The sequence below is a fragment of the Syzygium oleosum genome, unplaced genomic scaffold, assembly GCF_021117445.2.
Source record: "Syzygium oleosum isolate NSW1041296 unplaced genomic scaffold, Sole_v2.1 Sole_v2.22, whole genome shotgun sequence".
Lineage (NCBI taxonomy): Eukaryota > Viridiplantae > Streptophyta > Magnoliopsida > Myrtales > Myrtaceae > Syzygium > Syzygium oleosum.
In genome coordinates this window covers 2,466,778-2,606,171 of record NW_026607506.1, presented here as the reverse complement: position 1 = coordinate 2,606,171, position 139,394 = coordinate 2,466,778, and the positions used below count along the sequence as shown (strand labels likewise).

General features: G+C 43.0%; 16 protein-coding genes and 1 non-coding gene across 20 annotated transcripts in view; 8 read left to right on the top strand and 9 right to left on the bottom strand.

The window, feature by feature from the left end:
* LOC115669782 (filament-like plant protein 4) overlaps nt 1–6,940 on the bottom strand; it is a 7,181-nt gene extending 241 nt beyond the window's left edge. Inside the window, exons 1-7 of one of the 2 annotated variants that reach the window (XM_056321183.1) lie at nt 6,669–6,940; nt 4,729–4,778; nt 4,502–4,643; nt 3,635–3,854; nt 1,131–3,543; nt 739–784; nt 1–453 (exon numbers count right to left, since the gene is read on the bottom strand). The exon at nt 1–453 is cut by the window's left edge and continues 241 nt beyond it. In XM_056321183.1, coding sequence (XP_056177158.1) covers nt 19–453; nt 739–784; nt 1,131–3,543; nt 3,635–3,854; nt 4,502–4,624 — 3,237 coding nt within the window. In that variant the 5' untranslated portion in view covers nt 4,625–4,643; nt 4,729–4,778; nt 6,669–6,940 and the 3' untranslated portion in view covers nt 1–18. Of the gene's footprint in view, nt 454–738; nt 785–1,130; nt 3,544–3,634; nt 3,855–4,501; nt 4,644–4,728; nt 4,779–5,969; nt 6,048–6,668 lie in introns of those variants that run through there. The other variant, XM_056321184.1, reaches the window with a different exon arrangement.
* A 28,944-nt stretch (nt 6,941–35,884) lies between these two features.
* On the bottom strand, nt 35,885–38,686 carry LOC115669001 (probable methyltransferase At1g29790). 2 transcript variants are annotated; one of them, XM_030590336.2, is made up of 2 exons: nt 37,234–38,686; nt 35,885–36,335 (listed from the first exon to the last, which is right to left on the bottom strand). In XM_030590336.2, exon 1 carries the CDS (start codon nt 38,515–38,517, stop codon nt 37,267–37,269), a length of 1,251 nt encoding a protein of 416 aa, XP_030446196.1. In that variant the 5' UTR covers nt 38,518–38,686; the 3' UTR covers nt 35,885–36,335; nt 37,234–37,266. The 2 variants fall into 2 exon arrangements, with proteins under 2 accessions (XP_030446196.1, XP_030446215.1); XM_030590355.2 differs by lacking the exon at nt 35,885–36,335 and adding an exon at nt 36,544–36,935.
* A 945-nt stretch (nt 38,687–39,631) lies between these two features.
* On the top strand, nt 39,632–43,872 carry LOC115668977 (uncharacterized). Of its 2 annotated transcripts, none has more exons than XM_030590314.2 (7): nt 39,632–39,913; nt 40,024–40,638; nt 41,745–41,935; nt 42,334–42,572; nt 42,668–42,867; nt 43,207–43,332; nt 43,439–43,872. In XM_030590314.2, the coding sequence occupies exons 1-7, from the start codon at nt 39,758–39,760 to the stop codon at nt 43,535–43,537; spliced, it is 1,626 nt and encodes a 541-aa protein (XP_030446174.2). In that variant the 5' UTR covers nt 39,632–39,757; the 3' UTR covers nt 43,538–43,872. The 2 variants fall into 2 exon arrangements, with proteins under 2 accessions (XP_030446174.2, XP_030446180.2); XM_030590320.2 differs by having other exon boundaries at nt 39,633–39,913; nt 41,748–41,935.
* A 526-nt stretch (nt 43,873–44,398) lies between these two features.
* Nucleotides 44,399–46,471, bottom strand: LOC115669058 (uncharacterized). Its single transcript, XM_030590386.2, has 2 exons — nt 45,984–46,471; nt 44,399–44,712 (listed from the first exon to the last, which is right to left on the bottom strand). The coding sequence occupies exons 1-2, from the start codon at nt 46,338–46,340 to the stop codon at nt 44,695–44,697; spliced, it is 375 nt and encodes a 124-aa protein (XP_030446246.1). The 5' UTR covers nt 46,341–46,471; the 3' UTR covers nt 44,399–44,694.
* A 1,001-nt stretch (nt 46,472–47,472) lies between these two features.
* Nucleotides 47,473–53,919, bottom strand: LOC115668993 (zinc finger CCCH domain-containing protein 6). The gene is made up of 4 exons (XM_030590327.2): nt 53,458–53,919; nt 48,967–49,176; nt 48,749–48,873; nt 47,473–48,651 (listed from the first exon to the last, which is right to left on the bottom strand). The coding sequence occupies exons 1-4, from the start codon at nt 53,515–53,517 to the stop codon at nt 47,670–47,672; spliced, it is 1,377 nt and encodes a 458-aa protein (XP_030446187.1). The 5' UTR covers nt 53,518–53,919; the 3' UTR covers nt 47,473–47,669.
* Nucleotides 53,920–57,046: 3,127 nt separating this feature from the next.
* On the bottom strand, nt 57,047–62,996 carry LOC115668954 (protein IQ-DOMAIN 32). Its single transcript, XM_056321199.1, has 6 exons — nt 62,772–62,996; nt 61,506–61,832; nt 61,186–61,413; nt 60,036–60,113; nt 58,124–59,927; nt 57,047–57,362 (listed from the first exon to the last, which is right to left on the bottom strand). The coding sequence occupies exons 1-6, from the start codon at nt 62,850–62,852 to the stop codon at nt 57,343–57,345; spliced, it is 2,538 nt and encodes an 845-aa protein (XP_056177174.1). The 5' UTR covers nt 62,853–62,996; the 3' UTR covers nt 57,047–57,342.
* An 8,214-nt stretch (nt 62,997–71,210) lies between these two features.
* LOC115669035 (F-box protein At4g00893-like) lies at nt 71,211–72,350 on the bottom strand. The gene has a single exon (XM_030590364.2). It carries the CDS (start codon nt 72,348–72,350, stop codon nt 71,211–71,213), a length of 1,140 nt encoding a protein of 379 aa, XP_030446224.2.
* A 1,177-nt stretch (nt 72,351–73,527) lies between these two features.
* LOC115669045 (histone H3.3) lies at nt 73,528–74,722 on the top strand. The gene is made up of 4 exons (XM_030590373.2): nt 73,528–73,660; nt 73,795–73,903; nt 74,073–74,240; nt 74,341–74,722. The coding sequence occupies exons 2-4, from the start codon at nt 73,832–73,834 to the stop codon at nt 74,509–74,511; spliced, it is 411 nt and encodes a 136-aa protein (XP_030446233.1). The 5' UTR covers nt 73,528–73,660; nt 73,795–73,831; the 3' UTR covers nt 74,512–74,722.
* An 11,609-nt stretch (nt 74,723–86,331) lies between these two features.
* On the bottom strand, nt 86,332–88,496 carry LOC115669252 (aldehyde oxidase GLOX-like). Its single transcript, XM_030590512.2, has one exon. The coding sequence runs from the start codon at nt 88,324–88,326 to the stop codon at nt 86,641–86,643; it is 1,686 nt and encodes a 561-aa protein (XP_030446372.2). The 5' UTR covers nt 88,327–88,496; the 3' UTR covers nt 86,332–86,640.
* On the top strand, nt 86,749–138,608 carry LOC115669845 (uncharacterized TPR repeat-containing protein At1g05150-like). The gene is made up of 2 exons (XM_030590988.2): nt 86,749–86,752; nt 135,994–138,608. Exon 2 carries the CDS (start codon nt 136,008–136,010, stop codon nt 138,417–138,419), a length of 2,412 nt encoding a protein of 803 aa, XP_030446848.1. The 5' UTR covers nt 86,749–86,752; nt 135,994–136,007; the 3' UTR covers nt 138,420–138,608.
* LOC115670031 (lysine-specific histone demethylase 1 homolog 3) lies at nt 97,746–106,820 on the top strand. The gene is made up of 8 exons (XM_030591221.2): nt 97,746–99,851; nt 100,155–100,296; nt 100,755–103,142; nt 103,233–103,326; nt 104,058–104,473; nt 105,105–105,818; nt 105,913–105,987; nt 106,244–106,820. Exons 1-8 carry the CDS (start codon nt 97,900–97,902, stop codon nt 106,307–106,309), a joined length of 5,847 nt encoding a protein of 1,948 aa, XP_030447081.2. The 5' UTR covers nt 97,746–97,899; the 3' UTR covers nt 106,310–106,820.
* Nucleotides 106,960–108,460, top strand: LOC115670033 (uncharacterized). Its single transcript, XM_030591224.2, has 3 exons — nt 106,960–107,168; nt 107,392–107,430; nt 107,653–108,460. Exons 1-3 carry the CDS (start codon nt 106,973–106,975, stop codon nt 107,835–107,837), a joined length of 420 nt encoding a protein of 139 aa, XP_030447084.2. The 5' UTR covers nt 106,960–106,972; the 3' UTR covers nt 107,838–108,460.
* Nucleotides 109,390–111,708, top strand: LOC115670032 (V-type proton ATPase 16 kDa proteolipid subunit). The gene is made up of 3 exons (XM_030591222.2): nt 109,390–109,548; nt 109,656–109,941; nt 111,298–111,708. The coding sequence occupies exons 1-3, from the start codon at nt 109,470–109,472 to the stop codon at nt 111,428–111,430; spliced, it is 498 nt and encodes a 165-aa protein (XP_030447082.1). The 5' UTR covers nt 109,390–109,469; the 3' UTR covers nt 111,431–111,708.
* On the top strand, nt 116,034–119,818 carry LOC115669835 (probable 1-acylglycerol-3-phosphate O-acyltransferase). The gene is made up of 9 exons (XM_030590981.2): nt 116,034–116,315; nt 116,504–116,740; nt 117,602–117,648; nt 117,983–118,101; nt 118,197–118,357; nt 118,614–118,723; nt 118,801–118,900; nt 119,250–119,373; nt 119,455–119,818. The coding sequence occupies exons 1-9, from the start codon at nt 116,116–116,118 to the stop codon at nt 119,578–119,580; spliced, it is 1,224 nt and encodes a 407-aa protein (XP_030446841.2). The 5' UTR covers nt 116,034–116,115; the 3' UTR covers nt 119,581–119,818.
* On the bottom strand, nt 121,167–121,239 carry TRNAE-CUC (transfer RNA glutamic acid (anticodon CUC)). Its single transcript has one exon. It is a non-coding gene; the product is annotated as a tRNA-Glu (tRNA).
* Nucleotides 121,324–125,760, top strand: LOC115669833 (protein ACCUMULATION AND REPLICATION OF CHLOROPLASTS 6, chloroplastic). The gene is made up of 6 exons (XM_030590979.2): nt 121,324–121,899; nt 122,013–122,237; nt 122,359–122,619; nt 122,723–123,683; nt 124,197–124,330; nt 125,371–125,760. The coding sequence occupies exons 1-6, from the start codon at nt 121,366–121,368 to the stop codon at nt 125,659–125,661; spliced, it is 2,406 nt and encodes an 801-aa protein (XP_030446839.2). The 5' UTR covers nt 121,324–121,365; the 3' UTR covers nt 125,662–125,760.
* On the bottom strand, nt 126,069–128,647 carry LOC115669834 (pentatricopeptide repeat-containing protein At1g25360). The gene has a single exon (XM_030590980.2). It carries the CDS (start codon nt 128,473–128,475, stop codon nt 126,073–126,075), a length of 2,403 nt encoding a protein of 800 aa, XP_030446840.2. The 5' UTR covers nt 128,476–128,647; the 3' UTR covers nt 126,069–126,072.
* Nucleotides 138,609–139,394: the final 786 nt, after the last annotated feature.

Sequence of the window (139,394 nt, the reverse complement as noted above, 5' to 3'; positions counted from 1 at the left end):
TTGTCCCCGTCGCGAGCCCTATTGGCTGTTCTTGCCTTTCGAGGAGAAGAATCTGCTGAATCCTCTCTGTTGCTTCTCGGGAGTAGGGCCTGACGAGGAAGACGAAGAGGTCGACAAGGTGGGTCTGTGCTTTGGACGTTTGGAATTGACAGGAGATCTCAGAAAGCTTGCTTCACTTTCTGAGGGGCTGCACGGGAAGTTATGAGAATGCAGCGGCGATTCATCGCCCGTTCGTTGCAAACTGGTTATTGAGACATCATCCATCTCAGCCTGATCCATGTCTTGCAAGTTCATGCCCCCAACCCTAGTTTCGTCCTCCTTTTGAGTTCTCTCGTTTTCCTGGGAACTTGTGAGCTCCGAATTTGGATGTAATGCTTTTAATTGTTTGCCCAGTAGGAAAATTGTTTCTTGACACTCTGCTAGCTTCTCTGCTGCAGCTGCAAGCTCCTTCTCCTGCAACCAAAAACAAACTGCTTGTCATGGAATAAAGAAGAAACATAATGGTGGAATTTCAGCTCTAATCAATTGCTTGTGGCACTGCTTTAAAGCTACAAAACCCACACATGCACCCACCTAGAAACGAAATGAGCAAAGCAATGAGTGATAAATCAAATTCAGCAATGGACAAACACAGAAGCCATCACAAGCAGAATAAATTAAGGTGAAGGTGAAAATTTGGTTTTTGTAGAAAATGCTCAATCCATCTATGGACCACCAACATTAAGGATAAGGACCAACCTGTTTGCTTTGGTCAGCATCACCCTGTGATGAGCAGCTCTCATTCCTACACATAAATGGATAATCCAGGAATCAGAAAATAGAGTCAACTTACATGAAAGCAAGGATGTCAAGAGAAATTGCTAAGATTGAATGAATGGACCAGTTGCAAGCAGCGTTCACATGCGTCAAGCTACGGACAGAGAAAAGTAAACTTTGTTTGGGGGAGGGGGGATGTGAAGGAAAAGAGAAAGCGAGCATGAAAATAAGCAAGCGGTAAAACATGGGGGAAAAGAATTTTACTCCAAGCCACCTTTTGCTTGACCAGTCACAGCTATTAGCAATATCATGCAGATTATGCCAGGAAAGTATAACGAAAATGTTATGAAAAAAGTGTGATGCAAAGTGAAAACCTCAGCAAACGTTCTTCAAGATCCTTGCATCTGGCCAAAGCATCTTGATGACCTCTCTTTTCCTCCTGAAATTCATTATCCTGGCTCTCTATTTTTGCCTGCAGAATTTTTATTTCAGCTTCTAATTCATGTGCACGCGCTTCCAGAGATCTGTATGACTCTGCCATACATTTCAGCTGAGTCTCTGCCAAGCTGTAAGAATTTTGAGAAGCGGCCAGCTGTGTCTTCACTTCTCCTAGCAGCTGCTCCAATTCTTGTAACTGGGTCTTCGTTATCTCTAAGTTCTCAGTTGAGTTGGCCAAGTCCATGGCCATTTTGTCTTTCTCAGATCTTAATTTTTCATAATCCTCCAAAGAGATTTTCAGCGAAGTACTTATTTCATAGTCTGACCCTCCATTATCATCAGAAACATCAGGATTCGGAGTGAGACCCTTGCTGTTTCTGCAGCCATTTTCATAACTCTCTCTTGAAGCATCCCGTTGAATAACCTTATTCTCAGGCAGTGCAACCTTGTCGATGCAATCAGGACTGCTAACTTCTGATTCAACACCCTTGTATCCAAGGATATTAAACTTAAGCGCTCTAGCCTTATCTAAAACAAGAGAAAGGTCAAGAACAAAATTAAACAAATTTGCGTCGTTATTTAGCACTTTATGGAAGGTAACAGAAAACTCCTCGATTTTCCTGTCTAATCCATCACCATCAACAGATATTTCATGGACCGCCATTGCCTCTTTGCCTAGAAGCAGTACAAATTCATGAATCTGGATAATAGAAGCTGCCATTTCTTTACTTAATGTCTGATCAGCTCCATTAGCTGGCTTGGCATCTCCCATCCAATCGAGATCTTTTCCACCGGGGGCGGAAGCATCTTCAGCACAAGTTTTCCTGTTGGATAACACATCAGAACACTGCTTCTCATCCGAAGTGCAAGACATGGGGTGTAGATGAAGTGTATCATGTGCATCCTGCAAAACTTGTTTGATATCCTTCCAAATTTTGTCCACGGCATCCCCATTTGATCTAGTGTCAAAAATTGAAGAGATTCGCGATTGCAGCTTCATCAATGTCATCTTCGTGGCAGATTCATGACTTGCTGATAATGCTTCAACATCAGAACATGGCCCAGTGGGAGATGAATCCGAATCTTTGCCCCTAGTAGTTTCTCCTGGGGCACTGTTGCAAGGAGTGTCAGGTCCCTTGATAACTGAACCATCCGAAACAGAAATGGATCGGTTTGAATTATTTGCCAACTTCTCCATTTCAAGGAAGTCATCCATAAGCTCCAAGTCACTCGCATTGTCAGCTTTAACTGGTTTCTCAATGTTCTCTCCCTTCTTAAAATGAGAGAGCTCAGAGATTAGTGCTGTTGCCCAGGACTCGGCGCAACTTCTTTCATCTTCGTTTCCATCTTCAGACATTGAGGTCAAGCTAGGGGGGTTGCTGGCATTATGACTGAAAGAAGCATCAGCTGGAATTTGAACGATCGGTTTCAGTGAGCTTCTGTCTTGATTGCTGATCTGCAATTGCGCTTCTAGAATTTGAAGTTTGCTAGCAGTCTTGGCACACATGTTCCTTGACACCTGCAATTCACTATTGCGTTTTGCTAAAGCTTCTTTCAGCATCTTTGTCTCTTCTTCCGTTGCCAACAAACGTTCTGTAAGGAACTCATTTTCCTTGTGGAATTTCTGCACATTCTCAAGAGAAAATTCTGGCATAGGAGAAAGGTAAGGACTAGGAGGCCTGACCGGAGACCTCCTCAGGCGAGAATCTCCATAATCTCGACCTAAACTCTCGACCTCCATCTTCATTTGGGCGAGTGCTGCAGGACCAGGCAATTTCTTTCGAACTAAACCACGTAGTCTTTGGCATTCTGCCTCTAGCTTGGCTATTTTCTTGACACCCTCCATATGCTGTTTGTTGGCTGCTTCTGCAGACCTCACACTCATGTTCTTCTCTTCATTGCGTATTTCAAGTTCTTTAGAAGCAACATGAAGTTCATATTTAAGGGAATTAATCTCCTTTTCACATGATTCAATATCGCTCTTTAACAGCTCGATGTCTGCCTCAGCCTTTGATTTTTCTTCACTGATCTTAATTAGCATGTTAGAACGCTCTTGAAGTGACCTCGAAAGTGCAGCATTGTCAGCCGCAGAACGAAGCAGTTCTTGGTCCAGACTGATGATCTTGGCTTCAAATTCATGCTTGATTTTTTCCCACTGCTTGGTTTTGGAAAGAACAACTTCTTGTAAATTCTTTTCATGATCTTCCTTCAGATTCCGTATCTGCCTCATGCACTCCTTAAGAGCACCATCCAGATGGGATGCACGATCTTCAGCAGTAAGCTTCTCGAGAGTTACCGACTCTAGATGACCTTTCAATGCCAAAGCTTCTGCCTCAGCCTTTTCCCAACCTGTCAAATGATTCAGCTAGAAAGGTCAATAAAACAAGTGCTTCTGCTCTGCCAGTATTTCTCATGTGACTTGAATAGCTTGGCAGTATACCTGAGACAGCTTCTTCAGCAACTTTCGTGTGCTGTTTCACCAGGTTCTCCTTTGTTGTTATCTCTGAATTGGCGGCAGATAGTTTTTCATTTAATTCATTAATCTGTTCCTCAAGTGTTTGAACTTGCTCCTCGTATATCTTTACTTGATCCTCTAAACTGGTGAGATGTGAATAGGACTCCACAGAAATTTGAACATAATTCGGTTTCTTGTAGTTATCCTGTGAACAGCAAAGGGAGAACATCGTGTAAGGACATAAACAAAAAAACACAAACTTGCATAGAAAAAAAAAAAAAACACCAAAACTCACCTAAGTTTAGCCTAAGGGGTTACTGAAGAAACGAAAAACTATACATGAGGGAATAAATTCAAATGGGACCTTTTAAATAGGAGAACAATTGATATAAGGGAAATAATAGTGAATGTGATATTTTGCTGCACCTAGAAAGATAGCACTGCTGATTTTGATGAGCAAATTACACGGAAAAAAAGGAACCTTGAAGAAGAATTAACTTAGATCAGTGTATGTACAGGAGTCAATCTACTAAGGAGGGTAAGGGAGAAGGTAAAATTGCATCTGGGGCATCTGCAAATGTTCACATGTATATGGCATATTGGTGGTTTCGGCAAACCATCTAAACCAACAATTAAGAGGACTTCACCACACAGAACAAGAACAAAGTAGAAGCAGGAAGTTCACCCAGAAATTGGGTCAAGAATGTATCAGGAGTACACATTCTGATAGACATTCAACACATGCAACCAGTTTGGCAGACTTCGAGGACGGATTGAAAAAGGAAATTCCAGGTACTCAGAAGAAAAAGGCACGACCCAATGCTGAGTTACTATATCTATCAGCAAACGAACCTGATCAACCTGGGTCTTTGCCTGTGTAACGGCAGCACTGGCAGAGTCCAATATAGCTGCTGCTTTCTCAGCAGAAGACTTGTCCGACGATTTTCTCTTCCATGGCCAACTTCGACGCTCCATATCCGTCAATTACTTAGCCCTATAGTGAAGTGAAATGTAACACATTAGCGAACAGGTGGCTGTACACACTTCCCAGTATTAATCCAACAACAATAGAGCAATACCTGTGTGATAATATCTTCCAAGCCTGGTGATATCCTTCGGGTGCAGATCCCTGTACAACATTTGATTGATCAGAGAGCGCCAGGGAAGGAGAGACATTTGAGTGGGACTGATTGCATATTAACACATACGATAGGTAGTGAAAAACAGGTAACATCACCCACTAAAGATTTGGCAATTCAAGCAACAATTGGATCCAATAGGTATTCCAAGTCTTCAGATTCTTTTGAAACCAAACTTCTATACGATAGCTTCATGAGTAATAGCCAAATACAGCTGTGTCGTTTATAACTCTGCAATCCCCTTCATATATGAGTTAAATTTCGTCCCTGATGGAAAAAGCTTCTTAATGTAATTCAAGCTAAAATCATGTTGAAATCTGAAACAACATAATCCAAACCGGAGTGATTCTTATCCGTTTGAGTAGAGCACTGTAATCTGGTTGGTATTCTCTTTTTAAGACAATATTCTAGTTGGTATTCGAGGGAATATAAAAAAATATAAACCAGGTTCTTCAATTAAACTCGTACATCACTCATATCTTTTTGAGTGTACAGCAATATCAGAGCAGAACATTCCAATTGGACCGAAAATCTAAAGGACGAGGAATTGCTCTAACAAAGAACCAAAACTGAACTCAAAGTAAGGGAACGAAAAGAAGTGTTGTTGTCAGCAGGCATATTGTCGTAATCGATCCCACGGACCAAAAGAAGTTTCTCATAATGAGCAAAGGATGAGAAATCAAAACTTGGATGAAATAAATTCCAAGGGCATGAGAAACAATAGGCTGCCAATTGAACTATCTGATGAAGGAGACTTCAACCCGTTACAAGTGCGACTCCTACTTAATCTTTTAACATCGAGCTGGACAAAGATCAGAAGAACTTCAATTTCGCAGTCTTCTGTTCGACGTTCCAGCCCGACCGAAATGCAAATAAAGGTCAGATCAGACAACGAGACACATTATCACTCTGTTCGAGTGACGCAGTCGATGACTAGTGATGCTAAAATCTCCATTGCTTGTTCCCCAGCTATGAAGGGAAGAGAAGACCCGCAAGTTTCTCTACAGATCATGCCTGCTCTCACTTGCATTTCCCCGAATTGAGGACGACAGGATGTCGATTTCGCAGTCCGCATACACAAATGAGTAAACACCACATGCATCGTCGAGGGACGAAGACGGACACCGTAAATTCGCAATGCAGCTACTGAGACAAAAACACATCCAGAACATCGTCACGACCTTGTTCACGCAAAATTCAACTTGGAAGAACAAGCACGCTGAGACGATTGATGTGAGCAAAGACAAACTGCTCCCCCCACAACAAAAAAAAAGTGATCGGAAAACTTTAAACGGTAACGATCTCACACTTACTAAAAAAGGGAAACTGGAAACGGGAGCAGGAAATGAGAACGCGATTTCAGATGATAGCGAAAGACGATGAACTCGAAAAACGAAAGGAAAAAAAGAAAAGAAAGACGGCTCAATTTTCCGCGGCGAAAACTGAGAGACGGATCAAACACATGCACAAATCGCAGCAGAACACTAGCGAACGAGCACCGAAGCTCCCAAGAGCTCGTGATCGGGAACCGGAACCCGACGGCGACGTATGGGGCATTTACGGCCAAAATCCGGCCAACGCCGGGGACCATTCGCACGATTACAGAAGCGGACCTGGAAACGGAAAGAATCCAGCGCAGGACGCCCGTCGCCGACAGCGACGGAAAGAGCAAACGCGAGCACGCCAAAGCAAAAAACCGAAGGAGCTTCCTCGCTTAGGATGATCGGCGACGTCATAATCGAGGAGCGCGGAATCATCATCGGAAAGCTTCCCGTTCTGTTTCCGCCGGCGAGTCCTATACTAGACAGCGCGCAGACGAACGCAGAGAGAACCAATGTAAGAGCGGAAACCGCCGGATTCGCAATAGGAATCGAACTCACCGGAGTGAATGCAGCTCCAGAGGAGAGCGCGCGCTCGAGCTCGAGCTCGAACGCAGCGAGTTCGCGGAAGCCAAACTGGAGAGATCTCCCAGCTCAGGGCGTCGTCCGCCGGTTCAGCATTCACCGTCCAGCTCTCCTCGAGCCTAGACGGAGAGAGAGAGAGAAGGACGCGGCGGCGGAGGCGGAGGTGGACTGACGCCGGCGGCGGCGGTTCCGGCGGCGGCGGTTCCGGCGGTGGTGGGGGGTGGAATGCGATGAGAGAGAGGTTCGGAGTTCGGACTCGAAGTGTCACTTAAAAGGCAAGACGTTGGAAAAGCTCCAAAAAACATCATTAAAGCAAAAGAAATAAATAAATAAATAAAATAGTAGAAGAAGAATTACAAGAAATAAATAAATAAATAAATGCTTTTGTTTTATTATCTCTAAACCTTGATTAATTAATGTCGTGATTAAGTGTGGCTTTTAATCTAATCCAGAAGCAGAATCCCGGAGGTGGAGCATGTAATCCGCGGGGGGCGGAATGACGTATTTGCCCCTCGCGGGTGGAGCACGGCAGCAAGGCTGAGCTGGATCCGATTTCGAGGGCGCGACCTTGGACCACCTCCGTCGCTATCTCTTTGCCCACCACCACCACCAGCTCATTAACCCGGTAATCATTTCGGAATTTTTCTATCCAGTCGAATCTCGCACGAAAGTAAAAATTAATAATCCCCGAGCCAACACCGATAAAAAAAAGTGAATTTGATGCGACGCGCAAAATTTACCAGTGCACCGCACGAGAGGTTTTACGGCTCGATTATATTGCTTTTCTATTCAATCCAATTTGTACCGGAGCAATTCCACGCGAGTTCTCTAATCCCGCATTCAATAATTTATATGATATGATGTGATCGGAGAAGTGAAACCCATGTGGTTCATGAGAATGATATGTAGTTACCTCTGATATTTTTAGGAATTTTTCCTTTTTTTTCTAGGTCAAAGGCATCGCGAGCTAATTTGTTTCTTTTTATGGTGCTTTCCTTCGGTTATAGAGTTATGATTTGGTTTTGATTAAGGGGATTTGGGTGGATTAGAGAGTAAAAAGGAGGGGGGGGGGGGGGAGATTTCGCAGGTTTAATTAAGGGCTAAATGAGCTGTGCCTTCTTGGTGGCGATTTGCGTCGTCTTGGTATCCGCTTTCGCCAAAGAGAAAAAAAAAAAACAGAGAGAGAAAAAAAAAACAAAAAGAAGAAGAGGAGATTGTCGCGGTGGGGCCCACCGGAGAAGATCTCCGTTGGAGATGAACGGTGATCCGCGAAGCCATGCACGGTGCTGCCTGATTTTGGGGACAGCATAGTAGACCCCGAGGTCAAAAAAGACCTGCCTGATTTTTTTTTCACTCGTTCCAAGTCAAAACAGTCAAAAATTAATTGCCTAGCGGGTGGTAAATTTTCTTCTTCTGTTTTTTGCTTGGGCATTCAGTAGATTTTGTTGTCGGTGTTGATGTAAGAAAGTATTTACCATGCTTACCTTTGGAAATATGGGCACGGCACGTGGCTGCAAAACTGACTCCCATACATTCCAGCCGTTCGCGGACGGCAATTGTACAGACTTTTCATCACGGTGTGATGCGGACGTGCGACACGATACTTCCCTGGTAATGCAGAAACCTCTACTGAGCGTGGTGTGATCATGCCGCCGGAGCATTCGCCTTCTTTCATGTCGTCGTCGTCGTTCGATGGTTTCGACAAATGGAGGAGGGATTTTTCGATGCCGTTGCCCCGGACCCGAACGACGACCGTGCAGTACGATTGCCGTAACTTATTCGAGACAAGAAAGTCGCATCGAGTTAAAAGACTTCCGATCTTCGAAGCGATCCACCGAAAGCCACACCGCAGGTCAGAGGCGAGCCAAAATTCATGCTGGTTTCTCCGGCTCTCAAACACGGAACCGTTCGCCCCTAACAGTGCAGAAAATCGAACCCGTATCGCACGCTCGGTCCACGACGGCGTAGGGAATCGGACCTTTCCGTGCTCGGTTTCCGACTCCACAATCCGATTAAACCCGCGTCAAATCATACCGTTCGATAAAGAAAGCCTGCTTAAAACAACACAATAAATGCTCGTACATCCCCCCCCCCCACACCCCCAACGCTGCTCGAATCAATGGAGAATGTTTCGTCACATTTCAAACGATGTTCGCATGGGATGCCTGCCTGACGAATCTACCACGAATCTCCCTTGCCAGCGCAAACGGGCATTTACTCAGCTGGTTGGACGTTTCTTGCTGGCTCCGAAACTCCAAAACGCTGCATGCATGAGACCCTGCCACAGCAGAGACCGCAGCAGGACCAGACACGACACTGCTTTGACGAGAATGACACGTATAAACGAATATATATTACACATATATTATATTATTTTTATTTTTATATAAATATTAAAGTTGTAATAAGCTACGTAGTCACAGTACAGCTCCTAAGATTCTTTCTTCGACTGAACTGAAAAGGGCGGAGGAAAAAGAAAGTCAAAATCCTGCCCGTGTGTGGGCTCGATCATCGAAGTTCTCACCTCTGTACGTTTCACCGATTTCCGGTCAGTTTTCTTGACTTCGACGTGCTCGTCTCTTCTTTTTTCTTTTTATTGACATCGGACGGCCGAGATTTGGTTCGGGGGCAATCGGTGGCTGGCCGTGGGAGCGAATGTTATGACGTGGTCGCGTGGGATTGTTCTCTTCCTTTCGTGTGTCGGAGAAGCCCCTGTCGGAGTTAGCTGTACGGGCCATGCAAAAGCAGATCTCGACAGCCTCGAATAAGACTCTCCTTTGAAGAAAAAATTATTTATTTGTGCGTATTTTTTTATTATGTATATATATATTTGAAATCTCTTGGTGGATCGTTGTATTGAATTTAATGTTCTTAATTTTCCCCTGACAAAATATTAATGACCGGGTCAAAATAATTTAAGTGGCAAAAATTAGTTCGTAGGATAGCGCTTTCTAAACTTAACGACGACCGAACTACGGCTTGCCAAAAAAAAAAACAAATGAAAACGAAGAGTCACTGTCCATTGAAGTCCCATTGATCCTTCCCTTCTCGCTTTAGAAATTCCGGATCGAGGCCGCCGGTTCTCTCCAGCAACGACGGGGAGTGGGACCATCGGCGCTTCCGGTCGGGCCCGAATGATCGTACCGGAATGAGATGGTGCCGGCTATTATCGAATGTTATGGTCTATCATGTGATGTACCGAGTCGCGTACGAACATATCCGTAGTTGCTTGTCATCACGTGCTTTTGGTGTCTGATTAATGGAGAAGCCGATCGATTCCCACGAAACCCTTTGATCGTCGCGTCGAAAAGGGCACGTTACGATCGCCGGAATCAGACGGTAACGTATTTATGAGAGCTGCCTAAGTTCGAGCTAACCACGACAATTATGATCAGCTCAACCAACTCCCATCATTTAAACCATCTATTCCCCATGGAAGCCACCTTTCACCTGACACCGTGGTGGGTCAAAATATAAAAATGCCGTCCGAAGAAGAAGGCTTGTATATAATATGGTACATTCCATGCTAAATACGGAAGTTTCCCTAATTTATGACATGGCGGTACTTCGCCGGTCTTATAGTATTGTTACAATGTATTGTGGCGATTATTCATTCAATGAAATTGACATCCCATCTAGCCTTCTCTTTCAGGGAGAGAGTGGTATCACATCGGGGTAGGCTTTAAGAGAGAAGGTCGTGATCATGATCACGATCGCGATCATGACGCGCATTAGTTCTCGATTGATTAGAAAAAAATTGGAGATTCGGTTCAATCCGGTCCGGTACGTTTTGGTAATCTATGAGCTTGATGGGGATAATCTAAGTGCAAGTTCAAAGTTAAATGATGATATGCACCACCGACAGAGACTATTTTTTTTTTTTTCATAATTCAGAAAAAAAAATTGAAGAAGAAATTATTGGAAAAGGGTTTCGTTTTGTGGGGTTGCGAATGGGGGATGAATTAATGTCATGTCTGATTTTCCGTAAATAGGTCCAAACATCGAATCGGGGGAGAAAATGCTGTTTTTTTTTTTTGTGAATTTATTGAGAGTACTGTCGATGGTGAACAATCTCATGCACGTCGCGACATGGAAGTGCAATTCATACGGACGTCGTGCTGCGATGTGTACGAGATTGGTGGTGATCAAGGCGTATCATGATCGATCGATCTATAATCATCGTGATTGTTCTTCCGCTTAAGGAAGCAAAGTCTACATAGTGTTCGCATTTTAAGATGGATCGTTGTACTGTAAATATCATGTATCTTGATTCTTAGGAATCATGTATCCTCGATCAAAACGAGATAGTAATTAGTGTAAGATTTGGTGGGACCACTGTCAACTATTCTAAAAGCTTAAGCTGTTAGATGAATTAATTATTCTACCACTCCGTCTCATTTTTAGTCCCCCTTTTTTTTTTGCCTAGTACTAAGCATGGGCACATTTAATTGGGGATTCAAACAGGGCCTGAAAATATTTAAACTTAGGACCTCCAGCTTTGATAACATGTGAGATTTGATAACTGTTCTAAAAGCTTAAACTTTTAGATGAAGGTGCGGTTCAATATTAAATTATTCTAACAATTAGGATGTTTCTCAGCAAAGAGTCAGATATAATATTTAAATATGAAATCATGTTTTCATCTAACAACTTAAACTTTTGGAAAAATTATCGGCGATCCCATAAAATCTCACACAGTATCAGAGTGGGAGGTCTTGAGTTCAAATCTTTTTAGGACCCATTTGCCTCTCCTATTAAATATGTCTACGCTTAGTACTAAGCAAAAATACCATACTAAGCATGGGGAGGACTAATAAAATATTTAAATATTAAATCACGAATCTATCGTAATTCGAGATATTCATAATGATTTCAATTTATTTATAAGTCGGATTAACGAACGTTTTGTGATGTAAGGAAATTAGGTAATAGATGTTTGCTACGATCATTATCCTTTTAAGTTATTTTCTTAGAAAAAGAAGTTATCGTCCGTCCTCGAACTAGGGAAGTGGACCCGAACTCATTGGGGTAACATAACTAATTAATCACATAGTTGTATTCATATCCATTTTAATCACCAATGCGCTCGAAACTCCGCCACTTTATCAATTTAATTTGCTTCTCCAGCTGTTGCTGTCGTGTGGTGAGTTGAGAAATTAAAAAGATATGTGTAAAACAACAATTTTGTATATTTCCATATATCATGATGAGATTACATTAGTCTATTTATAATTTTTATAAAATAGCTAAATAAGATAACATATCAATCAAGATACGTACTATCAAAGAGAGAAATTTGCACAACCTCGAGAGATACAGAAAACAATCAGAATTATTCTAAATGTCTCTAACATGGCGTGACCTAATTCATACAAGTTACTTTCTCTCTCTAGAGGGGGGCCGTCCACGAGGGAAAGGGGCGGATTACGACGGTGAAGCGGAATGCGGAGGATTGCGCGTGATCGGAGGAAGGTTTCATCGCCGCCCGAATCCGTTTACAAATGTCGGAATGAAATTATGCGTGTAAACGTGTTTTAAGTGCGACCCTTTTCATCTATTTATGTCGTCGGGCGTGTCCGGCGCCGGCCGACAACCGACGACCAATCGCCGGTCGAACACGGCGATGCTCGCAAGGTGAAATCCCGATAAATTACCGGATCACGCAGGTCCCGTTTCGCCCCCGGGCTCTTGGCGTCGGGCGAGGGACAAAACGGGAAACTCGTCGGTCCCCCACCCACTGCACGCACCCAGAATTCGATGCTGGCTAAGTAAATGGGCCAGGCTTTCATGGAGTGCGCGGGGACCGGGACCGCGCCACCGACACGTGTCGGTGGAACAGGGCCCCCGCGTCGCTCGCGTGGGTCCCACCGGGCCCGCGGGACGCAGGCGAGCGTCGGCAGGGGAGGAGGGGAGGGGGGGGGGGGGGGGGGGAACGCTGTCGTTTCGATCCCCCCCGCCACCCCCACACGCCACCCTCGAAAGGGAGGAGTGGGGGGAGGACCAGACAAGACAACATTAATCTCGGGGCGACACGATTACATCAATTGATACATCATTGACTTCTCGAAACACAACGCCGCTAGGCTCCCAGGAAAACACCGCAGCGCGGTACGAAACGCGTGTCGTAGAGCCCCGTTTCGCGTTCTACTGTTTTTTTTTTATTCCTTCCTTTCGATTTCGTCTTCTTTGAAAGGCCAAATTGGGACTCTGTGCACAGTTCCGGAGGCGCCTCCCGAGTCGTCCTCCTCGTTTTTCAACTCGTCTCTTCTCGCTAAGCGACGGGCCCCGTTTTGATTGCTCTGCGGGCACGAGTCCTCGCTCACGTGCACTTGATCTCCCGGGGTGGGGTTAGCAATCTTTAATTTGAGAAATTGTTGCGCGAATCTAAAGGCCTAGTACCCTAAGAAAAAAACCTCTGACCCCTAGATTTCAGGCCTAACAAATTAGGCCTTCCTTTTGTAAGAGCGTACCTGCGAATTGCGGCTCGCGCTTTTCGTTTCCACCGCATCAACTCCTTATGCAGAGATTGGTCCGATCGTCTTGCGATTTATGATATGATCGGGCTTGCCGCTAGGGTGGCAAAATACAAATACGTTCGCAATTCTTCTTTTCATAGAGCAAAGTCATATCACTCGATGTGATTATAAATGGACTTGGCCAATCTCTGGTGCACTTCGATCAAAAAAGAAAAAAATCTCTCATGCACGGGAGGAAAATTAGAAGCCTCACACCGTTGTACCCTACACCTTATTTTTTTTAACGACATTTTCTACAGCCAATTATTACGATGACACGTCGTAAATTCGTAGGACCATTTAAGGCATGTCGCATTGTTTTAGCTGATCAACCATGCCCGCGTTGATCAAAAGAAGGCCAATTTGGTTGTCCTTATATCTCATTTGGCGCCAATCTATCGGGTCTTATCGTAACTAAAGCACGATCTTTGACAAATCTAATCTCACCACATATGCGTTCTCCGTCGACTCATGGAAAGTGTCGCGAGTCGCCCTCGATCGATAAAAGGTCACGCGAGAGACAAGACATTCGACGCGGATTTACCATAGAAACAATAAAAAAAAAAAAAAAAAAAAAAAAAAAAAAAAAAATTTAAAATTTATTTTTTTTGTTTTGTTTTTTTTTTTTTTTTTTTTTTTTTTTTTTTTTTTTTAAATTTTTTTTTTTTTTTTTTTTTTTTTTTTTTATAAAAATATATTTTCACGGATGGAACCTCGATGCTAATGGGAGACCTCGAAGATGGATCCAACCCAAATCGAACGGCTCCGTCAGGAAAAAAAAAAATGACAGGCCGGTACGATCGGGGCTTTCAGAGCTCGGCGACGCGACACCTCCACTGAATAGGGAAAGTACAACTAACCTGAAAAGAAGATAGAATAAACAAGTGACAGAGAAACTAATGAAAACGATGATGAGCGTGTAAATCAACTTTATATTTTTGACCCACCAAATTTTTTTTTTTTTAACTTTATACATGTCATGTCATTGGACTTTATAATAAATTTGAAATTGAAGAAATGGGAATATCCCAAAACTCTTTTTTCCCAAACATCGAGACATAAATCGGTCACCTCGTGTACCCCAGTGCCAAAGGGGACCTAGATTTGGCAGGGGGTCGTTTTCTCGTGACAGTGCACCATTTGAAGTATTTCCTCTAATTAATAATTAAAATAGTAATAATGAATTATTAACTACTATTCTAAATAGTTTAATTCTGTTTAGTCTTAAAATGCCCTTTTTTTTAAAAAAAGTTTTCTAAAGACGGAATCATGTCCCTTGACCAAGGGCACCAACAATTATATATGTAACGTTCCCGAATCGGTTACTTGGCAGCATTAAGTTATGCTCTTTACTATAGTTCGATAAAATTTTTATAATTCAGTCATTGTATGGATTGCACTTCGTAGGCATGGTTTTATAATTTGTCACACGCTTTTCCCATTTTGGATTGGATGCAAGACATGAAACAGAACCTTATCGGAACGCTTAGTTTCCAATGATCGTGTGATTTTTTAGTTAAAAACCCAGCAATCGGCAACATTGTTACTAATTATTTGAAGATAGATTCTTACTTTTAGCGGTCCATAGAACCTTGCCCGCCAGGGCACTTCATGAAGATAATGTTCCTGATTAAGGAATACTAAGAGAAATTTGTCGGTATCAAAGCTAGAACACAACCACATACATGTCACAAGACTAATATAAAGTAGCAAAAAATTGTGATAATATCTTATCTTAGCCAACTAATAGGATAATATAAGTAGGTAGATGAAGAATATTCAATCAATCAAATTGTCCATAGCATTAAAAAAAAGAACAGAACCCGCATATCGATTTGGTAAAGACTATGCTCCGTGGATTGAGCAATTGACTGCCACATTTTTTTGTTAAAATTTTATTTGATTATTTTACGAGGAGCAAGGTTTGCTGTCGTTCCACTGCTTATCTTAATCTAAATCTTTTATCGTAAAGCCTTAAAGAGAAAATTAATAAAATAATAAACAATAATAAAATGGATAAATAAATAAAGGGGAAAATGCAGGAGGGTAACGAATGAGAAGCAACATGCGTAAAGCCAAAAACTTTATGTCGATGGCCAGCTAAGAGATGATGCCCACTTTTTAGCGACCACGACTTGGTGCAATTGGGGAGGTGGTCGATTCGTGACAATTTTATTAATTCAAATTAATCTTATGTAGGTTTGATATGATAATAATTTGCTAGTGCATGCATGTTTGGCCAAAGAGAGAGAGAGAGAGAGAATGCAATTATAAATTGATTAATACTTGTCCCTCCTAAACTTCGTCATCAATAACAACTGGGGTTTGCATCAGTGACCGCCCTTCCTACTTGAGAAGGGAGAGGTGGGGGAGTTCGATTTCCCACCTTCTCTGGAGGGCTATAGGTAGGGACATTTAGTTTCATTTGTTGATTTTAACTCCCACGCTCTGCAAAGAGGTTTCGTCATTTACGCATTCTTTTTACCGTCGTTAAAGCTCCATAGTGGTGAGATTTCTCTACCATATAGTAATCTCGTTATGTTTAGCGTATATCCTATAGTCAAAGTGAAAAATAGAATCCCTGTGAAGAACAAAACCCTATATCATGTTCAGCATATGTCCCTATGGCAAATTTTGGCCAGAAATCGCTGACGTGGACTCCAGCCAATTTACATGGAATGATTGGCAAATTTTAAATATTTTTTTCTTTTTATTTTTTTATTTCATTGTGGTTGGCGAGGGCCGCGTTCCTCACTCAGACCATCGCTGATCGCGGCCCTTGCCCGTGGCCAACAAGGCTTGTAGGCGTTGCTGACCATAATGAAATAAAGAAAAAGAAAGAAAAAATAATAAATAATTCAAAAAAACATTGAAAAATTGTAAAATTTGTCCACATCAGCATCGGTTATGTTGGCTATTTCTGATCAAAATTGGACGGATAGACTCAATTGGCACAAATGCAAAAGGTTTAGGACTGAATTGGTTCAATTGTGAAGTTTAAGTCTAAATTTAGGGCTTTTTTGGTATTTCCCCACCCATTGACTGAGCTACATTGGTCAAACAAAAAAAAAAGGGGGTGCATCATTACGTGCTTATTATTGACAACGACTTTTTCAAGTGATTTAGGTGGAGAGTCCTGTGCACTCGAATAGATTATCTAAGCTCGTTCGGTGCTTAGGCACGCGATTACGTATCCGGAGCCGACCCTCCACGACAAGTATCGATAAGTTTCTTTTAATTAGAGGGTGTCCCTCGAACACGCAGCAATGCTTCCCATGCGATCAGCGGACAAGGATCAAGGGACTTGTTTAGACGAACTAACGTCCCCTGTTTGCATGTCTTGGTCCCCCATACGGACAGCTTGCATGTCACTTCGGAACTGGAAAATACACCAATGAATGACGACGTACGATGTTGATCGGCCAGGCCCGCGACTAGACCGGACCATCCATGCGGGTTAGCAGCGTGATTAGGCGAATTAATGACGCGGGACCGGTGTTTCGTCTTCGCTAATTGGCCAGTTTTCGTCGTTTAGAATAGATAATGAGAGTTTAATGAGATGATGACCATGATGGTGGGATGAACGAGCTTTACGGATTAGATCTGCCGTACCATCGTGTCTATGGTATATAGCCAACCAGAGTTAGATTTGATTGAACATGAAATCGATCGTTCAAATGTGGACAAATAGGGTTGTAACCTCCAAGAACAACTTCCTTCTGTCTATACATGAAATTGTAAGGTCCTGAGTGTTATGGTCAATGCTGGAATCTGCATAATTTGTCAAATCTGGATGATCTAGAAGTATGCACGGTTCGTATTATTTGACTAAAGTTGGCAAATTGGACGAGCAATCATTAAATTTTAGTGAGTTTTCAATCACGTCCATCACGCTAGATCTGGCTAGAAAATTCAACGAAATCCAATCAAAGCGTACCGATTGCAAGGAAACGAAGCGAGTCTGATCGGCGATTGAAATCTAAGTTCAGACTATCGTGTCGCCAGAGTCAAATGATGAACGGGAAAATTTACCAGCTTAAGTTTAGCATAGAGGGCTCCATGGCTTTTCAAGCTAATAATACCATGTACGCGCTAGTGTTGAACAAAGTGAAAGCATGTGAAGGGAATAACGGAATTTCTCTTCTTCTTTTCCAGGTCAAGGCCTTCAAGCATAGTGGGTATCGTTCTTTTGGATGATTTTATCAACAAACTGAATAAAGAAAGAAGAACAAAGTGAAAAAAAAAAGTAGAAAAAATAAAAAGAAAAAAAGAAAAAATTAATTAAAAAAAGTCGATAAAAATATAAAAAAATTTCCACGTCAGCGTCATCAGGTCAAAATTGACCGGATAGGCTGAATTGGCACAATCACAAAAGGTTTATGACTAAATTTGCAAAAAAAAAAAGGTTTATGACTGAACTAGCCAAAAAGAGAGTTATGACTGAATTGATACAATTACAATAACTTTAGAATTTTTTTGGTAATTTTCTCGGCCCGCGACCAGACCATCCATCCACGCGGGTTAATTAGGTGGTTAGGCGAACTAATGACACGTGCTTGGTGTTTCGTCCGTCAATAACATATAGCCAACCGGGGTTAGATTGAATGAACATGAAATTGTTCAAATGCCGACAAAAAGGTTTGTAACCTCCAAGAACAGCTTCCTTCTGTTAATACATGGAATAATGAGTTTCCCAAGTGCTAAGCTCCTCTTCCTTGGTAAGATTTATGGTCAATGCCGGAATCTGCATAATTTGTCAAAAGTGCTAAGCTCCTCTTCCTTCGTATTATTTGACTAAAGTTGGCAAATTGGACAAGCAATCGTTTAGTTTTAGCTACTTTCTAATCACGTCCATCACGCCAGATCTGACTAGAAAATTCAACGAAATCCTGTCAGATTGTACCGATTGCAAAGAAAGCGAAGCAAGTATGATTAGCGATTGAAGTTTAAGTTCATATTGTCGTGTCGCCAAGGTCAGATGACGCGCGAGAAAATTTACCGGTTTAAGTTTAGTATGGAGCCATGGCTTTTTGAGCTGTAATAGCATGTACACGATGGTGTTGAACAAAGTGAAAGCATGTGAAGGGAATAAGGGAATTTCTCCTCTCTCTTTTCTTTTTCCAGGTCAAGGCCTTCGAGTTCACGGATTGATAATGTGCTCTTTTTGGGAGGGCATCGTTCCTTTTGGATGATTTTCATCAACAAACTGAATAAAGAAAGACGGACCAAAGTGAAAGCTGCAAACAGCCACCACCAAAGCCATGATGCTGCTGCACTTTCGTGCAAACGCTTGCTTGCTTTTACAGCGTATGGGAGGAATGGTAGAGCTGTCGGATTCATCTCGCATCATTGTATTTCGTGTCGATGATTGGCGTCTTCTCATTTATGTCTCGGCGACAGATTACTCCTTCTAAATTGAGCAGACCATGTGAGATACGACTTGATTATGTCAAGTTCGGATATAGCTCGTCACGAGAAAACCGTCGCCTTCCTTTTTATCTTTCCGATAATTTTGAGGCACGGGCATGGGGAGGAGCCGAGCCGGCTATGTGGGAACTCATGGAACAAACCCTACAAGCAACATGGACCGATCAAGTAGGGGTTACATGTCGAATACATGCATCTGGGTCCGACCCAAGTCACTCGATTATTATGCATAGATAAAATAAAAATTGCGTTTGTATATTTTCTAATTTGTTCATCTCGTGGGAAAAGGGTATTTAATATATTTTTTTCCATCAAATACCCGATTGGATGCAGTGATCGGGTCGAGCCTCCAAAATGATTGCACGAGCATGGAGCATGTTGATGCCGAGGAGAGGAATTTTTCAACCTTTGCTTTGTTGGTACGAAAGGATTTAATTGCTGGTCCCCACTCCTCCCCAAAAAAAAAAAAAAAAAAAAAAGAGAAGAGGGAAAATTTTTCCTTGGATTCTATTTTTTTTTATTGCCAATTTTCATTTATTTATTTATTTTTCTAGGATCTGTCCAACTGTCTTTTGCTGCTTTCCATTGTGATTATGGTCATAATTCTGGTCGATCTTCTTTTTGGTTTTTGTTTTTTTTTTTTTTTGGTTTTTTTTTTTGTTTTGGCTTTATCTTGGTCTCTCTCTTTGATACGGATTCAATCATGATATTTTCCACATTTTCCAAAAATGCTTAGCGAGCTAATCGAGCAATTAATCAAGATAATGATGCGGTTCACCACGTCCTTTTCGATCAACCCCATAAGTCATGTCGGCAATCGAATGAGCATGTCGGTACGAGGCTTGAAAATAGAGAAAAAAATATATAGTTTATGCACAAATTGAAAAATTACATCATCCTACACGGTCGATATTTACGTGGATTAAAAACATCTTAGATATTTCAGTGTGAACCAAAATATGAAATCGCGAGAGCCCCGATATTAACAGGAAAAAAGAAGGGTTAAAAGTTGAAATTTACTCCAAACAAATTGAGAAAAATCACGTGCACGAACAATTAGGCGGAGAAAAGCCCTACATTCTTTACCGATGGAAATAATCGAACACGAAAAAAGAGAAACAGCTCATGCCGAATCAATGGGGTCTATTTTGGTTCAAATGGGTCTCTTTTTTTTTTTTCAATTATTGTCATTAAATTCGAACAATTCACATTCCGATAAGCTGTAAGAGAGATCGATGTGCGAAATGGAAAAAGGGAAAAATCAAAACAAACAAAATATAAAAAGAAAAGATTAAAATCGCCGTAGGGGGGGTACACATGCATAAAGTGAAGAATGCCAGATCAAAGATCTGACTTTTGAAAACGAAGGTATTAATTAAAAACACAAAAAAAATCAAGTAATGTCCGCTTTCAACGCCCAAAAAAAAAAACAAAAAGAAGAATAACGAAAAGGTTGATATGGAATGGAGGTGAGCTAGCCTATAATAACTGTATAAGCCATTAAAGGAAGTATTCCTTCGTTTCATTCTTCATCACGATGTGACCCAAACCGGACTCTATGCAACATGGGGCCCTGTTCAGCTTCAGGCCCGTCCTTTTATGACGTCATATTTCCTTCCCTTCTTTTTTGCATTCTTTCCTCATTTTCTTTTTCCTCGGTACGGGACGGTAGGGAATTCTCCCGGTCTTATAGGATGCGTTAGTTTCACGAAAAATTGAATGATTTAAGCTAATGTTGTGTTCTTGAGCCGTCTTGCTGAATCTTTTTGTTTTGCTTTGTTTTTTCTTCCAATTTTCCGTATTTGGTTACTAAGTCCTTTCTCATATCTTCTTCGGTAATAGAAAGGAGAAAGAGGCGGAGCAAAATTTGGTTGAGAAATAACGCCGGTCTAAAAGAGGGCGAGTTACATATTGCCCCCAGATTTTTGGGGTTGTTGCAAATTGCCTCCTTGCGTTTCATTTTCGGGAACCGGTTATAATGTGTTCTCGACGCTGACTCTAAACAAATTTTGCTTGGAGCTCCAACCACGTGACAGCACATACAAAAAATAAGTAGAAGAGCAATTTTGAAATATATATTGCATTTGAGAGTATATGACCTAAGTTCTGACGAGAATTTGAACAGAGTCGTATGTCAAATACACATTAGCATGTAGCTCTGAAGCATATTTTTTTAGCAATCCCTATATTTTCCCCTCACATATATAGATGACACTAGACAAGTTTGTCTTCCATAGCTAGTAACGTGGTTGTGTGAAAAATTCGGCTGGGAGTCAATGCTAGAGGTCCCATCGCCATAAATTTCAGATACCGAGATATCGGGAAATGTCTTGTCACTATCTCGAAATCTCGAGCGGGTGCAAAATGGAATTCTCCCGTAAAAAAAAAGATGGCTCTTGGGTAAAAGAAAGATGCACTCATGTGCATATGCTGGGGTTGCTTTGGTTGGAAGGAACCCCAAAGATGAAGCTATCATATTATTGGAGTCCCTTTATCTTTGGCTAGAAAAATCCAACACCTACACCCTATATTTTTCCAAGTGGTTTGTGCCAATTAGGGTATTTTTTACCCCGAAAATTATACTTTAAAATACCGCATATCCCTTTTGGTAGTCAATACACATCGAGCGGGATGGCATGGTGCCATCAACACTACAATCATCGCTTGAAAAATCTCACCATGAGTTACTCCAAAACTGGACTTCATCGTTGTCACGGGTCGATTGCTCTTTGCGTCGGGCAACGATTGTCATTGCTCGATCTCGTTCATGATGGGTTAAGACATCATTACTCACAGCTAAGTCGTTGCTTTCTTTCTTTCTTTCTTTTGCTTTCAATGATCTCGATTCTCTCTTTCGTTTGACAATTTCCAAAGCTTTCTTCGGGAGAATGGTAAGAGGCCATGAGAAACGACAAACCGGAAAGGGGAAAAGGGCAAATCCAATGATGCGTCATGTAGTGATAAAACACGAACGATCATTAATTGCGCATCGACTTTGCGTTTCGTTGGAGCTTTCGTTTTGGTGAATCATCGTGAAAGTTTAAGGGGGGAAGAAGTTTTACTTTTTCTTTCTTTTGGAGGGTAAGAACAGGGGAAAGCCAGCTGATGTTTTAGTTTTACTAATTCAAATGCGTGCTAATCTAAAACCTAACCTCGTTTGACTCCCACCGAACCCCTAGAATTTACGTTATATTAATGAGCCCTACGTCGTAGCTGCGTTGGCATATCCAGCTCCGGGTCAACCACTATTGTTCACCACCGTCGAAGGACACACGTGCCGCGAGCAGACGGACTTTGATAGAGAAAAATTGTCCAAAAAATTCTTAATCTATTGCACTTTTACTAGTTCGGTTTAAAATAATTGTACCAATTGAGTTTAAAAAATTCACATTTTGCTAATTGTTTATCATATCGCCAATTTTGGTGAAAACACTTGAGGTTGAAATTTATTCATGACATTAACGTAGACAATTTTTAATAATATCTTAATATTATTTTATTTTATTTTTACAACTTCGGCTGTCGAGGTCGTTGGCCATAGGCGAGAGCCAGCAACCCTCGTGGGCCACAGGCAAGGGCGTCGGCCAAAATTGCCGGATAAACTCAGTTGACAAATCATGAAAATGTTTAGGACTTAACCAACACCATTAAAAGGTTTAGTACTTAGCGGAAGTGCAATCGCTTTAGGATTTTTTTTGGACGATTTTCCCACTTTGATCCTTTGTCGGTCCCGACGAGGCGTGAGGTAGGATTTGTTTGGAGCATCCGAGGCATGACTGTAGAGACGATTGCGGGCCCAGCCCGGTCTGGCCCGACCCGTCCGGAAAGCGCTCCATGCAGGAGCTTTTGCTTCTTGCAAGGTCCACGTCTTGAAGGAACTTCGTTGTTTAGGTAATCGGTTACATCCACACACGGGGAAGACAGAGAAGGGTACCTCGAAACCCTAACGCGCATCGCTGCATGCATGCAGACAAACGAGGAAGAGTGAGTGGTGGTCCAACCACGCTGCGCAGACCCATTGTCTTCGGTCTTTTGCTTTCTTTGCTGGATTCTTGTCTTTCACCATCTCGAACACAACAGCGAACCGAAGCTTGTCCTGTTCGCGGGACACGCGAGCTGAAATGCTTCCAGTCCCATTGATTGTGTTAGCACTATCTATCTGTGCATGTGTTAGTGTTTTGTCCACGTCCTCGGGATAAATCGATGGAGATGGCAACTCACTGTCTTTTTTGGCTTGAAAGAGAGGAGCATCGAGGCTCGAATAGCAGCCCCGTTTCGCATCGGACAACATGCCCTTTTGGGGTTTCCATGCATTTCCTTGCTCCCTTTTCCATTGGCATGTCCGACTTTGTTTGAACATCCGATTAATTCACATGATTTCCACGATATCTTTCCTATCAACAAGAGCCGTCCCGGTTTCTTATTGTGCATTTGCATGTGGAAGAATCGAAAATTCAAAGGAACGGATCGATTTGACTTTTTGAAAAGTGTTCTCTAATCCTAATAAAGTCACTCATATTTTATTTGAACTATTGATGGACTATCCATATGCATATAATAATCTCGTTACCAGTTCTCTTTTTAAAAAGCTCAAAGAAATTTCCTTCCCAACATCCTCCCTTTAGTCCGGTCCTCTTGGAAAGCTCAAAGAAGCCATTTTGGAAGCTCAAAAATGTCTCTTGGAAAGCTTAGAGAGATTTCCTCCTTAACATTCTCGCTTTAATCCAGTTCTCTTGAAAAGCTCAAATGTATTTCCTCCCCAACATCCTCCCTATAATCCAGTCTTCTTGGAAAGCTCTGAGAAATTTCCTCTCAACGCCCCCCCTCTAATCCAGTCCTCTTGGAAAACTCAAAGAAATTGGATGCAGTTGCTCCTCGATCTCTACATTTTGGTAGTGTTGCGCATTTCTTCAAACTTTAATTGATAAAAATTTAAAATAACCCCATAGAATATTTTGTAAAAGTTTGTTGTCCGTTTGGAAACAGTTTAAAGCCCTTCATAGTTTTAGATGTAATGAAAAGCAACTTTGAGTGTCTCTTGTACATTTTCTTTTATTCCTCTCCTGGTATTTGCCAAACCGCGTTCAAATTGGCAATGGTCCCCAAAAGTCATGGAGCCCATATGTCAACTCGATATTGAGAATGCTTTCTTGTAGAGGAAATTTATATGCCTCAACCTCCTGATTTCTCTCAACTTGAGTTTCCAAATCACGTGTGTTGTCTCGAGAAATCTATTTGTGGTTTAAAACAATTTTCACGTGTACAGTTTCATCGTTTTGACAGCTTATTTACTATCTTTAGATTTCGTGGCGAGTAAGACCAGTCCTTCGTTATTTGTCTATGTTTCTTCTTGGGCCGTCTATATCTTCTGTTGTGTGTAAATAATATTCTTGTCAATGGTGATACTCCTCATTTATTATGGTCTTTGATTACTCAACTCTCACAATAATTTGTCATGAAAGATCTTGGACCACTTCACTATTTCCTTTGCATTGAGGCTCATAACTGCTCTAGCAGTACGCTTTTATCTCAAGCCAAGTATATCGAGGATCTTTTGCACAAGTTTGACTTCGTTAAGGTAAAGCCCATGTCTACTCCTGGCTTCGAAGACTCTGTTATCTGCTAATAATGGTGAGTTTCTCGCTTCTCCAATGTTGTATGTGTGAGACTAAAACTGAAGGATTCTAATCATGCATAGAAGAACAAAATTCAAGCACAATTAGAATCAAATGCGGAAAACAGGATCGAAGATAAACTGACCTCCGGCCATTGTTCAACTTTACGTTCGTCGAATTCCACGGTAGTTGATGTTAATTTGAGAGCGATTACGGCGCACTCTACTAACCCAATCCCTCGCGTCGATGGTGTATTACCGAATGAGAGGGTTTGCGTTAGATCTTGTGTCTGCCCTTATGGAATGAACGTTCATCTTTATAAACCGCTTCCCATCAAGGCGGTTCTTGAAGAGAGGCGGTTGTCAGCGAAGTGGTACGAAGCGTGGAAAAACCGTACGTGGATAACCGTCACTTAAAAGAAAAACGCGGTCAAACCCAATGGATAAGTTTTATTTCAAAACTATATCCCTAAATGTGGGATCACATTATAAATATAACATTCTCCATCTTGATCCCAACATTTTCATCATCTGATTACCCAACCAAATCCACGAAAACCATATGCTTAAGAAAAGAAACAAGACACATGAATCATGGCGACACGTCCTCTAAGAGCGAGTAATATCTTCCATGTATCACAATGCATCTTATTCTTTTAATGTTAACCCATACGTGACAACACATCTTAATGAATAAACCCTATGTTTATTCCAAAACCAAGGATAATTGTTATTCTCATAAACAACTGAATGTGTAAACCAGAAATTGAGAATAACATTACAATTGAATAAGAGTTTCAAACAACAAAAGTCGTCCGTACGACGATAAATCACATGATGGGAACTATTCCCATACGGCCACATGATCCTTATACTTCATTGGTGGCATGCCTTTAGTTAAAGGATCAGCTATCATCAATTCGGTGCGAACGTGTTCAATGACCACTTTATTCTCCTTAACACGTTCCTTTATGGCTAAATACTTAATGTCGATGTGCTTACTTCGATTGCCACTATAGCATTTTTAGTGTAAATACGCAGGTGAATTGTCACAATATATTCTTAATGGCCTAGAAATAGAATCAACAATTCTAAGCCACGAAATGAAACTCTTCAACCATACACCATGCGAGGTAGCCTCAAAACAAGAAACGAACTCGGCCTCCATAGCGGAAGTAGCGGTCAAAGTGCCCGCACTCCTCCATGACACGGCTCCGCCGCCTAACATAAAAATGTATCCCGATGTTGATTTTAGAGAATCAACGCAACCAGGTAATCCGCATCCGAATAACCAACTACTTCCAAGTTGTCGGTCCGTCTATACATAAGCATGTAGCCTTTAGTACCTTGAAGGTATCTCATCACTTTCTTTGCGCTTTCCGGTGGTCTATCCCTGGATTACTCGATATCTTCCCAACATTCCCATAGCAAAGCGATGTCGGGTCGAATGCAAACCTGAGCATACATCAAGCTCCGGCATGAGAAGCATATGGGATGTTCTTCATTTGTTCCCTTTCTAGATCGTTCTTCGGGCACTGGTTCAAATTGAACCTATCACCCTTCACAATGGGTGCTACACTTGGTGAACAATCTTTCATCCGAAATCTCTCCAAGACCTTATTGATATAGGTTTCTTGAGATAGTCCTAAAACTCCTCGAGTTCTATCTCTATGGATCTTAATGCCAATGACATAAGATGCCTCACCAATATCCTTCATGTCAAAACTCTTAGAGAGGAATTGTTTCACCTCATGCAACAACCCCTTATCATTGGTTGCAAGTAGAATATCATCCACATATAGCACAAGAAAACAAATTTTGCTCCCACTGACTTTCTGGTATATGCATTGATCCATGATATTCTCTACAAAGCCGAATGAAGAGATGACATCATGGAATCTTAAGTACCATTGGCGGGATGCTTGTTTCAAGCCATATATAGATTTCTTAAGCTTGCACACCAAATGCTCACCTTTACTAGAGGAGAATCCTTAGGTTGTTTCATGTAAACCTCTTCCTCTAGTTCCCCATTGAGAACGCCGTTTTCACATCCATTTGATGTAATTCCATATCAAAATGGGCAACCAAAGCGAACAATACGAAGAGAATCTTTCTTAGATACAGGAGAAAATGTCTCTGTAATCGATTCCTTCCTTTTGAGTGAATCCTTTGGCAACAAGTCTAGCTTTATATCTCTCAATGTTGCCCAACGAGTCCTTCTTAGTTTTGAAGACCCATTTACAACCAATGGCTTTTGCACCATTAGGCAACTCAACTAAATCCCATACTTCGTTTGATGCCATAGAACTCATCTCATCCTTCATGGCATTGTACCACAAATTGGATTCATCACTACTCATGGCTTGTGAAAACGTTTCAGGATCATTCTCGGCTCCAATATTATAGTCGACTCTTGTAAATACACAATATAATCACTAGGAATTGCTTGATTTCCTCATTCTAGTAGATCTTTTAATGTCGTATCAACATTCTCTGGAGGAGCGTGTTGTTCAACCAGGTTGTTCAACGGCTTGGTAATTGTTGAACAACTGGATCTACCGGATCATTATCGACAAGTTGCGGAACTTCAATAGTTGGTTGTTCAATAGCCAGAATTTGAGGCCGAAGGGGCGTTATGAACAACAACCAACCTAATACTTGAAGTGGAAGGTTGAGTATCGAATGATCTTTCTCGGGAACAATGTCCTTCAATCGATCACTCCCACTAATCAAGTCACTTTCAAGAAACTTAGCATTTCTTGATTCCACAATCCTAGTAGTGTGAGATGGACAATAAAACACTGTATCCCTTGGACTTTTCAAATATCCAATAAAATATCCACTTACAGTCCTTGGGTCCAACTTCCTTTCCGTGGATTATAGACTCTTACTTGACGGGCATCCCCAAACGCGTACATGTCGCAAACTTGGCTTCCAACCTTTGAATAACTCAAAAGGTGTCTTGGGACACTGACCTTGGTTGGAACTCGATTTAATATGTACACTGCCGTCTTAAGAGCTTCAATCCACAAGGACTTAGGAAGTTTGGAGCTACTAAGCATACTCCGCACCATGTCCAATAAAGTTCGGTTTCTTCTTTCGCTACGCCATTTTGGTCAGGAGAACTGGCATAGTGTATTGGGCAACTATGCCATTCTCTTGAAGAAACTTTGCAAACGGACCGTGCTTGTCCATCTTCGATGTATCTACCATAAAATTCTCCACCTCTATCCGATCTCACGATCTTAATTTGCTTGCCGCATTGTTTCTCTACTTCCGCCTTAAAAACCTTAAAGGCATCCAACGCTTCATGTTTATTATGAAGCAAGTAGAGATACATGTAACGTGAGTAATCATCAATGAAGGAGATGAAGTATTTCTGACCATACGAGTCTATATCAAGACTACAAATGTCCGTATGTATGATTTCTAATATGTCTGTACTCCTCTTGGCACCTTTCTTTGTCTTGTTGGTCTGCTTTCCCTTTATCCCACGCAAATATTATAATCAGTAAAATCCAAAGTACCGAGTACTCCATCATTTACTAATCGCCTAATTCTATCTATGGAGATATGTCCTAATCTCCGGTGCCACAACATAGAGGAATCTTCATTCACAACACATCGTTTCATACCAGCATTATCATGAACATGCATCGCATTATAATAGGCATTGTCTTGTAAATTAATTCGAAAAGACCATCGGACAAAATACCACTCCCAACAATTTCAGATTTAAACAATAAACTGAAGTTTGAATCGAAAAGTTAAAAGAGTAACCCAAAGGTACAAGTCTTGAAACTAAAATTAAGTTTCTAGAGAAACTTGGAACATAAAAGGTCCTTTCTAAATCCAAAACAAAGCCACTATTGAGAACTAATCTACATGTCCCAATAGCTTCTACATGCGAACGCATCTTGTTTCCAGAATAGATGCTTTGATCACTTCCCACTGGCTTCCTGTGGTTTTGAAAACCCCAAGGAATTCGAAATATGGATTGTAGAACCAGAATCAATCCACCAAGTGTTGTGACTCACATCAGCCATATTAGATTCATAACAAACATAAGAGGTTGGATTACCTTTCTTCTCGAGCCAGGCCTTAAATCGACGCAATCCTTCTTCATATGCCCCTTCTTTCTCTGAAGAAACATTTGGATTCCTTCTTAATGTCGGCTTGGGGAGGTATTTTACATTTCCCCTTCGCTTGCCGTGACCTTATTCCTTTCTTGTGTTGCCAAATGAGCACTTTCTCCCAATTCCATAATCAGCCTCTCTTCCTCTTGAACACACATGGTCATAAGTTCATTAATTGACCATTTATTCTTATGTGTGTTATAGGAGATCTTGAAAGGTGCATCTTGTTGTGGGAGAGTGTTCGAATGTAGTACACAAGAAATGATTCAGATATCTCAACCTTAAGGTTTTTCAATTTGCGCAATGTCCTCATCTTCATGATGTGCTCATGCACACCTCTAACACTTGTAAGCTTTAAAGATGAAAACTTCATTATCGGGGTCATGGCATGTGCCTTTTACGAAGTCTCAAATTGCGCATCAATGGCCTCCAATAAAGCCTTAGCATTGCTTATCTTGAGCGGCGAACCACGGATACTAGGAGATACTTTAGTCCTTATGAACATCACACTTAGGCGGTTGGACCGCTCCCACATTCATAAAGGGCTATCTCATGCAGATGCTCGTGTCGGTAGGAGCGGGTGGTTCGTCTTTCCTTATAGCATAGTCAATGTCCATGCACCCCAATTGAAGAAGAATTGACTCCTTCCAAACTTTATAGTTTTCACCATTCGGTATGGGAACATCACTCTTAAATTCGAGAGAAATTCACGAGGTTGCAAAGCGCATATCAAATAATCATGCTTATGTCACAAAATTTGAGGCAAAATCAACATATATCATGTTCTACCAATGTAAAACATGTCACAAAATATGAATCACATAACATAAAAACTGCCTGTGGGCTAAGTTTTTTAATTTAAATAGATTCATAAATTCTTCATGAAGAAACTATCATATTATATTCCTTTCCTTAATCCACAATGGGTAAATTAAGAAAAATAATATGATATTTCAACCTAATTAATCAAATTAATATAATGAAAATTCCCGTGGGATTAAATTCATCATATTAATAAGATTAATTACAATCAATGTCCATTTCAAATGTGATCCGAATGCTCTTAATATATAATTTAATTAATTAAAGATGTTGTGGCTACTCCTGAATTAATTAAAATATATGGATCACTTGGACATTTAATTTCATGCGTAAAAATATTCATAAAATGCATGAAGGATAAAACAATAAACTTAATTCGGCAAGGGCGAATGGTAATAATGGGTAAAAGCGGGCGAGAAGCGTAAAAATCGAAGGGGGCGCGATTCCCGGGCGCGTGCGCGCAGCGGCACGCGCCTGCCTATGCGTGGCGCGTGCGCGCACGCGCCTTCTTTACAGCAGCGGCGCCATGCGGCGCACGTGCTGCAATCGCTGCGCGAGTGGGCCGCACGCGCCTGCAGTTGCGCGCGCGTGGCGACCACATGCCGTGATTCTGGCGCGCGTGGGGCCACGCGCCTTCTTCCTCCGCGCGAACGAAGCCATTTTCCGACGTTCTTCGCCGTTCCGCGCACCTTCGACCGAATGGGTCTCCTCCGTAGCCCATATCGCACCAAAATAATTTATGGGTTTCGGAGACCACGTCGGCGCGACTACATGGACCCAAATTTCGGCGAAAACAACCAAGAAAATGGCTCGAATCAAGCAAAATTCCGTCAAAACGGACAAACCCTAACCCGCAACTTCCGCCACTCAAACAGCCTCCGGCGATTATCGATATGCGGATTAACTTAGGGCTATTCTTCTCCAGGCGGTGCGACCGTGCCGGTCCGAAGTCGAGCGGTGGGTCGCCGAATTTGGCCGGAATCGCCGATTTCCCTCTTAGCCCCAAAAAGCCCGAATTACGGTCATCTCAAAAGCCCCGAAAATACACCAAAAATTCAACAAGAACAAGGCAGAGGCACTAATCACGCTCTGATACCAAATGTGAGACTAAAACTGAAGGATTCTAATCATGCATAGAAGAACAAAATTCAAGCACAATTAGAATCAAATCCGGAAAACAGGATCGAAGATAAACTGACCTCCGGCCATTGTTCAACTTTACGTTCGTCGGAATTCCACGGTAGTTGATGTTAATTTGAGAGCGATTACGGGCGCACTCTATTAACCCAATCCTCGCGTCCGATGGTGTATTGCCGAATGAGAGGGTTTGCGTTAGACCTTGTGTACGCCCTTATGGAATGAACGTTCATCTTTATAAACCGCTTCCCATCAAGGCGGTTCGAAGAGGGCGGTTGTCCTTGAAGTGGTACGAGCGTGGAAAAACCGTACGTGGATAACATCACTTAAAAGAAAACGTGGGTCAAACCCAATGGATAAGTTTTTATTTCAAAAACTATATCCCTAAATGTGGGATCACATTATAAATATAACAGTATGCACTACAGTATGTGTCAATGACTAGACCTGATATTAGTTTTGCTGTGAATTAGTCAATTAATGCATCAATCCATATTTCCTCATCTCCACTCAGTTAAACATATCTACCGGTATTTAGCTAGCACATTCACCCATAGATTGCTCATTGAGCGGTGTTCTCCCACTTCATTGCTCCTTAACCAACTTTTTCAATATCGTGCTGCGATTGACTATGTTGCTGGAGGCTTTTTTGATTTGTCATATACTTCGTGTTGCTTCTAGCAATCACGTGTTCGCTATGTGTCTACAACAGATCTGTCGGCAAACATCTTTACTAAGGGACTATCTAATTAAATACAATTTATCGGTTGTTACACCTACTTCAGATTGAGAGGGGTATTAACACTTAATTTATATGTATTATTGAACCTTAACGTAATTATGTTCAGTTCATTCTCTGATTGTAATTAATCGCTCTTATAAATACATATCCTGCAACCCTAATTGTAGTCGAGTCACCATAAATACTTTATCGTTATTTTCTCTAACTCCAAATGTCAACACAATTGACGCGTATTATTCCATGTTTTAACATAATCCAATAACACATCGAGGGCAACGAATTTGTGTTTGAATAAATTATGCTAGCTAGAAATCGTCTTCTTACTTCTTGCAATCCACTTGTAGAAGCACCTAGGGACTACAGCCTCGACGGTTTCTGCAAAACCGCAGACAAGTATGATTCCGATTTGCCCGACCCGGATGCATCCGGCTTCTGTCCCACGGCCCATTTTCGCTTCTTGTACCTGAACCCCTCGATTAATCAGGTTAGAGCCTTCTTCTTCTCCTCGCTGGCGTAATAGAAATTGTGCAGCCACAGCAATCCTCCAGCTCTCAAGATCCGGTCTACATCTAACATCAAGAACTCCAACTTCTCCGGCTTCGCCCCCAACATCCAATCCACTCGATGCCCGAATTATGTTGAATACATCATCGTCATAGAACGGGAACCCGGGATCCAAGCATTGCCACATGAAGTCGTCGCATGAAATACTTTCTCCTAGAGATCAACAACGAATTGAGTTAATGCAACAATGACTGCAAAGAGAATGGAAATGATGATGGCAGGTGATGGAGTTCGAAGGAAGCAGAGCCTGAATAGGAGTTTGAGTGTCCAAGTCATGATTTGGTGGGCAACAGTTCAATACAGTTCTATTTAGAGATTATTGTGGGCCTAGCCCCGCCAGGCCCTACCCGTCCGGAGAGTTACACCATCTAGAGATTACTTTTGGAAGGTCCACATCTTCGAACTTCATTTTACGCCTCGCACCAAACCCTAAAGATGGTTTAAGGTAATTGGTTACTTCAGAAATGTGGAAGACAAAAATGGTACCTTAAAATCCGGGATAAAGACAGCTCAATTGACATAACTTTCATACGGTACTTTTTTTCCGTACAGTACTCGAGAGTGCCATAATTTTTTTGCACTGCTGTTGGCACCAAAAAATGCCCAAGTCTTCGACTGTCGACTTGGGCTAAGAAAGACCAAGCAAAATACGGTCGTGTTAGAATTTGCGAAGTGGCAAAGGTTCTTAGTCGGTAAGTATATGTAGTTGATCCAACAAAGTTTTATATATATACTGTGGGGAGAAACAAAGTGGACGGTTCTAGCTGACGAAGAATATAACATGGAAAGACTAAGTCCCAAATCACGAGCATCGGTGAGTAAAGCCTGACTTAGTCGACAAACGGCCACATCTAACGTGACTCAGGATGAGCTGGATGCAAAGTAGCTATCCCAGTGATGGGGCCGATAATCTCAAACACAATTCGCTTGGGTACATTGACATAGCTATGGAAAAGTGAAACTAACATTATCATCAAGTAGTGGATGTCATGGATCTCGGAAGCCACTATTGATAGAGACCAAGAAATATGGGTGATTGCAACTGATAAAGTTTTGGAGGAAATGCAAAGTGTCCGGTGATGTTGAATGTGAAGAGTGGAAGAGCAACCATCGGGTAGCAGAGTTGTGTCTAGGAGTTGATTAACCGTTTGCAAATCCAAGTTACCGAATTCCGAGTTGCGTAAAAATGTATTTCATTTCTTCACAATCGTTGTTGGTAATGGCAACAAATACTAGGAGTGTAATTTGTGCAAATGACCACAAATCAATCAATGAATATTAGTTATTCAATTTTACTTCCAGTATATCTTTATATTTCAATACCCTTTTATATGGCTGGACACGATTGTTTCTAGTCTTTGTACTTTTAATTTTCTCACCAATTACATTTCATGTCCAAGAATCTTCAATGGACCCTTCATATCCTTTATCGATTTTTCACATCGATCCATATTTCGAAAGGTTTTCCGTCGACACTTTTCGACCACCCATTCACTCTTTTGCTTTTCTGGATTCTTTCACCATCTTGGACACACGAGTGACCAAAGCCTGTCCTACTCGAACTGCCCCTTTCATCGTCTCTCTGCAAGCATTTCGCTTTGACATGCGACTCCCAGTACTTCTTTTTGTTCTTGCTTTTCTTTTGGGGTTCACAAGATTCGCAAACTGAAATGCTTCCATTGGTTTTTCCCCTTATACCATCACCCGGTGCACTGACCTTGGTCCCAGCAATATCTATGTGTGCATACGTTAGGGTTGTCCATGTCACAGTGATCAATCGATGACGATGGAAACTCACTGGCTCTTCAGCTTGAAGAGAGAAGCAGAGCATCGAGGCAAGAATATCAGCCCTGTTTCCAGTCAACGAAATGCCCTTTTGGGGTTTCCATGCATCTCCGAAGTTGCTCGAGTATCCCGATTAATTCCCATAACTTTCACGATCTCTTTCCTCTCAACAAGAGTCGCCCCACTTCCTTCCGATAGATTTGCGCGTGGGAGAACAGGAAATTCGAAGGAACGGACCAATTTGGACTTTTTGGAAAAGCATTTTCTAAACCTTATAAAAGTCACTCCGATTTTATCATGAACCATCCATATGTATATAACGGTCTCATTTCTAACGCTCTTGAAAAGCTCAAAGAAATTTCCTTCCTAACATCCTCCCTTTAATCCGGTTCTCTTGAATAACTCAAAGAAACCGGGATATAGCTACTCCCCGATCTCGACGAGCGCGGGACTCAAAGCACGGGTCCGTACTCTTTGGATCAACCCAAAAGAAAACTACACCACAACGATTCGAACCTAAATCCGCTCGCTGCGTTGATGGTGCATCAAAAGAAAAGAAAAAGAAGAGAGTCCCACATATTCAATTCCATGGCAAAGGGCTGGGGAAGACAATATGCATACTAGGCCCACTAATACATGGGCTTTGAAGCCCATATATGGGATGGGATTTGGACTTCTGCAAGACGCTCACGTAAGGTACCAGGAAAATCGGGAAGAAACACAACTTCGGATCATGACAGCAACAGTCCTAAAATCCATCCCTAAAGTGCAAGTTGACTCTTGGAGCAATTAAGTCCTATGACGTTCAGTCAATATTTATTCAAGTTCCTTGGGTAAAATTTTCGACGTATCTCGACATTTGGCGGTATCGCACGTTTCTTCATATTTAATTGCTGAAATTAAAAGGACCCGATCGAATATTTGGTAAAAGTTTTGCGTCTGTTTGGAAACGCTTTAAGACCTTTCGTAATTTCAGATGTCACCAAAAGCAACATTGAGTGTCCTTTGCAGATCATCTTTTATTCCTCTCCAAGTATTTCCCAGGCGGCGTTCTAATTGGCGAGGGTCCCGACTGGTCATGGAGCCCTCCATGTGTTCAAAAGTCCTTCTTTTTGTTGAAGATCCTATCCTTTGATAGCATTAGGGGTGATCGGTTTCGAGGTAGGTCGGTTCCAGACCTGAAATCTGAAATCGATCATGTTATAACCGGTTCCTAGTTTTTGGAACCTGAAACCTATCCTATTTGCCCTGGACCCTGTTTTGGAACTTACCCTATTTTTTCGGTCCGGTTACAGGGTCTACTCGAGAACCCCTTTTTTTTTTTCCTTTTTTTGGTTTCATTTTTTTAGGGTAGCAAATAGGAAAACTTATAACTCAAATCAAAGGTTATAAATTTGACTATGCAAACAATCTTAAGTATTCATACAAAAGCATATTATCTTAGTCCCAATAATTTAATGGACGTGATAAAATAGCATAAGTTCCAATTGAATATGTAGTTTCTTCGTTACAGAACAAAAATTTTAAGAAAAAGGAAATTGCTCCCTATAATACTCACAAGCCCTTAAGTTAAACTATTCGCAAATAATGATCACCTCCCTCATCCTTTATGATAGAATGCTTTGAATTCTGGCCATATAAAATTGCAAGTAGACCTCCATATAAAATCGGTTCTAAAACTGGTCCGGTTGGGTTTTCACTTGGAACCTGAAACAGGACCGGTTCTAACCGGTTCTCAAAAAATAGAACTAGTTCCCGGACCGGTTCAAACGGGAACCGGTTTCCAAACCTGTTCTTCGGATGGGCTGATCTAGTTTCTGGGTAAACCCGGTCCGGTTGCACACCCCTAGATAGCATAGGTTTTTAACCTTGACGAGTAATCGTGATTAACTTCGATGATCAGAAGACCGCACACCATCGTACCCTTCCTTTCTCGAGCAAACAAGCCCAATTTGTGAAGTTCGTAGACTTGTCAGCCCGCCCCAACACACATTTTCGTGTAGGGATTAAGCACAACTCGCTTTGAACGCATGTGCACATGTTCAAGAGATGATCTGTGTTGTGCCGTCCCTCATTCGATGTTGAGAAGGTGTACCATTATCGGGACGTTCCTCGACCAATAGGTATCGAACCGCTTCTTCTTTGCCAGGGCTCCAGGTTTTCCGAGTACCCTACTCCCTTACAGCTACTGGATTGCAACTCGATATCTCTTATTATGATGTCACGGAGAATTAATGGGGTCGCTGCCAATTATGCTACATGTTATGCAGAAAATGGAATAATCCGCCTGTTTAGTGAATGGCATGGCTAGAGAATGTTCCCGAAGCACTAGTTTAGTATACTTTATTTGGAATAACTCAATTTTCCAAGACAATAATTGTACATTACACAAGCACAATCAGTGCATTGAAAACTGTAAAGTTTCTTTAATTAGTTGCGTCGCAAATGCCTTTAATACCCTTTCCAAAGTGCCAGCCAGAACAGTATAGTTTCATGTTTTCCAGTGAAAACTCAATCAAATATTCAAACTAAAGACAAACAATTTCAGGGCACTCAATCACAGAGTCAGATTCTTCAATCCTTTCAAGTAGAGGGGTCTACTTGTATTCTTGTACAGGAGTTGAGCGCCCTGTGCAATCGCCGTCTCTTTTTCTACCCTCGTCTTCCCCTACCAAAAGGAGTCGCGGGTACTTAGATACCTGCTTACAATGTAAAGTGCTTGCTTTGCCAATTTTCCGTAGGACACTCATACTCCTAGTTGTTTACATAATCAACTAATCACCGATCCTCGGAATGAACATGCGAAGAGAGCTAGCAAGAAAATCGATTTCTCTGACTCTTGTAGTGAGTGCGAAAGAAAGTTCCGAGGGAGCAGGAGAAACACTCACCCAACCATTGTCCCTGCAAAGGAAAGACACCGATTATCTTGCTGATTCTGCAGAAGCCCCTAAATGAACAGCTCTGACCACATTGTGCATGCTTGCCCTGATTCTACTTTCCCTATCCGCACGTTGATCGTGCAAATCATAGACTTGAAATTGCGCGTCGTTACCATAATTTAGTCACAGAAGCAAGGACATCTCATCCCAAAAGGGCAAAAAGAAAACCATAGAGCATTCTGAGGAGAAATATGAATCACAGCATGAAGACAAATTTAACAGCAATAGTATGTCAACTGGAGTTGGTAAAGTATCTGGATTGGTCAGAAAGAAACCGGCATTATAAAGGATGTGCACTGTAAGTTTTTAATGTCGGCTCAAAGCAAAGTTTTATCTAACCCAAGCTCTATGCTACATGAATTTCATAGGGAGATACATTGCTTATGATATTTCCAGGAAATATATGTACAGATGGTCACAAACAGTGCGATACATCTTGCCTGAAGCTGATAGCAATCTGTGTTTCAAGTAATCCATTGTTGGCAAGTCCACACAGCAGGTACCAACAAAGGGAGTCAAGTAAATATGCTCATAAGCAATGGCAGGCTACAGCGAGAGAAATCTAATTTCCATGCCAAAACAAAGTCAAAAAATTACAATCGCCTGCTTGCAGCATTAAGAAGGCACTAATGTTTGTCATCTAGTAGCTCACCGAGTCTAATGCTTCTCAGGAAATACAGAATCAAATACAGCAACACATATGTTCTAGAACCGATTTATAACTGTCCACTACTGATTTGCAGTGGTACACTGGTACAATCGACAGGTATTATTCCATGTTTTAACAGATTCCAATAGCGCATCAAGGGCAACGAATTCATCTATGAATAAATTGAGCTAGCTAGCAGTTGTCTTCTTACCTCTTGCAATACACTTATAAAAGCACCTAGGGGCTATACCCTCAACGGTTTTTGCAAAACCGCAGACAAGTATACCTCCGGTTTGCCCGACCCATATGCATCCGGCTTCTCTCCCGCGACCCATTTTAGCTTCTTGTACCCGAACCGCTCGATCAATCGGGTCAGAGTCTTCTTCTTCTCCTCAGTGGCACAATAGAAATTGTCCACCCACAGCAATCCTCCAGCTCTCAAGATCCGGTCTACATCAAACATCAAGAACTCCAACTTCTCCGGCTTCCCCACGACATCCAATCCACTCGATGCCCGAATTATGTCGAACACATTGTCATAGAAGGGGAACCTGTGATCCAAGCTCAAGAACAAAGGGAATAGACCCCTTGCCGCAATGAACTCATTAAACGGGGCATCGATGTTTAATGTGCTGGTGATCACAGTCACATTCTTCTCGGCCATCCTCGCAGCAAACGTACCCGACCCACCTCCAATGTCGAATCCGATCCTAATACCCCCACCACCCAAGGCCAACACGTCATCGAGGACAAAATCATTCTTGCCTTTAGCCTTCACAAACTTCTGATTCTCATTCCCACTAGCCAAATCAAGACAACCAGCACACTCCCTAGTGGACTTCTTAGTATTCACACACTCAAAGCTCTTGCAACCAAGGCCGCTCCAACTCACGACCTTGTCACTAATCGGCTTCCAGAGAGAGACAGGGAAAGGGTAAAGACCCACCTTGGGGATAGACTTGGCGAAGCACCTCCTCCGAGGCAGAGGCTCGCACCCACGCAGAATCAGCTTCTGGGCAAGGCTCCAATCGTCGGGACAGGGCCCCGACACCTTGTAGCTCATGTACTGGGTCAACAAGTCGACGGATTTCTCGCAAGAATGCCCGACGGAGGCCACCATTTCGGTGATCCCGGTCCTCGAATCTTTGCCCAGGGGGAGGGAGTGCGGCTGGAGGAACATCTTGAGCTCGCTGGCGATGTTGGGTCGGGAGAGATCGATGCTCTCGTAGCCCAGGAGCTCCTTCTCCATCTTGGCGAGCTTCTTCTGGGAGGAGGCGATCTCGCGGAGGATGAGGGTGACTTGCTCGGAGATGAGGGAGATGTTCTTGTGGTGGTGGGACTGGTTAGCGGCGCTGGGGTTGGTGAAGGCGTAGAGGGCGAAGATGTTGGTGGCGACGACGGAGAGGAGCATGAGGAGGTTGACGGCGGAGGAGCAGATCGTGGCCCGCCTGAACCTGGCGGTGCCGTCGCCTATCTTCAGGGACACCGACCCCATCGCAGCTCTCGCCGGCGGCGAATGCGGGCTGCCGGTGGAGTGCGGAGCGAGTGAGATTTGAGGTGGGGGAGTGGGGGGAGTGGGGGAAAGGGCGAAGGAGCAAAGCAAGTGGAGATGTGCAGATTCCGGGAGAGTGAATATGAAATTCAGGACACGGCGACTTCTGTGAAGAAACAGAGTTTGTCTTGTCTGTCGGTGCCCGGTTTGGACAGTGGGTTGGTTGGATTTGGGGTCAGATTTCACGGGCATTTTACTGTGCTCAACAAGATCGACCCGGCCGATGTACATTTATTGCTGGGACAATGACACAAATAATTTATGAACTTTGGCTTAATGTAAAATGCGGTCCATAAATTTTTAATTTGTTCGGCATGATTTCTGAACTATAACTCGATATGTAATGTGATCCGTGAATTTTCAATTTGTTCAACGTGGCCCATAAACTTTTGGTACAAGTTTAGTTTAGTCCCTAAACTATATGAAAATGTTCAATGTTGTCCGTGAACTTGAATTAATGAAAGGACAATATTAAACATTTTCATCTAGTTCGGGAGGCTAAGTTGAATATCCACCAAAAGTTTAGGGATCACATTGAACAATTTAAAAGTTCGGAAGCCGGAGAATAGATTTGATTTCACGGCATGCAAGATAGGTTTCAAGTTCTAAAAAATTGAAAAATCGATTCTGACGGGTAAGTTACTGATTTCAAATGGAACTCGGAACAAATCTTTGTGTTTTTCTTATTTCGTATTTTCGCGCAATCCCGTGATATTTCATAGAGCCTGATAATGAATGTATAATCTGAAATCACTAATCTAATCTTTTATTTCCGGCTATATCCATAATCAAGACTTTTTATTTTGTTAATGTTTCATATTTTCATATGTTTAAATATGAGTCAATGGTTAGTGGATTAAGACTTGATTTTCGTACGCCCTTAGTTGTCACTCGTCGGAGAACGGCGAGCCTTCACAAATATCCACGTCATCGTCGTTTTTATTCTTTTCTTTTTTTCCCTCTTCACCGCTCCCGCGAAAATCGGAACGAAACGGCACTGTCTCGTTCCGCCCATCTACGTCGGTTCGGCTCGATTGATCACCGACGGCGAAGGCAGCGGCGAAGGCGGCGGCGGCGGCGGCGGCGTCTGCGACCTCCATTGTTCTACGCATCTTCGACGAGAAGCAAGCTTTCCCTTCGAAGCCCTCTCTCTTCGCTCTCTCTCTGTAAGAAAGAGCGGATAATGGGAGCGTCGTCTTCGTCGGATCGGAAGGTCTCGTCGGAGCAGCGGGAGATCGAGTCCCTCGCCGCCGCCGCCGGCGCTCTCCCGATGCTCCGCAAGGCTTTCGCCGACCTCGCCGATCCCCAGACGAGCGCGGTTCCCGTCGCCTCTCTTCAGGTACTCCGATCTGTCCCCGAGCATGCTTTCGTTTCATTTTCGGCGCGCTCGCAGTTGATTCAGGTTGCTAATTTGGTCGCGAAACGTACGTGTGTGCTCAATTGGCTCAGCGCTGCTTGAGCTTGTGCTTTGACGAGCCGATTCGCTCGGCGCCTAGAGCGCCGGAATCGTTTTCCGGGTTGCTGGAAAACTTGGGGGCTTCTATAGTTGACGTGTTCTTCGTGGCTGACAAGGGTGGATTGAGTTGGGTGGAGTTTGTGAGAGGCTATGTTAAGTGCTGCGGGAGGATGGCCGCATCGATGGTGCTCGCTAATCTGCTGAGAGTTTTCGCGCTGGCGGCGAATAAGGCGGGGCATCAGGTGGATTTGCAGTTTGAGTCTGATGAAGCTGATCATTGTAAAGTAGGGGGACATCTTACGCCTGCGGACGTGCTGATGCTTCTCTGGATGTGCTGGACTATGTTGTGGAGTAGTAAGGTTCGTGAGTTGCCTAAAGGGAAGGCGGCCTTGTTTCTGCCGGATATTGGTTGTCTGGTTTCGTCGGCGGTGGTGTCATGTGTTGAGAATGGCAGTAGTTTGGATTTGTGGAATTTCGACTTTTTGGGCTCGGAAGTTCAGCTTCCCGCCAGGAAGTTTGTTGCTTGGGCTTTGGCGACGGTGCCGACTCTCCCAGATTGCTTTTCACAGTTTGTTCATGAACGTCTTGGAAACTCTACCATTTCACAGGTACTTGGTTTATCTTTTGGTGGTTTCGTTGTTCCCAAAATTTTTTAGGAGGAAGGTGTTTCCTTTGATATGTGGCACTTAGATTTCATTTACATAATTTCTGTTGGGCACTGTGAATTACAGGATATTGCATAATTTCTTTTCATCTGCTACCTGTGAATCTGTCCATTACATTTAACTGTCAACGATTACCATCAGGCGTTTTGGTTCATATAATTTATTTAATTTAATAAGGGGCTGTATCAGTTCTAAGGTTCATTAGTTGCAAGGGAACCTGCATATGACTGGACCGAGAATGACAGATTGATTGCTTATAAAAGGCTTAATTTGTTCTCGTAGAATTTGTCCACATAAAGGAGTAGAATTATTATTTGAGTGATACAGGCTAATTTTGGATGTTGGTGGACGTTAATATAAAGTGTCTTTTCTTTTTCACTTATTCTTGTTCATTTACTCGATCTCTGCTTCCTATCTCTCTTGCTTGTTGTTGGGGAGATGCTAATATCTCGCTTGGAAATTGAAGTGCATCATATCTTCTGGTTTTTGGCCTTTATTTGTGCGATATGTTAGATCCACTTTACATCCTTACCTCATAAGGTCACATTTTAACCTCATGTCCAGACATTCTCAGATGCTAAGGGATGTCAGCTGTACTATGCGACAAATAATCCTTTTTGATGTTTCTTTAAACTTCTGAAGGGCGATGTGAAATGCCATCTGATTATCTGGTCTATAAATCTGCAACACGTTTTCCCGCCAGTGATGTCACTTTCCATGACTTCAGTAGATGTTCTTATTGGTTCAAGTGTCTGTATTATATGATTCCTGCTTTGTGTGAATTAGTAGAGTTTAAAAAGTGGAGCCATTGTCAATTAGGGACCAAGCAATGTGGCATGATAATTCAAGTTCATTGATAAAGCATTAACTCTTCCATGGTTTTCTCTCAAATCTCATTTACTCTTGGTATCGTTTTCCATGTCACGAAGCATTCTTGATGATTTGTAGTTCATCAAAGTGGTTAGAACTGAACTTTAACGCAATCGCCATCTATATACATTATATGCTTGCCGGAGGGATGGGTAGTTTACTCTCGTTTTAAAAAATAGCAGGATGAACTGGAGCCTTCAAATTCATCATCAGGGGACATCACTTCAGTAGAGGCATGTGGTGCGCATCTACTTACCCCGGGAAGGGCGTGGGCTATTTCGCTCACAGTCAGAAATGCATTGAGGGAAGAGATATTAACACATTGCTTTTGCAGCAATCGTGACAAGATAGAAGAAAGCCTTCTATATAGGTTGGCCATTTCTCCTTTTGATCTTATTTTACCATCCACAAAGACTTAGTGGAAAATGTTGCTGTTAAAGGCTTCAAATATTGTCATCTTGCGGCATCAGAAAAACCAGCAAGCTTTTAGTGCACAATTTCCGGGACATAATTTTGTGAGTCTACTGTCTGGGAGGGCAGACGGAAATTTTGCATCTATTGTATTTAACCAGTGATGCTCAAATCTTCATTACCTTCATATATATATATATATATATATACCTGGCTGAAACTTCATCTGTTAAGTAATGTTGCTTCTATGAAGTTTGTGGCTTTAGTATCTCTGCACTTCTCACGATCCAAACTGCCGAACTCTTTATCCCCCTTGATGGTTGCTGTATCATAACATCTTTTATTGACTCTTTGCAGGTCATCTCTCCATGGGAAAGGCTTGAACAGATTCTGGTCGAATACTGAAGGTTATCTTGGTCCCCTGCTTTTGTTGGTTTCTGGTTATTCTGGAGATTCTCACGAGACTAATACTAGAGACAAGAAATGGGTCATTGGTGTACTGATACAGCAGGGCTTTGAAAGTAGGGATCATTTCTATGGAAGCCCTGGAAATCTCTATGCTATCGATCCGCTTTTCAGTGCATATTTACCCTCTGGTATAGGAGCTAGAAGGACTGACAATTGATAACATTTTTTCTTAAATTTTTACTGGTGATGGAATTAATATTAATTGCCCAGATATCATGATCAGGTAAGGAGAAGAATTTCGTATATTCCCACTTGCATCCCTCTGCAAGAGTATATGAGCCACATCCAAAGCCTGTGGGACTTGGGTTTGGAGGAACCATAGGCAATGAGAGAATAATTATTGACGAAGATTTTGCTAGAATTACTCTTCGCCATCATGCTGTGGACAAAACTTATCAATCGGGTCCCCTCTTCCCAAATCAGGTAGGTACTTATTTTCACAAGCTATAATTCTAAATATGGTTTGAGAAGACTCGTATGCATATCGAGGTGACTTCTCCATTGAAGTCGTTTTGCACGAGTTTAGGATCATCATACTCTGTTGATTCCTTTTCTTAGCGTGATTCTCTTCACCTAGATAAGAGGTACATATGCATGTTGAACGTTTTTATTTTTTTTTGGTTTCCCCTTTTCAACAATGTATTGTTTTCTCTCTCGACTTGTTCAGAACAATTGCTGAGTGACAGTGAGAGGCTCTTTTAACTATGACATAATGAAATTGAAGAAATTTTATCCCTCATAAGTGGATCTGTGACGTTGTAGGGATATCTTCCTGTTGATGCTTTTATATCAGAAGTTGAAGTTTGGGGATTAGGGGGTACAAAAGCCAAGGAGGTGCAAGTTTTATTTAAGAATAGGGAACAACTTTTTACTGAGCAGAGGCGCAAGGTAAGGCTACAATAACCTTATCTAAAGTCACAAGAGTTTTGCATGCCAGAGTTGCACATACTAGGTGACAGACTGACAATTCAACACTATAATACATCCTGCGCAGGTCGACTTAAAGACATTTGCCAGCTGGGAAGATTCACCTGAGAAGATGATGATGGACATGATGAACGATCCGAACAGAGTTCAGCGGGAAGACCGGTAACACGAATCTCAGAGGTGAAGTTCATCCAGTTGACTTTTGTTGCTTGCCGTTGGTTTAGAGGTTGAAGGTCGGTCGGGACTATGCCAATCCTTCGACGTGGCTAAACTTCGAAGCAGAATCAGTTAGGCCTTCAACGACAGTGCTGACAGCTGAGGCACATGTACATACCGGATACTTGTGCACACATCCTTGCCTACTTAGCCAGTTGCATGTGTATGACCGCCCAGTTGTGTTTGTTTTCCCATTTGTATGATTCTGCATGTTTGATGACCGTAAGTGACTACGAAACTTCCTCTAGCATCTCTGCTTGTCGGAACTATGCCGACTCGAGTGACAAGAGGGCACTTTCTGCGCAGGTCCAGGTTTTTAAGGCTTCTCCATTGGTTCTTTTGCTTCTGGATTAGCAACGGCACTCGTAGGAGCTGTCTTATAAATGTAGTCTTTTGGAGTTAAAATGCCCAGTTTTACAGACTCTTTCCAGGTGTTATTCGAATCAACTATAGAAAAACAAAAGGCTTTGGCTATAATTTGTCGACAATTAGCTCGGTCATGGTGGATTGGACAAATGATGGATCCGCCAGCTAGTGGTCCTGATCGCTGATCTGATTCAGGCTCTTACATAACAGTGCGTCTAATTCTCAATTTATACATTCTGAGGGGCAACAAAAGTTAATGCGCACGACACATTTTCCAAACAATCACTCCAACTTCATCCCCTCGACGAAGGATGAACTAGAGTCGAAAGACATCAAACATGTCCTGCGATGCTCATTCAGACAGACAACACCAGCATCAAATTCTTTTAACTTTGAGGGCGAAAATTGCTATCACAAAAAAAAAAAAAAAGCACTCACTTCTAAACATGGCCACCAACCTCGACAAGTTTTTCATCACCATGAAAAAATAGAAGCAAAACAAGCAGATGGAAATTTTTTGTTCTTTATTGGCATCTCGGACGAGTACTCAAATTTCTGAAACCTTATGAAGCAAGATTGCCGAAAGAGCAGGAACGACACAAGCTAGCATAGGAAACAATCTTTGACGTAATGTTCTACATAGTCATCCCCATCTTGGCAGCACACCAGGTCCAGTCACATCGTTTCAGCTGATGGCTCTCGCTGTTCATCCACGTTCACAGTCCGCTGTATCTGCTGCTGCTACTCTGCCTTCCTTGGCTGTAGAACAAGACATAAGAATGCATGAGCTCGACGCAGCTTACGTGTATTAAGATAAGACAGTCAATATGGTTCCATGGCAGGTAATGCTCCACTGCATAGAGATTGGAAGGAAAAAGCGATGGCAAAACCACTTTGCTTGGCTGACACTCACACTGAGAGTCTAAAGCTATGAAAATGGTTGAAGAAACTTATAGACACATGCACGGATAAGTTCAACATAGAATATGCTACGAGGTGCTATGGTATCTATGTTAAACTTACTACAACTTCCTTCTTTTTTCATTTTAAGGCAGGGGGTATCAACTAAGGCCTGAAGACAAGAATCGCACACAAGAACATGCTTAACAAAAATTTACAGTAACTGTGCCTTTTTTACAATTATGAGATGCGACCCTGCTCTCATTGGACAATGCTGAAAAGGTTCGATTGAAACACATCTCTGCCACCTGCATATTCTTCCCAGATCCTCAAAATATTCGAATGCCAATGACTAGACCAAACCAATGGACAGCGCTAGACATGATGCTCACAACAAATCAAAGGTGCTCCCACAAAAGATGTTAGGCCAGTAAAAACGTCCGACATGCCAAAACTCAATGAATAAGTAATCACCCAACTTCGGCATTATCTATGAACTGGCTGACAATCTACATTGTTAACAATAATGTCCTCAAGATAACCTATTTTCCATTTGACTTCCTGAAATTACCAACTAGTTTTCTCCCCTGCTCTTTTCCACATTCCACTTGCTGCAGAATTAATTGGAATGCAATTTCTGGCAACATAGACTGTTCACTATTATGTTCCCTCTCAAGTTTTCGGCCCTCCGTTTCGTGGAGCCCCAAAAGGAAATAGGCACTACCTAACACGTCCAAGAATCAGATAGGAAGATCAAAGAGCATGGATGCGGTATGTCCATACGATTAGAGATGTGAAAACTATCAACCAAAGTACGTTCTCGTTCTAAACCGGAGATGAGCTAACGAATTCACGAAATCAGCCATCATTTCCAAAGACACGGGCCACAATATGGCGAATGCAATCATTTTTCCCCTCATAACTCCTACACAGAGACTCATGAAAGTTCTCGCCTTTGACAAAAACAGACGCCATTCGAACTATTGGGATACCGCCAAGTCATCCGCAATCAAGGACATCAGAAATCAAAAATCAACTGAGCACAGATCCCCCGCACACCAAATGTTCGACGCAATGCAACAGCGAGAGAACACCCATAAACCAAAGCAGAGACGAGATTCCTCACTGACCTTAGTGCCAGGCGCGTGCTGGCGCAGCTCCTCTTCGGGGATAACGACGGGCCAAGCCTCGCCGGCCTCGCGGAACATCTGCTCCGTCTCCAGCACCTGACCCTTCTCGAGGATCATGCTCCTTATGCTCTGGGCGGTGGTGGTGGTGCCGTCGAACACCTCCTCGACGCCGTTGACGAAGGTGACGGCGATCTGAGGTGGGTGGTCGTCGGTGCGCCGCTTGACCAGCACCTGGCACGCCGGGTTCGACTCCTTGGCCTTGCGGGCGTTGCACTGCGCCAAGAACTCCATGCACGAGGCTATGCGCGGGTCCAGCGCATTGAACTCGATCCTCACCTTCGACAGAAACTTCAGCATCTTCCGTCAGGCGCGACCCGGGACCGCACTGAGGAAGCGCTCTTCTGCACGCAGAGAGAGAGAGAGAGAGGAGGGGCTTCCTTTCGGATCGATGATGCTCCGGCGACTGAAGTAAAAATGGGAGAAGTTGGACCTCGAATGTTGTCGTAGCCCGTCCCAAAGACTGTTGCTTTTCTGGGCCCAACCCGGTGACATTTTTCAGACAAAAACCAGAACAGTAACGAAAAGGGCGGTTGTAGACTGCAAGAATCTCTTGAAAACGTATGTGAAACAAATTAGTTCATATTGAGAAGAGCTAGAAACAACATCGTCCGGCTGTTGCTGACGTATCCACGGCATCTTTTGGCTCAAGCCGACATGTGTTTTGTTGTCATACGTGTCGGTTCTATTTGTCACGTCATCTGTCACATGAGTTTTTGTTCCTGAGATAAAAATTCGTTGATCTAATGATTTGAAAAGTCGAGTATTTGTATCACGGGTGTAAGTCAATGATTTTTTGGGGAGGGGGGGAATTTGGTTGTGCATTGTTCCGACATTGCACTTTGGTGGTTTGATGAAAAATGCTTATGTAGTTTTATGATTCCATTGAGATCCCCCCTCAACTAATTGGTATAGTTTCTTATGTTTTTACGAAAAATATTATTTGATAAGTGTAATAGGGACTAAAATTTCGCTCCTTAATAATCATATTGTCGTAACTATACATTGAATTCTCCGATTTTGGGTTTAAAAAGAAGAAGTTGCAAAATAATAACTTCCCCAAGTACATCTTTTCAAGAAATTTTTGCTGGCATAATGGAGTATAAACTTAGTAAACAAGACCTATTTCAATTGACCACATGGTTGGAGCACAAAGCATTGAGCTAACCTCGGTCACGGATGTAAGAAGGGAGAGGAGGAATGACAAGGTGCTGGGTGTGGTAAAAATTAAGATGTCAATCCAATCCTTAGGACTATAATAAGTTCTTGTGCATTAAAAATTACAAGTGTGCGATATACAATTGACTTGAAATTTCTTTCCACTGAATTAATTTATAAATATCCAAATACTAGTCGGTCAATTCCACCAAAAGGTTGTAAAAGCAAGAAAATTTCTTAAGAAGAAGAAGAAGAGGAGAGGAATAAAAAGCAAAAACAACAAAGAGAATTTTCTTTCCACACAAGCTTTTCGAAGCTGAATCCGATTGTATTGAAAAATATCAAAAATTGCTGGAGACAGTATTTTGCCTTGTAAGGCAAGCAACATAAGCAGAAAATGGGGCCGCAATTGGCCCTGCCATCAGGAAAAATGTACATGCAGGAACGTTTCTGCACAAGCATGTTCTCCTCTTAGGTACCTGTGATCTCCCTGTCAAGTTTCATTCTTTTCCCATTTTGCGCCTCCGCCATGCCACTGCTGCGTGGCTGGAGCGGTATATCATGCTGATACGCACAATTGGCCCCATTTCTACACCCCCTTGAACTATTGAAATATATACAAGGCTTCATTATTTTACCCTTTGATTCTCTTAATTTAGGATTACTGGCGGGTTCCTGAATTGTCAACGGTTGGTGGCCGTAAGGGCCACCATACTGTTGGGGAGTCTCTCGTCTTTCTCCTCCATGTTGCTGAATCAAGCTCTTGAAATAATTGACATCTTTTGCTGGTGTGGCTGGCCTGATGGTGGAGGAAGTAGCAGCTTGCATGACCGTTTGGGGAGGAAGCGGTGCAGTCGGCGGCGGTCCCATTCTGACACCAGTAGGATGAGAGTACAACGACGGCCCACTTGTGTGAGAGTATGAGAGCCCGCTTGAAGAAGTAGCTACCGAAGGCATTCCAGTTTCTACACTACTGACAAAGCTAGGAGGATTTGAGAGACCTACTGCTGATCCTCCCCACGTGTTTGTTGGGATCTGTGCTTCGGTGATGGTCCCGTAATCTTTGACCAACTTTTCGATCATTTTGGGGTCACTCAGTATCTGAATCAGTAACTCCTGGTCAATCATGTTCCCGTGCTCGTTGCTCTTCATTAGTGCAGTGAAGGCAGCTGATGCAGCTGCCGCCACATCAGGTTCTACACCATGCAATGTACTAGCGGTAAGGTTCTGATTGGTGGCAGTGTTTGCAACAACAGGCCCTGTGGTCTGAAGTGGATGACTAACTCCAGAAACCAGTAATGATGGATGTGATGTGACGGGAACACCAAGTTGGGGAACAACGTCGGATGATGCATCTCCCGGTATCTCTTCATCTTCAATGGGAGTAATTGGCACTAACGGAATTTTTGAACCATTCTGATCAAAATCATGCAAGTCTGATGAAGCCACAGGACTGCACTTGCAAGGGGTAAAAAGTAAGTTTGTGGAAGAGCAACATTACAGGTAAATATAGCCAACAAAATAAAAAAATAAAAAGATAGGTTTCCAACTTTTGAGGAATGGCAGATGGACGAGGATAAACTGCTTCTAGCACTCTCATCTCCCTCTGATTTTGAACATCAACCTCTTTGCTTTCCTCCCCAGCAACTACTTGCCATTCGGCAGTAAGCAAGAACTGCATCAATCAAAAAGAGCAAATAAAGGTTCAGACATTAAATAAAAAAGGATGGAACAACAAGGTTTACAAGATAACCCCGGGGCAACTTACTCGTGGAGGACACTTCCATTTGCTTAGAGGGATTTCAGACACCTTAATCTGTAGCTTATTGGAAGGATGGGCTGCTTCAAAACCAGGAGGTAGAGCATCATCAGAGCCGACTCCAGTTGAATGCAAAAGCCACGAGGTCTTGGCCTGAAGGTGGTCTTGAGCACTAACCCCAACTTGGACAGGAGCTTCATCTGAAAGGAACAGCTTCACCTGTTTCGGTAGATCATGTAAGCAAGTAGAACTTAAGTTGACCAATCAAGTACAGGGTACCAGTATCATCCCCCAATGCAAACAAAACAGCCCCAGAGCATGAAGATCATTGAGGTAACCAAGAAAAGGTTAAGCAAGTACAGTTTTAAATCTACTTTTGGACTCCTTTGAACAAGCAGTCAGAAGTGAAGCACAATTACTTTACTTATCACACACAGAGTTTGGGAGCAAATTTCACCCTGGCAAGCTGCACAAAGGAATCTCACCAAGCAATTTCTAATCAGCATAAGTGGGATATTTTTTCATAGTAAATACACCCAGACTTGACACGGTTAATGAAAAGTTTTCATACTCAATAACGCATGTTCTAGTAAATACAAGAATGTTTCTAGAAATTTTTACAACTCGGATGCATACAGGGTCAATGGATATTTTGCTAGGAGATGCCTGTCAAAATTGAACATAAAACTTCGACCAAAAAAAAATTGAACATAAGACAGACAACAACTAATCTAGAAAGGACATAGGATTGAAGAATAGCACGATAGTACAGATTGCAGTTATGAAGGATGTGCCACATACAGGAGGAAAATTGTCTGAGGCCACTGGCAGAAATTCAACTTGAGAATTGGTTTGGCATTTAATTTTTGGCTTTTGGTTTAGATATATAACATCAACATGCAACTTTTTCTCACACTTAACAGCCCACGTCAGTAGAAACATGAGCATAATAGCATTTTAAATCACTCAAAAGTGTTGCACTCGGTCAATTCAACTATTTTATTTTTTTACGGGAAATTCATCCATGGCTCATTGCATATAGCTCTAAAAGCCCATCAAATGCTGTAGTTTTTACTGACCATAACTGTCTAAGAAAATTTACAGCAATGAGTAAATAGACCGCTCACTCTACAAGAGGAGAAAAAACTTAAAAGGTGTCTAATTTCCTTTCTGCAAGAGTTCTGCCAGTGCCATCAACAATCTTACAGATTCCCAAAACCAGTGACTAAGCTTTAACATAGAGAAACGGAGCTTTAAGTAAACTTAAAATCCTCTTAGCCACGAAAAAGGACAAATGAAATAAACCATCTAGTCCAATCATTTTGTCCTTGCAATGAGGGCGAGTCACAAACGGAAACAACAGATACAGAGCCATAATAATCTGCACAGCAGTGGAAAGATGTATCCTAGAATCACTAGAGTTTGAAGCTTTTCTACCAATAAAAAGGACTTTCAAGCTTTTCTGCACCAATATTGTCATTAATAAACAAGGTAATGGAACAATCACATAATAAATGATGAAGCTGCCTGCCAAGCCAGCTAATCTAACTTTCCTCAATCAACTCGCAATGGCCTGTGGAAAGCTTTTATCCAATCAAGCAGAAGGTACATGATGCTGGCAACTGGGCTCATCAAGCAGAGTAAATGTAGCAGCAATTGTCAACAATATGACAAATAAGCAAGACTAGAAAGCATAAAAGGAACAATTACAGGATAGTAACCATAGTTAGACAACCTATCAACATTATATTACACCCAGGTTAGACATACTTGAACCCTACAACAAGGACCACTACTTTTGAAAAAGACCGTGCATAAAATACTGACAATGGTTTGCTCATCTTTAGAATCAGTAATTAATAATGGTTTTTCTCTTAAAACATGAGGGGGAATAGAACTCAGTAACCACTAATATATAATGGGGGATAAAACTCAGAAACCACTATGATAACTATCTCACGTAACCATCTCAAGAATTGCTGTGCATGCTTGAGAGATACTTGCTCTCCGGTTTGTACAGAACCATCATGTCGAGGATTTCGTTCACATGTGCCCCACAGGCACTCATTAGGATGTAATACACTATAGCTTTTGAAATGAAAAGAAAAAAAGTCACGTGAGAAATTCAGTAATCTATCACTAGTGACACTGGAGTACCCCTTCATAGAAGCACAGAGAGAGAGAGAGAGAGAGAGAGAGAGAGAGAGAGAGAGAGAGAGAGATCTTCCGGTGGTAGAGACAAAAGTAATTTCATCAGAAATGACTCATATTCAGCACCTAGCATGAATTTTACAGTCATATTCAAGAAAGCACAGTAGCATGAAAAAAACACAAACCACTTGATAATACTCCATTGTAAAGCACCTTAAAAATCAGTAAAGCCAAAACTTCTAAATATAATTGAATTGATCCTGACAAATCAATAAAGAAAAATATAATGTTACAAGTGCAAGACCTAAAGCCTACAGATCCATTGTAATCAAGCAGACATTCTGTAAAAATTCAAAAACAAGGTTATAGAGATTATTGGGGTAAAAACAGCCATAAACTTGTTATTAATTGTTGATGCAGTTGGAAGGCAAATGCTAAATCACCACAACAGGAATGGAGTGCCTGGCAATCAATCAAGGAATCGAAAACAAAGAACTGAAAGACAGCTATCCATTCAATTGATCTCAAGAAACTAAAACTTTAGTATGGTTTAAGAAACTTGCGTATAACCAGTTATGAATATTAGATAAGAAAAAATCACCTACTAAGCAGTCAATACAATTTTGAGTTTTTATACAAATTGAAACTGTATATTAAGAGCTAAATACGCACCATGGAAAGTGGGCCTGGATTGAAAAGAAGCTTTGCATAAACAGGGATGATATGAACAATCATCAGAGCATTTCTACGTGCCATTTACGAGTGAAATAAAAGTTGAATTTAAAAGAAAAAGGCAAGCAATTTTTGCACAAAAACTTAGTAGCAACTAAAAATGTGAGTAAATATACTCCAAAACATCTATTTCTCATGAGTCACAACACTTGCCTATTCACAGAATGCAGTAGAGACAAACCATCTCTTGTATGATGTAATTGGCATTTGCATTTCAAACAGTTTCCCGAGTTAAAACTTCTCACGTAGGTACACATTGTCCAATCAATGATTGTTCCATGTACAACAACCTCATTGCTCAGAAACAGTTTGTGGCATTGAAGGATTTTGGTGCCATGTCAAACAGTGGGAAGCCACTTAAAATCTCAGCGAGCACAGAAGTTTGCTTGACTCTTGTAGGAAGCAATTTTAATGCGAATAAACTGCATTGTAGAGCATATTTACAGACCACCCAAAACATGTCATCTTGATCCATAATGGTATTTAGTTGCCTTTAACCAGCATTCTTCACCAGCATTTTGAAATCTTCCACTTGAATTATATATCAACATTCCTTGTGCCGGAAGCAACAACGTTTGGATAGAGTTATTCAAAGTCCGCAATTTACAGTTAAAGGTCCCTTGCTCTGCTGTTGTGCAGTTCTCAGATTCCAATGAAAAAGTCAGTGTGTTTCTTTAGCTGAATGTCCACATTTCAGCTTCAAGTAATGGTTGGGAGGAACAATGTGACAATTGAGACTTGAATGCTTAAGCATTGTTAATAAATTTCCATTCAGTTTCAGCGGGAACTATTTTGATATACTATCATTTACTCCCTCGAGAGCTTGCAATAGGAAATGTCAATGATTTAAGATAAATCTTCTCCGATGGTCTGATTGCCAGCACTAGAGCCTCATTACAATAAAAAAAGATGTTCAAATTCACATCACCTATTGTCAGCTATTTGTAAATAGATTTTAGGAGCTACTGAAGCAATTTCTTCCACAAAAGGAATTACCCATCCCTGTTACTGGGGAAACCACTCTTTGTCATTCTACTTGTTCTTATTCTAGTCAAAATTACAGCTTTGCATAAGGAAGAATTCAGTCAACCTCAGTTCATTAATTACCAGTAAGTTTCTCATTATCTTAACTGAGTGAACAAGTTGTACCAACGCATAGATGCTAGAGAGCACCGAACTAACTAAAGTTTCCTAACACGAATGCTCAACCCAATATATGCTTCCACTTGAAACAAGCCTTATCTTTCCAAATACATCGCCGCGACTTCAATTATGTGCTCTTAAAAGTGTTCTCCTCTCCAACACTTCCAGGAGAGAATGCAAGCATCAAAACCCATCTAAATGCTTCCGCCTCAACACCCAAAGGAAAAACCTTTGCTATCAGAACTGAAACTGGTCACTCACAGACAAAACTCAAGAACAAACACTTCGGACACCACACAGCCCCTAAAAAGACATGCGCAATGTAACCATAAAAGCATCACACAACAATGCATAAGTTCCAAAACTCGACTCAGATTGCCTCAAATCCCATGAAGTCCTTAGTCTTACATCTAAGTTTTCGCCGGCACACAATCCCATAAAGAACCTTTCACCAACAACAACTCGCATTATTACCTGACAAAGATTAACGTCCGAAGCCCAAGAAACCCTTTTCCATTTGAGCGATCCCCGCATGTTACCGAGTCTCTCTTTAAAAAAAGACAACTCCTTTTTCCCCTGCTCCGATTCTCGGCGCGAGCACGCGATCGAAGCGAAGCAATCGCGACGTGATTATCTATCGATCGATCGATTTAGGGTTTTTCCTTCTCCGATCTCAATCGGAGACGATTCCGGAATTCGGGCTCGTCCTTCCTCCCTCCGAGATCGAAGCCCTAAGGGACGACACCATCGGCGCAATCGGCGAAGCGGGAAGCTGATCGTGATCGATGATTGATCGACGTCCGGGTGACATGCCAGAGGGATCCCGGGGGAAACCCTAGATCCTCTGGTTCTTTCTCTTCTGCTTCGCCGCTCCTACGCAAGTGATATTTCTGCAGCCGACTCTGTTTTTCATTTTGTAATGCTTCTGAATCTCAATGTTGTCATTGTAATATATACCATGGCAAGGCGCAGCCCGGGGCGAAATGACCAAAAAAGCCTTAAATCTATCGCGCTTGCGCCGATTCAATTCTACCCGTATCGCCGTGACTTGATTTCGATTTCTCTATTTGTTTTAATAATATCGATTTTCTTGCCCGTATTGAATAGAGCGTGCTGAGCAAGATCTTCTTCATGTAAAGCTGCTTGATTTAGATCGGGAAAATCGTACGATTTCATGAAACCGTGTGCTGTAGCTCGAATCCACATTCAATCCTATTTCCGATGGGACCGGTTGAAAATGGAATCCAGCTTTTTCCATTATTTATGTATCTGTAATAGTGTGAAAAGAAGGCTCGACTCCAAGTTGTTTAAAAATTGTGGAATAGTAGCATAGTGGCATTGAGTTTCTCAACCCCCTCTCTTAGGATTAGTTGGTTCTATTTCTTGATAGGAACACGAAAGGGATAAAACTTAGCCATAAAGCGTAACCTTGACGTGTTGGAAGTCATCAGTTCAAGCCTAATCATTCCTAAAATCAGTGCGAGTTTTATCTTTGGCCATTTAGTTTTAAACATTTTGACAATTTGCCAATTGAGTCATTCCAGTCAATTTTGACAGGAAATCACTGACGTGCACTCCGACTGTCTTACGTGGCACGATCGACGCTGACGTGAACAACTTTTGTAAATTTTTAAAAATTATTTTTGAATTTTTTTCTTTGCTTTTTTTTTTCTTGTGTCAGCGAGGGTCACTCATGACCATTGACCCTCACCAGTCACAGAGGCCTTGCCCAGACTGGGTGATCTTGGCAAACCACATGGCCGTCTCACGCCCCTACATCAGTTATCACTGAGCGGTCATTTGGGAGCCTTAGCTGGTGATTTGAGCCATTTCCCTCTTGACGATATAGCTTACCCCCCATCATCTCATTAGCGAACTTGACCCTATTATTTGGAGGTCATATGTAGTATTTATAGTTTGCCTTGAATTAGTATTGCTCTCTCGGCTTGCACCGAAACGATACTCTACCCCTAGATGTCTAGTCAACTGCTGCGCCTTGGCCTTTTTTGGGGAGAACCAATTAGCTTTGGATTTGAGTGGCATTTCACTTCTAACCACAACACATCCACCGATTCTTCAACATCAGTCGGTTCAGACCTCCATATGAGGTTGCCAATGGCCATGGCGACCTCGATCTTAGGCTGCAATAGGGTTGTAGATGGAATTTAAATAGAAATCTCACTAGGGGGATGAAGAGAGAAAAGAGGGGCCGCAACGGTGTGTCGGTCGGGCAATTGGACTTGGCGGAGGTGGCGGCTGACGGCGGAGGCGGCAGCTTCATTTGAACAGGGAATTTAATTTGTAATTTCGAAACACGTGTATCTTTTTTTTTTCCTTGTCGTGGATGATAGATACTAGGACATGTTTTTTGTATTTTCCCCAAAAACAAAATCTTTGTGAGAAACTATAAAAAAAAACCACCCAAAATACCCCAATCTCATTTCCTCGCGTGTGGCCCAGGCCCACCCGCCGCCCTTGCATTTCCCTTACCACGTGCTTCACGGTCGAAGAAGTGCGTACCCAGACCAGATACAGCCCCCAAGCAAGCTCACTTAGGAGTTGGTGAGAAAATTACTAAAAAAGAGTTTTGACCTCGCTATATCCGTGTCAATTCTATTCCAAAACTTTCAATTTGATCAATTTAGTTCTAAACCTTTTGGCGATTTGCCAATTGAATACTCCCGGACAATTTTGAATGAAAATCGCTGACGTAAATGTTGATGTGGATAATTTTTACAAATTTTTTTTTAAAATTTTAAATTTAAATTTTATTTTTCTTTGCTTTTTTTCATTGTTGCCCCTTCGCGGCTGGCGAGGCCCTCGCCGGCTACAATGAAAAAAAAAATGAAGAAATAAAAACTTTAAAAAAAATTATAGCACGTGTCTAACTCAAAAACACGTCGTTCCCCACTGATTAACCCAGCCACATGGATTTTAGGTATCTGGCCAGTGGCTGACCTAGAGGTCAAAAAATTTCTTATACTTTAAATTAAAAAAAAAAAATTTATGCATGGCATTTACCAAAAGAGTTTTCTCTCCCACCAAACTTCGATTTGTCGTCACGCCATTGTTCTAGCTTTCGATCACTCTCTTCTAATTCCAATCAGTGGAAATTGTCTTTCACCTCCTGCAATCAATCCTCAAACGTTCTTCCATCCATAGGGGAAGTTCATTGTGGAAAGAAAAATATCGGCCTAATTAAAAAAAAAAAAAAAGCACAAACTTTACATTGAATGATAATCATGGGCCGAACTTTTCTTTGTCTCATAAAAAATCACAAACTTTCATTTAAATCTCAAATCTGGCTTGAACAATTTGAAAATTTTATATTACGGGGGCCGGATTTGAGACTTGAGCAAAAGTTGATGCTTTTTATTGAGATAAAAAATGGTTCGGGCCAAAAATATCACTCAAGGTAAATTTTGTACTTTTTTTTTGGAATTAGCTCAAAAAATATCAGCAGGATTCAAATCAAAGTCCACTGGACTCGGGTCTAGGCATACCGGACTCAGATCTATCACCGTCACTAATTGCGAGAGCGTGACGATTATCGATGGACTCGAGTTTGGACAAGTGTTTCTTCCGTGGAGGGATTAGTTGAACCCAATTCCCATCGGGTTTTTTTTTTTTCAATATTAATTTTTAACCTTCAAGTACGGCTTTTGTTTTGCCAGACAGCATCCTCGTACGGCTTTGAGGTGCGGGACCTTTTGTCCTTTGACTGCGTCTTTTTCGGATTCACCGTGTCCTTCACAATCAAACGATTGGGTTAGTTGCCTTGCCGTACTCGGAAACGAATCTTCGTGTGTCATAATACGGTAAGAAAAAAAGATGCCATGATCCTGAGTGGTTGTCTGTCGAATCACAGTACAAATCGAAACTGCAGCAACATTTGTCTTCCGGGGCAGCACTACATCCCAACTGGCGTGACTCCTTAACTTCATCACTTTGCGCAAGTTGATGTGATCTAACTCAATCAAATTAGCAGCTTTAAAAAGTATTAGCAAAACTCTCTGCAAAATTGGTCAGCTCGACTTTGCAAACAGCGCTCGATCGGGAGATGAACATGAAACTTTTAACATCGGATTTCATATCGCACACAATTAATGTTTTTAAGATACAAGCGCACATCCCTGGTGAAGCCGTCGCAGAAAATTAACAAACATCAGCAGAAAGGTACAAAGGAAAACGAAAAAAATTCCCTCCAGTTCTATATATATTCTCTTCCAGGCAAACCTTGAAACCAAACATCGAAAGCATATGAAGCAAGCATGAAGCTACGCGATTGACAGGTGTTATTCTCCAGACGGCATCTATGACTGGTTAGCCACTGCAAGCCAATAAGCTGTGAGCTCTTCTTCACCTGAGCCATTTTCTCTCTGCAAAATATTACGAAGTAGCAAACGATCAAGGCATGTCTAATAGCCTCTGTGCTGCTAAGCAAATGCTTAAAAAGCGGAGGAAATCGGGCCAGATGTCCAGTTAATTACAGAACTAATGCAAAAGGGCAGAAAAATGTGAAGATCAAAAGCTTTATCAGGATTAGGGACGTATAAATATTGAAATATTATGGTCAGTTCACTGATGAACCAAAGGCCAAGCTGAAGCTAGACATTGGATACAGCTTGCTCTACAGTTGTGGACAGGCAACCCATTCCCATGCGATGTTTTGTCACGAGTAACCAATGATACTCAAAAGAATCAAACTTTCTTTGGGTACCAATAATGTGTCTTTACTCTTTAGAGCTTAATTTTCATAAATCCTGATAGAAATCCTTACAGATTTAGATAAGTTCTAAACGGAGTTACTACACCAAAGGTTTGTAAAGAGGGCAAATACAATACGTAAAAACTTGATAAATACTTCAATATGATATGATGCTAAAAGAAGTACTGAATGAAGCTGGAATATCTAGTGATACAATTTACCAATGAACAAGAAGCCCTCAGGTTAATCATCAGCTTATTATCAAAAGTAAATCTACTCACTTGCTTCTCTCTAATAAATGATGCCTGTTCTAGCAAAAGAAACATCTTGATGCTAGGTTAAAAAGGAAGAGTTCATGCAGAAATTTCAGTGCATAGTCTGTTACCAAAGAAGAGTCTTTCCAGGAATCTAAAAGGAGAATATAAATAGTACCTTGCGTTTGAGTCCCATTAGCTTTTGCACCCTGTTGCGCTTGAGATGTTGACCGCTGAATTCGTGGGGATCCCTGCCTGTCGTTCGAGCCCGGTAAAGAGTGCCTCTTTTTAACGTAGATCTCTCTATCATGTACATCAGGACTCGATCTCGGAGAGTTGTTTGAATTCACCTTAGCCCTAGCAGATTCTGTGGCTTGCATGAAATGAGGGATAGAGTTACTGCTGCTACTGTCTCGTGGTTCTTGCTCATTATCTGGTCTCGCTGATCCAATTGAACTGCGCCTTTTCCCATTTTTCTGATCTTTAGGCAATTGTTTTGGAGAGCCCGTACCGGAGTCCTGATACGTGTTTGATAGTGATCTCTTGCCTGCTGACAAGGATTTGCGCTTGTTTGAGGACCTGGTTTTATCTGTTCTACTCCCTTTAGTGTTCACAGAGACCTGACTAGCTGGCGTTCCTTGTGACTCAGGAATGGTTATATGGCTCCTGGGAGACGCTTCTGGTGAAGACCTGTAAGCTTTTTGAATTGTTTTGGAATCAATTTCTCCCAGCACATCCGATGTGCTTCTATCAAGATTCAGTTCATCCTGGTGGGGTTCCATGGCCACAATTGAAGTGACAGGTTCACTGATGACATCGTCACGCTTCTCTGGATGATCAGAAGCAGAATCAGACAATGTTGACAGCTGGACAGCAGTTGATTCCTTAACTTCACATAGTTCATTTTTCACATTGTCGGGACTGCAGGATCTTTCCTCAGTAACTTTGGCTTGATTCACTCTGTCTGCATTTCCATCATCGTATCTGTCTGGAGAATCGAGAGTGGAAGTAATTGAAAGCTCTGTGTCGCATTCAGAGCCACCAACCTGAACTCTAGCGTGATTTGGAGCCACATTGTCTTCTGGGCCAAATGCCTTCTCCCCAGTGGTAGTGTCTCCTGATGAAACCGGCACTCCATTTGAATCGGCTTCGACATCTTGGTTAGATGTATTTATTGATCCATTCGAGTTGACAGTTGAATTAATTTCTTCAAATTTGGACTGAGCGGCAATAAAAGATGGATTACTAGCCTTTCTGGATCCAAATGCCGGTTTCTTCCCCAAAGTCTCCAGCTGATCTGGGGCAAACCTCTTCCCCGAATGTTTTGGCTGTTCGATTTCCACTTCAATCTCATTGGAAAGAGAGTCGGGCTCCGTTTTAGAGCTATCACATATCAGAGGCGGAGTAGATTCTCTCTCTGTTGAGCTCTCGTTTGCGTCAAATGTTTCAAATTTCTCAGGCTCAGACCGCTCCATGTGCTCCTCCGCTGCAGAAGGTATCACGTTGCATCCCTCAATTTTTGATTTGGCTTCGTCAGGGAGGACCAGATTATCTTCATTTTCAGCTGGTGCTGATATGTCCTTACAGGCCGATACAGAATCTGTTGATCTACAAAGAACTTCAGATGAGCCCTCCGAATTTGCTTGTATCAGTTTCTCATTCTTCTTACTTTCCTGCTGCTCAGTCATCAACCCAATAATCGGTGATGGTTCATTCTTCTTACTTTCCTGCTGCTCAGTCATCAACCCAACAATCGGTGATGGTTCATTCTTCTTACTTTCCTGCTGCTCAGTCATCAACCCAACAATCGGTGATGGTTCATTCTTCTTACTTTCCTGCTGCTCAGTCATCAACCCAACAATCGGTGATGGTTCAGCTGATGAAGCTGACATCCACCTCTCCAGCCATTGCCATGTGGAATCAGATTTGGAAATGTCACACTTGATATTGATAGGCTTCTCCTTCGGTGTCGAGTCCAAGAGCTTCAATTTAACGTAAAACCATCAGAATCTTTGGAGTATTCATAAGAGAGATGGATAAAAAATCCTACACTAGTTTGGGAGAGAGAGAGAGAGAGAGAGAGAGAGCACCTGTCTGGCAAATTTATTGCCGAGCAGCTTCTCAATGGAAATGTAAGCTACAGTTGGTTTATTTGCATTCTCCATCTCCTGAATCAAGGAAAATGTTTAACAAAAATAAGAAGGAAATAATTCGGCGTAGCATAGACAATATCCTCAAGAGAACATCCATAAGATGAAGCACCGGAGCATCAGTTGTCTTTACAATGCATGGAAGTGATGATAAATCACATGGCCAATAGGAGTCGGCAAATTTGATGGCAAGAGAAGTTAATATTAGGATGCTATCATAAGAGTTCAACTTTTTGTGTATCCTTAATCCTCATGAATCAATAGTTGGTCCTTAACCATCAATCCAGAGATAATTAGCATTTTTATGTTTGACAACCGATTTCTCAACCTTCTTTCAATATTTTCTCCAGTCAGCATGTACAACAGGAAAAGGGTCCAGAAATGTACTACTATAGCAGGAAATTCATAATCAGAAACGAAATGGAATTATCTCTGAGTCTTTAGTGTCCTAAAACACACAGTTTTGTGTAGATGTTTCACATTCGAAGCTAGAAGATGAGTTTGATGAACTTTCAGTAGTCAGTTGACAATAATGCCTTTAGAGGATCATTGAATGCCGCAAGGAACATATAATCAGAAATAAAATCGAGTTATCTCTGAGTCCATTATATAAATCTTCTGCAATGCACTGGGCTTAACAGAATTCTTTAGTGTCCTAAAACATGCAGAGTTTGTGTAGATGATTCACATTCGAAGCACTAAGATGAGTTTGATGAACTTTCAGTAGTCAGTCCACGATTATGGCTTTAGAGGATCTTCCCCTTAAAGAACAGGAAACAAAGACTTAGCATCTACATCTTCAGTTCAATTACATGGTACTTCCAGTCTTCCAGGCTCATCTTCAACATTTATATTCCTGATCCCAAAAGGTAAAAAGAAATCCCAAAATTCACAATTACAACTGTAATATGCCAATATATTGCCATAACAATTGGAAAGCCAATACATGCTCGCGCACCAATAAACTAATCAGCAATCAAGATACAGCATGCATGTGCCTAGAAGAGGACAAATATCATAATCAAGATAACCAAAGGTGAAAATTATGTCTAGAAATATATTGATACAACCGAGTTCGTAGTAACATTACCATGGCCCTTAAATTGATGCCATCCCTCTTATGCTTCACATCTGCATTATTTTCTGCAATTGTCCCTTGTGTTAGTTGCCGTGCACGGCGAGCACGAACCAGAGCTTGCATTTTGACAATGGCCTGGACGCATCGCAGAGTTCCCACAGCATGACTCCTGACCAGGTGTCCACGCACAGCAGATTGCAACTTGATGACACTCTTCAGCTTTAAGAGTGCTTTGTGAGCCTGCCAAGCAAATTAAAATAGCAGAAGTTAGAAGAAACTTTACCTGATTTCTTTGTTATGCATAAGCGTACCATATGGAAAGAAATTGGTACCAGGAAACCCCTTATACTGGCTTGGATGAAAATAACGATAGCTTCATCCACATTGAATACGTCAACAGTTTCGGGCTTGGTTGCAACTACAGCTTCGGATACTTTTGCATCCACAGGAGCTGACAGCTGTGGCTTCTCATCAGCGCACCGAATCGCCGAGACTTTCTCGGGAACATCGGAATCAGTTGCTGTTTTGAAGTTATCATCAGCAGATTCAGGGATCTCTTTAGTTGCAGGAGCCGAAGTTTCAGATATCGCGCTATTGCTAAGCACTCTATGACGGGCAGATCTTTTCCGGAAACTCCAGCCCTTTTTGTCACCCTTTATCTGAAATGCAATTACAAAGCATCATTAACGTGAGACGAATTATTGTAAACTAGGAAATACGCCAGATATGTTTCCCTGAGAAAAAGTCACAACAGATTGGACAATGATCCTAGCATTCGACGGACCTCAACCGATTTATCTTTTAAACCTTGCATTCGTAAACTTGTCTGAATATGTATTGACTTCTAAATTCTAATCCAACTCAGATGTCGAGTGCACTACATTAATCACGGCAATCTTAAAGAGGCTCCAAGACAAGAGCCTGAAGGGCCGGCATTTTCCTACAAGAATTGACACGTTTATACACCATTGTATGGAAAACCCGTAAATGGTACAAATCAACAAGAATTTAATATCCATATCGACACGAATTAACAGGAACTTTATAGCATAATTAACAAAATATAGTGCTTTCACCAAACCCGATTACGACACGGTGGACATGAATTGCCAACACTTCAGCAACGGTCAGTGCACAAATAACCGCACATTCTACATCACTGATAACAGATTAACTAATTCCTAGAAAACAGACAAAAACCCCCAAACAAGCAAACAACTCGGACAGATCTCGCATTTCCTGTTTTATTCTCAGAACGGAAGTCCGACATAAATATCACGCGTCCGATGACATCCCCGACCACCGATCAGAAAATTTCAACTTCAAATCAGATCTCGGCGACTTGAATCAGCAAGTCCCAACATAATGCAAATCACCAACCCGGGGGCGCAAAGCACACGCAGCGATAACTCCGCTCAACTCAACAGAGCATGCAAGAGCACCTCGCGAAAACCCAAAACAACGAGAAACGATCCCATCTCAAACCCATCGAAACGCACAGACACCAGCTCCAGGAGCTGAATCCAACCCAATGCCGGAAAGTCAAAACCATAGGAAAAACGAAAGACGAGCCGAGAAGAATCGACCGAGACCGATACCTCGGAAGCTTCGAGATCGTCTTGGTCAGCCGAATCGCTCCCGCACGTAATGATTTTCAGACAGGACGCGGATCTTCCCATTATCGCTCTCGCTCCTCCCTCTTATCCGCCGCCGCCGCCGCCGCTCCGCCGCGCTCGACCTCACTCTCTCTCTCTCTCTTACTCTCTCTCCTGCGGAGGGAGACAAGACCACCAATGCAGGTGAGGGGAGGAGGAGTTTGTTGGAAATTGGAACGAGGAGAGAGAGAGAGAGAGAGAGACAGAGGGACAGGAGCGATGTTAGAAAGCGCGGACCTCAACGCGGCCTCCTTAAATCGAGCTAAGTTTTCACGTTGGAATCCGCCCCGCATCACGCACGGACAATTTTTTCTTTTTTTTCCATCTCGTGCAGTTTGCGTAAAAGCCGCGGGATTTTATTTTATACCATTTTTTTAAGTCCATGTCTTTTTCCGTTTGTGGCCCCGTATTTGGTGTATTTTACGGATCGAGGAAAGTTTAATAATATCGAAAGGGTACGAGCGCAACTGTCTTATCCACCCGTTGGTCAGAAGGCCAAAAAGAACAACACCTATTGGCCGTTCTAAATTGGTAATCGGAAACTTTTCTAGTACAAAATCGGTGAAATGACATTTGGGTACTACTCAATCCTACGTGGGGGTGATCGATTTTAAGGTGAGAATTTTCAAGTGGAACCGCGAAAACTTTCAAGTGAAATCGAAAATCACCCACTAAATGAGAACAAAAAATTACCCGTTAGTTAGTGTCCGATTCCTGAGTGGGTCCATAGAATCGATTTGCAATCGCTGCAATGCCGCACAGATCTCCTTTATGTTTGCTAAGGGATGAAAAAAACTTACTTCTACTAGTTATGTTCAAGTTAATGTTGTTAACGATTCAATTGCGAAGCCTTTATCTTCCCTTTGTGTCGAATTAATAAAATCCTTGAGAACCCAAAAAGCTCCGTAATTTAACTTTCTAACAAATTTTCTATGATCCCGTCTAATGCAAATGAGTTTTCCGATGTAGGCCAATCTAGGAAATTCTGTAAATGTAACTGATACTTGATAGCATCGAAATTCAATGAACTGCTAAATGACAAGCTTGCGTAGCAAAGTATTATCTGAACCTCAAATCTACATACACTCTACCTAAGATGGTAATGGAATGAGAAAAATTAATTACCGGTCTAGCGGGTCCACATCTAGAATCGAGAACCAAACCAGATAGGAGCCCCTAGGAGCCACCGGTTTTAGGCTAGTTCAGTCCGATTTTTAGCGGTCTGGACGGTTCTCAATTCTTTTGCACACTTTTATTGCATCACCTTTTTTTTTTTTTGATATGGCAACTCTTCGTGTTTGTTCTTTTTGTTGGTTTTGGTGGTAACTTTTTTGCAATTAAGTCTTCGTTTTTTCTTATTTTTTTCTCTTTGGGTTTTCTAACCATGATAGCATGCAAAACTAACGCACGGCTCGAATGGTGATTTAATTGTTTTTTGGTTTGAATCGTTGCACTTGCACATTTTGTTAAGACTAATCACAGGAGATTACAGCACAAAACGACCATCAAGTCGATTGCAAACTAGCCGCCGACACCCTAACAACACCAATTCCTACTATTCTTGGCCATAATGTAAGGAATGCTTTCCAATCGTGGTTGCTGAAGTGAACTTTGCAATCAGATCACCAGACTTTGATTTCAATAAATCGACGCCCTAGCTTATTTTAGTCGATGTGCTTTGGTTGGAATTCTACCAATTTTTCAACCGGGCGCTGACCTGAAGAACACATGGCCAACTTGATAAATGTCTTGTTACTGACATGTGCTGGTCACGTCAGTACTTCATCGAAAAACTGATTAGATTTCGGTCAAAATGTATCAATTACCAAATAAGATTTAGTGCGTACATGGAATGATTAAGATCAGAATACAGTAACTCGATTGTGAAATCCACTAAAACTCTGTAAAGAATTCCCTCGAAATAATTTATACCCTGGGCTTAATAGTTGTCAATATGATTCATCTAGTAAGTTGTGGGGCAATGATTGTCTTCGAAACAAAAAGGTCCGAAGGATGCTTAGCTAAGTTCCGTTGATTGTTGAGCTCGAGTTCCCTCATTTTTCTTCGCTTCGATCACAAATTCAATTGCAAATCGTAGGAATTTGTGCGCCAAATCCTTTAAAAGTCAATACGTGACGATAGTGGCAGATATGCTTACAAACATTACTTAGAATTTTGGCCCGCCTTTTAAGTGTCACGTAAAAAGGTACAGACTTTCAATTGGAGAATAACTTTGCTCCAAATTTCAAGTTTCGTATTACCGAATTTTATCCGAAAGACTATTTTAGCTTAAACATTTTTATACAACGCTTGAGGTAACAAATGGACATGACCTGACAAAACATGAGTGCCATGTCAGCAGCAGACGTGGCTTCCATAAATAATCAAAATAACATTGTCTCCCACGTTAAACGTCGTTTGGGGCTTGGGGTTCTTCATGAAATCAAAGTATATCAACCAAATTTTCCACTTTCAATCTAATTTTGTCAAGAATCGTAGCCCCGACCCTAATTCGTGCCACAATTTCTCTCTCTCACGCACGCGCAATTGAAACCGCTTCAATCGGCTCAGAAAGACGTGTTTTCGTTTATTAAGCGAAATTGACGTGGTTTCATGCGATTTAATATTATCATTAGTTCAATTGGGAAGGCTGTTGTTTTCACTGTATGTGGGAGAAAACATGTTTTGATTGTTTCTGGAAGCCACATTTGTTAACATGGCACTAAAAGTGCATACAAAACACACTATAACCACTTTTTTAAGCAATGCAGTGTTATACTTAACAAGGCATTTCATGTTATAGAAATCAAAACAAAGAGCTGCATTATTTGGAAAAGAAAAGAAAAAGCAAAAACAAAAACCATTCTAAAACCAAAAAAAAAAAACCATTCTAAACTGACTCTTAGATGTTCGGGTAATTGGATGATTTATTTTGGAAATCAATTTAATTCATGACAAAGAAGCTCGTGCTAGATAAATAATCCCTGGCAAATGAAACTCTCGAATTAACCTTACTAAATAAAATCATTTGAAATATCTAATCTAGACTAAATTTTTGGATCGAATTGGTATAATGACACAAATGGTCCATAAATTTTGGCCAAATGTGCACCATGGTCCTTGAACTTTCAATTTGTTCGATACGGTCCCTGGACTTTTGGTATATGTTCAACTCAGTCCCTTGAATTATATGAAGATGTTTAATGTTGTCCATGAACTATATGAAAACGTTCAATGTCGTTCCCGAACTTAAATTCATAAAAGAACGACACCGAACATTTTCACAATTCATGGATTAAATTGAACATGTATCAAAAGTTTAGAGACCACGTCGAACAAATTGAAAGCACAAAGATCACATTGCACATTGAGCTACAGTTTAAGAATCAAATTTAAAGTTTAGAGATCACATTGCACATCGAACCAAAGTTCGGAGATCATTTGTATCGTTTTCCCAATTCAATTCGACGATATCGCCCTCTTTTTTTTTTATTTCTTAGAATGGAAACTGGCGTAAGAAACAAATAATCAGAAGCGGAGAAGTTGATGTCACACGGGAAATATGGGATATAAATAAAGAAGGCAAAAAAAAAGGGAAAAAAACGGAGATATGCTTTGCTGCGGCATCATCCCATGTGAGGCGCACGACAGGACTTCCGGAAAACGGTGTGTCGTCTGTCGAGAATCTCTCTAACACACACGCGCGCACACCCAAACTCATTTCTTTTTTTTTTTCCTTTTTCCCTTTTTTTGTCTTTCAGGCCAAAACGAAGCATCTTGTTCCGGTGTTTGACACCTACTTTGTCGCTACCCCCGCCACGTGTCTGCTCCGCTGGGCCGACACGTAAGGGCACGTGGAGGGCCTGGCGGTTTATCTTGGCCCGGGAATATCCGTTGGGCAGACGGAATTACGCAGCTCGATTATCCCGTTTTAACCACCTCCCGAGCGTTGGAGGGTGTCTTTCGCGGAAAGAGCGCGTGATAACTATTCTAATTTTCTGTCTTTCTATTTTTCAGTTTCTAAGAACGGGTTTGGAACAATAGAAATTTTGTAGAACAGAATTGATAAATAAAAACTCTTCTCGTCTTTTGCCCTTACTATTAATTGGCCGCCCACCTACCGGCCGCTTCTCGCCACCATCGCCACCCGACGTCCTCCGCCACTTGCCGGCCGTCGTCCGTCACCATCCGCCTCCGGCCGCCGTCCTACGCCGCTCACCCGCCGTCCACCCGTTGGTCGCCTCCCGCCCCCGGCCGCCACCCACCGCCAGCCCACCATCCACCTGCCACTCGTCTCATGGGGTTGACCCTCTGAAAAGGAGAAATTTTATGTCGTTATCAAAATGAATTTCAATTTCGGAAACATAAATTTCGTGTCGTCATCAAACGCGTATTTTTGCTCAGAAACTCACCTAGGGAATAGAAACGGAACTGGCTAAAAATTGATTTCCGAAACAAGATGGTTATCATTCGCGCTCCTAGTGGCGCGGAGTTAATGTATTCTTAAAAGAGTGAATCCTTGGATTTAGCATAACCCACAAGAGATCCAAATGGCTCAAAAAGTCTTAAAGTTTTCAATTGTGCCAATTCAGTTCTAGATCTTTCGACGATCCGCTAATGTAATCCTTCCAGCCAATTTTGATGATCGCCGACCATCTTACGTGGCGTGGCCAGCGCTAATGTGGACAATCAATTTTTTAAAAAAATAAAATTTTCCTCATCCTCTTGTTTTTCTTTCCTTTTCGCCGGGCGATGGCTGGGGTCGCCCTCGCCGGCCAATTTTTTGTGAGAAGTCACTCTCCTTATCTCTCTCTCTCTCGTTTGTATCCGTAGATCCTCAATAATGATGGGTCGTGGATATGATACACTGGAGGCGTGAGCCAGCGCCATGTTCGGGGGATGCATGTGGGAGGCCACGGCCACGAGACCATCGAGCGGGTCCCAGCGAAAGGAAAAATCGATGCTTGGGCCTCCGGGGTCGGACCAAGTGGGACCCGCTCCAAGGTTCCGACCACTTCTTACTCATCGGTACAACGTCGTTTTTTAGGGGGTGCCGATGTCATTCATTATGCCATATTTTAATGTCAATCACTCCAAAAATCATTGTTGATTCCCCTAATTAGAGAGATAGAGAGAGAGAGAGAGAGAGAGAGAGAGAGAGAGAGGGAGGTCAAGGCGGTGGGTGCGTTGTGATTCGATCCCTCTGCCGCGAGTTTTCTATTGTTAGGATATATCAGTCAGTCAGTTATTAGATATGTGTATTTAACGTCTCATCGTAAATGTATTTTAAACGGAAAATATTGGATCCACCCAACTGCGATTTCGTAATTATTTTTGAACGACCGCATCTAACGAAGGGAATCCGTCCCCGAATGACCCATCAAATCGAGGAACTGGAAGACGGAAAATACTTCATAGTGCCGTCAGAGCTCAGAGACTTCTCTAGAGACGGTATTTTCTCCGACGTGTATATTTGTTTCTCGATTATATCTTTTTCACGGCGGGAACGACAAACTGAATCGAACCAAATTCGAATGATTACGGTTCGAGTTTAAAAAGAAGGAAATCCCTTTCTTCTTTCCCCGTTGTTTTTTCTCCCTCTCTAAAGCATGTTGGAAGAAAGGTGGATCTGGTTGTGCGGTCCGCTTTCGCCCCGAGGCATTCTGCATTTTACCAGAGGAAGGCACCCAATTTTGCACCTACCCAACGAAGGCAACAAAGGGTTTCCCTCTTTAATCATCTTGCGCGGATCAATTGTGGCACGAAAGCTCATGGAGAGCGTGAGGTCACGATCGAATCGGCCCCCAATTTGGTGGTGGCGACGACTCCTCTTTTTCGCCACTTCCTGCTAGCGCTGGATGGGGGGAATCATTTGGGCAATCTGGCAATTCTACTTTTAGGTACGAATGGGCATATATGTGACTCTCTAACCTTTTTGGGTCAATTGCTTTAGGGATTGGAGGGAGATTGGTGGGACCTTTCCCACATGGGAAGTCTCCCTAAATGATTAAGTAGCAGCAATGGGTCTCTCTTTTACACAGAGGGTTTCAGTGTGTAAACTAGACCTGTCAAATGGGTGGGTCGGGTCGGATTTTGGATCGGGTCATAAATGGTCCGACCCAAATTGACCCATTAACCCGTTTATGACCAATTTATGCGCAATGCAATTTTCTTGACCCATACCCGACCCGACCCGACCCATACCCAACCCATATCCGATCAAACCTATATTGCTAAAACACTTTCATATTTAATTAAATATAGGAAAATTCATACCCAAGCTGAAATGAGAGCGCGGAATGAGTGAGTACAAGATTGAGTGAGGGCGAGAGAGATGCGTTGAGTTTAAATATGTTGTAAACTCATTTACGACCCATTTAACATCAATATAAGACTTCTATCAATTTATGACCCATTTACTAAATATAACTAACTAATTTATGACCCATTTACTAATATAGGGTTAAGAAATGGGTTTATGACCCATTTTGACAAGTCTAGTGTAGACTACCCATATCGGGAGTAGTTTGCCCACCCAATCATCAAGGGCTTTAAGGTTCTTTTTTCTTTTTTGTACATCCTTATTAGTCTTATAAAGTCTTTACATGTTTATGATTTTTCAGAATTAAGTCCCTCCAGCTTCAGATCGGGTTAATTGGAGCTGATACGTCCGACGGAACCGACGTGAATTACGGTGTGGAAAAATCGATTCGCGACTTTCATACCAAGAAATCTCATTGTTTAAGGTCTGGTCTGTGGTCTCCGTCGTCGGGCGTTTCGGTCTTGTGCATTATTCAATAGTTCCCGGTAGTCAGAAAAGATTTCCCATGTTAAAACTATTGTTGGCTCCCGCCAACATGTGAACTCCGATGAGTCCGGTTTGGCAGGGTTATGAGGACTTGTTTAGAGAGATTATGCGAGTTTAAGGATTTTGATTAGACAAATTAAAAGTTTGCAGAATCTCTAATTCGGAGAAATTACGGCAAGTTTAGAGACCAAAGAAGCGGGAGTTACTATCTTTATTCTGTCATCAAGAAAAACAATAATTAAGGACCCTTTAAGCCGAGCCTATTCTAAGACTCAGACAATGATTTGGCAAACTCGGATCAGAGCTCTTTTTGCTCGAGTCTGGTCGGGTCCATTGTAAAGTGCAAAGCAACTGACATGGTTCACATGGATACTGAGATCAATGGGAAGATCTGAAGAGGAAGCGAGTGTGTAGGGTTTTGCCTTGGATTCTAGTCAAGCGTGCACTGGCCTAAGCATTAGTAGAGAGAGAGACACAGAGAGAGAGAGATGACAGTTCGTCTTTTAATTTTACTGATTTATGTCCCTTTTTTAATCCTTCATAACTTTTTTGGGCGTCTAAAATCATAAAATGAGATTGCAAAATAGAGGTCGGGCATGGACCTGCTAGGCTATTGATTCTTCATGCGATTTGACTTGATCGAAAGGGTTCAAATCTGTCCTCGACGAATTCAAATATAATGTTGGGCAACGGAAGTTTCTCTAACGCTTCGCGAACTGTTTTTCCCGACGAATTAATGGGCCACGGTAGCTTTTTTGCAGCGGACCTTCTACCTTTTTATCAATAACCCGAAAGGGTAAAGAAGGAAAGTTCAGTGGTGGTGGAGTCGTTTAACGTGATAAAGTCATTGATATTGATGCCTTGAGCTCAGCTTTTGATTCTTGACTTTAGAAGCAACAAACAATGAGTGCAACTGTGCCCTGCAAGTAATCATTCGGGTCGACCCGTCTTATGAATTCAAGTGCTGGTTGGCCATGAATCGGGTCGTCCCCTTTTTCTGTCACCTTGGGCTGTGGCCCATGGGCCTTAGCATGGAAGCCTCAATTTCGGATCATAATCATGGGTCCGGCGGCCCACGTGCCCGCTCGAGCCAAATCGGCTCGATCCAAAACTGGCCCCGTCCGAAGAATTTTGGACAAAACTTTTAGGATTGGGCGAGTTTGGGTATCGATTTAAGGTCTAGATTAAGGCTTGGCCCTAGCCCACCCTATGATCACCACCCACTTCACATGATGGAACTGATCATTAACATCGTAGCTAGTAAATCGAGTTACGAGTAATAAATCGATATCTCAAAATCATGAATCGTGAATCGAGAATCCAATAGAAATAGAAATCGAAATCGTAACACACGTTGAAATAATAAAATTTGATTTTTCTTAACATAGAACCATACAAAGCAAAGCAAGTAGAGATAAGTGCAAAGCCAACAAGTTTTGAGTAAAATTCATGAGCAAATGTCGAACACTCTGTACACCAGAAAGGATTCCCCACTCAAAAAAATCTTTTAGGCATCCTAAAACAGAAGTTGAACGCACGAATAAATTTGCCATTACTATCTTGGGATTTCTTGATCACCAAGTAAACGGTTTGATGTTTCGAGCTCCGGCCGGGACTCGAATCCAAGCGCAGCTCGGCTTCACTTCCTTGATGAGCTCGGACCGTTTCCGCGGGAAGTCGTCGAGGAAAGTGTGGAACTTGTTTGTCGCGAACGAGTAGAACATGCCGTGGCCGCCCCGCGATTTCGGAAGATAGATCTTGTTGCCGGTCCCCCTAACGCTGGCATGGACCACCAAGCACGACCCTTGGCTCACGAACATCATCTTGTTCTCCAGCTTATCCACTTTTCTCCAGGTCCTCGACCTGAGGTCGAGACCGAAAACGCTCACCCGGGTCTCGCCGTAGCCCAAGAAAACCGCCAACAGCTCGCCCTCGTCCTCCGCCAGGAAACACTGGTCGATCCGCCCGCGCCGCCACTTCCGGAGCGGTTCCGGCCGGTCCGCGTAGATGTCGTGGTAATAATAACCATCATCCCCGATGTCCTCCCACTCCGCGTAGTTGAACCCGACGGTGTTGCCCTGGCTGCGCAGGAAGTAGCACCAGTCACCGAGCATCACCGGCGTGCAGTTTGCGGCGTAGGACCCTTTGTGTTCAAACTCGCGGAATGTCCATGCCGCCTCGCCTCGCTTGAGGAAGAAGATGTCGCGCAGGGCCTGCGTTGCCAAGAGCACGGTGCAGCCCGGCGCGTCGGGCGGGCCCGAGAAGCACGCCACGTCAATGCCGATTATGTCGAGGCCGGGGAGCCGCACCATGACCCGCGCAGACACATTGAAGAAGAACACTTCCCGCTCGGCCCGGGTCAGGAGCAGCCAGTCCCCCTCGCCCGCCGCGCGTAGCCTCGACCCGGCGAGCTCGGGGATGTCGGCCCGGAGGGCCGCGTTGTGGATGGGGTCGAAGAAAGTGCAGAAGTCGTCGTGCACGGTCGCCAGGATTGGCGTGCCGCGGCGGAAGAAGTCGGCCGTGGGGGGCAGGGGCCGGAGGACGGGGTTCGTGACGGACCGCCACGAGGCGCACACCCGCCGGAAGGAGGAAAAGTCCGGGGCCGAGAGGCGCAGCGACACCAGATCGAGGAGTTCGGGAAAGAGATCACACCATGGAGGCTTTTCTTGTTCTTGTTCTTCTTCTTGCACGCTATTAGGAACGTGATCTTCCATGTTGGCGTCGGAATCAATCGCCACGCTTGTTTCTAAGGAGATATATAATACGTGACCTCAAATTTGATCGTCTCTTGATGTGCTTAGGGCTTTTTAAAGGGACACCAGAAGAGCGAAAGATCGACGATGAAATTGATGAATTCTTTATCCTAGTTAGAGTAGGAGTCCGTAGCTTCCTCGATTTGAATAGATAGAGATGATTCGACCAAACAAAAATAGATAGAGATGGAAATTTGGAATGACATAGAATTTTAATTCATAACTGTTATCTGCTTTTTTTAAAACTACAAAATTCAGATCTTAATCCTTAGGACTAAAATTTCTTGCAAGACGACGAATTGCACGGAACTATAGTGCTTCTCTGTAGGGGTGATCGATTTTCACCTTGAAATCAAGAACTCCTAATTTGTGAAATCGGGAACCGGCCCATTTGGTCCCGAAGCCGGACCGAACCGATCGGATTGGATTGACTCGATCCGGTTATTGGGTGGGTCCAGGAACCGGTAGTGATCTCTTTCCTTTTTTTGTTCCTATTCCCTGCAAAATTGCAAATATGAACTGTCGTTCTTTGGTGTTTTGAATATTTAATCAATGAAAATATCAATGGAAAGATGCCAAAAGCATAATAAAATATGATCGAGTATCATTAACTTGCTAATAAGAAAAAAGTATCGGTCTAATCCGAGTGGTTCGATTCCATAGCTGGAACCGGACCGATAATCACCGGGTCCAAATTTTAGAAACCGAGAACCTATCGGGTTCCAATGCTTAGCCCTACAGCGAGAGGCCTGGCCCGGCACGGCACGACGGGACTCGGGCCGGTCCGACCCGGCACGGCCCGACCCGCCCCCCCTGCACATGTCAACGCGTGCTCGTATCAGAACCGGCAGACATCAGATAGTCAACCGGGGGGGGGGGATGCCATGCGGTGCGATGACACGCTCCTTAGTTTTTTTAACTCGCTGCCGCCGCACGCCGCACCCGCACAGAAGTAACACAAAACCGTCCACGCTGGCGATCCTCGATCCCCGTCCCCAGCCCATCCAACGGCTCCGCAGGCCTCCCCGCGTCGTGCGCCGTTGGATTACCCGGGTGCCTTCAGGGCGGCGTTATTCTCCTCCGCGTTCCCGGATCGGCCGACCTTCTCTCTCTACATAAATACCTTCTGATTCAACCGTCTCCCTGCATTCGTTCATCCATCGTCACCATCATCGTCTCGCGGGAGGCAGATTCGAAACCCTAATTCCTGCGAGCGCCTCTACCCCTCCCTCTCCGATTCCGATCTCTCCCTCTCGTTCCGGCATCCCGAGGTATTCGATCTCCTCCTCGTTTCGCTCTCTCGATATCGAATCGATTCGTCGGATTTCTTGAGGTTCTTCTTCTTCGAATCGTTTGCCTCGGTCGTTTTTTTTTCTGGATCTGATGATGTTGGTTGGTTTGGTAGGCTCCGTCGTTTTTGCTCGACCTGATCTGAAGCAAGCATGGCCCGTACGAAGCAGACTGCTCGCAAGTCCACCGGTGGGAAAGCTCCCAGGAAGCAGCTCGCCACCAAGGTATCGTGTTCTTCCCTCTAGGGTTTTCTGCAAAGCCGTTCGATTGCTGTGGATTCCTTTGTTTCCTTTCGGTGTTATTGGATTGGAAAGTGTTTCGATTCGTGGTGAGAATATTGGGGGGTTTGGTTGTTCGCGTGGTGATTTTGGTTGCGTAATTGGGAAATCTCAGGCTGCGAGGAAATCGGCCCCGACCACAGGCGGAGTGAAGAAGCCTCACCGTTACCGCCCGGGGACGGTGGCCCTCCGTGAAATCAGGAAGTACCAGAAGAGCACCGAGCTCCTGATCCGCAAGCTACCCTTCCAGCGCCTCGTCCGTGAAATCGCGCAGGACTTCAAGGTATGTGATGATGAGGAAGATGGAAATTGAAGGTTCTGTTCGCATTCCCGTGTTCAAGTTCTGACCTTTTTTCTCCTCCGTAATTTTCATTCGTGATCAGACGGACTTGAGGTTCCAGAGCCATGCCGTCCTCGCTCTCCAGGAAGCTGCGGAGGCGTACCTGGTGGGTCTGTTCGAGGACACCAACTTGTGCGCCATCCATGCCAAGAGGGTCACCATCATGCCCAAGGATATCCAGCTCGCGAGGCGAATCCGTGGTGAACGTGCTTAGAGCCGCTCTTCGTTACAACAGTATAATGACTAGGGTCTTTTGGTGATTCGTTTTGTTTTTCTGTGCATAGATGTCGAGCATTACTGGTTTGTCTTTTCCGTAGTAGTCTTTGACAATCGTATTATAACCAGTGGACAAGCAATCGTCGCCATTTGTTGAACAACGTTATGGTTTGAGTAGTATCAAATTTCTGCAGTTGCTCTTTCTCTTATCGCGATCTTTGGTTTTTCCTGTTTGCCTGAGATTTGCGTTGATCTGAGGGATTTGTGTTATTCTGGTGACGATGGAAAAATCCCATCCGTTCTTGAACCAGTACAATCAAGAATTGACCGGATTCTTTCGACCCAGTTGCTCGAGCGCATCATCGGTGATTTTTAACTTCTGGGACGATCAATCAAGTAACGAAAGATTAGATTTTTAAGAATGATTACGATTGCGATTGCTGTAACATCCGTTATAAATCTTTCATCCTCTCTAAAGGATGTATGCTTCCGTGGGGATGAAGTTGATAGCAATTAAAATTATGCTCAATTAGGGAACGAAATCTTTGTTTCTGGGATGTCGTTCCTTTTCAGTATGGTTCGTGGAAATCTCCTCGAATTGCTCAGCCTCCATTTCGGGTAAGGTATTACACGCATGTATCGGACCAGATTCCATTGTACATGATATTCCAACGCGATGAAATGCAATTTCGAAGAATTGTAAGTGCGGCATGTCAATCCAATTTTCCTTTCCAAATAAGGTGATGCCTATCGCTATAGTGACCGTTCCTCTCCATCTGATTTTGATGGGCCTTATCCCAGCTTGCGTCATGGAATAGTTAAAGAGGATTATGAGCCTCCGCACCTGCTTACTCCTTATCTGACAGAAAAGGCAGGAAAGGAGAGGAAGGCAATTCTCAATTTGGAATGGATCTATAGAAGGCTGCTGAGCCTGACCTTTCATTTGAATAAGTAAAGATTATGGTCCGGTGCCATTTTTGAAGACTTCCGCCTTTGATTTGTCAATAGAAGAAGCAAAAAAGGGGGCTTTGGTCCGCTTTACAATATGAAGAAAGAAACGAGGTCAAAGTTCGGAACATTTGACTCAATGCTCGGCGCCCTCTGCTAATGCTCTCGGATAGTCTTTGTAGTGCCAGGTCACTGAAATATCCTTGGTTTTTATTTGACTCCAATAATGGATCGGATCGAAACGAATTTCCTGTTGTCTAGGTGCTCTGATTAGCTCAATACGATTAACGAAGTGATATATTGAACCGAAAGAGATGCTGGTATAATATTGGATCTCCCCCTGCCAAAAGTGAGTGACTTGCTTATCGGAATTATTATAGTCTGAATACTCACAAGTCCAATGCTATTGATGTCCGATAGGGCCTCGGGGGAGGCTCCTGCTTCGATGCTAGCCAACTAGGTAGCTGCTCTTTCTATGATGCTGAGAATGCGAGTGTCTTGTATTCTGTATGCACCAAAGAATTTGGGTTAGTTGTGCAAGCAAGACTAGTCATTGAACAATCGATAATTATATAGCGTGGATATTGATATCTATGAAATAGTCATCAACAGCTATGTGGAGTAGGCATTGACAAGCGGCTGAGAGGAGTTTAATGAAACTCGTCGATGGAGTAAATAATGGGGTTAGCCATCTTAAAATTTGGCGATGTGTTGGAAGCAAGAGGAGAGCACGAGAGTAAGCATATCGATCAAAGGCAAGGATCAAGTGACGGTCGAGTAGCCCAATGTCCGTGGAAGTCGTAACTATTTGTGGATGAGATTGTTGTGCAAATAGGATGCCTGAAATCTCGGGAGTATAGTTGTAATTATTGGGTTATATAAGTGGTGGGGTGTAATCATGGAAGGTCATCGCCAACACACATCTCCGACGTTAGTTTATCAAATATTATTGTTCTTTCATTTTCCTTGATCGTTTACCATTTTCAGTCTTTTATTTTTAATTAGCTATACTGTAATTCCGAGTGAGTTCCTATCCAAAATCACCGTAGAATCCCCTTCATCATATAAATCAAAGATCTAACTTTTAGTGAAAGATTTTTCACTGTTTGGGTAAAACTCATTTTCGGCGAAATAATTCCATCCACTGGGGAAATCTATGATTACACTCTGGAGAATTTGTTCAACCAAATCTCCGGGTCCAGATGTTATGCCTGTGCTACTCTTCAAGCATTATTGGAGTACAGTCGGCCCTGATGCAGTTGAAGCTATTCGGCATTTCTTCGGAACAAGTTACATGTGAAAAGACATGGACTCCACCTTCGTTGCCCTCATCATCTCTTAAGCCACCATCACCCCATTGGCCTCTGAGGTGTCATCTGTGAACTCATCTACAAGATTATTACTGACAGACACAATCTTCCTCCCTAGACTTATCTCTCCTTGGCAATTAGCTATCATCAAGGGTAGACAGATTACACATAATGTCATCTTAGGCTAAGAAATCACCTCCTACATGGCAAGTTCCAAAGGAAAAAAACCCCACTCTATGGCCATCAAACTTGAAATGGAGAAAGCTTTTGACTGAGTTGGATGGCCCTTTCTGCTCCACATCCTCTGGTGTTCAACACCAAAGTTTGCAACCTCAATCGCCAGCGCATCTCCATTGTTGCGTTCTCTTTGCTCATCAATGGCAGGCCCTCTAGTTCCTTCGCGCCTTCCTGATGCCTTAGGCAAGGTGATCTGTTGTCCCCCTTCTAATTGTCCTATGCTCGGAGGTCCTCTCTCGTTGCTTTTCCGTGAGGAATAATCAAAAAACATTCACGGCATCAATCCCGCCAGAACTTGTCCTCCTATCTCTCACCTTCTTTATGCTGACAACTTAATCAATTTTTGTAAAGCATCAAGAAGGAATGCTGAAGCTGTGATGAAATGTCTTGATATCTGCTCTTCTTGGTCTGGCGAGAAAGTCAAACTTTGAGAAATCTAGCATCTCTTAAGCGAAGGTGTACCTCCCCCATTTGCGAATCTACTTTGCAACAAGCTCATCTTCCCATCACAGCTACCTACCTTGGTAATCCACTATTCTATTATCAAAGGAAATCCAAGTACTTACTTCAGTCGCGGAAAAAATCATGAACTAGCTTGCTTCTTGGAAAGCTATCACTCTTTCTTATGCTGGATGGAAACCCACACGATATTGTCCTGTGCTCAATTCCATCGTCTTACACCATGTCTTCCACTGTCCTTCCCACGCCAGTCACTTCCAGTCTAGATTCCATTGCTCTCGGATTCTGGTGGGGTGTTACTAATTCAGGCAGCAAAGGTCTATGTTTTAAATTTTGGGTACATTGTGTACTCCTAAAAGCCTTGGAGGGCTAGGAATTCGCAGATTCCGATACTTCAATAGAGCTCTTATTGTTGAACTAGGCTGGTCTCTTCCACAAAATGAGGATAAGATTGGGATCCCAATCTTCAAATCAAAATATCCTCGGAGTCTCGACCTTCTTTCCTCCCCTTCTCTCAAGAGAGGATCCCGGGCTTGGAACGGTATTGTTGATTCTAGACATCTCCTACACAAAGGTGTCTGCTGCCAAGTCGGTGATGGCCGCAACATAAGGATCTGGCCACGACCCATGGATTCTGTTTCTACCATCCTACAAACCCATTTGTGCGTCTCCTTCGCCCGTTTCTCCCGGTGAACTCATAGTTAGTGACTTCCTTTCCGATCACTTTTAACTGCTCACACTCAGTCCCTCTTCCCTCGTGCTCCTCACCAGATTGTCTTATTTGGGTCAACTCTAGATCAGGCTCTCATTCAATCTGGATATCTGCCAGATTAGTCTCACCGTTTCCCTTCTAATTCTCCTCACATTTTGGAACTTAAGAAAATCATCTGGAAACTAAAAATCCAAGCAGGACACAAACTTCTCTTTTGGAGAAAAGCTTGGGATCAGAAAGTCTCATCCACTAGAGTTTCTGTCCTCAACCCAAATCGCCTAGTTCGTAGCAACTCTTTTGAATCACTTCATCCCATTCTCTTTGAGTGTTCCATAGCCCAAATTATGTGGAGAAACTCTAGTTGGCCTCCTCAACCTGACCCTTTTCTCCAGCTGGACATAAAATATTGGCTCATTCACATCCTTGACCCTGTCTACCCTCTTTAATGTTCCCCAGGACTCCCAAAATCTCTTCATCAAGAACTGTGCTGTTACTTGTGAAACTATCTGGATGAACAGGAACTCTATTCTCCACAACAACACCTCAGCCTCTCCGCAAGAACTTACATGCTCAATTCAGAATACTTATACTGAATATTTACATGCTTGGTCTCAAAGACCCCTCCAGGGAACATCCTGACCTATCGAATTCCGCAGTCCGTGTGGTGCCTATCCTCCTCCAAGCCCCAATACGAGTGTCGTTACTTAGCTTTTTGGATGCTGCTCTCAGGAACTCTTATGCCAAGGAAGCCGCAGCTCTTGCTCTCCAACTTGCGGTTCATCATGCCTTAAGACTCAGAAGCCACTGGTCTGATTTCAAGAGGAGACTGTCTCAATGTTGTCCCAAGATGTCAATCAGAGCCCTTCTAATCCCAATCGGTTTCTAACATCGGACTCTGATTATCCTTTTTCAACTTGCATTGTAATGTCACGACCCACAAACTTGCTAATGCGGTTGCTGCTTCTAGCCTCTCTACTTCAGTTCCCCTCAATCCTCTCCTAAACTTGACCTTTCTCTGTACTAGTTGTTGTCCTTTCCTTTGATTCCAATGAAGTAATAATTTCCATAAAACAAAGTTGCAATAAGTTTGATCCATTCTACCTTCTCTTTGTGATATTCACCTCCCAATTCTTGTACCGTACCTAACTCATTTGCTAATTAACTTTTGAACTTAACCATTGAATCTGATAGAAAGGAGAAGTGTTCAAAACAAACAGTGTGCTAGGTACAGGCAGTAGCTCGACTTGTCAGGTGCGTTAATTTCAAGTAATGACTATCAAATTTACAGTTGAGGCTCTTTTTTTTTTTTGTCAATCTCTAATCTGAGTGGCCTAAATTATCATTCTCATTCACGAATGAGCCGATCTCGAACAATCATGCAGTCGAGGCCAAGCTAACTCATGAGGAACTTTGACTCGGTTTCACGATAATGATCCTCATTTTTTTCAAAATTTAGTTTGTCAAATGAATACGTATATCCACAAAAATATAGTTAGTGACGGTGGAGGCAGGATTATCTAAGATTTGGATGGAACATTTCAATCAATCCTTTTATCTTCCCGTACAAATGAAAATGCTTTTCGCTATTGTTATTGCCCTGTTGGAGCAGTTTCTCTGCTGTAATCACCGCGGTGATAGGCCTAATGATGTGTGGTTTACTCCTCTTAAAACCATTTGCTTCTTGGCCTCAGGAATTCTTGGTTCGTCTGCAACATAGGTTTAGTCTCGGCATATCATAGGATAAGCCCGACTCTTCTCTCACTAGCGCCTTGATAGGGGAGGGTAACGAGCTCACTCAAAATGAGCAGAAGCTCTGATTTAAATCGAACATTATCTTAGGATATGGAACTCCTAAGGTAACAGGAGTCACTGACACCGATCCTGAATTCTCATCCTTTTTTAGCTCAAATAAAAAAAAAAAAGTGTCATTTCTCCTTTGTCAACATCCATAATAAGATGTTATGCGAAACTTGTTTTCCTGCCAGGCATTGGGATTTGTCCAGCGGATAATACAAATCATAAGATTGAATGTAGCACTGTCCAAACTAGAAATACTCGGCGAGTAGTTGGACTTGATTTCGGTGATTACTTGCAATCAATTTGTTTAATTTCGAGTTCGAATTCATGCTACTCGAGTATCTTATCAAGTCGAGCTCGAGATCTAGATCGATTCGCTTAATTTTTTTTCTTGAACTTGTTAAAATAGGAATCCTCAACTCGACAAACTCGCGAGCTGGTCGAGCTTCTGCTATTTTTATTTTTGCATAAATATTTAGTTATTGCATGGACAGGGCAAACGAATGTTTAAAAACTACATTCGACTTTCTATGCAAGTCGAGCTCAAGCCGGAAATTTGATACTCAATCGAGCTCAAGTCGAACACCGAGCAGGCCAGTAGAGCTCAAGTTCGACACGATATCGACCCGGCCCGGCCCGACCCGACGACGTTCCTTTTGGCATCCATACCGTACTATTGTTGTTTGTGTTGGTTCATTCACTAGCTGCTCCCTTGTCCTTTTGACCCGAAGAAGATTCAGTAGCTGATCAGGCCTCCCCAACAAGAGTCCAAACATTGATTGATCGTCTGGGTACATAAATTTTAGGGGCTAGTGGCAGTCTAGCAACGTGAACAGGCCCCCGTGCCTAGGCTCCTGCCTTCCCCATGATTCCGATCACGGGCACCAGTTACTGTTTTGGATAAAGCATCGAATCCCACCAAATATCCCCTGACCATGCCGGTCTCCACTTTCTCATTCGTTCCCTTCCCGTGGTTTGACAGTTTGGAAGTGTTAAGATTGATTATGGGGCCAGTGTCATTGATTTCTCGACCCGATCGAACCCTATAAGAGCTCGGGATTCGTGGGTTGGTGTTTGGAATTGAGGTCGGGTTCGGTACGGGCGCCGGCTTTCGATCGTGAGAACGTTTTCGAGCGTCCAATTGGGTAGGACTATCTCGGTGTCTACGTTCAAACATGGAGGCTAAGTCATTATCGGGTCGATTGGATTCGTTCCGGCAACGATTGAGATCCGCCTTCCTAACGTCCATTTCGTGGTCCATTTTTGGCAACCCGAATTTGGGTTCGGACCGCGACGATGTTAATCGGGTCTTCGTTTTCGGGGGACCGTATTTTGCTTGGCTCAAAAGACCTCTCTTGTTCACATCCCCTAAAGATCCAAACAGCCATCCAAGAGGGACCAGAATGCAAGATTGACAGAGGCAAATCGCCAACTTGAAGCCCGTGAACTCTTTTGCATAGCAACTGTGCAACACAGCATCCCGTGACCACCGCTAAACGCCATCCCCTCCGCCCACAGTATGCGCACAGATCCAAATCTCGTGTCAATTATAAGAAAATGATCGTAATTGCTCGAAATAATTAGCCAATGAAAAATGTTTTCATTAGCGACAACAATTTATATTTAATGAAAATACTTTTCGTTGAATCATCATTGTAAGCAGAGCCACTCCACGTTATCTTGCCACCAGCAGCGACGGTAATGATTCGATTCTCTTGACATTGATCGCATGTAATGCAACGAGAGAGATAGTGCACCGAGCGCCGTTAACTTTTCTTGATTGGTTGCTTAACAGTGTGCGGTCGAAATACTTTTAACAAAATTCTTGTTAATAATGGGTCTTGATGAGCATACTATACTGACAATGTTTTGATTCTCATAAAATCATTTAGATTCCGTTTGTTTGAAGGAAAAATTATTTTCGGGATATTGCTTTCTGACTTTCAAGTGAGCGGATGACTAGAAAACGTTTTCCACGAATTATAAAACACAACCTTAGATTGGGGGAAGACAACTTCCCTTTATGGCAATAACAAATGAAAACAAACTATTTTCCTTGAAACAGGTTTCTATAGAAAATATTCTTTATCACGAAGATTTGAGTTGCGTTAATTTAGCAGAAAATTAATGATTCAGAAAATACTTTCCCGAAAATGATAGCTATGGATTAACGAATAATACTTCGATCGTTCGCGAAAATAATTAGACTAAAATTGCTGTCGATAATCAAGCGTTTCGTATCGACTGATTATTTCGAGCCATACAAGTAATTATTTCTAAATTATTTTTCGCGAAATAAACGGAGCCTTGATTACTTGACGCAAGCGCTTAGCTACGCTCGTCGTGCATAATCCAATTATCATTAACAATAAGTAATTTCCGAGGATTGATAGCGCCGTTGTTTTGGTGGGACCAGGAGGGGAATGTCGTGTCGTTCACATGAAGAGCAAACACAGCAGCAGCATATGCAGACATCCCCCTACTGCTAAAGCTTTTTAACTCGTACTTTTGTTCCCGTTCTAGGCCGATTCTCCCTATCCGTGTAGTCCTTTTGGGACTCGTTTTACCTTCCCGTCTTTATAGACATGTGATGTGATCGGTCCTCGAGTTTGGAGATTGCAAAATCCTGCTCATTCATGTACGAAGAAGAAGAAAGATCCGAAAGCGTCCTGAACCCGACATTTCCCGATACAGAAAACCAAGTGATCGATCGATTATCTAACGACACATTGAAAGAGGAGATTTTGCTGATTGAGTGGCACCGACGGCGGCAGTTCCGATGTCGCACGTTACGTGATAAAACCATGCATTCCGATGGTACGTTTTTATTTAAAAGGTGATCCCAGTGAACGGTAGATGAAGAGTCGAAATGGACGGACGCAGAAGCTGGCGGTCCTCCGCTTCGTTGCTTCCGTTTCCTTCCATGACCGAATGATCGGAACGGACTGCATGGTACCCACGAGAGATTGTATCGAATTTCCGTCGATTCGAGTCATGGGAACTTGCGTATACGGGTCTGGTCATGGCTTTCGTCTCGGATTCAGGCGAGGAAAGCGAATGGTTTTTGTTTTTTTTTGGATTGAAAGAAAGTAGTATTCATTACTCAAAATGATATACGAAGAACTACATAAACTTTCGCGGCAAAAAAATCGAAACAGCAAAAAGCTTGCATCACTACAAAACAAAAGCCAAATCCCGAAAGCGAATGAATGGAAAATCAATCACGTCGATCCAATGGGAACAGCTGGCAAGAACAAAATACATTAATGTAGAGACCATACGAAATGACTAATCAATAAATAAGCGATTAATCATGTCATGATCAACCAATCGGAAGAGGGGAAAAAAAAGAGCATGGGTTTAGAAAACGAACGTGATTTTTGGACATATTAGTTGATTATGTGTGGATGTCGTGCGGACCGTGAGTCGAAAAAAGCATGCAAAAATAAATAAATGAGAAGAGGAGTTCGAAAGTTGCGTAAAGGATTCTTGATTACGACCTTTGTGTTTTTTTCAGGGTGAAGTTGGCTAGGAGAGTGACTCTTGCTCGTCTGTTTTTCGGCTTTTTTCGGACAAGAACCAAATATCGAATAGACAGCGGAAACTTCACGTCTAATCTCGATTCGAGACATTACGTACGTACACAAACACCTGTTTGGAAACGAGTCTTGCACGAGTTGTCCACGCAATGAAGTTAACGCGAAAAGACATTACAATTCTTGCTCGCTCGCTCTCTCTCTCGCTCTCTCTCGCTTCATTGATTGAGCTTCGTCGTGCGTCGTAAAACATCTATTTTCCTTCGCATATATCTCCCGTCTCCTTACCGGGTTAATACCGTTAGGATATCCAAAGTCGATATCCCATGATTATACCTGCCAAAATGAGTCAAAAATCAATTTATTAACTTATATATCAATAAATGAGTTTAATGATAATATGGGTATTAAATGGGTCGTAAATGGGTAATAAATCGGTTTGCAACTTATTTAAACTCAACTAATCTCTTTCGCCTTCACTCATTCTTGCGCTCGCTCACTCCGCACTCTCATCTTAGTTTAGGTATGGATTTTCCTAAATTGAGTTAAATGTGTAAGTATTTTAGCAATATGAATCAGTCGTGCATGGGTCATTAGATTTGCATTACATGAAAATGGATCAAAACGGGTTAAATGGGTCTATTTAGGTCGGACCATTTTCGATCCGAGCCAAACCCGATCCTACACACCCGTTTAACAGGTCTACCTATTACACATTTGCCCCAAACTAATTTCTGTCTTGCAAACAGTCCCTAAATTGATGACCCCCACGATGCATTTTACCTCAAACTAGTTTTCGTCCCGCCGAAAAATCCGAACCCGGTATCCCACGACGCGATGTCTGGGGAAATGTCTTATAGGATAGCGGTTGGGGATTTTTTGTGGGACGAAAAATTAATTTAAGGTAAATGTGTTTTGAGAGCGCAAATTCTGAATATTCAATGGTGTTAATCCTTTCATTTTTGAAAGACAGCTGGATAGCTTAATAGAGAGGGAAATGGCTGCCTCTTAACGTGAAAACGAAGTGTGTCGCCCCACTTTAGGAAGGAGTGGTAATTACACTAAAGTTACACGCAAATTTCTACTGAAAAAAGAACAAGATACGTCCATTTAGTGGCCCAACATAGTTCTCTTCGAAGGTTAGCTAAATTCTTAGGAATTGTAGAAATTACGGAAATGGAATATAGATTGCGTTTTGTTACTGCATTTTTTTTTTGGTCAAAACGTATTGTTACTATTTAATGAAGGTTTTTTTTTTTCATTTTTCCCCTGATCAAGTGATTTTTCCTGGTAAAAATGATAAAAAAATAGGTGGAGGGTGTCGGATGAAGACGATGAAGCCACTCTCATTCACACTTTATCCGAGTTATATGTTTAGTTTGAAAATTTTGGTAAATATTATCATGTCGTGGAGACGTGCTTTCCAGGTAGTAAGGTATTTTCAAATGCATATTAATTTACGATGAAATGTAAGCGAAATTCTTTTTAAAAAAAAGGCCGAATTTAAGATATCATTTTAATTTCGGAAAATTTTGAAAAAAAAAAAACATTTTTGTTGATTCAAGCAACATTAAGGGGGTGTTTGGTTCAGCTTTAGAAATGGGCTTTCGGCCTCGAAAGCCCCTTGGGAAAATGCTAAACCGTTTGGCAAGCATTCCCAATGGGCTTTCGGCTGAAAACCAACATTGGGAATGCTACCTTAACTTATTCTGGCTTATTTCGGTTTTGCCCCTCTTATTACTGTTTATCTTTTGCGCGAGGGTAGTCGACGAGGGTGATTGACACCGGATAGGGTCGGTGAGGTCGCGCGACCTCAGGCGACGGTCGTCGAGGTCGCGCGACTCCAGGCGGGTCGCCCGGCCTCGGGACTGTCACCGGTGGCAGATCTGGTTCGCCGGGGGTTGCCCGACCTCGAACGACAGCGCCAGATCTAGCTCGCCGGCTCCGGCGAAGGGTAGGGTAAGTTTTTTTTAATAAAAAAGAAAATTCCCAAAGCCTTTTGCAAAAAAAATTTGCCAAACACTACTGGGGCTAAAGTAGCTTCACAAATGATTTTTTATCAAACGCCATTTGCATTTCCTCAAGGGTTTTAACCTGAAGGTATTTGCATTCCCTAAAGTCTCATTTGCAAAGTTGAACCAAATGGGCCCCAAGTCTCACATGTGATCGGAATTTACATTCAAACCTTCCTCATCATATACCCTATTAAAATCGAATTCATTTGGTACAATAATTCGTTTATCTTACTTATTATTTTATTCTTGTTGTGTATACATTTACCATTTTCCTAAAATGCATATGTGTCTAGCAGTAGTGCCTACTCTTTTGAGCTGGTTTAATTTATTAGCAAAAAAGAAAAAACCAAGAAGATGATAGTTTTCAATCTTAAATATTTACCAAAAGTTTTATTTGTAACTATTATCGAATGAATTATGAAATTTCATTGTGTCAAAAAGAAAATTGTGAAATTTCATTACAAAAGTAAGTTAAAAGAAAATCTGAATAACGACAAGGAAATCTCTTCAAATCCCCACATATTTCGGACTTAAATTTATATCTCAACTCTTCAACAATTTAAATTTAAATTTAAATCCCCCCTCATCCTACAACAATTTAGATCGATTTTTCAAATCAAATTTCGATCTTCAAAGTTCTTTCTAACATATTTAGACATGCACGTCTTTTCCTCTCGTTTCTTTCACTAATTTCTATTTTCGACACAATTTTTTGTGTTACCAAAATGGCTAAAATGTACGAGTACAGTCAATAAAATAGCCATCAATAAGATGAGCTCATTTTTTTTAGTGGTAGATGCAATATCGAAAAGACAACACCAATGACAAGATCTTTATTAATATAATAAGGACTTTACTGTAGTATCCTTTAAATACATTAATATGATATGACCGTATGAAAAATTATATAAGTATGACCGCACGAAAAAATAAAGAGAAAAAATTGCTGAAGCAATCTGTCCATAAGCTTCCATGGGAAACCTTAGAATGCCACTCACTTTATGACGCCATCCATTTTCCTTTGGGAGAAAGAAAAAATTATATCGAAAAAAATAGAATTATTTACGCACCATGTGTTAAAATCAAGGAAAATTCAATCCCCCACACGAGTAATTACTGTATCTGGACCCAAATGCCCTCGCTCGGAACCCCCTGATGAACCACGAACAGCATGTAATAGCCCGCCGGAGCCAAATTGCGGGAACCCGGGGCCACCGCGTCCGCCGTGAAAGCCGAACTCCCGACATTGGCGACCTTACCGCCGCCGATCACCAGCAACCGCTGGTTCATCGAGAAGGAGTGCGTGGTGAACGGCGGCGCCACCATTGTCACCGACACCGCGTCCGTGGAGACGTTCCCCGCCACCGTGAACCGGACCACGAAGCTCTGTGAGTACCTGATCTTGGCTTGAGAGCTCGGAAAGATTATCTGCGGGCGCGAGCCTGAACGCTCCGGGTCCAGGTACGGCGGCCGGAAGGCCTCGAGCCGGAGCTCGGTTGGGAAGATCACTCCGGTGAAGTTGTAGTAATTGTGGGGGTTGCTCCCACCGACGAGCACCCGCCCATCGCGCAGCAGCACCGCCGTGGAGTGGTACGCCCGTGGGATCCCAGATGGGTCCTGGAGCGCGAAGCGCCCACCTGCTGGTGCGTCGGGCCGGTAGATGACCGGTTTGAGGACGGGGTTGCGGCCGTACTCCCACCCGGCAGTCCCCGCCGCCACGCCGTTGATGATCAGGACGTCACCGTTCGGCAGCATTACCATGTCGCCCATGGTCCGAGCCTGGGGCATCGTCTCCATGGCCCATTGCGGGTTCGGGTCGGTTATTCGGATCCGCCCGCAGGTGTTCAGCGCTCCCAGAAATTTCCCACCCATCGCCTGCGTGAAAGCTCCCTTCGGAGCTCCGCCACAGACCAACACTTCAGCTACGACATTTTTCGCGGACTGCGCGGTAGTCTTCAGCGGAAGCAACACAGAGGAACCCGTGCTCGGGTAACATCTCGGGTCGCCGCCGGGCATTGTCGGGTACGTCCTGACCACCTTGTTGTTCACGTAATCAAACAATATCGCGCGGTTGTTCGCGAAGATGAATAGGTTGCCGTCGACGTTGAGGTGGACGAACGGGTAGAGATTGTTCTCGATGCCCCGGTCGTTGGTCTCGACCAGAAACGGCAGGCTATAGACGTTCGGAGCTCTGCCGCTCTTCGGGTAGAACTCGTAGTTGAACTGCCGCCGGCCGCCGATGACGATCTGGCGGCCGTCGGGGAGGATCTGGTTGGTCGCGTACCAGCGGCGCGCTCCCAGACCGTTCGCGATCTCCCGCCAGTCGCAACTGCCGTCCGAGCACGGGACGAAGATCCGGACCTGCCGCTCGCCGTCGCGGTAGCCACCGGTCTGGACGAGGCTGCCGTCGACCGTGGCGGCGCCGGAGGAGCACCAGACGTCGGTCTGGACCATGAGGGGGCGGAAGGCGTTGGAGGCGACGTCGTACTCGACGGAGTGCGCGGTGCAGTCGTCGACGACGGCGGTCTCCGTGGGGTCGTGGCGGCAGTGGCCGTCGGGGAGGGAGAGGTTGGACTTGCCGAAGTCGGTGCGGTCGAAGATGACCACCCGGTCGTTGTGGAGGAGCTGCATGTGCATGGCCACGATGCCGATGTTGCTCTGCAGCAGCTGCCACCGCGCAGCGGCGGCGAAGGCCCTCGGCGGTGGCGGCTGAGCGGCCAAGAACAGGAAGAAGCAGCACAAGATCAAGCGGAGGCTCGAAGCGCGAGGGGAAGAGAGCGACGTCATCTTGGTTTGCATGGGGTGTTTTTGGTCTTGGGATTCGGGGGTCTCGTGCTGAGGAATCGTTATAAATCACTTCGAAAGATGAAACGCGTAGGAGAAAGTGATGGAGAATAAATAGACTTCGCTCACCAGAAAATTTCCTAGATCCTAACGCAATTTTATTCAACAGCTACCCTGCTTTGCGATTTTTTCGAATTTGAAATAGGAATTCTCTCAATAAATTACAACACGAAACTACTTCATCCTCATATAAATGCTCGATTTAATCCTAAGTAAAGCGACGGGGTTATCTGCTAATGTGCTCCGAAGCATCAGAGACCACACGATCGAAGGTAATTATTTATGTTGGTGGGTGATTTCGACTTTATGACGCACATGGTATGACAAGGTTGGTCGTGAGTCATGATACGAAATTTTTGGGTACCATTAACGATTAGACATAAGGGCAGTGGTTCGAGAAATTAATAACTTTGGGAGGATCCCACTTCTTCGAAATTGAATAGTCGCAACCGCCCACAGAGTTAATGCCCTCAAATTCCCTCCTGCGTCTCGAGCAATCAATCTCGAGCTGGATCTATTTGGTGCAAAACGCAATTCCTATTCCCACATTAGGACAAATTGATGTGAATGATTCATCTGGCTAATTTCGTGCTGGTTAGGTTTAATTAGAGCTCTTTAATTACTTTCAGGGCTAATTTGAATTCTCGAAAAAGGGCTCATTCGGGAAAGGATCCTTGATCACGTGCTCGACTGTCTCTGTTAATGGCTCGACAAATCTCGACTGTCCGATAGGCGAGTCATAAGTTTCGAGACTACATTCACATATACGGATAAATGATTTGGACCGGTAAGAAACCGAATGGAGACGGCCCATCAGAGCAGAAGATCTCATCCCATATAGACATTGACATCTCGCAATACCCATTGACAAATAGCACAAGGAAAGATCAGTGCCGTCACGAATTAGAACTCCGTCGATCTGATTGCTCGAAATGGAAAACTATCGCATCAGGCGACGGGGACAAGTCGGGTAGTCGAAAAGTTCCGGACGAGAACGCCATTACCGAGACGGGGAAAGAAAGAAAAGAAAGGAAGAGAGGGCGAGGAACGAATCTATTCCCACGTGTAAGATTAAAATGCGTCAAAAGCCATTTTACAAGGTGAGGGCACGAGCTCGAAAGGGGCTTTAAGCAAAGAAACAATGGCCGATCTCGAATCATATCTCCATCCATCGCCCCCTTTTCTTCCCAGGCTTTTCTTCTTCTTCTTCTTCTTCTCTTTCTTCTCTCTACTAACATCTTACTGGAACGTCGGTGAGGTAATGTTGTCCTGCGAAGACCGGTCAAGGAGTAAATGCTGTCCGTCCATCTCGTCCCGCCGGCTCTCTGCTTGTCGTGTAGTCCCCAGTGGTCCCCAGTCGGAACCAACTTTTTTTTCCCATAAAAAAATATTAACTTTATGTTGAGTGACAATTCTAGCCCTAATTTTTTTTATCTCATAAAAAATCATAAAATTTCACCATTATCCCAAATTTGACCCCCTGTTGATTTTCTATTTGAGGTCACCTTTGTTTGAGAAAAAAAGGTTATGGTCGTGAGCTTGGCGGATCTCATCCATGACGTCTGTCGATGGGCAGTAGTCTACAACTTCAAATTACGACAAAATGTCGAAGTCTGACCAGAGAAATTTAATTTGGAGATCTTTTTTACTAACCGGTGAAGTGAAGGAGATGAACAGTTTCACTGTTATTCTTCAAGCTGTGGCTCAGAGAAGAAGACAATGAAAATTGCTTTAAATCCAGTCGGCAAATCACGTGAATTTATTGCTAAGGTGGAATAATCAAGTTGGATAATCAATGGTTCTAAGTCAGGATGGGCCACGTTTAGGATTTAAGTAAAAAGTTGATAATTTTTTATAAGATAAAAAAAATTGAAGCAAGAATTATCACTCGACTTAAAGTTGACGCTTTGTGTTTTTGGAATTAAACTTCAGAATCTGTTCTTCGTAGGCTGCCGAAATAAAAAAGATGGTCTCCCTCTTTCCACCGGGGGGGGGGACATCACTTTCCTTCGGCTCTTTGGATTAAAATAATGTCGCTCTCTCTACGCTGGTTCGATGTCTGTGCCGTGTGGGAAAGCATATGTTGTCTTGCCCCCCGCTGGGCGAAGTCAATCATTTTTCTTTTGTCTCGCTTTACCCTGTTTCCGCGTCATGTGCTGCGAGAGCCCCACACGGGTTTTCCTTTTTTTTTTTCTGCTATCCAACACATCGACACCCCTTTCGCATCCGGCGTAGACATTGCGTCCGAGCGGATTGCGTCGATAGGTAAGTCTTGGGTATCCCACATTAGCTAGATTGGAAGTCGTGTCGGCGTGGATGAGTATGGTGTCGGTGGGAGGCCAAGTGGGGGGCAACCGGCGATGACATCAAAGCCTCGGTGGGATAGTTTCTGGCATCTAATATATCTCCGACCACGCATCGTCCATGTCCGGACGTTGCTCCAGTATATAAGTCTCGTATATTGTCGAATTCGCAGGGCGTACTTTAGAGCTGTGGTGCGTGTGACCTACGATTTTTTCTCGACGGTTCTGGTCATTTGTGTGAAATTTCCAGTTCGTCAAGGTGTGATGCCCGGATTAACTCACTGAGACATTGTCCGCTTTGGCCCGTCTCATATCGAGCCTCGCTGTACCGTTTTGTCCGTTTGGCCACCTTCTTAGGAGGTCACCCATCTTGAGAGTGCTCCCACATGAGCACACTAAGTATTGTGGTTACGTCAAAAGGCGCCTTAGTGATTTAATTTCAATTTTCACATATATATCTCAGAATCGTTCTCTCCCTATTTGATATATAGCTCAGTTCATTCCTGCCCTATTTGACATTTTAGAAGCTTGCTAGGAGCCGCTCCTTATTTAGGCCTTCTGGTCACGGCAACCACTTCCTTCCCTCTTCAAATTGGGTCATTACACAACGAGCGGCGTCAAGGAAAATTCGAAAGAAAGACGAGCACGCTTATCGCCGAGGCCACCGGGGAAGTAAAAGGGGTGAGATCCAGGACCTTTTAACGTGTGTCTCGGGTCACCCAGATCGGCCGGCTTTCGTTTCCTCAATTCTAATCTTGAGTTGTGGGCCGAACCCTCGTAATTCATGGAGCATCCATTCTCTAATCAAGGGGATGTAATTGGGACCAGGAAGGGGCCACCGCCAGTCCTTCACCAGGGTCAACAATGCATATCACCTACGATGTACTTTTTTCTCACATTAGACATCTACGATAGTTGTTTCGCCGGAATTTAATCAACAACGAAATATCTTTCATCAAAATTCTTTTTTGAATTTTTTTAAAGAGGAGATGGGTTTTGTAATGATTCCGGACATAAGTCGTATCAACGGCGTGCAAGGAAGAAATATATTTCAACGGAATTTAATCAATGATGAAATCTAATGACATAAAAAGCTTTAATGGAATTTAATCAACAGTAAAGTGCGATTAGGGGTGATCGATTCCCGGGCAATTTGATTCCCACCAAACAACCGAGAACCTGTGGAACCGGAAACTAGATTGGACCAGACCGGCTGGTTTGGTTCCCGAGTGGACCAATGGAACCGGTGGCCAGCAATCAAAGGTTAAAACAACATTTTAACAGTCTCAAAGGCTGAAACACCATTTTAACATTTTATCAATCTCCTTTGTGCCACCCTTGACTGAGATTAGGATTTGTGAGAGAGCGACTCCATCGAGGACAAGTACCTCTATTTTCGCCTTCATACCTCTGGTTGTGATTTTTTGTTGTGAACAATGTGAAGGGTAGGGCTCAATTTTAACAAATTTGTAAGAAATTAATATATATTGATTCAGTTTAGGTGAACGGTTCTACCCGTGGAACCAGATCGAAAATCGTTGATTCCATTTTTTGGGAATTGAGAACCGGACCGGTACGCCTGGGAACCGTCCAGAACCGACCAGTCCGATTCGGACGGTTCCTTTTGCAAACCCCTAAGTGCGATGACATGAAGATACGAACTTAATCCACGATGAAGATCCGAAAACTACAACTAAAATACACGCCAGAATTTAATCGACGATTGAATATCCGAAACTACAACCAAAAGTACGGGAATCGAAAGATAAAAGGTTTTTCGTTGATTGACCGGGAGTTTACAAAGAATACGGTGTGGCTCAACGGTTACAAATGGAGGTTACAAAATTCACATGAATAAAATAACTTCGCGGTCTCCTATTATCTAGCGACACCCACGAATTACAAGTCGATATTAGATGTCCATGACTTTTGTTGTTCGCCAAACTCTCTGCTGTTATCGACTACGCCCGTTTCTTGTCGATCATCACAAAAAGTAGTCACTCTCTTTTTCCAAAGCAGAGCTGGAAGACTTGCCCAAGAAGAAAAATGGGGGTGGGTGGGAAGTATATTCTTTAGAGCTGTGTTGAGCAAAGCAAAGGCTGGTTCCATTCAATTCTCTCCGCCTCCTTTCGGTGCCTCTCTCTCTCCTGACAAATTGTAAAGAGAGAGAGAGAGAGAGAACGCGCTCACCAGATTGGCAGATTCTGTTCATTCCTTGGCGAAAGCATCTCTCTCCCTCTCTCTCATTCTTTTCTTCTTTTGTACTCCTTTTGCGTTATCGGTTTCGATACACAAGGCATAAATGCAGACATGTATGACCCATAGAAGCGCAGGACTTACTACTATTCCTGTATTCTCCTCTGCAGAAAAATACACGGCAAACTCGGGGGTTGGGGGAATTTGGAGAGGTCGAATGTGCGCTTTTGTCTTGGCCAAAAGAGGAGGAGAACGAGATGCTCGGGTTCCCATAGCGCACGTGAACGATAAGGCATTATTCCCCTGTTCGTGCCTATTGACTGCGAGGTAGTACAACTGTCAGCAAGAACCACAGGACAAGATAGCGCTATTGGATACATTGCCGACCGTCGTCAGTCGTCATCACGTGGCTCTTTGGCCCTTTTAGCATTCTCGTACAGGGAACCAGAACGTGCGGGTAGGCCTTGGATAAAGAAGGGCTCGAGCACCCCGCGCCACGAGCTAGAAAATTCTTAGTGAGACAGCAACCTCGATTGGACATTGCGGTCGTCGTCCGACGACGATTGAGATTTGCCAGCTATATTCCTAGTAGGTGTGCGCCGGGTGCGCTTCGGTCGGGACTCGACACCTGAGGCTCTTTGGATGTCGAAATTGAAGATGAAAGAATATTATTGTATGATGAGTCATTTTATTGATTGTTTTTAAAAGGATAAATCGGTTCTATGTTGGAAAAAAGAAAAATGAGGTTGCATGGGATCTTGGGTATTGGCTAGTAACCCCCACCCCATCTTTCATAAAATGACCCATTGGAGAGTCTCAAGCGCGGTGTATGACTAACTTTGACACGGCACGTTTAACAAACATGTCGCACGGTCTCGACACGCCTATGAATGAGGTGACTTAACACAACGCGACATGATACATTAATCTATTTACAAATATACGTCAACATGTGTACAAGATAAACACGCCAAACACGTTTATACACGAAAGCCCGTGTTAACACATCTAGCACGTATCAACTGTTCTCTAAATAACATGATCGTCATTTCATATTACATCTAAATTGTATTATTGAGTAATTTCTATGTTTTATGACTTTTGAATCCCTAAAAATGTTATTGTATTACTTAACATTCTTTTTAACATGAATGTTATTTCTATTAACTTTTAAGGATAAAAAGTCTTGAGATGTAATCGTGACGCAACACGTAGATTCTTGTCTAAACAGATCAAGCGAGTCAATCAGCGTCAGGCGCGATTTTTTTTTTTTTTCACGTCATAAGCAAGTCCCGTCTATGACACGAATCCATTCACATTACACCAAATCCAAATTTGTTTAATTAGGCGATTGACATCATATCGTGTCATGTCGTGAAGCCAATCATGTCGAGAATCGCGGGCCTTACTTTTATAGTTTTACGTACTCGAGGCGCGTGGGCTTCGGTCCATAAATGAAAATGGGAAAAATTACCAATTCAGTCCTCAACCTATTGCATTTGTGCCAATTCAGTCCTAAACCTTTCAATTTGGCCAATTCAGTCCTAAACCTTTTGCAAACCAGCCAATTCAGTCCTTTTGGCCGGCCGGCGCTGACGTGGCCGCCGGCCGGTTGACGTGGCGCCGGCCGGCGTCCACGTGGCAATATTTTAATATATTTTTATTATTTTCGAATTTTTTTTATCTTTTCCTTCTCCCCCGGCTGTCCGGCCAGGGAGGCTCGCCGACAGGGCCCGGCTCCGGCGAGGCGAGCCGGGCCCTCGCCGCCGGGCGGGCGGGCGGAGCTCGCCCGGCCATGGCAAGGCGGGCGAGCGGCGAGGGCCCGGCTCGCCATGGATGGGCGAGCTCCGCCCTCGCCCGGATCGGCGAGGCGGAGCTCGCCATGGGCCGGGTGAGCTCCGCCCTTGCTCGAGCTGGGTGAGGCGGAGCTCGCCATGGCTGGGCGAGCTCCGCCTTGCCAGATCTGGGCGAGGCGGAGCTCGCCTAGCCAGGGCGAGCTCCGCCTCGCCGGAGCTGGGCGAGGCTCGCCCAGCGGCGGTGAGGGCTCAGCTCGCCTCGCCGGAGCTGGGCCCTCGCCGGCGAGCCTCCCCCCTGGCCGGACAGGCCAGGGGGGAGAAGGAAAAGAAAAAAAAAAGAAAAAAGAAAAAAATTCGAAAATAATAATAAAAATATTAAAATATTGTCACGTGGACGCCGCGCCGGCGCCACGTCAGCCAGCCGGCGGCCACGTCAGCGCTGGCCGGCCAAAAGATTGAATTGGCTGGTTTGCAAAAGATTTAGGACTGAATTGATCAAATTGAAAGGTTTAGGACTGAATTGGCACAAATGCAATAAGTTGATGACTGAATTGGTAATTTTCCCAATGAAAATGTCCCTTGCGGTTGACTAGTTGCTATAGGATCAAGCAAGAGCCACGGATGATTGGGCTAGAGACATTAACTGGGCTTCAAAATGGCCCATCAGCAATGGGCTCACTATTGGCCCATCAATCGTCGTCGACGTGACTGCAAAATGGTCAACGTGAGTCAACATCAATAGGAGGGCCGGGCCCAGTAAGCAACCAGGCTAAGTGATCACATGTGCATGAGATTAGAAGTTCGAGCAATGTCGCGAGCGAAGACTTACTTGCGCTCTCGAGTGTTGCCACCTCATGTGGTTAGAGCTTCGACATGTCGGTATGACAAACTTCGGACCTTTTCATGGTTAGGGTAATCTCGAGTAGTCATGGCATCAACCAAACATGTCGTAGCATGCATAACTATGATCATGCCAAGGGAAGACGGTCAATGCTGATCGTTTGTCTCGCTTGTTTGCCAATTAAAAGAAATCCAACTTCACGCTAAGAAAAATATAGATGAAAATCCTATATAAAGATCGAATTCCGTGGTCATACATTTTGAGCGCCAGTCAATATCGTCTATCACATTTAGCTAAGTTCGTAAAGATTTCGGCTTTTATGAGTAAATTGCAAGATAATTATATCCCCATATGGAATATTTTCGTGAGATAAGATGTCGTGTCCAAAACGGAAACTAAAATCCAGCTCATTTATTAGATATACGTGTTCCAATCACATCATCGATTCAAAAGGTAAGACAATAATGATGAGGATTCGCTCGAACTAGTTACAAAGTTTAGACCAATTGTCCATTGAAGACGCACCTACGAACGACACCAACAAGATTTTGTTAAAAAATAAAATAAAAAGGTGCAACGTTAGGACAAAATGGACGTCACAAGTGTTCTAGATTTTCAACGGATAGTACCGAAAATTGAAAGCCCTAAAAAATGCTAGCAAGGCATGTCAATGGACCCCCTCACTCCTAAAGCAACAACCAGACAATCAAGCTCGATATTCTGATAATTAGCGGTGTGCATCAATCCCGATCTAACATAAAGATTGGATCGGACCGACCAATTCTGATTGTTTCTAGCAGAAAATAGTTTGGTTTGCAATTCCAATTTTCGGAACTGAGAATAACCCGTCCGAATCCTGAGAAGGAATTATATCAAACGGATTGAATCGGCGGAATCGGCTCAGAATATTTTTAAATTTTTTTATAGCAAAAATCATAAAAAAGATAATAACATCGCCAGTTCTCAAGAACTAGGCTAGGTTCCAAGGTGGACAGAGTTAGTCCTAGTTCCATAGACTGGGAACTGATCCTGTCCGATCTAAGTTCCCGGTTCCAGAGCGTGAATCGACTCACCTTGGAATTCTATGGTCATCAATTTTGAGGGTTGTTACATAAGATCCACCGTATTTAACTAAGCCAGTATAGATTTCAGTATCTATCACTAAATCGCGAGAGAATCGTAACTTTGAGCGTTACATTTTCCTTTTCGAGATCCCGAGATACCGGTATTGTCAAAAGTGGAATCCGAACTTCCAACTGACTTAACAGCCACGTACGTTTTCACTTGTAACGGTCGTTTCACCGTACAATAGGAAAAGTGCACTAAACGACAATTAGCTAGATCCGCTCGAGACCAGTCACGGAGCACAGACCCGATCATATCCTATTCAAGCCGCGCTACCCACAAACAATGTCATTTTTAAATATAGTACTAAAAAACGAAGGACAACGAGGGTCGCGTCGGAGCCGAACAAAATATAGAAGCCCCTCGGACCTCGGACCTCGGACTCCGGCACGGGCTCTCCCATGCCCAGACCAACAAAGCCCGGGAACACGAAATGCCGTGCCCCGTCCGTCGTTTCAAGGCCGTCGCCGTCGCCGTCGTACGTTCCTCTCCTTCCTCCTCATTTCGTACGCAGATTGACCCCCCACTTTCTTTCATTTCTCGTAAAAAATTTCTCGTAAGTTTTCTCGCTCCACTTTCCCATCGACGTGCGCAGTATATTAAGCCCACCTTACGAAAAGAAAGAGAGAAAAAAAACAAAACCCCATTTTTTTTTTTTCGTCGTCCTGCGCGCAACGCTATGTTACAGACAGTCCGCACCTCTCACTCCGCTCCTCCTCCTCCTCCTCTTCTGCGAATCCGAGCCCCGTCGAGCGCTCCTCGTACGCGCGCGCAGGTTGGTGTTCCTCGTCCTCGTCCTCCTCCTCAATCTCCTCGCTTCTCTGTCGGATTGATTGCCTGATTAGGGAAAGGCGTTTTCTTTTCGCAGCGGTAGGCAGCACGCCCCGCAGCTCTCCGTGTCCCAATCTCTTAGGTTAATTCGGAATTGGGATTGGACCGGATGGGAGCAATGCAGTGAGCTGGCTCGCGCTGGGCATTGGGTATTCTGATTGATTCGCGCGGGGGGGCGGGCCGGGGGGTAATCTGGTGTCCTAGAGGCGGTTAGGGGTTCGAGGATTAGCTGTGGAGTTTTGGGGTCACGGCTTGTGGGGGTGGGGTGGGGAGGGGATAGCTGGTTGGATTGTTTGGCAGGCCATGCGCCGCGGTTTCGTGGTGATCGAGAAGTGGAAGGTGATGCCTTGCGTGGCGGGTTGCGGCTTGTTGTTGGGTCGGGCGCTGAAATTGGGATAGGGTTGGTGTTGGGGGTTTCGATTGGTCGGCGGGGAAGATGACTAGGGAGGAGAGGAATTCGGGTGCTAGGAAGAAGGAGAAGTTTGAGATTTGTTTCGATTCGGATGACGATGAACCCATCGGGTCGCTTCTGAAATTGAAGAAGTCGCGGAAGAGCAAGAGGGTTAAGTCGGGGTTGGATGATCTCGGTGAAGAAGGTAAGAAACATGGGGCTGTTGAAGAGAAACCCCTGCTTGTGGAGGATTTGGGGGGGATGGACGATACATTGGCGAGCTTTAAGAGGAAGTTAAAAGGTCCGAAGAGAGAGCGCAGGAGTTCGGTGGTAAGCAGCGTTTCTTCAGATGCGGTGGAGCTGTTGGAACATTCCACAAAAGAAAATATGGATGATAGGATTGGAGACACAATTTCAATGGAATTGGTTGTGGACAAGGTTCAAGAGGCTGGCGGTGATGGATCTCTTAAGAGGGTTGGAAAAGAAAGGAAGGGAAGAGCGAAGAGGACCAAATTTGATCCAACCGTGAAAATGGTCGAGGACCAAAATAAGATCTATGATGACGATTCTAAAGATTTGGAACCTCAGCGTGATTCATTAGAAGAAGAAAATCATCAAGCAGTTCCAGGAAAAGGTCCTGATGATTTAGCCGATGGTCCATTGGAAGACTCAATATCATCAATTTTCAGGGGGGCACAATCTGGTGATCTTGGTTTTAAACAGAAAAAGGGGAGACATACTGCAGATTATGGGCTCAACCACCAGTCTGATGGTGTTCTGAGAGATTTTCATGCTGCAGAAGTTGAAAAATATCAAACTGCTCACTTCTCGAAGGAACTTCTATCCAAGAACCAGAAGCGCACGGATAGAACTTGTCTGAATTCTGGTTCAGCTTCGGATGAATGTCACATTGTAGAAGATGAGACTTTTAGTGAAATTGTCAATCATGGTTCTAGCTGCATAGAAGAGGGAAATAACTTAGCTGTTAGTTTCTTTTCAGCCCAAGGTGGACCTTCCTCTGGTGCTTGTGGCTCGAGCAAACTGGGCGTGGGGGCCGGTGCATGTATGACGAGTGCTCAAGTCGATGACATCAGTTCAGCTACCGTGGAAAGGGCTGTGTTGGAAATGGAAACCATCAAGCATGGGCTAAAGCACTGTTCTATGGGGAAGACATGCACTTCGGTGGTGGATATCAATGGGTTGTGTAAAACTCTGTCTGTCACGGAAACGAAGGAAGAGACTCATGAAATGGGTCGGGTTCAATCCACTCAAGGATTCACTGATGTATCATGTGGAGACCGAGCGGGCGTTTCCATTTCGGGGCTTGGAGAAGAAATTGTGGATCTTTCAATCAATGACGGAGTATCAAATGTCTTATGTCCTAGTACGTTGAAAGACGCTCAACAATGTAACCATGAATATGTTTTGAAGTCGATATCTCAAGAGCCACCAGAGAGCCGTATAGAGATTGAAGAAGCTGCTGTGTCAAAAATCAGTTCAGATGTTAGTCAGTCTATGTCTGATCATACTCAGCCTCACTCATCACCTCGTGACACCTTTAAAGGAACTCCCTCTCCTAGTCAGGACTATATTTCAACTGAAGGAATAACTACCGGGGCATCTCTTGACTCTACTTTTCAGTACGAGAAGGACAATGATCCTGAAGATAATCGTGATTCGAGCAGCAAAGACACTAAGCTCTCAGCTATGCAGCGTGAACTACGCAAGGCCAGAAAGCATAGGCATGGAGACATGGCTTACGAGGGAGATGCTGAATGGGAGACTCTAATGAATGGGCAAGGTTTTCTTGAAAACAATCAGGTTGGGGGTCTTGTCCGTTCATATAGAAGCAGAGGGAAGCCTGATTTATCTTCAAATGGTGGTGCTGTAGCAGTGTCAGTTGGACTAAGAGCTCGGGCAGCTGGTCCGTTCGAGAAGATTAAATTCAAGGAGTTCTTGAAACGAAAAGGCGGCCTTCAAGAATATCTAGAATGCAGGTTTATCCTACTCCCAAAACCTTCATTTGCATCGGCATCTAGTGCTGTGAAAAAAGCTGTCTTACTGGCCACAACAAACGTTATTTGATCAAATTCTGCTGTTCGTATAACCAAATTGAAAGTTCTTAATGATATCCAACGGGACTTTTCATCCCAACTCACTGCTAGGTGCAAAGTTTGAATGCTTCCCCTCACCTTGGAAAACTGAAGCTAGGGCATTTGGTCTATCGTTACTATTATGCAGGCTTCTATTTTCCGTGCTTTAAACTGGCTCAATGTAACTTATCGCTTGTTATAATACAGGAATTGGATTTTGAGTCTTTGGAGCAAAGATGCTAGCAATATATTGTCTCTTGCGGACTGTGGAGTCGCAGAATCTCTCTCAGACAATGAACCAGCTCGAGCTTCTTTAATTAGAGAAATATATGCTTTTCTCGATCAGAGTGTAAGTTGTAATTGACTGTCAAGTCGTTTCATTCTCAACAATAAACTTTTAGCATTCATGAACTCTTCATCCTGCTTCTTCTGTTGGCATCATTTTCATGATCAGAATGAAGTTACAGTAGATTTTCATGTCATGGCCATTCATCCACACGTAAATATGCATGTAGTTTCTGCTGGATCATCTCCTTAGACAGACATTGCAGTCACTCCACAGTATAGCATCGTAACATTTCGCTCACCCTTGGCCCTTGAACTTCAATACTCTATAGACATGACAAAGATTTTTACTGATTTGGTCCATGCACATCCTAACGTAAATTCTCTGTGCTTTACATACAAAAACCTTTGTCCTAATTTACTCTGTTGTTTCTACTAAAGAGCATTTTTTTGGCTGGAGAGTTCTATCATCTGTGTATTTTAGTTAAAGAGTATTATCATGTGATTATGTATATTTGCCAGGGTTATATCAATACTGGAGTTTCTACTGCTAAGCAGAGAGCCACATCAAATGCGGGCCAAAATGATGAGGTTATAGGTGAAAAAGATTTTGAAAAGATCGGTGGGGTGTCCATTGCTCCAGATAAGCAGAGAGCCACATCAAGTGTTGAACCAAACGATGAGGTTTTGGGTGAAAAAAATCTTGAGAAGATCAGTGGGGTGTCTTTTGCTGATACGGGGGGCAAGATTTCTGCTGCACTCGATCAGTTCAAGAGATCAGTAACTTGTACGGAGGCAAATGACAGTGTAGTAATGATTAGTGACGGAAGTTCCAAATCAGAAATCTTGGAGTGCCAGAGCCTTAATTCAAGGATGTTGCAGTCACCCTGTGATACAAAAATTGATTGCCTGGACAACCGTCACTCCAGAAATGATTTGACTGATGCAGATTTGCCAAAGAAGTCAGATATAGATGTTTTACTTGCTGATCAGTCTTCCAAAGCTACGGAATTCAGTTTGGAACCTGCTATGGCTTCAGAATCAGCAGAGTATCCTGATTTTGTTAGATGTGTCTCAAATGTTCAGGCAGGGCATTTGAAAGGCAGCATGGATGCTGGAAAGAGGATAATAGTTATAGGAGCAGGTCCTGCCGGCTTAACAGCTGCACGACATTTGCACCGCCAGGGTTTTTCTGTGACTGTGCTTGAGGCTAGGAGTCGGTTAGGTGGTCGAGTTTACACTGACCATTCATCTCTTTCTGTTCCCGTTGATCTTGGGGCTAGCATCATTACCGGTGTTGAAGCTGATATGGACACTGAAAGAAGACCAGATCCTTCCTCATTGATCTGTTCGCAATTAGGCCTTGAATTGACTGTGTTAAACAGTGATTGCCCTCTCTATGACGTCGTAACGGGTCAGAAGGTTCCTGCTGATCTTGATGAAGCCTTGGAAGTTGAATACAACAGCATTCTAGATGATATGGTATTGGTCGTTGCACAAAATGGGGAACGTGCTATGCAAATGTCACTCGAGGATGGTTTAGAACATGCACTTAGGAGGCGCCGAATGGCACAAGTAGGAATGGATATTGGAGAAAGTGAACTGCAGAACTCTTCACTTATCAATTTAAAAACTAGGACTGACAGTGGAGTTCCTGATGATAGTTTTTTAAAAGAGGACATACTGAGTCCCCTTGAAAGAAGGGTGATGAATTGGCATTTTGCCCATTTGGAATATGGTTGCGCTGCATTGCTGAAGGAGGTATCCCTTCCGCATTGGAATCAAGATGACATATATGGAGGATTTGGGGGAGCTCACTGTATGATAAAAGGGGGTTATAGTACTGTCATTGAGTCTCTTGCGAAAGACCTCAATATACATCTAAATCACATAGTAACGGACATTTCCTATGGTACCAACGAGAGTGGGTCAATCGATGGAGACGCTTACAGAGTTAAGGTTTCCACTTCAAATGGCCATGAGTTTTTAGGGGATGCTGTTCTGGTGACAGTACCCCTTGGGTGCTTAAAAGCTGAGACCATTAAGTTTCTCCCTCCATTACCTCAATGGAAACAGTCTGCCATTAAGCATCTTGGTTTTGGAGTCCTCAATAAAATTGTTTTAGAATTCACGGAAGTATTTTGGGATGATACCGTGGATTATTTTGGGGCAACTGCGGAGGAAACCGATTGCAGAGGGCAGTGCTTCATGTTCTGGAATGTCAAGAAAACTGTTGGAGCTCCTGTTCTTATAGCCCTATTGGTTGGGAAGGCTGCACGTGATGGTCAATGTATGACCTCACCCGACCATGTAGGTCACGCTGTTATGGTTCTACGTAAACTGTTTGGAGAGGCATCGGTTCCTGAGCCAGTTGCATCTGTTGTCACTGACTGGGGTAGGGATCCTTTTAGTTATGGTGCTTACTCCTATGTTGCGATCGGAGCATCTGGAGAAGATTATGACATTCTGGGTAAACCTGTGGATAACTGCTTATTTTTTGCTGGTGAAGCCACCTGTAAGGAGCATCCTGACACTGTTGGTGGTGCAATGATGAGTGGACTTAGGGAGGCTGTGCGAATCATGGACATATTGAGTACTGGAAATGATAACAGAGCAGAAGCGGAGGCAATGGAAGCTGCACAAAGGCAATCTGACAATGAAAGAGATGAAGTCAGGGACATAATCAAGAGGCTTGAGGCAGTTGAAATTTCGAATTACCGTTACAAGAACTCCTTGGAAGGCGACTATATCCTTTCCAGGGAAGCTTTGCTGCGGGAGTTGTTTTTCAACACTAAAGCCACTGCTGGAAGACTGCATGTGGCAAAGGCACTACTACGCCTTCCTGTTGAAACCTTGAAGTCGTTTGCTGGCACCAAAGAAGGGCTTAGCACGCTTAACTCATGGATACTGGTATCGTTATGGTCAAAATTTCTTTTGAACAACTTGAAATTATGTGTAGATATGAATTGTTGATGATGATTTACGTGCATTCTGTGGTAGGATTCAATGGGAAAGGATGGGACCCAACTCCTGCGTCACTGTGTTCGCCTTCTGGTTCTTGTCTCCACTGATCTTCTTGCAGTGCGTCTGTCAGGTATGGAGTTCCCTTTTGTGTTTCAAGATATTCATAGCAAGCTCAAGAAAACTTAAATTAGCTACAATACAACTTCTTCAGTCTGTTGGTCTTTTTTGGAAGGTAGGAGAAATGCTACACATATAGGTTAACTTACACACAAAAGGTTTTACACTGGAATGTTGATTGGATATATGTGTCTGAAGCATGGAGCCTTTGGATTTTTTTGCTTGTAGAAAAGGACAGTTTTGTCTACATTCTTTTGTTCCAACACAAATGGACTTTATATCTGTCAAAATGCTAGAACCTTACACAGATTTCTCATTGCGTTTGCCATCAACCATCAATTCTAAGTTCAGTGCAAAATTTGGGGATGTGCCCCCAAGGGGAGTCTCATAATTGGCGAGACTAGCTATATTGACTTCCTATCTATTTAAGTAACTCAGATCTTCTGTGGCTATATGTGAAATTCGGCAAGGCTGCCTTGTGCGTCCCGGAGATCCTCACTGTTTGGGCTATCATTTTAGTCTTGCATTGCAACGCCTTTAGATTTGCAGTCATATGCTTCTAGGTGGTGTTTCTTCCTACTGGCAATGTCTAATGAAAATTCTGCACCTAATGCATATATAGTTTTCTTTAGAATATCCAGTTATAGGTTCACAGGACTCTTGTCACTCGTCTCTCTCTCTCTCTCTCTCTCTCTCTCTCTATGGATGTTTTAATGTGTTTCGGTTGATCTTGTTGTGTTGTAGGTATTGGAAAAACTGTGAAGGAGAAAGTCTGTGTGCATACAAGCCGTGATATACGAGCTATAGCGAGTCAACTGGTTAATGTATGGCTTGAAGTCTTTCGCAAGGAAAAAGCTTCTTTGAAGAGTAAATCTGCTGGGAGGCTACCTGTGCGGACGCAACTTGGTGGTTATGATGCTAAAGGAAACACGCACGTTTTGCCTTCTATTACAAACACTAAAAAAGTGAAGAGCAAACCAGCCAAGTTAGATATCACTAATGACTCAAGATCGGAGAGCAATTCGTCAAGGTCGCGACGGTCAGTGGAGAGACGGGATAGAATTATGGTCGGGAATGAAAAGATGGTCATGTCTGAGGAGGAAAAGGCTGCCTTAGCTGTTGCTGAAGCAGCCCGTGCTGCGGCACTGGCAGCTGCCGAGGTATGTTTTTCTTGGATCTTTACTCACAATAGATGATAAGGGTCAGGCATCTCACAGAAGCTCTTCCATATAACTTTTTATTTATTTTAACGGGCCTGGCTGTTTTCTTTATTGGAAGGTTGTCTGTTTTGTCAAAATTGTTTGTTGAGGAGATACTGGGGTACCCCCGGAGCGATCTCAATAGATATCAAAGAACCGTGGTAGTTGGCCTATTGAAGCTGCGTATCAGTGTATTCTGAATGCTACAAGTTTCTGCGACCTTGTCCTTCCTCTGCCTTTACTTGAACTAGCTGCCGGACCTCATATACTGGCAACTCAAGCAATTTCCATTTATGTGTTAGCTCACTTACAGAACTTTGTTATTTCACCACTTTCCCTGTTGGTTGCGTTCCATCAATATCATGAAAAGCACTAAACTGTACACTCATGTTCATTTTTCTTCTTTGCTAGATAATTTGATACGACCAAACTTGGTTTGTCATATTATCTGGCTGTTTGGTGTTGGATTACATTGTTTCTAGGATTTCATACTTGTCGATCAATTGTGTGCTGCCACAGTCCCACTCCCTTGTGTCACCATCACTGTCACTAGTTGGAAGAAATTGGATAACCAGTCTATTGGGTGCTGCAGGCATATGCATCTTCAGGAGCGAAGTGGGGGACAATGTTGCAGCTTCCCAAGATACCCTCATTTAACAGATTTGCTCGAAGGGAGCAGTATGCTCAGATGGATGAATCTGAACTTCAGAAGAAGTGGCCTGGTGGTGTTTTAGGTAGACAAGATTGCATATCTGAAATAGACTCTAGGAATTGCAGAGTTAGGGATTGGTCTGTTGATTTCCCTCCTTTTATTAACCTTGAAAGTTCAAGAATGTCAGTAGAAAACTTATCGCAGCGGAGCCATTCAAATGATATTGCGAACAATTTGAACTTCAGAGAGAACTCTGGAGAAAGTGTGGCAGTAGATAGTAGCATATATACACAAGCGTGGGTAAATGCATCTGGAAGTGTGGAGGGTAAAGATTATCACGCCATTGAAAGATGGCAATCTCAAGCAGCTGCAGCGGAGTCTGATGCCTTCCTACCAAATATGCATGTAAAGGATGAGGAGGACTCAAATTCTCTCCCTAGGCCACCGGCCCATAAGCGTGATGGGCTTGCTAATGAGAGCTCTCTATCCCAGATTACTGTAAACAAAGATTCAAATGAGAATCAGCATCGAGGAGCAGATCGAATTAAACAGGCAGTGGTAGATTATGTTGCGACTTTGCTCATGCCCCTTTATAAAGCCAGAAAAATTGATAGGGAGGGATACAAGTCTATAATGAAGAAAACCGCGACAAAGGTCTTTTGCATTCTCTCCCTCAGCATCTTCATGAATTTTTTTGTGTGTAGCAACTATCTTTATTTGGAATGTATCGATTATATTCTGTTGACAGGTCATGGAGCAAGCTACAGATGCAGAGAAAGCAATGTCAGTTGCAGAGTTTCTTGATTTTAAGCGTCGGAATAAGGTATGGACTATTTTCGTGTTACTTTCATGCCAAAAAAGTTTACTTTTGATGTATGATTGGCTGTTGCCAGCATCTCTGCAATCCTTTCCAGGGTCCTTTATTCGTATCTATGTGGAAAATTACACGCAGACACATGTTTCAGTTCATTACAAAACACTGCATCGTACTATGTAGAGATGTCTGATTATTTTAAGATTGAGCTTCGGTGGTAGTCTCTGCTGATGCTAAACTTTCCTTTGATGCATTCAACATGCAGATCCGTGCTTTTGTGGACAAATTGATCGAGAGGCATATGGCGGCTAAACCAGTTGTGAGACCATGATAGGCTGTAGGACTTTCTGGTCCTTTATTTTTTATGCCTCTGTCTCCCTGGAATAATGACCCAAACTGGTTGACTTCCTTTGATGATGGTGGTCAATGATAGAGGCATTGAAAGGATTGCATGCTCTATATTCTCAAGGTCGTGGAGGATCTGCCATGGAGTGGTGAATGTTGTTCAACTTATCTTGGCTCGGACATGTGGTGCTTTGATGAAATTGGTGGCTTCTTGCAAATGTCCTCAATCATCAAACCGTTGTGATGCGACATTTTAGACTGACTTTGATTTGCTGGGAAAATTCTTGATGTGATAGGTTTAGCTTTACCCAGCTTGTACTTCTAAGGTGGATATGAGGAACCCATTTTTTTGCAAGGGATACACCTAGATTAGAGACTATTTGTTAGATGTTTTTGTTTTATTTGATAACATTTGTACATTGTAGGATATTATCAGCAATTGACCCTATAGAAGAATCGCATTCTGTGCGCAAAGCGCTGAATGTTTTCATCTGCAAGTTGAACCATTTACCATTTCAACATGTTGAAGTGTTTACACACTGCTGTGTTCCATTGGACGTCTTTTTCTTTCTTTTGATTTTTCTTGACTTCCTTGTTTCCAAAATTGAAGAAAAGAACATGGACCACAGTTTTTATATCTGGAGTTTCAATGGTTCCCGATGAAGCATTGGGCCGGCTCTTGACATTGCAGGTCTATCTTCAGCTCTTTCGATCTATCAGAACAGATCAGGGTACCATTGACAGAAGCATCTGGAAAGATTGGATATTCACGTTTTTTAAATTTGGGATGAGCATCGTTAGCTGGAGTTTTTATTTTACTATTGTCTCCTCGAGATTGTCTGCAGGTAAACCTGTTTTATCTGCATCATTGTAGTGGTTAGCTGCCAAACAGCACAGATGTTACTTGAAATGAGTTTTAATGTTGCGATACGCAATATAGGCTTTGAAAAGCGTCCAAGCATTGGTATCTAATTGGAAAGAAACCATGGATTCACATCATGAAGCCATCCTTTTTGTGAATATATTTTTGGTCCACGGTACTCATTGCCATTCCATACGTTTTGCCAGGTTTTATGGATGAGCCTGCATTGCTTCTATCCCTGCAAGGTATGATTTTGAGCTTCTTCAATGTTCACCCAGATAATTCTACGTATCTCTGTGTTCGTTTTCTGAGTGTCACTGTATATATTGACGAATTATCCTGCTCAGCCACACTATTCGCGAACTGCTATGCTCTTCTATCATGTTAAAATTTGTCCTTTTATCAGTGCTACAATATCTTGCTTGTGTGGGTCATTCACGTATCTGAACAATTAATATTTCCTGCAGTTTTTATGTGCCGCGATCAGTCGAGAATGCTTTGGTATGAATTACTCGTCCAAGCGAAAAAGATAAGACCAGACAAGGCGAGTGTCTTTTCTGCGGGATTGGTGCATATATTTCCTCTTTGCGGAGGGCACTATGTTACGGTGCAGGGTTGGCACATTGGGCAGCATCTCATCAAGGGACTCTGATTTATGCGACTTGTCCGATCTCCATTGGTCGCTGCAATCAGGTGAGAGGAGAGATCATCTATGGACGATCGTTGTCCCAAGAATTGGGCTGTTTCAAATGTTAGTTATGTCTGTTTCTAACCTCTCTTTGATTACCTCGTACCAGGGAGGGATTCTCTATTGTGCCGCAGCATATATATAATCTAGCCAGTCAAAGGAGACCTCGGGCTTTCATTTGTAAGTTGAACGACCAGCTGCTAAATTGCTTGCTAGTGCAAATTCTTTTTTCCAGTGAAAACTAGGAATCAGCTTTGTGTAAACTCTCAGGTTATTATGTGCAAAACCAGAAGAACTAGCCCAGCTCCTTAAACTTCTGGCTGCGACTTCCGTGCCCACACTCTCGGAAATCGGCCTAGTTTTTTTGCGCTCAGAGAGTACGTACAGAAGCTCCTTGACCTGTTGAGTCAAGGCTCTATTTGCTCGAGGTTGCAAAACTTACGTTCGCCAACAGATGTATAGTGGTTATGTAACTTATGTTCTTTGATTCAGGGGTGTTTACTGACTGTGGCTACCTCCTTTCCATGTGGATTTACATGAATTTCTTTCTTTCGGCAACCGTTAGTTCTAGCGACCGTTTTCATTGATGTGATTGTCTCGAATGTTCGGGCGGATGCCAATGATGTTCTTACTAATTTTCCTTATCCCTCGCATTGCCCTGTTCGCTTGTACAGTGGGTCGTTCCTAGTTTGAAGCGAAAGGAATTTCGCATTCGGTTTTTGCTTTGAGCTATTGGCCCTTTGTTTCCCCAAACACGCTTTTCTTTTTTGTTACGATGGATGATTATCGAAGGGAGAATTGGCTGTTCTGCGAATTTTAGCTCATGACACGCATGTCAAAGGATTATATTGGAATTTCGTGCAAAAATTTTGGACTAAGTTAGCAAAGTTAAAAAAATTCAATACTGAATTGGTATCCGTACGATATGTTTATAATTGATTGGGTAACTTTTTCAAATGCTCGTAAGTCGAGTCGAATCTGTAATTTGGCACGATCGAACCGGTCTAATTTTTGAAGCACTGCTTGAACACGATTAAACCAGAACTGGGTTTTTTGCTTCCGATTCGAGTCGCGCAAAAGGATCTATCCGCGAGAGCTCTATCGATCGAACAACGTTCATCATCGATAATTTGTACGGTCCACTAATACAAGAACTTTTCGACTGTTTTCAGAAGCACAAAATAGATTATTCGCGTCTGATTAATTTATATATATAGAGACTATTAGAGAGGCGACATTATGTGTGGATGCGAAATGCCGGTGATGACCTTGTTGCGAAGAAGCGTCCCCACCCAACCCCCCCCCGGGAGGGCAGGGACGTGATTTCGCACCTCCCCCGTCGCTTTCAGCGGCCCCGAGGAGGCGGAGATAAATCTCAGAGACACGGTGCAGCGGCAGCCGACGGAGGAGGTTCCCGCAGAAAGACGCCAGAGAACTCTCCAATAAACAAAACAGAAAGAGACCAGTCGCGAAAGCCCTCTCTCAGATCTCCCTTCCCTCCGCCACCGAATCTTCTCCTCCTCCTCCTCCTCCTCCTCCTCCTTCAATTCCAGTAGTCGATCCATCGGTCCATCCATCCATCGAGAACGAGCGAAGATGTCTTCGACCTTCAGTGGCGATGAGACCGCCCCCTTCTTCGGATTCCTCGGCGCCGCCGCCGCCCTCGTCTTCTCCTGTAATCCCCCCACCCGCCGATCCCCCTCCCCCTCCCCCCGGATCTGCACCTCACTCCTCCGTCTCTTCCTCTTAATCTGACCGGGAGTTCTCGTTTCCCCTTCGCAGGCATGGGAGCCGCCTACGGGACCGCCAAGAGCGGCGTCGGCGTGGCGTCGATGGGGGTGATGAGGCCCGAGCTGGTGATGAAGTCGATCGTGCCCGTGGTCATGGCCGGCGTCCTCGGCATCTACGGCCTCATCATCGCCGTCATCATCAGCACCGGGATCAACCCCAAGGCCAAGTCGTATTACCTCTTCGATGGCTACGCCCACCTCTCCTCCGGCCTCGCCTGCGGCCTCGCCGGCCTCTCCGCCGGCATGGCGATCGGCATCGTCGGGGACGCTGGCGTCAGGTAAAAACTTTTTCTCTCGATCGCTTGCTTGCGCTGGGTGATTCGATAGTTAGTTGGTTTTTTTGCGGGATTGACGGGATGGAGTGTCTCCGATTTTTTAGTGGTAAAGTTCTCTTTTTTTTCTTTTTTTTTTTGTGCTCCCCTTACTGGGTTATTGGCAATTCTGATGTGCATTGAAGATGTTAATTTGCTTGTATCGATCAGTCCGGTGAATAATGTGCTCTGTTTGATGACTCGGCGAGTTTGATTTTGTAATCTGCGAGAGTGAATACTTGTCCAATCCTTGTTGATGGTGTTTGTGGAAATGCTTCGGCTTTTTGAGTTTGTAGTTGAGGCTTTGCTTGCTATGTTTCGGTTATTTACTGTGGATTGGCCATGGTTAATTGGCTATTTCCTTCCAGATTGATGCTTTGTCTAGGTTGCTACCATGATTGAATGGAGCGTTTAAAGATCTTAAGATTGGATTGGGGATTTTAAGATTGTAAAGATTCCCGAAAGAATGTGGAAATATTAGTAATTGTTTGATTCTGACTCATTATGCTCTTGGTCGGATCGCAATTGCACAAGAGCAGCGAAGTTGACACTTACCCTGACAGCGGCTATCTAGACTTGCATCTCATTGTATGCTAGTTCCGAGCCTCTTCTTACAGACTAAGGGATGGACAGCAAGACCTAAAAACATTCATATGAAGCACTGCTGCCACTTTGTTCCATACTCTTGCCTTCTTTTAGTCCTAAAGATCAATTGAGAGGCTAAGCTTAATCTGTGTTTCTGGCTAAACTGAACTCCTAGTCTGTGCCGATTTGACTTCTGGGTTTTTAGGGCAGATTAGCATTTAAGGGGCATTTCGAGTAGACATTTATAAGGTCATTGTTTTCATTTAACTGGCAATTCAAATGGACATTTATGAGGTCGTTGTTTTCTTTAAATTGCTCATGCCATAGGTATAGAGCTAATTATGTTGTACACGAACCTGAAGTTGTATGAATTGTTTGAGAAGTTATTGATATAGAAGTTTAATAATATGGATGCTGGTTCAGGTTTCACCCTGTTTAGTATTACTTGCTCTAAGTATTCGGAGCTCTACTGTTTACAACTTACGATGTGATTCGATGCTTTCTTTGCCCACGTCATAAGAAGTTAAGCTGCAGCAATTTAGTTGTTTTGACTCTTTGTTCAGAAAGACGTGATGGATTCCAGCTCACTCTTTATATGGTTTTATTTATTTTGCTCTGTATCCTAATAATTCTTGATTTGGGCTCATAACCCACTCTATTAGAATTATCTCTTGTTTGTCTATCACCTTTCATAGCCTCTAGATGACAATTCTTAACATGCTACATTCTGTTCTGCAGAGCCAATGCACAACAACCGAAGCTGTTTGTGGGAATGATCCTTATTCTTATCTTTGCTGAAGCGCTGGCCCTCTACGGCCTTATTGTTGGCATCATTCTATCTTCTCGAGCAGGTCAATCAAGAGCCGAGTAAACGAGGGGTAGCCGTGAGTTCTGATGGTGTGGTTTGTGTAGTGCTTCAGGAAGCTTATCGGTATTTTTATTCGATTAAGGTGGAAAGTTAACTCCCTATGATTCTTGCCGTGCTTGTCTATTTTATGGTCAGATATATGATGTCATTACACCTTTATATTCGATTTACGACAATCGGACCTCGTCTTCCATCGTGTGAACTAGTAATTATTGTTCCTTTGGCATGCCATATGCTGCGGACACTAATCAAAAATCTGTCTCGAAGTACTTGCCTTTTTATTCTGCTAGTGTGATCTGGTTTTGCCTTACTCGTCTTCTTTTTGCTTGAGTGTACATCGCATCAAGTCTCAAATCTTAGATTGGTTGTTTCTTTGCGAGAACCTTAATTCAAGCCTCTTTAAAATTTCCTTTTCAGTATGCTACAGCAAATAAAACTTTGCTTTGTCAATAGACTTTTGTCACGGCTTCATCGTTGAATGTGAGATTAATGTTCACAAGCAGTGTTCCGAAATCGTTTCATGCATTGTACCCGACTGGATGACAAAAAATCATTGTGGTTTAGTCATTGCATAACTGGCACTCCACCCATTGACATTCGGTTAGTTGGGTCTTCATGCTTGTGCTCTTGGATTATTGAAAAAGAACCCGGCACTCCGCGTTAGCCAGAAGCACGTGACATGGCCTTTTAGTTAATGTAACGACCATATTGAGCCAATTGTTTTAAAGGTCGGGGACTATATTGAACAAAAATAGGGTTAGGAGTGGCTATGAATTATGAGGAAAAGTTTAGGGATCACAGGGTGGCACTGTCCATAAATTTTTTTTACCACAATAATACATTGATCATCACACTTAAATTGGGACTTATTTACCATATTCGAGACACTTTTACCACATTCAGTACACATCCATTGTTGGGTGGGATTTGTTCCATGAAATAATTTCTTGTGTTTTGCAGTCATTTACCATGTCGAAATGTTTTTTACCACTTTAAATTTCGAGATACATTTCCCATTTTTACCAACATTTAGGATAAATTCACCACGAAATGATTCATTTTACCTCAATATGGATAGAGAAGGATCTAGCATAAAATGAAGCTTTATACCATGCTCATTTCACACAGAAAGTGAGGGAAACATTTATCATGAAATGAAACTTTTAGGCATCCACATGCACTGATGCACATAGCCTTTTGCCCCTGATTTAATACTATTAGACACAACCAGCGCACGCTTTTCGACACACTCATCATATACTCCCAACATATTCATCGTGATTTACCACAAAATGGGGCCTTGTCCCATGACTTTTATGTTGTATACCGCGCTTGTGACATGCTTACCTTAACGTGAGCTTTTTACCATATTTGAGAATTATTTACCATAAGTGACGTATTAAGGAGTATTTGATCACATTTACGCTTTTATCCTATTTGATTTAAATGTATCACGAAACTAGGGATTTGACTACGTTTGCCACGCGTACCATGAAAGAAGATTTTTGTTTTGTATCACACTTGAGTATGCTAACAACAATATGAGGCTTCTTCCTTTTACGGTGCTTGACATATTTCTCTACCGCTAAAAATGAGATTAGTTACGACATGGAAGCATATTCACCGTAAAAACAAGACCTTTTACATAATGCTTTTCCACATTCTTGTACGATGTCCTCCTATGGGACACCGAGTCTCTCAATCACATAGTATATGACGTTTTTTTTAAGAAATTTCTTAGGAGATAAGCCATGTCTCATTTTCTTTATTTTTTGGCAGAAAAAGGGGGAGATATTGGTCTCCTTGTAATTGAGATTTGCGTAAGAAATAACATCTAATGCAAAAAAGAAAACCATATTTTGTTTTGAAGAATTTCACTATTGATAACTCTTTTGGTAAGATTGGAGAAAATTGTCCAAAAAGTCTTAAATCTATTATACGGCGGCCAATTCAGTCCTAAACCTTTTAAAAAGTTGTCAACTCAGTCTTAAACCTTTTAATCGTACCAATTTAGTCGTAAACCTATTGACTATTTATCAATTTAGTCAAAAACCTTTTAATGAATTGCTAATTTAGTCATTCTGGCTAATTTTGACTGGAAATTGTTGACGTGGCAATCCAGTCGGTGTCGGCTATCCTACGTGGCACTGACATGGATAATTTTCCATTTTTTAAAAAAAGTTTCGAATTTTTTTATTGATTTTTATCGATTATTTTACTTTTATTCTTTTTTTTTTCCTTTCTTCTTCTTCGTTGAGCCGGCGAGTCGTTGGCTGAGGGCCGATGGAGGTGGCCAGCCACTGGGCAAGGGCCGGCAACCCCCGCCAACTTGGGGGTGAGGGCCGCGAAGCCCTTGCCAGCCGTGGGCGAGGGCGTCGCGACCCTCATTGCCCTCGATGTGGTTAGCGAGGGCTCTCGATGCCCTCGCCGGTCGCAGCGAGGACTCACAAGCCCTCGCCAAATCCGGCGAGGGCTGCGACACAAGGGCGTCGCGGCCCTCAGCCAGCTACTCGCCGGCTCAACGAAGAAGAAGAAAGGAAAATAAAAGAAAGAAAAGAAAAGAATAAAAGTAAAATAATTAATAAAAATCAATAAAACAATTCAAATTTTTTTTAAAAAAAATGGAAAATTATCGGCAAAAGTACACCAGAAGTGCCATAACTTGTGTAAGGCGATCACTTTGGTGCTATAACTTTTTTTCGGATCACTTTGGTGCCAAGTCGGAGGAAAAGAGATCACTTTAGTGCCAATTTGGCCGGAAATCCGACATGGCATTTTTTATTAATTTTTGACGCCTACGTGGCTCTCCGGAGGATGAGTCAGCGTGTACAGTCAGCATTTTTTTTTATTTTAAATAATTTTTTCCAGCGTCCTTTTTTTTTTCCTCTTCTTTCCTTTTTTTTTTCCTCTTCTTTCCTTTTCCTTTTCTTTTCTTTTCTTTTTTTTCTTTTCACCCCTCGCCGGCCGGCCACCGGCGAAGCCCGGGAAGGGCTGGGCGAGGGCGGCCTTGCCCATGGCCGGCGAGGGGCGGCCTCGCCGGCCCACGAAGAAGAAGAAAGGAAAATAAAAGAAAGAAAAGAAAAGAATAAAAGTAAAATAATTAATAAAAATCAATAAAACAATTCGAATTTTTTTTAAAAAAATGGAAAATTATCCATGTCAGCGCCACATAGGATGGCCGGCACCGACTGGACCGCCACATCAGCAATTTTCGACTAAAATTAGCCGAAATGATTAAATTGGCAATTCATTAAAAAGTTTAGGACTAAATTAGCAAATAGTTAATAGGTTTAGGACTAAATTGGCATAATTAAAAGATTTATGACTGAATTGATAATATTGAAAGGTTTAGAACTGAATTAACTGTCGTATAATAGATTTACGATTTTTTGGATAATTTTTTCGATTAGGTTGTATATTTGTCCAATCAATGGTACTAATAGGAGAGGAACACAGAACGACACACACCTTTCTACTTTCCGGGGTCGATCTCGTGGACAAATGAAAACGTGAGAATTGACCATTTTTTTTTTTTCCTTTGAAAAAGGAAGGTCATAGCCATAGCCAACCGGTTGAGCAGGTCAGAGAAGGCGGCAGTAACAAAATGAAGGGTCTCGATTTAAACGAGCTTGATCCAAGGGCCGAGGGAGCGGGCCGAAGCCCCAAGCCAGCCAGGGTGTGTCGTGGAAATGTCCTAAAACTTTTCCGGGAGAAGAGTTGACCGGTCGTCGAGTTCCGTGAACCGAAGAATTGCAGTTTCGGGGACTCGGGCAGTAGCGTCAGTGCTGACGTCATCGCGGCACGCCGCGTATTCTTCATTTTGTATATAAAAAAAAATAGTACTTCCAATTCATGAATTCTAGTCGAAATATCCTGTTAAATGCATTCTTAAGTTTTCTGGCCAAAATATGTTTCGTAATATATGTTTTTAAAAGATGTAAAGTCCCGAAACTGGAAGAGGCAATTTTATAAAAAAGAAAACCGTTCCTAAAGATTCGTGCGAAACATGCTCGTGGAAATTTTGATTATCATTAAGGTTCTGTTTGTTACTCGGAAAACGAATAATTCGAAAAACAGACATTTTCCTTAAAAATGGCCAAGCTTATATTATTTGCAAAAATGGATGAACGAAAAAATATTTTCATCGTCCATGAAAATATCTAAATATAAATTATCGTCAATAATCAAAATATTTTTTATTGGCTAATTATTTCAAGCGATGCAAACGATCATTTTCAGGAAAATATAGAAAATATCTTAAGTTAATTATTTTACAAAAATGTACGAACGAAAAAAAAAATTTGTATCGCTTCCAAAAATATTAAGGCATGAATTTTTAATTATTTGAAGTACTTTTTTTTTAAAAAAAAATATCGATTTATCTATTATAGGGGGTTACGGTCATCATCCCTACTAAAATTGTACGTTTATTTTATTTACTTAAATTATTCGAAAATTCAGAGGCCGTCGGTTTGACCTTTCCCCCAGAATACGTGGGCAACACAACACAACACCATGAGGCAGCCATTTTCGTGACGTAAGCAATTGCATCTGCATTTGCACTTTCATGGCGAGGGCGAGCTCGACATATATATATATATAGTCGGGACGAATCCCGTGAACTCGTCCGGAAAATCTCAGAGCGCCCCTGCTCTTCTTCGTTCATCGATTCTCGCTTCGATCTTTGCATGAACCTTCCTCGCCTGCGCTGGTCGAGCTCGATCGAGAGGATGGCGGAGAACGTCGCGAACGCCGCCGCCGAGCTCCGGACGGCGGCGGCGGAGAAGCCGGCCAAGGCGCGGTCGTTCTGGCCCTCCGTCCTCCGCTGGATCCCCACTTCCACCGACCAAATCATCGCCGCCGAGAAACGCCTCCTCTCCCTCGTCAAGTACGTCCCTTCGTCTCTCTCTCTCTCTCTCCCCCTCTTTCAAGCAAGCATCGTATGCAATCGCGATGAGGTCTCGTTTTGTGAGTTTTCGGTACATCGTAGTGCGGGATCACGCCGTGGCCTGCCTTGCGTCTTGCTGTTCGGCCTTCGGTGATGATTTGCGATTGCGGTTGCGTGTGGATTTCCAGGACTCCGTATGTTCAGGAGAAGGTCAACATAGGTTCCGGTCCCCCGGGGTCGAAGGTTAGGTGGTTCCGATCTTCCAGCGATGAGCCGAGGTTCATCAACACGATCACGTTCGACAGCAAGGAGGATTCTCCTACTCTGGTCATGGTTCACGGGTACGGTGCTTCGCAGGGCTTCTTCTTCCGCAATTTCGAGGCTCTCGCGAGTCGCTTCCGGGTCATCGCCATCGATCAGCTCGGGTATGTCAAAGCCCTCACGCGTGAATTCCTATGGCCTGGAGTTGTTTGTGTTTTGAACAGAGCTTGTTTAGTCCTCACGCTGATTTCTGTCCAATTTCCATCTCATTGGCTTTGGCAATTTGTAATCAGGAGGCCCCTTCATCTAATCACATTTCTATTTCCAATTGATATTGTACTTTACCAAGCAATCAATAATGATTTGAACATTCACCTCTTCCTTTTCTGCTAGTTTTACAGAATAGAATCCACATGAACCAAAACAAGATTCTGCGAGGGTTTTCTTGTCATCGATTGGAACTAGTCAAGCTTTGTAAAAGCTCTTGTCTTCTTTGTGCTTCTTCAGGGGCTTGCTGTGCTGGTGCACAGTTTGTTCTTCTTACAATGAAATTTAATTAAGAGGAATTGGGTTTTGCTGGAAGCTGATTTGTATGTTTGTCACGCGTTCCAAGCTGTGGGAAACCTAAGAAACTGAAATCAACAAGAGGAGAACCCTCTGTTCGCTTTAGTCACCGGTGTGAGCATATGTATCATATTGGCTGTTATATTCGAAGACAATGTATGTCTGTTTTATGGCAAAATAAGTTTTACATCAAACTGTCCAATGCATTGACATCTTTAGCTGTATGATTTTCATTTGTACCATCTCACTTCCCTCATCTATTGGTTTGATTTTTATTTTATTTTATGGAGGACATTGAGTATGGAATTTTCACATTAGCTTTTGGGGCTTGGGCCTCATTATAGTAAATCGTACCCTAGGACTCACCATCTGATACTTATCATGCCTTCAACTGTTGTGAAGGCATTTTCTTTTTTTTATATCCACTTAAAGCCTAATAAATAGCTTCTACATTTTGTCAGTTGGGGAGGATCGAGCAGGCCTGATTTCACTTGCCGAAGTACTGAAGGTTGGTTTTAACGTTCATCATACGGCGACGCTTGGTTGTTCTCGTTGCGTTACATGGCTTGCATAATTCAGTTGGTTATTAGCGGGATCGTCTAGATTTTGACTTTGACGTTTTACCTTTTCGTTTAATCTAAATCTTGCATCGCACGCACTTAGAAATCTTTCTAACGCGAAGTACCCAAAACTTTCACAAAATGTGAATTTTAACATGTAGAGAGTCACATATGATATTTTCATAATTCTTTGAAATTTGGAGAATTTTTTAAATTTTGGCAAGAAAGCAAAAAAGTACACTCTACTTTTGCTGAATATTTATTGAATACATACTTCTGCAGAGACCGAGGCATGGTTCATTGACTCCTTTGAGGAATGGCGGAAAGCCAAGAACATTACCAACTTTATATTGCTTGGACATTCTTTTGGGGGATACGTGGCAGCTAAATATTCTCTGAAGGTACATCATAAATGGTCTCTTATCACCGTACAATTCTTGTTCTATATGAAACTAATTGAGAATGTACCTCATTCCATTTCTTTTTATGCAACCAGCATCCTGAGCATGTTCAGCACTTGATATTGGTGGGACCTGCTGGTTTCTCTTCTGAAACTGATCCTAAAGCTGAGTGGCTTATGCAATTTAGAAGAACATGGAAAGGAGCTATCATGAGCCATTTATGGGAGTCTAATTTTACTCCTCAAAAGCTCGTGAGGTAAATGGTTTGTCTTTGAAGAATTAATGCAAGTCTTTACTGATTCAGTTCTAGAATTAGGTTTTCACAATTCTAGATATGCGTATTTGCATGATGTAGTTTGCGTTTTCCAGTCTCCCCTTGGTGGCTTGTACTTTCACATTCATTACCTTGATTTTTTCTAACATGTGTATAAGTCTTTGTGATAAGCTAGAAATATGATTGCATCTAGTTGCTTTAAGATCGTTGTTGAAATTGACGGTTTACCATTTTGCAGAGGTCTTGGCCCTTGGGGTCCAGATCTTGTTCGCAGATACACTAGTGCTAGATTTGGTTCTTATTCAGATGGGAGTGTGTTGACTGAATATGAATCCAAATTACTGACAGGTACGGTAGTCTATAGCATAGTTGGTCTGTAAAATGAGAAGATTGGGATTTCCTAATAATGTTTTTGTGATGTGAAGACTATGTATACCATACTTTGGCTGCCAAAGCTAGCGGGGAACTTTGCTTGAAGTATATATTCGCCTTTGGTGCATTTACTAGGTCTCCTCTTCTTCACAGGTAACGTTTGTGCACTTTTAAATTGTTTCTTGGTAGCAACATTAGTACACCTGACAGAATTCGATGGCATTCTGATCTGTTCTATGATCCGACAGTTAATGTGACACAGCATATTCATTGTGTTATATATAAGATTGGCATTCTATTGCTGCTTGCTAGGATGAAACCACAGTTTGCTGCTGTTCGCACAGTTCATTAAGAACAGAAGTATCTTATACCCTAAAATCAGGAAAATATGAATCATGTTCTATAATGAGTGTGTTCTTCGTATGCCATAATTTGCGAATTAGTTGAATGGTTGCTACATCAGGTAGCATGAATTGGTGTCATATGTGGTCTCACTTTACAGAGCTTCGGAGTGGAAAGTGCCAACAACGTTCATATATGGTGTTCAAGATTGGATGGACTACCAAGGGGCCCAAGAAGCTCGTAAGCAGATGGAGGTCCCATGTGAAATCATCAGAGTCCCCCAGGTCTCTCTCTCTCTCTCTCTCTCTCATATGCTCGTATAGATCTCACAGTTTGCTAAGGTTTTTGGGGATGTCTATCTGCAGGGCGGGCACTTCGTCTTCATTGATAATCCCACAGGGTTCCATTCTGCAGTGTTACATGCCTGCCGGAGATTTCTGTCGTCTGACCCTGACAGTGTTTCTTTGCCCGAAGGTTTGACCTCTGCATAGAGAAGTCACAAGTGTTGTTCAGCATTTAGTTGGAGCTTACATTGAAGGCCAACTTGTGATGTTACATTACAGCATTTCTTAGACATATGTAGTGGAGGAAGTGGTGACATTCTTTTCGAGGATAATATCGATGATCCAAATGTATGGTTTCCTGCTTAGAAACTGTAAGTATCTGTACATTCGGTTAAGAAGAACATGTACAGAAGTTCTGTATAATAAAGTTTCTAGTGGCTGAGTATTTTGTTTTCTTCTGGTTGAATATATATGTCCAACTACAAACCGAGGTATTACTTGGATAACTTTCAGCTTCGGTCTACTTGAACTGTATAGCATATACATATTGATCAATTCCATTTACTTCGGTTGAATTTGCTGCCTGTTGTTCTCCATATATTTACGGCACACAATGTTCAATAATACCGAGGTTTTATGGTCAGCTTATTGGGCACTGCATTGCACCTTGGCTTGCTTTTCTTTTGGCTAGCAGATGCACTAATTTTTCTTTTCGGTACAACGAAGAGGGCCGAGTCCTAAGAACAAAACAAGTCTCAAGTTATCCTAACATGTCCGAGAAAACAGCAGCTTCTGAAATCCAGTAGTCGGTTCGGCAAAATTTCCGGTGTTGGTTCTTCAAAATCTTGTACGCTTCTCCTTTGCGCTTGACCTTTCTTTGTCAATATATCGGCAGGCTGAGTTTGCCTCCCTAAATATGTGCTCCATCCGATAGCTCGACGATCTGCTGAGGAGATTCTTGCATTCGAGAAAGGGCGGCCTTTGTGCTAGAGTATTTTTGCAAGCAATGCCTGCAATGCCATTGCGAGAGCCGAGCTGAATGAAACTTTGGTTTATTGGCATAGTTCTTGATTGCCAAGTCTAGTCATTTGGGACAACATATATAACTTGTGCAGAAATCTCCGTTACCAGAAGAATGTCCGCTTTAGGACATCATTGCCAATTGGTTTCTCTATTTACGAACACAACTTCGTTGATGCCCATCTTGATGTCGTTTGGTATGACAACATGTAACTTGTCACAATTCCAGTGACTAGAGAAATTCACTTCAAAATTTATTCGAAGAAAGTGTCGATGAAGACATCAGAGAGGGACTTGAGACAGCTCGTGACTGCTGACTTTTTTTCTGTAATTCAATTTGGAAGATTTGTTCTTGAGTTTTCGACCAGGGTAATTTGAATTTAAGACAGATTTCACTGGTTGTACTTAGCCCTGGCACAATACTTGGACAAATCGACACATCCTAATTCTCTTCTGATTTCCTTATTACGTCCATGACCAATTCGAGTTTTGAATTGAATTGGATAACCGATTGAGAAAATAGAAAAATATTGGCATTCGAGTTAAATTGAGATAAAATGATGCCTCGTAACAATTAAAAGTATAGGGAAAAGTGCCTTCACCCAATATTAATAGAGTTTTGTATTCATTACATATTTAAGTAATCTGAATTTACTCTTTGATCCATTTGCTTACATTTGATTATTTTGCAATTGCAGACAGAATGTAATACAATTTAGGAGACACATTATTGTCTCTGAAATTTAGCAAAAAACAAAAAGAAGGACGAATAATTCCGTTGCCGGGACTTGAACCCGGGTCTTTCGGGTGAGAGCCGAATATCCTGACCAACTAGACTACAACGGATTTTGATAATTTCGGAATAAATTGATTAATAAAAATATAATATCGCTCAGTGCTCGCTATACAAAGCTTTTAGTGATGATCGCAGATGCCGAAAGGGTTTAAGCCCAGCGCCAGAGCCTCCTCCAAATGGTCGCCCTCCGACACCCCGGCGTCGGCATTGCCCTCCACGCGCCGCCTTCTCCTCCGCTCCTCCGCCGCGCCAGGCCGCCCCCCAAGCTCCACCGCCACCCCCCCGCCCCCTCCGCCGTCACCTGCTCCGCCAGCAGATGGGCCGACCGACTCCTTGCCGACTTCCAGTTCACCACACCCGACTACTCCTCCGCGGCCTCCGCCTCGTCCTCCGCCGCCGCCACCCTCTCCCCCGCGCTCGCGCCTCCCCAGCTCGCCCCTCCTGAGCGCCACGTGTCCGTCCCCATCGACTTCTACCGGGTCCTCGGCGCCGAGCCGCACTTCCTCGGCGACGGCATCCGGCGAGCCTACGAGGCCAGGGCTTCGAAGCCGCCTCAGTACGGCTTCAGCTCGGAGGCTCTCTTCAGCCGCCGCCAGATCCTCCAAGCCGCCTGCGAGACCCTCGCCAATCCTAGCTCCCGGAGGGACTACAACCACGGCCTCGCCGATGACGCGAAGGAGACGATCCTCACGCAGGTCCCTTGGGATAAGGTAACCGTAATTTGATGATGAATCCGGGGAAATGTGACTACAGTTTTGCTTGCTTGAGGAGGTGAATGATCGTTCCTTTGGCTAATCGTGGAATTTGGCGGCGATTGTGTCAGGTTCCGGGAGCTCTGTGTGTGTTGCAAGAGTCAGGGGAGGCCGAGTTGGTGCTCCGGATTGGGGAGGGTTTGTTGAAGGAGAGGTTGCCCAAGGGTTTCAAGCAAGACGTCGTGTTGGTGATGGCGCTTGCTTATGTCGATATGTCGAGGGACGCCATGGCATTGAACCCTCCGGATTTCATCGGCGGCTGCGACGCGCTGGAGAGAGCTCTGAAGCTTTTGCAGGTACTAGGCGATGGATTTTATTGAAGATTTTATCGTATTAATGCTAGGGAGTTGATGGTGGAATTGTTTTGAGAGCGGTGTACTTGCTTTTTGATGTGATTATAACATGTATTGTGTACAGGAGGAAGGTGCAAGTAGCCTTGCACCGGATTTACGAGCACAAATTGATGAGACGCTGGAAGAGATTACTCCGCGGTGTGTTTTGGAACTTCTAGGATTGCCTCTTGGTGATGAGGACAAGACAAGGAGGGAAGAGGGACTTCATGGTGTGCGTAACATATTATGGGCTGTTGGGGGAGGTGGAGCAGCAGCAATTGCTGGGGGATTCACCCGTGAAGACTTTATGAACGAGGCCTTTCTGCGAATGACGGCTACTGAGCAGGTAACAATCTTTTTTCTGTTGCTATTTTCCTTCTTGTGTCTTTGAGTTTCACTGCCTATGGTATAATCTTAACTCTGCTTGTATCTTTTACCTCCAATTGAAGGTGGATCTATTTGCCGCCACACCCGGTAATATTCCAGCAGAAAGTTTTGAAGTGTATGGCGTGGCGCTTGCACTTGTGGCTAATGCATTTGTTGGTAAGAAACCTCATCTCATCCAAGACGCCGATAACCTGTTCCAACAACTTCAGCAGACTAAAGTAGCCTTGGGGAATGCTGCCTCTGTCTACATTCCAAGAGAAAATCGGGAGATAGACTTTGCACTGGAGAGGGGTCTCTGTTCACTCCTTGTGGGGGAGCTTGACGATTGTCGCTCATGGTTGGGGTTGGACAATGTGAACTCACCTTTCAGAGATCCATCCATCGTAGAATTTGTCTTGGAAAACTCAAAGGATGATGAAGACAACGATCTTCCTGGCCTTTGTAAATTGTTGGAGACATGGTTGATGGAAGTAGTTTTTCCTAGATTTAGAGATACCAAAGATATTCAGTTCAAGCTGGGTGATTACTATGATGATCCTACTGTTCTCAGATACTTGGAGAAGCTTGAAGGAGGTGGTAGTTCTCCCTTAGCAGCAGCAGCAGCTATTGCGAAAATTGGTGCTGAAGCTTCTGCAGTTATTGATAATGTTAAAGATAGCGCTATCCAGGCGCTGCGGAAGGTGTTTCCCCTGGGTCTTAGCAAAGAGGATACTGGACTTCAGGAAGATGTGGGACCAGATTACTCGTTTTCTTCTTCAGAATCTACGGAGCCTCTCAGAAGTCCTGATGGGGACGATCTTGCCAACGTTAGTGAGGCTTCTGGAAAAGATGATACAGTGTCAGAAAAAGATGGATATTCAATTACAGATAGAATCAAAGATGCCAGTGTTAAGATCATGTGTGCTGGATTGGTAATTGGGGCAATGACATTGGTTGGCTTAAAATGTATTCCAGCTAGGAGTGGCTCATCCTTGCTTCACAAAGAAGTTGGCTCGGCAATGGCATCTGATGTTTTTAGTAGGGGTATGATCTTGCTTCATTTGCTGCTAATTTTGCCTGGTCAAACTTAATGTCCATTACCTTTATAAAAATGCACACTGTTGTCCATTTATCAGTCTTATCCTATTACTTTTGTGGCATTTGCAAGTTACTTTGTTTATCAAGTCTACTTGTCGGTACTTGGTCATTTTTCGCTGTTTACCAGTCCTAAGATGCTCAAAATGAGTCACGTCTTATGAATTGATCATTAGGTGTGTAAACTTAAAGGTACTTTTCTTGAAATATGACACTCTTCTCCTGAAATTTCTCGTGAACTCCCTTTGGTACTTTTGAGCCTTCTGAAGAGGTCATGTAGTTGATTTGGGTGTTCCTATTTAAAGTTGGGAATTTGCTTTTTTCATTTTCTAGTACTTTTAATGGAAGAGCCTATACTACTACCTTCTATGACATAGTTTTAGACCCTCGAGTTGCAATGTCCCTAGCGTCCTGCACTCTTGGGTAAACATGTTCTGCAGTTAATACTTGATCACTGTGCAGGGTCCTCAATGGATGAACTGTCCGAGGATTCACCTAGAATGGATGCAAAGCTTGCAGAATCTCTTGTTCGCAAGTGGCAGTTCATTAAGTCGCAGGCCTTAGGACCTGATCATAGCCTTGAAAAGTTACCTGAGGTGAGGCAATTCCTTGTTTACATGCTTTAATCTTGATCTTGGACATTTGTTCCATTGACATGAACATTTACGAGCCACCTATCCTTGACAGCTACAACGATAATAAGTCCATGCCTGGGTGATTGTCTTAAGCCTCATTTTTATGCTTTTCTCTGACGCTTGTCATTTTGATAGATAAATGCTGACCACAAGTTGGTGACTAAGAAATAATCATACTACAAAGTGGTATTTAATAGATATGGTAGTATCTTTATCTGCTTCCAAGAAGATCGTATGCCTTGATGAGGGTAGGATGGCAAGAGGCAAGGTTTCATTTGACCCTCGATGTGCCAAGGAATTTTATAATTTGACGTCAGATTTTGCCTTGATTAATGGTAGAGGCATAATAAAAATTTAATTGGTTGATGAGAATCTGGTGGAGACATTCTTAATGTCCTGATTGATTGATGATATTTTGCTGAGCATCTAGTGAAGAGATGTCATGCTCGTTCTCAGATGGGAGATTTGGAAAAATTAAGGTTCGGAATTCAGATGATCAACATCCACATGAAGAGGGAATTAAAAAATTTTGACTTGTATGTGCATGCAATTTTCCTTCTATTAAGCCTTTACAGGACATTTCCAGTATTCCTGTCTCCTAAATGGGAGATATGAAGCATTTTCTCCTTGTGGAATTGTGTAGACTTTTTTTTTTTTTTCGGATGTAGAATTGTGTAGACTGCAATCTGCATAAGTTGCTCTTTGTATGCCTCATATTCCATTACTTTGATCACCATATGATTTGCATTCCATTCGGGATGGACGAATAGATTGTCTCTGCTGTAGAGCCATGGGAATGCCCAAACCTTGTGGTTATCATTTGTCCCAACAGGGTTCAAGCATAATCAGATGATGGAAAGTTCCAAGTTTCAACTTCTGATGTGTAACTTCTGACCAAAAAAAAAAAAAAAAAATTCTGATGTGTAACTTGACATTCGCAGTTTGTTTCCCAATGTCGAGAAAGTATGTGCAATTTGTAACTAACTTGACGTTTCTGGCAGGTGTTGGATGGTCAAATGTTAAAAATCTGGACGAATCGTGCGGCTGAAATTGCTCATAACGGTTGGTTCTGGGATTACTCTCTGATTAGTCTGACCATCGACAGTGTGACTCTGTCCATGGATGGAAGGCGTGCAACCGTGGAGGCTACTCTCGAAGAGTCGGCCCGCCTAACCGATGTTAATCATCCGGAGCGAAATGACTCATACGATAAGATCTACACCACTAGATATGAAATGTCCCATGCCGATTCAGATTGGAAAATTACTGAAGGCGCTGTGCTTAAATCTTAAATGATTTTGAGTGGTTTGTGCCGTAAATGTTTACTGTAGTTTTGATATCTTGTTCATTTCATCATCTGCGTATAATTGATGGCGAGAGTTCGCTCCAAATACTGTTTCTCTTTCATCTTCCTTTTCCATTACAGGCTTGAAAGATATTCGACGGCCGTGTGCATGCGTGCATGTATCTGTGCTTTGATATATAGCGAGCACGCCGAGTAGCTTGATGGAGCTTGGACCGTCCGATACTCGAGGATCTCTCCCGATCAAATGAACAACAAAAATAATTTCAGAAGCTAAATATCGAACAACAAAAAGATCACGAAATGAATGCTGAACTTCAATTCTTGTACTTGAGGATCTCTCTGGAGCATTTGAACAAGCTACCTGCTGCTAATAGTGTTCGATACAATCACCTTCTCTTCACCAGTAATTGCCGCAAGAACACTCACCATCCTTGAAATGATGAAACCTCTTTCCATCTCTCACCACAATCTCTCTCCCCACCAATCTGCTCATAAACTTGAACGCGCTGTGACAATCCCCACAGATCCTGAGGTTCTTGAAGACCCTAACCGTGGCTCCCCGGGGAAGCCTCATGAGCCCGTATGCGACCGCGAGTTTCTCACTGTGGGTGGCCAGCGCGTGCTCTTTGTACTCGGCCTCCATATCGTGCAACACGTGCTTTGTGTCGGGGACGTATCCCAGTTTTCTCATCTCGAGCCCCAACTCCTCCAGGTAAGTGTATATTTCCCGTACCTCGGGGTGCATGGCGTCGTTCACCAGGAAGACATGGACTTTGCTTTCAACTTCGACCCAACTGCATCCGGGCTCCTTCTTCACCCCTCTCTCCCTCATCAATTTCCTTACTTCGGCCACTTGATCCCAGCGACCCGCATTTGCGTACATGTTGGATAAAAGTATATAGGTTCCGTCGTGTTGAGGAATCAATTTGAAAAGCTTTTCCGCGGCTTCAATCCCTAAATCCATGTTATTATGGATTCTACAGCCAGCAAGAAATGACTCCCAAATTGGTGCACCAGCCGGGGACGGCATCGATTCGATTACTTCCTTTGCTTCGCGAAACCTCCCAGCTCGACACAACAAGTCGATCAAACGGGCATAATGATCCTCACCAGGTGTGATGCCGTAAACACTACGCATTATGTCAAAGTACCGTCGGCCTTCTTTTACTAGACCACCGTGGCTACAAGCGGAGAGAACTGTGAGGAAACTAATCCGATCAGGGACTATATCTTCCTCCAGCATTTCATCAAATAGCTCAATAGCTCGAGAACTGTGTCCATGTTGCCCAAGCGCTGCAATCATCGCATTCCAAGAGACCGAATCCAGAAATGGCATAGTCAAGAAAACACGATGGGCCGCCTCCACGACGCCACCTCGTGCGTACATTGTGATTAGAGCATTCCCTGCAGAGAGGCTTGAATCATGTCCTAGACTTACGACCTGAGCATGGAGCTGGCGTCCATGCTCCAAAGCTCCAAGCACGGCACAACAAGTTATTGCTCCTGCAAAAGCATAATCACATGGTTCGAAACCTTCCAGCTTCATTTGATTGAACATCTTCAGACCTTCTTCGCCGAACCCATTCTGAGCTAATCCTGATATGATCACCGTCCATGTCAAAAGATTCCTCTCCGGCATCTCACTGAAAAGGGATCTTGCTTCGTCGAGTTGCCGTTCATTCACATACCCGGATACAACCGCATTCCATGAAACAATGTCTCTAACAGGCATAGCATTAAAAACTTTCCGTGCTTCACCAAATTTCCCAAATTTCATATATAGAGTGATCAATGAATTATTCACTGACAAAGAAAAATGTTGTGTAGGGTTGGATTCTGTTTTCAGAATGTAGGTATGAACTTGCTTCCCATGGCCCAATAGTCCAGCATTAGCACAGGCACATATTACGCTTGTGAAAGTAAACTCGTCCAAGTGAGTTTCTAATAAATGCATCTTCCTGAACAGGTCCAGGGCTTCATCAAACCTTCCGTGATGCACATAACCCGAAATCATCGCATTGCACGCAACTCCCGAATTTTCTGTCATGGCATCGAGAAACTCACGCCCTGCATCGAGGTCATGGTTCCTCACATATCCCGCAATAATTGTTGTCCATGTTACATCGTCTCTCTGGGGCATCTCACTGAACAACCTTCTCGCTGCACCCATCAACGACGGGGACGAAACCAGTGGAGACGACGCGCACTTGACGTGAACAGAAATGAGCGCATTCACCACGGAAGTAACGCATCCAGTCCCGGACTTCACAACCGCGCAATGCATTTGATGGCAGTGCCTTTCACCATCAGCGATCAGCGACGCGGCAGCAAGCACGCTTGTGAATGTATAGTCATCAGGCTTAAAGCCATGCCGCCTCATGTCAAGGAACAGCCCCACCGCGGCATGGCCGTCGTTGTTATGGCAACAGCCGGTGATCATGGCATTGTAGCAAACGGTGTCCCTCATGCCCAATGGGGTCGCGTCAAACATCTCCCTCGCCAACTTCAGACCCCCCGCGCCAGCGTACGCCGCGATCAGCGTCGTCCTGGCGACGACGTCCGGCTGGGGAATTCCGTCGAACAGGTGGCGGGCGTAGCCGACGTTCGAGGACTTGCAGTACGCGTCGATCAGGCGGTTGAGGATGTGGCCGCGGGGCTGCAGCCCGGAGGCGATCATGTGGGCGTGGACGGCGCGGGCCACCGAGTGGGAAGTGGGTGCCCCGGGGCGGCATTGCCGGAGCTGAGCGGCGTAGCGATTGGCGATGATGGCTCGGACGTCTGACGCGCTCTTGGGGTTCATTGGGGTCGTCAAGAGTCATGGTTTTGCGCCGCTCATTGGACGAGACGAGTCCGAGGGTTGTCGGATAGAGGGAGAGACTTGGGTCGGCCAAGAGAGGCAGGGTATGTTCTGTTCGGAGGCTGTTGGTCGGTCATGGAATGCAGCACTGCTGCTTTGTCTTGATGACATTATGTTTGGCATGTACTTATATAGATTGTTTTGTACTGTAGAGTACATTGGATGTAGATGTATCAGATTTTTGAAAGTGATAATGACACAAATGGTCTTGCAACTATAGCCCAATGTGAAATATGATTTATGAACTTTAGCCCGATGTGTAATGTGGTCCATGATTTGATTTCCGAACTTTTGATACATGTTCAACTTAGCTTCTGATTTTTCATATAGTTCCAGGACTAAGTTACAAATGTACCAAAAGTTCAGGAACCACATTGCTCATTGGACCAAAGTTTATTGACCAATTTTGTTATTTAAAATTTTGAAAAATGTCTCGATAGGTCATTTTTGGAAAATCATTAGGTCAAAAAGTGCAATCGAGTCTTAAAACTTGTCTTTGTAATAAAGTCTTTCCATTAATTTCGTCCAACTTGACAAACAAAAAGTACTAACAACTTGTCTTTATAACTTGATTGCACTTTTTGAAAATTTTAGGATTTAATTGGCATTTTCCTAACAAGTTTTAAGACTTCCAGTGCACTTATCCTTAAAAAAACTAGGGAAAAAACCACCAAAACCCCCAAACTTTTCCACTTGTGACACATTTACCCCGAACTTTTTTTTGTGACACCAAAAACCCCCAACTTTGTTATTTGTGACACATTTACCCCAATATACATTGTCCATGGGCATTTTCGTCTTTTTAGCTTTTTCTTTTACTTTTTACTTTTTTTTCTTTCCGGCGAGAGGCCGCCCTCTCTCGGCGTCGGGCGAGGCTCGCCCTCGTCTCGCCCGGGCGAGGGCGAGCCTCGCCCGACGCCGGCGAGCCTCGCCCGACGCCGGCGAGCCTCGCCTCGCTCGCCCGGAGTGAGGGCGAGCCTCGCCGACGGCGGCGAGGAGGCGAGCCTCGCCCTTGCCTGGGCGAGGGAGGGCGAGCCTCGCCCGACGCCGGCGAGCCTCGCCCTCGCCGGAAAGAAAAAAAAAGTAAAAAGTAAAAGAAAAAGCTAAAAAGACGAAAATGCCCATGGACAATGTATATTGGGGTAAATGTGTCACAAATAATAAAGTTTGGGGTTTTTGGTGTCACAAAAAAAAGTTCGGGGTAAATGTGTCACAAATGGAAAAGTTTGGGGTTTTTGGTGGTTTTTTCCCAAAAAACTATCCATCTTCACATTTTTTTTTCCGTAAATCGCTTAAAAAAATATTTTGAGCACATCAAAAAGCCATTTATTGCAATTACTAGGGGTGAGCATGGTCCGGGTGGGCGGTTCCCACCCCAGAACCGTGGACTGCCTGCTAAGGACCGGTTCAAAAAAATTGGAACCGAGAACCACCCGTCGATTCCATGGACCCACCCGAGAACCGGACCACCAGTCCGGTCCGGTTTCCGGGTGGATCCATGGAACCGGTCCTGTCAAGTTTTCGGAGGACACTTTCAATAACAAGACTGCAACCAATTGCACGCAAAGAACAATGCCAATTGCACGCAAAGAAGCTGAGAAATTCATCATCCTTTCGGACGACACTTTCAATAACAAGACTGTAACCCACAAAACGCAAGGAAATTCACAGAAAGACTAGTACTTTCACGACCAAATCACTAGCAAATGTCAACAAAGGGCACATGTAATATGGTCTTCAACACCCACAAGTTGCCTAAAAACAGCGAGCGATCTTGCAGAAACGGGCATAGTTCACCATAGTTACGAACTTACGTAGGAATAAAAGCAGCAAACAATTTCTCAGGCTTTGAGTACTCTAAAACTCCAAGTTCCAACCTCCTGAAAGCAAAACAACAATAAGTATAGATGAAGATGATCACACAACATTAGTTATAAATTAGAACTACAAATTGAAATCAAACAATTATTGAAAAATCTCACCACATATATTCCTTTCACTTCAGCTTGTAAACTCTATGTACCGTTGATCTCCACGTTAACATGATCCATATATAACAAAAAGAAGATATTAAATAAAGCATTCACTCATTAGATATACGAAATAATTACAAGATGAAAAGATATGGCCTTACCCAACTCAAACTTTTCCGCATTCTCGATGCACTCTTCAACATTAATAGGCTCGATAACCGCTCTCAACCAATCTTGAGTGCAAATCAAAGCTTCCAAGACTCTAGGAGTCAAAGAACTTCTAAAGACATCAAGCACACGACCAGATGTACTGAAGGTAGACTCTGAAGTAACGGTAGTTACAGGAATAGACAAAATATCTCGAGCCATCAAAGATAGAGTTTTAAACTTTTGACTAGTCATGCTCCACCACATCAAAATGTCAATATCGCGAGCCTCTTCAACTTCAGCTTTAAGATACCGATCGAGTTCATATAAGTTGCCCTCGGACTTCTTTTTCTCCTCGTTAAGAAAGGCTTCATATGATGGCTCTTGCATATAGAAATCCAAACCACAATCTTCCCCTTCATTTCCCTCATCGCAATAAGGATTGCAACTACTACCGGCACTAGTAGAACTCAAAAGTTCACCACCCAAATTCTTGTCACAAGAACCAAGAGAAGATTTCTCATAAATTTAAACAAACGTTCGAGGGCGAACTTCACCTTATCAAACATCTCATCAACTATTGCACTATCATCATAAATGAGTCTACAACAATACCTCACATAATTCATTTTTTTTCTAGGATCCAATGCTACAGCAATCAACACCATCATATTCACTTTCTCAAAACTCCAATAGTATTTGTCAAACTTATCTTTCATTTTCGCACCCATAACTCTCACCCTAGGATCGTAAGCCTTCGCCGCTTCTTTCAGGTAATTGAATAAAGAAGCTATTCCCTCAAAATAATCATTTGAAGTGATATACAAAGTCCCGGACATCTTGTTGATGGCATCATAAAACTTCTTCAAAAATTTGCAAAGAATAATGGCATTTTCCAAATCAACACTATTTGGAGTATCGGAGCTAAGCTCAGTTGAGAAAGAAATATCTTCTTCATCCATCCTTTCAAAAGCTTTTCTTAGCTTTATGGCAGTGTCTAACATTAGCTAAGTGGAGTTCCACCTAGTGGAGACATCAAGACAAACTGAACCCTTATAAGTGATCCTTGTTTTCTCAATGCAATCTTGAAATGCTTTAGCTCTCACGGGAGAACTTCTCACATACATAACAACGTTACGAATATGTGCAATAGAATCGCATACCTCAACTAAGCCATCCCTCACAATCAAGTTTAATATATGAGTCGTGCACCTCATGTGTAAAACTTCACTAACTAAGATCAATAGTTTATCTCTTGCAAACTTTTCTTTCAAATAACCAATGGCAATATCATTCGAACTAGCATTATCCACAATGATTGTTGACACTTTTTTCTCTATTCCCCACTCGTAAATGCATTTCTCAACCATTTTCCCAATATCCCTACCCTTGTGACTAGGCATCACCGCAAAATTTTTGATTCTTTTGTTCAATTTCCAGTTTTTATCAATAAAATGTGCGATGAGACATAAATAGTTCAAATTCTGAAGGGAACTCCATGTATCAGTCGTGAGTGCGATTCTAGAATTAAGCTTACGAAAGGAAGCCTTCAAACTCTTTTTTTCACAAAAATACAACTTCATGCAATCTCTAGCCACCGTAAATCACGACACATGCTTGAAGAGAGGCTGTAATTGATTGATATAATCACGAAATCCAACACGCTCAACCATCGAAAATGGTTGTTCATCAATTATAATCATTCGAACTAGCATTTCCCTACATTTCTCCTGATCAAACTTCCATGTCGTTAAAAAACTAGCACTTCCAGTACTAGTATTTCCCCCTATCATTTGATTCCCATATACTTTATGTGATGCAAACAATTTTTGCTTCTTATCTATATTGCGAGGATACTTAGGGCACTTTCTCAAATGCTTCAACATAGTTGAAGTACCATTATCAACATGGTACAAATACTTGGTCCTACAATAATTGCAAAACATTTGAAGTTTCCCGTTCTCGTCAGTTTTGCCTTTACGAAAATGAAACCAAGCTATTGATTTTCGCTTACTAGACTGAGGATAAGAACCGGATACCTTATATGTATTGGATGCCTCTTCAAAGTCATCTTCCCCTCCTTCATGTTCTAGTGATTATGATTCAATTATTGGTGTTATCTCATCATAGGATTTCTCTACTTCCATTGACATGTTAATAGATCACCTGCTCAAATCAAGCAACATATCATCAACGGATAAAAGTTAAAGTCATCCAAGATTCAAAACTAAAGCCATAAAATTCATCTAAACGACTCCGAAACGCAAAAAAATGACGTCTGTCATAGCCAAAGGCTGTGGGTATTGATCAGCAGCTTGTTTCCACACAACCAACCAAATTTCAGCCCATTCCAAGCTTGTCCATCTAAGTGCATCATTCTGTAAATGATTTTTAATGGTAGTTTCTCCAACTAAACTACCCATTTACAACCCAGAGCAGCAAATGCAGAGGACAACCGGCGAATTTGACCAACCCACGTCGAGAATCGCACAAAACAGAGATGCTACCAAAGCACCGAAACACGCGAAAGAGGAATTTGCACGAAACCGAGATGCTACCGAAGCACTGAAACACGCGAAAGAGGAATTCATGCAGCATAACATCCAAAGCCCAGCAAAGTGTGCGTGTTTCTTCACACACGTAAACCCTCACATTCAGGCAAAACGAAGCCACACCCTGCAGAGAATCGAGAGAGCAGCAAATGCAGAGGACAACCGGCTAAGAGAGATAGCGAGAGAGCAGACTTGGCAGTCGCAGTGGAAGAGACGGAGACGGAGACCGGCGGACCCGACGGAGACGGAGATCGGGAGATGGAGACGGAGACGGTGAGAGTCGGAGAGGAGAGAGTATCGGAGACTGAGAGGCGTCGACCAAGAGTGAGATTGTGAGAGAGAGAGTATCCTAATTAAGGGTTTTGGATTTTTTTAATTAAAAATTAAATATATTATATTATATATATCATACCGATCAGGTCCGGGTGGGCGGTTCCATACCCGGAACCGGGAACCGGACCCATACCCACCGGTTCCAAAAAATTGGAACCAAGAACTGGACCGAAACCCTTAGGAACCACCGGTTCCGGTCCGGTTCTGAGCCGTCCCGGGTGGTCTGGGTGGGTCTCGGGTTTTTTTGCACACCCCTAGCAATTACATTGTATTGTGACCTCCCTCCCTGCCAAAATTTGAATTTAAAAGATATTTTAAGCCTCTAAACCTATGAAAATGAACATATACAACCTAGTGATCGACATCCATACATAGACGTTTCGCGCTAAAAAAAAAAATCGCGTGCTCAAGTCGCAAAATCTACAAAAAAAAAAGTCGTGATTTAGCCTCTTTTGTTTTAGTAATAATTGCATGAAATTCAAAATCTTTTCTTTTCGTAAACAACTACAAAAAAAGACTACTGGTTAAATTTCATATATTCTCAATCGTCTGACGGTACAATCACATGTAGATGATGATATAAAATAATTAATTCCTCTTAAATGACAATTACAAATTTCAATAATTAGTATTCCAAAGGGATAATGACACAAGCAGTCCCTGAACTTTGACCCAATGTGTAATTTGATCCCTGAACTTTTAATTTGTTCAATGTAGTCCCTGAACTTTAGGCTAATGTTCAATATGGTCCCTGAACATTTATTTTGTTCAATATCATCCTTGAACTTTTAGTACATGTTCAATTCAGTTCCCAAGCTATATGAAAATGTTTGATGCAGTCATTTTTATTAATTCAAGTTCAGGGACTACATTGAACATTTTCATATAGTTCAGGGACTGAATTGAATATGTACCAAAAGTTTAGGGATGATACTGAACAAAATAAAAGTTTAGGGATCATATTGCATATTGGGTTAAAGTTCAGGAACTATATTAAATAAATTAAAAATTTAGGGATCAAATTGCATATTGGACCAAAGTTCAGGACTGATTGTGCTATTTTGCCTATTCCAAATTGCCATAGCCATCTCTCCTTTGGCTGTCCACACCTAGCAATGCAAGGAAAGGAAAGGACCCATTCTCTCTACAGGGGGGAAAAAGCGAAAGGTCACGGCGGAATCAAATCGGCTTCTTTATTAGTTTCCATTTGTCCAAAGCCATCGTCATTCATGCCGTTATAAAAGTAGTAGGCCCATTATTTTAAAAGTCAATGAATTTAAATTGAAAAAAAAACCGTGATTAAAATTTAATTTTACTGCCGATTCAAATTTCCAACAAAAGAAAAGAAAAACGCAACCTTTAAAAAAAATATTAGACCTCAATCAAACTGCTCATCGATAGGCAAGGCGTCCACATTTACCTGCCCAACATAAACCCACAAAACAATCCCTCGTTGAGTCAATTCTCATGCGAAACGATCGCTTTTCTCGTTGGGTGTACCGCTCTGTATCTCAATTCCAGAAACCCCTCTATGTTCGAGACTTGTATAGGACATTTTGCAAACAAGTGCATGTCACATTTTTGCTCCTCCCCCATAAAAAAAAAAAAGAGCTGGGATTATATTGGATATCGGTGGAGTCCCCATATAGAAATTACAGATCTTCAAAGAGAGATATTTGAACTTTAATGAGGTGTCCTGCAAAATGTTCCACTGTCATAAAATCTTTTAAATACTTTTCCGTCGAAATTGATCTCACTTTTTAAGACAATGTAGCTAGCTTCTGAAAGCATATCGAATGCATGAACTTAAGCGCGGTTATAACCTATGTGCAATGATCTCGATATGAACTATAACCGCGTGAGAAATCGACACGGATGAACACAATTAAAGTATACATCGCACCAGCAAAACCATGCAAAAAAATTTACCTTATTATTTCCACCAAATCCCTAATGATTAGCAACGATCATTAAGGAAATGCCCGTCAAGGGAAGAGGACGGTTGGGAAAAATTGGAAAGGAAATGATGACACCCACCATGCCAACTGTCATTGCCCAACCGCCAACCAATTTGCAAATCCCCTAAAAAAATCAAAAAAATAAACAAAAAATTAAAATTAAATTAAATCAAAATGGAATGAAATAAAGCAAAAAAAAATAAAAAATGAAAAATGAAAAAGCGACACCCTTTATGGCACAGTCTTCCCTGTGAATCAATCAATCATCATCGCCTTCGTTTCCACATCTTCTCGTCCCAACACGACCTCCGTTAACAAGAAAAAAAAAACCAGAGCTTGTCGCTCGTTTCGCCTTCAAAGTTCGCTCCTTTTTCCACGGGAGAATCGACATGGACTGACCCTTCAATCGCCGCATTGCGACCTCGCCGTCGGCGGTCGATTTGGCCGGAATCTCTACCCCCCTCTCCCCCTTTTGCCCCGCGTCCGGCGAAACCCTAGTGGGGGGGCCCGGAATGGCGTCGTCCAGGGGCAGCAGATCGGAGAAGGTGAAGCGGATCTTCCAGCAATTCGACGGGAACCGCGACGGGGGGCTCAACCGGGAGGAGATGGCCGCGCTCGTGGTCGCCGTGAACCCCAGGGTCAAGTTCAGCGACGAGCAGATCAACGCGATCCTGGACGAGGTGTTCAAGACCTACGGGGAGTACATCGACGGCGAGAAGGGGCTCACCTACGAGGGCCTGCTGCGGACCTACGACGACGGCGCCGGCGACGTGGACCGCGACTTCGACGCGCTGGGGCTCGAGCTCGGCCCCGACGACGGCAAGAACAAGGAGGTGAGGTCCGGGTCGGACGAGGTGTCGTCGTCGATCGCGGACGAGAGGGCGATGGAGACGCAGAAGAAGCAGAGGACGGCGGCTTGGGCCGTGTCGCCTAATCACGGGATAGTGTTCGACGATACTTGGAAGATTGTGGACGGTTTGGAGATTCTGGTGAAGAGATTGAAGGCGAAGCAGGCCAAGGATGGGAAACTGAAGGGTGATAATTTGGACGCGTTTTCGGATGCCGGTTGGTCGAGGGAGTTGGGGCCGTCGTCGGACATTTCGGAGAAAAGGGTGTTTTGGGAGGAATCGGGGCACGATTACGCCCTCTTCGTGAAGGAATTGGGGGTTTTGAGGAGCCGGGCCGACGGGGCGAGGTCGAGAGAGGAGGCTTTCGATGGGCACATGGCAATAGGTAGGGTTTTGTATGAGCACCAGCTGTTTAAGGAGGCTTTGGTGAGCTTTAAGAGAGCTTGTGAGTTGCAACCGGTGGATGTTAGGCCCCATTTCAGGGCTGGAAACTGCCTGTACGTTCTTGGCAGGTACAAAGAAGCTAAGGAAGAGTTCTTGCTGGCTCTCGAGGCTGCTGAGGCTGATGGGAATCAATGGGGTTATCTACTTCCTCAGATTTATGTCAATCTGGGGATTGCACTTGAAGGTGAAGGTATGGTTCTAAGTGCTTGTGAGTATTATAGGGAAGCTGCAATACTTTGTCCTACTCATTTTAGGGCTCTTAAGCTTTTGGGGAGTGCCCTTTTTGGGGTAGGAGAGTATAGGGCAGCCGTGAAGGCTTTAGAAGAGGCTATTTTTATGAAACCTGACTATGCCGATGCACATTGTGATCTGGCCTCGGCTTTGCATTCAATGGGCGAGGACGAGAGAGCGATTGAGGTGTTCCAGAAAGCTATCGATTTAAAACCGGGTCATGTTGATGCTTTGTATAATCTGGGTGGCCTTTATATGGACTTGGGTAGGTTCCAGAGGGCTTCGGAAATGTATGCTAGGGTTTTGGCTGTGTGGCCCAATCATTGGCGTGCACAATTGAATAAGGCTGTCTCCTTGCTGGGTGCTGGTGAAACTGAGGAAGCGAAGAAGGCGCTGAAGGAAGCACTGAAGATGACCAACAGAGTGGAACTGCACGATGCGATTGCCCATCTGAAGCAGCTGCAGAAGAAGAAGGTGAAGAGTAATGGAGGTGCCAATGGAGAAGTAGCCTTTGTGGTTGTCGAAGCTTCTAAGTTTAAGACTGTAGGTGAGAAAACTACAGTGAGGCAGGATTTGGCTAATGCTCTGCAAATTAGAGCTTTTCAGAGGGTTACTAGGTTAGGCCGTTGCGATGTTGAGCTTCTAAGCAAAGAAATGTCGGAAAAAGACGTGCCTGTTTCCTATTCTGGAACTGGTGTTCCGGAGAAATCGATACGCAAACCAAATTTGGAAGAAATCCTCCGGAGGCTACTGAATTTTCTGAAGCCCGAAACCTTTCAAGGAGCTGTCAAAGCCATAAATGAGAGGATTCTCTCTGTCTTAGATGAGAATGGCTCAGGTAGGGTTGATCTCGGCATGTTTTATGCAATTCTCGCTCCCGTTTGTGGTGGCTCGCCGGAAAAACGAAAACGGGTTGCTTATGATGCGCTGTTGTGGCGATGCATAAGTGAAGGCGCTTCTCCATCCCAGATAAGAAAAGTTGATGCTACTGCATACATCAAATTGCTGAGGGCTATTTATATTCCTTCAAGTGGGATTAGTGAAATACTTGAGGTGCATGGAGAGATGGATTCTTCGATGGTGTCTTTATCGGACTTCCTTCTAATGTTCGATGACCGAGACTGGGGTTTTGGTATCATCTCTACTTTGATAAAGCTTGAGAATGGGGATAGAAATAGACATGGTAACCACGTTTGCTCTGTTTGCCGCTATCCGATCATTGGATCTCGATTCAAGGAAACAAAATCTCATTTTAGTTTGTGTAATCAGTGCTATAGCGAGGGAAAGGTACCCTCGGCGCATAAGCAGGAAGAGTACAGATTTAAAGAGTATGGGAGTGAGGCAGAGGCGATGAAGGACAAGTGTATGTGCTTTAATTTGCAATCCCAAACAGAATCCTAGCGTAGCGGTCGTCAACTTTTTTGTTTGTTTATAATGTACTGTGCGTCGTTCTTTCTGTTTGACCGGTGTGGAATATATAGTTAATTGTGTTAGTTCGGCGTCACGCCCTTGTAATTAATCACTGTCGGTTCTACTTGCTTTTTCTTATCTTTTTGAAATGATAACTGTAGAGCTCTCTCATTTCCTCTATTGCACATCATCTAGCCACATTCTATCTCATAACGCTTCGCTTAGTGGTCTGTTGTCTCGAGCTTTTGGTTCTGTTAGATTACAGACTTGTGCATGAAACTTGGTGCACTCGGCTCATTTTAGGATGAAACTGCAGGAGTTATTTTTCTCTTTGAAGTTACACTCATGGTGAGTTTAATTGCCAGTCAGGCCATAAAAGTCGAAATGACTTTTTAGTGCTATCGGTCCAGTAAACAAGTCTAATCTTTTACTAGTGTTCATGAACGTTGACGACTGCTTAGAGTTTTACTTCTGGAGATCATGAATGCCAAGAACGTGTATTTACCAGATTCAAGTATGGATCTAAGTTCTCACATATTTCCGTGTAACTTTGGGAGACAAGATTGACTAGCAAGTCTTCATGCCTTGATACATAAATTATGCGGAAGTTTCTTCAGGCAGATCTTATTCGTGCGCTGCCTTTGCCGACTGCCTTAAGGCTTAAATTGCAGCCACTCTGTGGTGGTTCTCCGATCTAGTCAAATACCACCTCGGATCATCGAAACTACATGTGTTGCGGGTGGATAACTTTGAAACTGATGCTATTCTCTTTGAAGTGGCACACAAATAAGTTGACACGGACATACTGTGCATTCTATATTGGGAGCTATTCTCCTCCTCCTTTCTACTTACTTCCTACCTCGGGGATGAGGATGAAGTGGAAGGGAGAGGATTTGATTTGCTTAAACGGGGACACTCGAGACTTTCAAGATGGGGCGGTGGAGGGTGTGTTTACATCAATTCTTT

Excerpts from the sequence above, each read along its gene's own strand:
- LOC115669001 (XM_030590336.2), bottom strand. The coding sequence starts at position 38,517 with ATGGGGTCGGTGTCCCTGAAGATAGGCGACGGCACCGCCAGGTTCAGG.
- LOC115669835 (XM_030590981.2), top strand. The coding sequence starts at position 116,116 with ATGAACCTTCCTCGCCTGCGCTGGTCGAGCTCGATCGAGAGGATGGCG. Across the intron at positions 116,316-116,503 it reads CGCCTCCTCTCCCTCGTCAA|GACTCCGTATGTTCAGGAGA; the intron begins GTACGTCCCTTC and ends GTGGATTTCCAG. Across the intron at positions 118,724-118,800 it reads TGAATCCAAATTACTGACAG|ACTATGTATACCATACTTTG; the intron begins GTACGGTAGTCT and ends TGTGATGTGAAG.
- LOC115669252 (XM_030590512.2), bottom strand. The coding sequence starts at position 88,326 with ATGCAAACCAAGATGACGTCGCTCTCTTCCCCTCGCGCTTCGAGCCTC.
- LOC115669834 (XM_030590980.2), bottom strand. The coding sequence starts at position 128,475 with ATGAACCCCAAGAGCGCGTCAGACGTCCGAGCCATCATCGCCAATCGC.
- LOC115668977 (XM_030590314.2), top strand. The coding sequence starts at position 39,758 with ATGGGAGCGTCGTCTTCGTCGGATCGGAAGGTCTCGTCGGAGCAGCGG. Across the intron at positions 40,639-41,744 it reads GAAACTCTACCATTTCACAG|CAGGATGAACTGGAGCCTTC; the intron begins GTACTTGGTTTA and ends TTTAAAAAATAG. Across the intron at positions 43,333-43,438 it reads TTACTGAGCAGAGGCGCAAG|GTCGACTTAAAGACATTTGC; the intron begins GTAAGGCTACAA and ends CATCCTGCGCAG.
- LOC115669845 (XM_030590988.2), top strand. The coding sequence starts at position 136,008 with ATGGCGTCGTCCAGGGGCAGCAGATCGGAGAAGGTGAAGCGGATCTTC.
- LOC115668993 (XM_030590327.2), bottom strand. The coding sequence starts at position 53,517 with ATGCGGGGATCGCTCAAATGGAAAAGGGTTTCTTGGGCTTCGGACGTT. Across the intron at positions 48,874-48,966 it reads AATGGAAGTGTCCTCCACGA|TTCTTGCTTACTGCCGAATG; the intron begins GTAAGTTGCCCC and ends TGATTGATGCAG. Across the intron at positions 48,652-48,748 it reads CCATCTGCCATTCCTCAAAA|TCCTGTGGCTTCATCAGACT; the intron begins GTTGGAAACCTA and ends TTGCAAGTGCAG.
- LOC115670032 (XM_030591222.2), top strand. The coding sequence starts at position 109,470 with ATGTCTTCGACCTTCAGTGGCGATGAGACCGCCCCCTTCTTCGGATTC. Across the intron at positions 109,549-109,655 it reads CGCCGCCCTCGTCTTCTCCT|GCATGGGAGCCGCCTACGGG; the intron begins GTAATCCCCCCA and ends TCCCCTTCGCAG. Across the intron at positions 109,942-111,297 it reads GTCGGGGACGCTGGCGTCAG|AGCCAATGCACAACAACCGA; the intron begins GTAAAAACTTTT and ends TCTGTTCTGCAG.
- LOC115669058 (XM_030590386.2), bottom strand. The coding sequence starts at position 46,340 with ATGCTGAAGTTTCTGTCGAAGGTGAGGATCGAGTTCAATGCGCTGGAC.
- LOC115668954 (XM_056321199.1), bottom strand. The coding sequence starts at position 62,852 with ATGGGAAGATCCGCGTCCTGTCTGAAAATCATTACGTGCGGGAGCGAT. Across the intron at positions 61,833-62,771 it reads ACGATCTCGAAGCTTCCGAG|ATAAAGGGTGACAAAAAGGG; the intron begins GTATCGGTCTCG and ends ATTGCATTTCAG. Across the intron at positions 61,414-61,505 it reads CCAGTATAAGGGGTTTCCTG|GCTCACAAAGCACTCTTAAA; the intron begins GTACCAATTTCT and ends TTTGCTTGGCAG.
- LOC115670031 (XM_030591221.2), top strand. The coding sequence starts at position 97,900 with ATGACTAGGGAGGAGAGGAATTCGGGTGCTAGGAAGAAGGAGAAGTTT. Across the intron at positions 105,819-105,912 it reads TGAAGAAAACCGCGACAAAG|GTCATGGAGCAAGCTACAGA; the intron begins GTCTTTTGCATT and ends TTCTGTTGACAG. Across the intron at positions 105,988-106,243 it reads ATTTTAAGCGTCGGAATAAG|ATCCGTGCTTTTGTGGACAA; the intron begins GTATGGACTATT and ends TTCAACATGCAG.
- LOC115669045 (XM_030590373.2), top strand. The coding sequence starts at position 73,832 with ATGGCCCGTACGAAGCAGACTGCTCGCAAGTCCACCGGTGGGAAAGCT. Across the intron at positions 73,904-74,072 it reads GGAAGCAGCTCGCCACCAAG|GCTGCGAGGAAATCGGCCCC; the intron begins GTATCGTGTTCT and ends GGGAAATCTCAG. Across the intron at positions 74,241-74,340 it reads AAATCGCGCAGGACTTCAAG|ACGGACTTGAGGTTCCAGAG; the intron begins GTATGTGATGAT and ends ATTCGTGATCAG.
- LOC115670033 (XM_030591224.2), top strand. The coding sequence starts at position 106,973 with ATGGTTCCCGATGAAGCATTGGGCCGGCTCTTGACATTGCAGGTCTAT. Across the intron at positions 107,169-107,391 it reads CTCCTCGAGATTGTCTGCAG|GTTTTATGGATGAGCCTGCA; the intron begins GTAAACCTGTTT and ends ACGTTTTGCCAG. Across the intron at positions 107,431-107,652 it reads ATTGCTTCTATCCCTGCAAG|TTTTTATGTGCCGCGATCAG; the intron begins GTATGATTTTGA and ends TATTTCCTGCAG.
- LOC115669035 (XM_030590364.2), bottom strand. The coding sequence starts at position 72,350 with ATGGAAGATCACGTTCCTAATAGCGTGCAAGAAGAAGAACAAGAACAA.
- LOC115669833 (XM_030590979.2), top strand. The coding sequence starts at position 121,366 with ATGGTCGCCCTCCGACACCCCGGCGTCGGCATTGCCCTCCACGCGCCG. Across the intron at positions 122,620-122,722 it reads GAATGACGGCTACTGAGCAG|GTGGATCTATTTGCCGCCAC; the intron begins GTAACAATCTTT and ends CTCCAATTGAAG. Across the intron at positions 124,331-125,370 it reads GCCTTGAAAAGTTACCTGAG|GTGTTGGATGGTCAAATGTT; the intron begins GTGAGGCAATTC and ends CGTTTCTGGCAG.